A 136,306-nucleotide genomic window follows, 5' to 3' on the forward strand; every position below is an offset into this window, starting at 1 on the left:
CACACGCATGCACGAGACCCAGTACTTACACGCTGGACAACAAAAGCAGCCACACACACTCACACACGTGCACTAGACCCAGTACTTACACGCTGAACACACGCATGCACGAGACCCAGTACTTACACGCTGGACAACAAAAGCAGCAACACACACTCACACACGTGCACTAGACCCAGTATTTACACGCTGAACACACGCATGCACGAGACCCAGTACTTACACGCTGGACAACAAAAGCAGCAACACACACTCACACACGTGCACTAGACCCAGTACTTACACGCTGAACACACGCATGCACGAGACCCAGTACTTACACGCTGGACAACAAAAGCAGCAACACACACTCACACACGTGCACTAGACCCAGTATTTACATGCTGGACACATGCGTGCACAAGACCCAGTACTTACACGCTGGACAACAAAAGCAGCAACACACACTCACACACGTGCACTAGACCCAGTACTTACACGCTGGACACATGCGTGCACAAGACCCAGTACTTACACGCTGGACAACAAAAGCAGCAACACACACTCACACACGTGCACGAGACCCAGTACTTACACGCTGAACACACGCATGCACGAGACCCAGTACTTACACGCTGGACAACAAAAGCAGCAACACACACTCACACATGTGCACGAGACCCAGTATTTACATGCTGGACACATGCGTGCACAAGACCCAGTACTTACACGCTGGACAACAAAAGCAGCAACACACACTCACACATGTGCACGAGACCCAGTACTTACATGCTGGACACATGCGTGCACAAGACCCAGTACTTACACGCTGGACAACAAAAGCAGCAACACACACTCACACATGTGCACGAGACCCAGTATTTACATGCTGGACACATGCGTGCACAAGACCCAGTACTTACACGCTGGACACACGCGTGCACGAGACCCAGTACTTACATGCTGAACAAAAAAAAGAAACACAAAAGTGTGTAAAACTCAATTTCATTTTATTTTTGTAAGTTTACTTTGATTTATGGGGGGGCGGAGTCTAACAATAGCATATAACACATAAACAGCTGTCCGCTTACTTATTCTCATACATTCAAGTTTGTTCATGTGAGATCTAATGGATGAATTGATTGTCCAACAGAAAAGTTGACACACACTCACTGCTTTGGTGTTGACGTCGGCCCCCGCATCGACCATCGCTCTCACCATCTCTGTGTTGCCGTGTTTGGCTGCCCAGTGCAGAGCTGTCTGGCAAAGTATAAAAGACTACATTTACATTTACATTTACAGCATTTACCAGACGTCCTTATCCAGAGCGACTTACAGTCAGTAGTTACAGGGACAGTCCCCCCATGGAGACACTCAGGGTTAAGTGTCCTGCTCAGGGACACAATTTTTTGATCTTGGTTCATATGTGGGTGTCTGATACCACCCCATTACAACCGGCTGAAACAATGTGCCTTATGTAACACAGTGCACCAAGGTGCATTGTGGGTAATCAATTTTTCTAAGCGTTGCTATGCCCCCCCACCCCCTTCTGGAGGCCAGAGCTAAGGCTCGGAATCCAGCTGTGCACAGAGGGAGGGGCAGGAGGCGGGACAGTTTCCTGATAATGGCGGCCTAATTACAAAACAACATACCAGTGGGTGCACTGCAGGGGTGTGTGTGTGTGTGTGAGTGTGTGTGTGTGTGTGAGACAGAGAGAGGGAGGGTACGAGGGAGAAGATGGAGGGTGTGGCTGTCACACAGGGAAGATTGATGATGTTGGTGTGACCCGCTGATGGGAGACACTCCCAGCCAACGGCCCACTGTCAAAGCATGTCAACAACACGGGGGACCCTAGCACACACACCCACACACACACACTCACACATGTTCATGAATGTCCACAAGCTCCAATAATTCATATACAAACACAACTACTGACAACGTGTTTGATCACAGCTGAGGAGAACTGAGCTGAGATGATGTCCACCACAGAAAGTCGTCACCAGATCTGAGCAGGCTGTGATGCGACCGACCTTCTCGCTGAGATATGGGACCTTGTCTCTTCTTATCTCGGGACATGCATGAGGGTCTGAGGCCACAGGAACACACAGGTAACCTTCAGTCTGAGGACGGCTATACGTCACAGAGATGGATCTTTAAATGGCTGGGGAAGGGGGGTGGAAGTGGCGGGGGTCCTTCCTTTAGCCGACTGTGCTCAGCCTGATGGACAGATTGTGACGGAGTGGCAGCGTGATTGAGTCGGACCGCAGTATCTACACCTCCTTTGTCCTCACTGTCGCCGCCAGGTGACGGATTGTGCTCCGGGCCTGCTTGAGCGACGGGCCAACGGGGTCTCCTGGGGTCCGGCCTGTGACGAACGAGACGGGACAGGATGCAGCGTCTCCTGTCCTCGTCCATCTCAGAGCCCCCTCCCATCCTTCCACCCAAACCTGAGTCCATCTGAGCACACAGACTGATTCAACGGCATCACGCGGCCACACAAAGAGCTGCGTCAGACGGAGGTTCCACAGAAAACAGACGGCCAGGTTATATACTTACAAACTGAGAGTGGGTGTCGTCCAGCACAGCAGGCAGCCATACAAAGCGGGAACAGAGAGAGGGACAGGAAGGCCATTAGTCATGTAGGCACGCAGGTAACTTTTACCTTGTCCATGTCCCGACTGGAGGACAGGCTGGGAGCATAATGTAAAACGCAATTTTACTGATGTATCTGTCTATGGTTGAAACAACTTTATTTGGTGACCTTAAGAATTTATTCTCCACAGAACAGGGGGCGGTGTACCGCCAGAAAGCCCACCAGGAAGTCCACCAACCGGGAAATGGACAAATCCATCCTACTCCTGGTGAACAGCAGATCTTGTTTCCGTTCAAATTCACCAACGTTCACCAAAATTGATCACGACGACGTCACAATGATATTAATTCTGTGATATTTGGTACATTACGCATGACATGTATCTGTGAGCCATTACAAAATGTAACCTACATCCCTGCACTGCCCTTTATGAGTGTTTCAACGCTGAGAAATTGCCATTGGTTTCTCCCTCTGCTATAAAATCTGAATGTAGATCCGAAGGAGGGATCACAATATCTTGCTGTATCGAATATTTTGTCCCGCCCCTGCCAAGCACATAAACCTCCAAACCGAAAGCAGAAAAAACTAAATATTCTGCTTTTTTACCGGCTCTCACGTGTGGATTTTCCACACAGTTTACTGGTTATTCACCAAAAGTGCCATGACTTCCTCAAGTAGACAGTGGCATTACAAGACCCGGGTTAGCATGCTAACTTCAGGAATTTATGGACGTTTTTCATATAAGGTCCCAATGTTGCTGCTTCACGTTCAGTCATTTAGTTGAATATGATACTTATTGGATATGCCTTATTGTTACGGTCTTAGGTCTGGATCAAACCAGGATCGCATTTCAGGTTCCCAGTCCTAAAGCCATGGTGATATACCGATGTAAAGATGACCCTAACCCTGACCCTAACCCTGGGTGTTCTACACTGGTTAAGCCTTTAAAGAGACCCCGAAATGAGCATCTCTGCTGCAGAACTTCCAACAAGAACGGTTAACCCCGAAATGTCACACAGAGACAAACTGCATTGGATGTCAGTGGAGAAAAGAAAATGAATTCTGGTCCAACTGATGTCCTTCATAGCTATTTTGAATCTGAAAGGGTGACGACAGATAAGAGGTCAGATAATGTTCTATTCTAAAAATATATTTTCTATTAATTACCAACCATACCAGCTAGTATCATAGAATATGTGATCAATACAATAGATATAAAGTATTTGTATTAAAATGCATTAGAGTAGTATTTTGTGCTGTATGCATGTACTGTGGTGCTTTATTTACGTTTATAAATCACGTTTTTCTGAACCTGAGCATGGGCTTGACGTGTCCCAATTGTCCACCCAATTGCACCTCCAGGCCACAGAGAGGGATGGGGCGTGGTTCGGGCGGTTGTAGGGAGGGGCATCAAAGCGCCGGTGGGCGATTCAGCCCCTTCCCGAAGACGCGGTGGCCATTGTTTTCCGCAGAGGAAGATGGTGTTGGGGGGGTTAGATCCCAGCTCTGCTGTATTACTTTGAGATTAAGCCTAAGTGGGCTTTGAGTCGCTGCTTAAGCTGTCCCTCTGCACTTCAATGGGCCATGGGCTGCTGTTCCCTCCAGGAGGGACGGAGGGAGGAGGCCGGGCGGCTTATCCCAACTCTTGGAAGGTGGTCCAACACAGGACAGTGTGAGAACCCTGACCCTGGAGGGCCTGACAGCAAACATCAGTCCAAAAAGCTGTTAAGCGCACAGGAGGGACAAATAAAAGGATTTGGTCGTGTTTGAGGGGCTTGTCTGAAGGGGGCCACAGAGGCTAAAAAGCTATCACCCATAATCCTTTTGATAGTAGCGCTTTGAAATGCAGCCTTCAGATGGATTTGGGGGCTCAATGCTGCACCTGGGTGTTTTTGAAGGGTTAGAAGTTGTGTCACGGCAGTAAGTTCACAGCGACCCCCCACCCCTCGAGTAAAACTACCACATGAGATTCTGTCCGTCCAAAGGTGACCAGAAGAGATCCAATATCCAATAAGGATCTTTGGCAGATTATCTCAGTTTGTTTGCCTGTTTAGTGTCGGGTCAGCAGCAGAAGTACTCACCCCCTTCAGAAATGAGCCGGACACCGCAGAAAAACAGAGGAGAAGAGAGGGGACAAGAGCTGGTTAGCTGTGGCCACACACGTCCATGACAATGTACCACCATCTTCACACACAGGATGGTACTTACTGAGATGAAGTCCTGGTTAAAGTCACAGTAAAAAGAAAAAAACACCAGGTAAACGAGACAGCTAAAATACTTTAACAAATGTAATAAACCAAAGAACACCCTTATGGTGTCATTTGGAAGGTGGGTTGCTGGTCTTTAACCCCGTTATGCATCGAGGTGAAGTTAATTAGTAGAGTATTTTATTCAAGTATAAATTGCTCCAGAATAATAATACTCAAATACAAGCAAAAAGTAGTCATTCGAGTACAAACATAAGTAGATAAGACTACTCAAGTACTGAGCAACTGTTGGATTGTAATTTCTCATTTATCTCTTCAGACAGAAAAAATATAAATGTGCTTAATCTGGTATTTCCTAATAATAATAATAATAATAATAATGAAATTAATGGACTAAATCTGAGCGTACACACTAGAGTTGTAAATCTTGGCCCAAAGATTCATTACGAAGATATCCAGGCTTTTAAAAAGCTGTACTTGTCGGGTCAGGCTCAACATTTTAGGCCCAATTACAGCTTATATATATTAACACATCTTATATATGTTAATTATATGTGTTAGCATTGGTATATTAAATAAGACAGCTAAACGATAACGCCAATTCCTCCCTCTACAGAAAATGTGTAGTGCTCTACATAAAGTGTCTTTATGAAAGACTGGGATTCCGTATTCTTACAGTAACCTTTGGCTTTGGCCCTGGAGACGGTCACATCTGGAAACAGATGTGCAGCCATGTGACTGCATGGCTACGTCGGAACGATGGAACGTAGTTATGTGTTTGGTCTACTGGTGGCATCTATCCGGCAAAAATAAAGGATATGAATGTTTTAAAAAAGTAACGAGTCGAGTGTTTCAAAGTAAGAGTCGAGTTTCTAATTCACAAAAGTAAAAGTATGGCGTTGTAAACCTGCTCTTAGAAGTACATTTTGTAAATGTAACTTGTTACTACCCACCTCTGGGTGTCAGCCATGTATTTAATGGTAATGTAATGGACTGTGTCATGTTCGTCTCGTGTAATGTTCTCAGATCGTGTTCACCTGTTGTCTATTTATATAATTGTATAAAGCTATCCTGTTTGTGTCTGTTCGCCATCGGGTCATTGTGCGTGTTGATGTTCCCTTGTCTCGTGTAGTTTGTATTAAACCCCTGTCGTGTGAAATCGTGTGAATGCGTCCTCCTTCATCGCCATGTCCCCCCCACTGTCCCCTGTCATGTCCCTGCCATGTCCCCTTCATCGCCCTGTCTCCCCCAGGTGGCCTAGCGGTTAAGGAAGTGGCCCCGTAATCAGAAGGTTGCCGGTTCGATTCCCGATACGCCAAGGTGCCACTGAGGTGCCACTGAGCAAAGCACCGTCCCCACACACTGCTCCCTGTGTGCCTGTCATGGCTGCCCACTGCTCACTCAGGGTGATGGGTTAAATGCAGAGGACAAATTTCACTGTGTGCACTGTGTGCTGTGCTGCTGTGTATCACAAGTGACAATCACTTCACTTTCACTTTCATGTCCAGACCCACCATGTCAGACTGCCTCACTGTAGTGTACTGAACTCTATGTACAGGGTGGGCCATTTATATGGATACACCTTAATAAAATGGGAATGGTTTTAACTCATGAAAGAATAAAGTTACGCACACCATTGTTTTTCTTGTGAAATTACCAATAAATTTGATGTGTCACATGACCCTCTTCCTATTGAAAAAACAAAAGTTGGATCCAAGATGGCCGACTTCAAAATGGCCACTATGGTCACCACCCATCTTGAAAAGTTTGCCCCCTCACATATACTAATGTGCCACAAACAGGAAGTTAATGTCACCAACCGTTCCCATTTTATTAAGGTGTATCCATATAAATGGCCTTTTTTATCGCCGTGCGCAGCGTTCCCTGACTCAGCGGTACCTTCTTGTTGGCCAGCGCCGGGTCCTGCTGGAGCAGCTGAGTGAGGTGGGCCAGTCGGGCGCAAGCTGCTGAACAGAACCAGTCCTTCTCTACCGGATCCAGCTGATTTAAGACAAAATAAAACAGGGATGAGTACACGTGCAGGACGTCCCTGCACATGTTCATAAATGCATGAAGGCCCAGGATGTTGGTGTATTAAATTATTCAAATGAAAGTTATTCCGAGGCAACACACACACATTAAGGGCTTAAACTCACAGCTACAGAGTGAGAGCCTTCATGTCCGCCGCACTCCTCCTCCTGCTCCGACTCCGACTGATGGATAGAAGGAACGCAGTTATTTATCGTTCGTCTCTGTCCACACTTACTTTAGAACATGGTGGAATTGTGAAATCTGGTTAGAAGACATGGCAACCCTCATCCGGCCTCAATGCAAACCATGACCACTGGGAAAAACGACCGACTCCAGCCCATCATGTGCCTGAAGTGATAAAGTGAAGTGATTGTCACATGTGATACACAGCAGCACAGCACACGGTGCACACAGTGAAATCTGTCCTCTGCATTTGACCCATCACCCATAGTGAGCACCCGCAACACAATATGAGGCTGAAAGAGCACAATTTCGGGGCCATGTCATGCAGCCAGAATGTCAAGGAGTCAATTTCCGCTGCACATCCTTCATTTTGCAAACAGCGAAGTGCATGACTGACAGCTACAGCCTCCTCACAACAGACAAAGGAAAATGTCGCGTTCCGGTTCCGGACTCGAGCGGCCGCTCCTCTGCCCGCATCTGCATACGACAGCAGGGAGGACACAGATGATCATTTTTTCTCCTAATGATCTGGAACATGTTGCTGCTTTACACGACAATGGAGCGGCGCTTTCGCATGTTAATGTGCGCGCGACCTTTCATGTGTTGATTCGTAGCTGCTTACGGCCCTGGCCGGTCTGGTGCTCCCTGCTGGTCGTTCAGGTGTTAACTCAACCGCAGATGAATGGCCAGGTAACGGGATTATGAATCTATGTTCTGTAATAAGTAGCCGTGACCAGCATGCACACACTTGTCCCTCACAGAGGCAATAATAAATAAAAAATTCTTCCAACAGAGTGCAGATTTGTCCAAGATATTTGACACTGGGGAAGATATTTGATATTTGGTAGGTTGGTAGTAGCCTAGAGGGTAACCTGAAGACCCAGGTTCAAACCCCACTTACTTCCATCGTGTCCCTGAGCAAGAGTGTCTCCAGGGGGACTGTCCCTGTAACTACTGAGTGTAAGTCCCTCTGGATAAGGGCGTCTGGTAAATGCTGTAAATGTAAATGTTGACACAAATTGCAAGTGATCTCACTTTATCTTTTCATTCACTCACCTTTGACCCTGAGTCCTTGTCTGGCTCGTCCTCAGTGTCGGGGGGCTTTGGGGTCTCTTGTGACGGCTGAACCTGGGCATCAGCCAAAACCACCAAGGAGGGGCTGCTGTCAAACTGCATTTCCTGCTGGCAAAAAAAAAAAAAAAAACACGGCACGCATCAGCGGTGACTTTCCTCGCCGGCCGTCCCACGTCACTGTTTCCGAGCAGTCACTCCACCAGGGGAACGAAGATCACGTCAGAGACAGGACAACGCTCGGCGAAACGATCCATTTCTTATCTCTGCTGCTCTGGTCTTTCCTGGACCGAAGAGGCCCTGTGGACCTCAGCGTTCGTCTCAAAGAACAAGGCGCCCTGAAGTACCGTATTACCGCACGTCCTGATTCACTACTGGTACAGAGCCTCGGCGAGGTTGCGTAACATTTGAATCGCGCTCCAAGCCGAGTAATGTGAGTTAGACAGTGAGCAGTGAGGTCATCTCCAAGAAAAACACAGGACCAGGACGTACCGGTCACACATGTCAGCCGTTGATCATTTCTGATCAACCCAGTGGTGTAGAATAATGCGTTGCTGGTTTTCATTACTGTTTAGAAGAGCCTTACCGAGAGCAGCTGGAGTTACAGTGAAACTGTAAGTCATCAGTGGGATACAGAACAGGGGGGAACTGGACAGAATTCAGAAGAATTAATAAAATGGCCGTTTCAGGGAGGGTCGCCCTGTGGAATAAGGAGATGTATAGGGTGGCATCCATCCAGGGGGCGCCACAAATGGCAGAAGAAAAGGGACATAGCACTATTCTTAAAACTAGTTGGTATTGTACAGCGGTTTGTACAGCCCCAAGCAGCACAAGAGTGAGGCCTTTTTATGCACTTCTCTCCATAGACATGTATATGCTTCACTGCACAGCAGAGCCTATGTCAGGATTGCCTGCAGCTGGGCTCCACACCTGACTCAAATCCTGACGCCCCATAAATGCCGGAAGTTTCCGCCCTTTCTGGGTCTCTGGCATTTTCGTGGACTCTGCACGAACTTGACCTGGTTTTGTTTCATGTGTTTTGAGTTCTGGCAATCGCCACACGCCTACGGGTTAGTTTCAGTTCTTTATTTAAGTTAAATCGTTTTCGGCCACCGCGCCATTGTTTATTTGTATTTCTTTATTGTTTGTTTATAAATAAAACCCCTTCCCAGTATGTCAGCCTATCTCAATATGGCGGCAACGTTGACGTACGATGCACGCGCGTCATGCGCCATCTACCCATATGTCTCTGAATCGAAAGTCATGTGACCAAATATGTCACATCCGACTGAAGTGAGACTTCAGTCAGCTCGCAAACTTTGAGAGAATGAGAGAATGGATCGGATATGTTGCCGATCCAATCCATGTACTAATCATTTAAATCGCAGCTTTTTGCGTTCATGTAATCGCACAGACTGACATCGCGATTATGATTGTGATTAGATTAATCGTGCAGCACTAGTATTAATATGTCTTAATATAAAAAGAACGCACCAACATGAATTTACCAGCTTAGCAAAGCTTATTTAGTAGTAATAATAGTAATAATGGGGTGTTAGTAGTGTGAGTGTGTAACACACTCGCCTATGAACCAGAAGACCCAGGTTCAAAACCCACTTACTACCATCGTGTCCCTGAGCAGGACACTTAACCATGAGTGTCTCCAGGGGGGGACTGTCCCTGTAACTACTGATTGTAAGTCGCTCTGGATAAGGGCATGTGGTAAATGCTAATGTAATAATGATATGTATAGTTCTTCCTATATGTGTATTCTTGTTATAATAAGACATAGAAAGCAGCGTTGCCCTCCATCATATTCAATATTCCATTCCATCACGCTTATCATATCGGAATCCCGTCTCTCCATTCACCTGATCTGGGAGTCCGGGAGCCTCCGTCACCGTAATGATGGGTCCTGCGCTCCAGGCCGCCTGCCCAGACCTGGTGCTTCTCTGGTCGGGGGTGCCGGGCGTGGCCTGCTGGCCTGTGGGCCCGGGCCTGTCCTGCATCTGCTGGCGGTAGCGCTTCTTCAGGACGACGAACTTCTCCCCCTGACAAGTCAAGCAGGTACAATTTATTCTTCATTTCAAGTGAGACTAATTAAACCAAAATCTTGTTCACTATTTTGGTTTTATAAATCAGGTCACTAATTTTATAGGATGAACTATCTTTATATATAAGGTGAGTAGAGTTTAAACAGTGGGACGTTTCCGCCGGATCTACTCACGTTCTCAGACTTCACCACAGCAATGCGGTCCAGGGCGGCTTTAAACTCCTCTCTGTATCGGGCTGGGAAGTAAATACAGTCAACCAGAGCATAACGGCAATTTTCCCAAAAGACTCTTCCCAGGCATGGAAGCGGCTGGAGTCGACAGGAAGAGGAGGGGAAATGCCACGAGGGCCTAACTCCCGTTAGCCATTACACGAGCGCGGTGATAAGACACACCTCTGCAGCGACAACGCACACTCGCCACGGCACATTCCACAGTCGACAGGGGGCCTCGTGGATGGACGAGGGTCGGTGTGTGTGTGTGTGTGTGTGTGTGTGTGTAACTTCACTCCCCCACACACTGATCTGGCTTTCCAGCAAAGTCCCCAAAGGATCTCAAATTACCCAACGACCATCACACGAGGGTGTGGCTCCCGGCGTTTAAGAAGCGCAGCCGGTTCCATCCGGGGGGGACGAGAGATGCTGGGGTCGGACGCCTGACCTTTGACCCGAGGCGGAGGTGTTTAAAACCTGACCGCTTCTCTCAGGGGGCTCTGAGCAGCCAGAACTGTCAGGCTGATGAACGCCAGCGGACGGTTTGGACTTTTCCTTTTTCCTGTCCGGAAGCTGGGAACGATCGGCCGACGGGGGCAGTTACACACAAACAGGAAACGCAGAGGAAGCTGCACCTCACACACTCACACAAGGAGAGGAACAACCGTAAAAGCGGCCATATGAATATGATATCTCATACACAGCGAGCGAGGCCCGGGACCCAGATTAAGTGGAACACATGCTATTGTCCCGGACGTAACTCCGGCTATAGGGCAATAATTATGATAATTGGAGCGCCGTGTCAGATGGCGCTGGTCCAAAGCAGATTTACAAAAAAAAAACCTCTGGACAGAAGTGATTTAAAGGCCCGGCGCATCTGTCCAAACGGCGCCGGCCTGCCGCAAGGTCGCACAAGCGCAACACAATCGCACACCGGCCGCGCTCGTCTTGATTTCGCACAAATTTTCACACTCGACTCCTCGCCTTGCAGCTGTAGGACTGCACATGGATCGAATTAAAAAACCTCCGTTTCTACCGGAGCCGACAGTTATTACACACACAGCTGGACCCAATAAAGTCCTGATACGGTGGTCAGCGAGGATATGATACAAAAACACAGAGAGAGAGAGTGAGTGAGTGTTGGTGTGTGTGTATATATATGTGTGTGTGTGTGTGTGTGTGTGTGACTTACAGTAAGGTACAGTAAGGATATGAATGTATGTGTGGGGCACAATGTGTGTGTATGGATCCATTTGATTTGTACTTTGTAGTGTGTGTGTTATGTGTATGTGTGTGTGTGTGTGTGTGTGTGTGTGTGTGTGACTTACAGTAAGGTACAGAAAGGATATGAATGTGTGTGTAAGGCAGTGTGAAAGTGCCACAGGGTCTAGTGTATGGATGCATTTGATTTGTATTTTGTACAGTGTGTGTGTGTTATGTGTGTGTGTGTGTGTGTGTGACTTACAGTAAGGTACAGTAAGGATATGAATGTATGTGTGGGGCACAATGTGTGTGTATGGATCCATTTGATTTGTACTTTGTACAGTGTGTGTGTTATGTGTATGTGTGTGTGTGTGTGTGTGTGACTTACAGTAAGGTACAGAAAGGATATGAATGTGTGTGTAAGGCAGTGTGAAAGTGCCACAGGGTCTAGTGTATGGATGCATTTGATTTGTATTTTGTACAGTGTGTGTGTGTTATGTGTGTGTGTGTGTGTGTGTGTGTGTGTGCGTGTGTCTGAACTGCTTTTGTCACACCGCTGGCGCAGTCGCGACTCCGCAAATGGACCGTAATCCGGATAAAGCGGCTCCGCGGTCCGGTAAAACGGCGTAACGGGATCTGAGCAGGAGGGCAGCGGGACTCACCGCGCAGATGCACGTCGCCGTGGTTCACGAAGCGCTTATAAGCCCGCGTCATGTCCGCGTTTTTAACTCTGCCACCGGACGAGTGGATGAAGTCCAGCAGCGCCGCCTCGCTAAGGTCCTCCTCCCCCGTCCTGATCATTATCGACCCGGGGTGATGGTGACGGTGAAGGTGATGGTGATGGTGATGGTGATCAGGTTAAGATCGCAGCGTTATCATGTCTGGACGGAACGCGCAGGGTCCCACTTCTCTCCACCCAAATCCGGCCAGTGCGCCTCCTCCACTTTAACCATTTCCCCGCTGCTCCAGCCCCATTCCGACACGAGAAAAGACGGCGAACCGCTCATTTAACGACGTAAGACATTAAAAACATTGTTATTGCAAATTGCAATCCTCTTCACATTGATATTTCTAGAACATGTAATACTTTACATTATCTAGAGGGACTTATAATCAGTAGTTACAGGGACAGTCCCCCCCCTGGAGACACTCAGGGTTAAGTGTCTTGCTCAGGGACACAATGGTAGTAAGTGGGGTTCGAACCCGGGTCTTCTGGTTCATAGGCGAGTGTGTTACCCACTAGGCCACTAACACCCATGATACTTCATTTATACATTAATCCAAAAATCTTATTTCTGTGAGATGCACGAGAGTGAGAGTGATTGTTTTGTCATTGTCAGCACAACGCAATATGTGACTGCACTAACAAAGAAATATGAAAACTTGTAGGCTTCCTGTCCGGTGAATTGGAGTTGAACCCTTTATCACGCTCCCAATAAGCCAGAAGGAAGCCTGAACCTGAACCCGACACAAACAGCGCTCGGAAATGTAATTAAGAAATATTTCAATTTAAACACACAATATAAAAAAAAACACAATATTGAGATGAAGGTAAGCTCCTTATGAGCTGATACAATTACCATAATCTCACAGCATGTTGTTAAAATCATACCTTATGCTCACTTTCATTTTTTAAAACGCCTAAATTAGAGGAGGATAAGAGCAACTTGAAGAGGAACATCTGCCTCTGCATTAAAATGTTCTGTTTATTAATTGCTGACCATCAGCAGCCTTCAGAAAGGCAGATATGGACCAGCATTTGGCATTCGTGTACCTGTGTGTGCATATGATCTTCTGTTTATGAATTTTAATGCCATAAATGGTTAAATTGTGGGTCTCCAGACAAATTCCAAAGGACAGAGATTCCCACATTTCCCCCAGCCAAGTTTTCATTTAGACAAGAGGAATGTTTGAATTGGGGCCGATTTAGCATTCGCCTCGAACTAAGCTCGTCTGCTTGTACTTGATTTTGTTCATGGTTCCTTCTAAACTGTGCGGAACGGTTTGGAGTGAAGATCCTCGCCAAAACTGAGGAGGCAGCGGGACGTCAGTTGCTGAGCACCCAGACTGGAGAGTCATGGATTACGTATGAAGTCCAGGGTTGGCCGGAGGTTACAGGCTCATAGTCACACATTCACTCAGACCCTCTGTGGCCACTTTATTAGAGACACCGGTAGGGTTTTGTTGGTCATCCATCAGCGGCCATGTTCCGCTGACCACAATCTAGAATCTGCCGCAGACAAAGCGGCAGGGTGTCAGGGGCCCTGGTTGGTGGTGGTGCCAGATGTTCTCCAGCGGCCTCCCAGGCTGGATGAAGGTCGCCGGTCACTTTGCAGGGCAGCTGCTGGCATTGCGATCCACTCCATATGCCAGGTTCATGTCAGCAGGCTTTTTTACGGAGCGGCCTTGTAAACACACACACACACACACACGCGCCGGAAACCAATGTTTAGAAGGGGATGAGGTTGATTAATGAGCAGGAACACACACACACTGTAAGCAGGGGTGAACATGTAAGCCTCAGATGCAGTGTGTCACCGGCACAAGAGGCTTACGCGGCCGGATTGTTGGGACAGACAATGGCGTCTACCTGCCTGTAATCCCAGAGTGACCCGGCGCCCGGCGGGAGGGAGGACTTTAATAAACTAAGTGCTCCTGTAATCACGGATTTGCCAAAGTGCCTTTTTGTGATAATCTGACAGTTTTTACAGGATGCTATTTGACATCTGTCATAGGGAGCAGTTTTAACTCGTCCACACACACACACACACACACACACACACTGTCATTGTTCAACGTTCAACTAAAATCTGCAGCAGATCAATTGTTTTGCTTTAAAATTCTACGAAAGCAAACTTTTCCAACAATCATATGTTCAAACATCAAATTTAGCCCCCAAAGAAGAACATAAAATACAATATGAAATGTATATTTCAACATAAATATTATTATCTAATTTTTATAATATAATTATTATCACAGAGATCTTTTTACAAGAAACGTAAATAAAATTCGGATTCGGACTGAATGGTGTCATTACACCTCAACAATCACTCACTATCTCTTCCACACACACTCACTAGAGGCTAATTGCACCCGGCGATGTAATTTGTGGCTGGGGCCTGAAAGCTACATTTCTGTAATTAAAACCCAGAGTATCGGCAATAAAGTGTAATAAAATTGTTCTAAAACGGAGGATTACATCAGTAAGTCCTGCGGGGCCAGATGTGAGCGAGGCTAGGAGGCAGGAATGGTGGGATTAACGGAGAAAATCCCAGCGGGCAGAGAAAGGGCTGTGCTGGCCGTGCGGATTAGGGCCTTGTGTGCAGTCAACATGCTGTAATCCCGAGATTAGCGGATATAATCACCTGTAAATACACCTTTCCCGGTGCCCAGCTCACTGTGCTGGCTTCTGCCACCCGACAAAGAAACATCATGAGAAGCACATCACTAGAAAGACGAAATTGTAAAATAATCCAAGTTGTAATGTAAGGATGCAACAAAATGTTATGTGTACATCCCATTATGTAAATGTTCTATGGACATTATACCATATTGTCATGATCCGGTCCGGCAGGGGTTACTCCGGCTCCGGAGTTCGGCCCGGAGTTTCATGTTCGTCTCGTGTAATGTTCCCTGATCGTGTTCACCTGTGTATAATTATAGAATTCTATAAAGCTGTCCTGGTCGTGTCTGTTCGCCGTCAGGTCATTGTGTGGTGATGTTCCCTTGTCGCGTGCATTATGTATTAAACCTCTGTCCTCCTTCCTCGCCATGTCCAGCCCATCATGACACATATTTAAATACTCCCAGTTGAAGGTAATGTAATCCTGCATTCAGTGGTCTAAGTATCATGTATAATTAGGTTTGAGATACACCAAAAAATGGGAAATAGACTAAATGTTGTACGATGGGTGAAAACCAGAAATGTTCATCATAAGAGAGGACATTGTGCATAATTGTCTGAATCCGATGGTTGACGGAGTTTAGAGTTTGAGTCCCTCTAGTGGATCATAACTGGAACTGTACTTCATGTACCACAGAGCAGGGGCAGGTGAACAAACATTTATTCTATTTTTTCAAAGCATTTGCAAGTGAAATATTACTCTGTTGGGTCAGAAATCAGAGGACTTCCTCTCTAGTCGTAATTCTTCTGCAGGATTCACCCTAACCTAAGGCCTGAGGCCTAATTTCTGTTAAGACAAACATATTTGTAAGATTTCTTATTTCATTTGTATATTTTAATGTGTCGTCACAATATTCCATCCTGAATGGACAACATAACGGTCTGGATAGTGCATAGATGTGGATAGATAAAATGGACTTGTTAAGATTTTCTGTTAAAGCGCAGCGTTTGTGTTTAATATTTTATAGCTCTTTCTGGAAATCCCCTCATCTCTTTAACTCGTCCCTTTCACCACAGGATGTTCCCACAGGAACGACTGGACTTCAGCTGCCTTGCATGCACACACCCTGAAATGAAATATAGTTTAGTGTTTGCAATATGGTTGCCGAATTTTATACTTTATGTTCTTTTCGATCCTGGATCCGTGAACAGTGTCAAACTCAGAATGGACGTGATGTAAACTGTTCTTTTTGGCAAGGACTGAAGTCACATTTTTGGCAGCTATAACATCTGCAGTACACACTCTGACTTCTGGCAGCATTTCTCTTTTCTTGTCAATTATTCTTGGGTCAGGGTTAGACTCCCAATTCATAGTGACCGCAGCCAGTATCATGCATTTTTCAGCTTGTTTCTAAAATCAATTTGTGTACCATCAACCACCGTGTACCATTCCACATTGCAAGCAGTCCACAGAACCACACAAATACCATGCACAAAAAATCCGACTACAAAAAAACATCCCTGTTGGAAAAAAACATTGAAGAAAGCACAGGGGCTGGCCTATTTTAACCAGTTCCCAATGGAATCCTAATTTAAGATTCAAGATTTTTATTTGTCACATGCAAAATTATAGCAGTACAACATGCTAGAAATGGATGTGAAATGCATCCTGAACCGCTCTGTTTATGCTGTACATGGCTAAGAATATATAAAATAGAAAAATGGGGACAATTTAAAGCAGAAAGTCAACTTTATTGTCATCATCACCTTAAAGAAGTACACAGAGAGATGAGACGGCGAAGCTTTGGGGATTCACAGTGTGCAAAAAGACAAATAACACACAACACAAAAACATGAAAAAGGACATTGTGCTCCGACCCTTAAATAGTGCAGGCCGAGACAAACTAGTCAAACGAGGCTGACAAGTAGCAGCAATCTGATTATATCAGTGTATGGGTATATGTATAGTATATAGTGTATATGGTATTTACATTTTACATTTACAGCATTTACCAGACGGGATGGACAGCCTGGGGGGTAAAAGCTGTTACTTTACTTTACTTTGCAGATGCTTTTATCCAAAGCGACTTACAGGAGGAAGACACCAGCAATTCTCGTTCGATTTCTATAGATTATGAGTTAACAAAACTAAGAGCCCTGATAAGGCCGAACTTGTTAGAAAATGAACATGTTCCTCATACTACCAGATCAGGCTCTGATGCTGCAGTACCTTCTTCTGGATGAAGGCAAGAATAAAAGTCAGAAAGCTAAAATGCAAGCAAATATTTATGTTGGCTTTTTATTAAGCCAAATCTCATTCCAACTGGACTGGAACACGGGCCCGAGATCTCGGTCCTCTCGCGAGATCTGGCCGCCCAGCCTGACGCAGTCGCTCTCCATCATGGCGGCGTCAGGTGAGGACCGTGCCGTCTGCGCGGGGCCCGCTGTGGGAAATGCGGCGATAGAAACGCGGCCGGTTTGGGGGAATTGGAAACTGGGTGCCTGTTACGGTTCGGCGGCCTTGTGCTAAAACTTGCCATCGCAAAAAAAAAAAAAAACTCCAGGAGCCTTTTTCCTAAAAGCGACGTTGACGCGTGGAAACGCGGCGCCTCGGTTCGTGTTTGCGCGGCAGACCGAGGCTCCGCGACCCCACTCGAGCTGTGACGTCAAGTCTAGAGCCAGCGCGCTGCGTGGCGGTGTTCGCGGGGCGTGCTGCGCGGCGATTGGTCAGCTTCACTGTTGCCCCGCCTCCCGAGGCCACGCTGCTTGCGGATTGGCCAGCGGGCTGTAACCACCGTGCGTCATCGGTATTGCAGTTTTGTTTTTAGTAACATTTCGTGTTACGGGACTGTCACCTAACTTGAAGAAAATAAATCAACTGCAGAAGGGACATGCATGGCTGTGAAAGTAATGAGACGATTAGAAACGTCCATTTTAATTCCATTCCTTTGATTCGTTGGCGACTGGGTGGAATTTCCCACAATAGCCTGTGGAGTGGCAACCCGTCGTTCTCTGCTGGCATACTCATTTTGGGCCACGCACGACATCGCTCAGAACTTCCTGGGTTTGTCTGCGTTGAATGTGCTGACGGTTTTGCAGAGTTGATAAGATGCGACTCTCGTGCACCGCAGGGCCATTTTCATAAAACCGTCAGGTGCACGAGTTGCGTTGCCCTGCCGCGCCTGTTTGGAGCGCGTGCTCCACGTTGCCGTGTGTGTCACGTGCAGGTAAGAAGAAGAATAAGAAGGGGAAGACCCTGACTCTGACCGACTTCCTGGCAGAGGACAGTGGGGGTAACCCTCCTCCTAACTACGCCCCGGTGAAGCCCACCAGCTGGGCAGATGAGACGGATGACCTGGAAGGAGATGGTAAGCATTTCCTTCTGTCTTAAACCATGTTTGCTGGAATTATTGCATGGAATAACTTATTTATAATGAATCATTACAATTTTGTGTAATGCTGAATAAATCTCTTTTTTTTTTTTTTACTCTTTGCTCTCTTTTTTTCCAATAGTTTCCACTTCCTGGCACACTGAAGATGACGTGTACCGCGCGCCACGCATCGACCGCTCCATCCTGCCCACGGCACCCAGAGCGGCTCGGGAGCCCAACATCGACCGTTCCCGTCTACCCCACAACCCCCCGTACACCGCCTTCCTGGGAAACATCCCGTACGACGTCACGGAGGACTCCATCAAGAGCTTCTTCCATGGCCTCAGCGTGAGTGCCGAGTAAAAAAATAACATCACGCGTTCAGAACAGGACTCCTGTCAAACCCACGTCCCGCTGGCTGCATCCCGCGAGGTCACTTTATAAAGATCTATTATTAGGGTGCGTGATAAACTACAGATCCCACAATGCAGTGCTTCAGTTGCCGTTTCACTGCAGCTGAATCTGTACAGGAGCAGTTTCCACGTCGACGACAAATGGGTTGTGAAACCTTCAAAGTCACCAAAACGGCGTGCGAACTCGGTGCGTAGGGAGCTCAGTTTGTCACCAAGGCGAGCATTGCATTATGGGATCTATAGTTTGTATGTTATCAGCTAGTCATAACGCCGGGCCGCAATAATAGATCTACATAATGTGATCTTGCGAGTTTGAAGCGTACGGTAGGAACTTTACATAAAACGGTAGACTTAGAGCTAGAGAGACCAAGTGTCCCGCTTTGCATTGCACTGCACTGCATTTGGTCCTGCATTTTGAGATAATGTCCAGCATTTAACAATAGACTAGAATAGAATATCTTTATTGTCATCGACAGTGACTTCACGTGTGTACAGTGTATGTATAATTTTTTCAGATCAGTGCCGTTCGCCTGCCCAGAGAGCCCAATAACCCGGAGCGGCTGAAAGGTTTTGGCTATGCGGAGTTTGATGACGTGGAGTCCCTGCTGCGCGCCCTCAGTCTCAACGAAGAGGTGTGTTGTAGGTCATTGTGATACACAGCAGCACAGCACCCGCTGCACACAGTGAAACGTGTCCTCTGTATTTAACCATCACCCTTGGTGAGCAGTGAGCAGCCATGACAGGCGCCCAGGGAGCAGTGTGTGGGGACGGTGCTTTGCTCAGTGGCACCTCAGCGGCACCTTGGCGGATCGGGACTCAAAAAGGGGAAAAAAAAAAAAAGGCCTGGACTATAACTACTATAACGATACAGGATTTTATCAATTAAAATGTTAATTTATATAAATATTTTCCATTTACTATCCAACTGCAACTAAAATAGCATTTTATAACAACAAATTTGCATTCTAAAAAAAAGTCTTGCATGTGTAGCTGTGTATCAGAGAAAGAAAACTGCATCTCGGGTGGATTACGTTCGTTCATGCATCTCCTGTCTCAGGAACATTTTTGTTGTGGGCGTGGTCGTTCAGAGTTTTTTTTTTTTTTTGATCACTTCTCAGAACCTTGGCAACCGAAGGATCAGAGTTGACATTGCGGACCAGTCTGGAGATAAAGGTAAAGGGGCGTGTGCTGTGTGTGTGTGTGTGTGTGTGTGTGTGTGTGCTGTATTTGTGCGTCACCGCGTCCCCTTGTGCAGAGAGAGATGACCGTTCCATGTCAGGGCGTGACCGCAACAGAGGCAGCGACGGCGGTCCAGACAAGACGGACTCGGACTGGCGGGCGCGGCCCACCTCCGATGCGTATGATGCGCCACACAGGGAGGACGGCTTTGGAGAGCGTAAGTCGACCCAGTTCCTGTCTCCGAGATGCGGCGAACGTGCGTTACTGACGGTAACGCAGCGTGTCACCGACACCCTCCAGGATCCCGAGATCGATATGATTCTGACCGTTTTCGAGACGGACCCCGGCGAGATGACCGCTACGATGGCGGAAGAGACAGGTATAGAGATCGCTATGACGACCGGGAGCGTAGAGACTATGACAGAGGTAATTCTGAAAGTATTTGACCTTAAATGACCTGCGCTCTGGGTACTTTTCGAGTGGTGACGCGTTTCTGTGTTTGCAGGTTTTGATTCTCGCGGTGGGGGGCGGCGGCCATTTGGCAGCGGTTTCCGGCGGGACTACGATGACAGACGGGATGATTACAGGAGTGGAGGAGGCGGCGGGGATCGCTATGGCGATCGCTACGGTGATCGTGATCGTTATGCAGACCGCGACGACCGATATGAAAGGCGGGAGGAGCGTAGCGAAGACAGAGGTGAATACCGGGGACACGATCGGTTTCCAAAAGCTCAATGTCCTCCGCTCTCTGACTCCTGATGTCACTTCCTGCCCAGGCCCCACCCAGAGGCCCAAACTTAATCTGAAGCCTCGCAGCGTCCCCAAAGAGGGCGAGCAGAACAGCTCCGCCCTCTCCCAGTCCGGCAGAGCGGCCTCGATCTTCGGCGGGGCCAAGCCAGTGGACACGGCTGCCAAGGAGCGCGAGGTGGAGGAGCGGCTGAAGAAGGAGCAGGAGAGGCTGCAGCGCCAGCTGGAGGACGACAAAGGCAGGGGTCCGGAGCGCAAACCCCGCGAGAGGTGGAACCAAGCAACACAATATACAGTACAGGCCAAAAGTCTGGACACCTTCTCATTCGACCTGTTTTCTTTATCTTCATGACCATTTACGTTGGAAGATTCTCACTGAAGGCATCAAAACTATGAATGAACACATGTGGAGTTATGTACTTAACAAAAAGTGGAGACCTGGCCTCCACAGTCACCGGACCTGAACCCAATCCAGATGGTTTGGGGTGAGCTGGACCAACAAGTGCTAAACACCTCTGGGAACTCCTTCAAGACTGTTGGAGAAGCATTTCAGGTGACGACCTCTTGAAGCTCATCGAGAGAATGCCAAGAGTGTGTAAAGCAGTAATCAGAGCAAAGAAACTAGAATATAAAACATGTTTTCACTTATTTCACCTTTTTTCGTTAAGTACAGAACTCCACATGTGTTCATTCATAGTTTTGATGCCTTCAGTGAGAATCTACCAACGTAAATGGTCATGAAAAGAAAGAAAACAGAAAAAGAGAAAGTGTCCAGACTTTTGGCCTGTACTGTATTTCGTTGAAACGAGTCACTCTGTGGTTTGAATAGTTAATAATTTGTCATAAATATCTCCAGGCATCCCAGCTGGCGTAGCGAAGACCAAACAGAACGGTCAAGGACAGGAAGTGAGTCTTCACAGACGTGTAGCACGTCAGGCAGAGGTGAGAGTGATCAGCCCAGCATGGGTACAGATGCCACGCCCGGCTGTCCTCCGAAATATATTTCTTTCTTTTCTAGTGTCTAGGCGTCGTGAGAGTGAGCGCTCTGTTGAGAACGAGGTCTTCTCCAGCCACGAAGACGAGCCGCCTTCACCAGGAAGCCACGCCCCACCCTCCAAACAGCAGGGGCTTCCACTTAAAGTCGTGCCGGCTCCGCCTCCCAAGGAGAACGCCTGGGCCAAGAGGAGCGCCATGAACGTAGGTTCGAGCGACAGTGAAGCCCGACCTACCGTCTCGCCGAGCAGCAGCGTACCCCCCAAACTCAGCAGGTCAGAGTTCACAGGCATTTCAACCCTTTTACATCAAATGACATCAAAAGAATTTCTCTTCCTCGCGTTCAGTCTATCACCTTTCCGTCTAATTGACCCTGAGGGGGTAGCTGCAGTGACCCCCCGATCTCACATTGCGCCGTCCTTCTGGGAGTGACTGAAATGTCCACAAAGCCGTCCCTGTGCACGGCGGCCCGTAAAGTCAGAAAAGAGAGGATTTTATTCAGCCGCCGTCTAGACAGCCACATTTCTCCCAGCAGCACCTTATCCCACACTACATCCATTGTACATTTACAGCATTTACCAGACGTCCCTATAAAGTGAAAGTGAAGTGATTGTCACATGTGATACACAGCAGCACAGCACACGATGCACACAGTGAAATTTGTCCTCTGCATTTAACCATCACCCTGAGTGAGCAGTGGGCAGCCATGACAGGCGTCCGGGGAGCAGTGTGTGGGGACGGTGCTTTTCTCAGTGGCACCTCAGTGGCAACCTTCTGATTACGGGGCCGCTAGGCCACCACTCCCCCCACCACTGTAGGTACAGGGACAGTCCCCCCCTGTAGCAATTTAGGGTTAAGTGTCTTGCTCAGGGACACGATGGTAGTAAGTGGGATTTGAACCCGGGTCTTCTGGTTCACAGGCGAGTGTGTTACCCACTAGGCTACTACCTCCCGTTGTAGGGCTGTTGGAGTGTGTAGAGAACACAATCCACCGAAGCCCAGCCAGGAGGGGGCAGTGGTGGCCTGGCATGTAAGTAAGTGACTCGTAATCGGTTGTGGGTTTGAATCCCGAACTGCCAAGGTGCCACTGAGGTCCCCTAGTGTGTGGGGTACTGTCCCCACATACTGCCCATACGGTAAAAACAGTATGAAATGTTCTGTATTGTTCCAAGGGTGGTAGTAGCCTAGTGGGTAACACACTCGCCTATGAACCAGAAGACGCAGGTTCAAACCCCACTTACAACCATTGTGTCCCTGAGCAGGGCACTTAACCCTGAGTGTCTCCAGGGGGGGGACTGTCCCTGTAACTTCTGATTGTAAGTCGCTCTGTATAAGGGCGTCTGATAAATGCTGTAAAATGTAAATGTCAGCCACCCCTTGATATTTCAGGTATAAATTTCGGTGAGGAGATTTTCTTTTGCAAAAATCCAATCCAATTTATTTATAAATCACATTTAAAGCATACAGAAATTAGGCCAAAGTGCCGTACACTCATAAAACATAAAAAAAAGCAATGACAAAATTCAAAGACTTAAAAGCAGCAAAAAAAAAAAAAAAAATCCCATTAAACCAACCTTGCTTGATCAATGACCAGTAAATAGCTGGGTTTTTAAAACGTGAGATTTACTGGCAGCTCGTTCCAACGTTTAGGAGCCACGACTGAAAAAGCGCGATCTCTTCAAAGCCTAAACCTCGTTTCTGGGACGCCCGAAGTGAGCTGGCCTGCAGACCTTCGTGGTCGAGGTTTAAGAACAAATCGGGGTGTGGTGAACTGTGTACCATTTTTATTGGTAAGCAAATACATTAGTAATATTTTCTGCTATCCTAAAACAACATGCATGGTGTTGACGTTACGAGTCAGATACTCAGATTTATTCCGTATTTTCAGTCCAGCACCGCGTTGCGCGCTGCACTCTGATTGAAACCTACAAACCCTTTAAAAACGCGTTGTGAAACCTGCCGAGTGTTGGCCCTGATAGGAAATTTACGATTATTATTATTATTATTACTACTACTTAATAGAATTTGTAACGCAGGTAAATTGATGTGTTCTTGTTCTTTTCATATTAAGACACATTAAAACAAACTAGTTTTAAGAAACTGTAGAGTGGACCCCACCTCTCTGTAGAATGTCCACCCTGTGGACCCCACTGCTATGTAGAATGTCCCCCCTGTGGACCCCACTGCTATGTAGAATGTCCCCTCTGTGGACCCCACTGTTCTGTAGAATGTCCCCTCTGTGGACCCCACTGTTCTGTAGAATGTCCCCTCTGTGGACCCCACTGTTCTGTAGACTGTAACGCGTCTCTGTTTGCTTTTTTTTTGTGCAGCTCCGCAGTTCCTGCTGATGCAAAAATGCCTCAGAGAGGTAAAGGTGAGTTATTTCAATTGAGAGACGCCTCTGACAGCCTCACGTCCCCGTGTCAAGTGATCGTCCAGCTGGTCCTCTTGTCTGTCCGCTGGGCGTGATTGAGTGGTGGGCCGGAAAGGGAGAGAAAGTTGTGCTCATCATTTCTCTAGCTGTGTTTTGGTAACTAGGCACCGTAACGGTGCACCATGGAGAACCTACCTGCTGTTAATGGCTTCTGCAGGTTCGGACTTTGCCGCAGGTCTTGTTTTAGACCATTGAAAAGACGGCGGGTTTTGGGGGAGTCGGTTTTGTTAACCACTGAATTTACGCATCTGGGTTTTAAAAAAGAAAAGAATAAAACAGGGTTTTAAACGTGTTTCAGTCGGCAGCTCAGTGCCGGACGAGAACAAGGTGGCGCCCTGCGCGGGAGGGGCAGTGGGGACGCGTCCAGCCGCGACCGCCGTCAGGAGGCAGACAGGTCAGCCCGTCGCCGGCACCCGCTGACACTCCGCCCGTTTCCCAGAGGCCACTGCAGCGCTCGTCGCGCCACGCCCGAGGTTTTCACATTCGCAGCGTTGGACGGCGTCCGCTGTAGACAGAGGGGAGTCCTCTGTCCTAGACGCTTGTGTTTTTCTTGGCCTGCTAACCCCATTAGCCATGTCTCCCCCTTCTGCTGAAATGTCGGTCCTTGTGGGGCTTCATCTGCTGACAGCGTCAAAACGCGCTGGACCAGTCTTGGGAACATTTTATTTTTTCTCAAAGATTTTTATTGACTTTAAGCAAAAGAAGGACGACAACAACAAAAAAGAAAGTAAAAAAATACAATGCACACAATATAAAAAGATCCCACAAGTAAATCCATTCTGTAAGAGTTGCAGTAGAGTATTATAGGAAAAATGGCAATTTAGTCATATTAGAAGAACAATAATGATAATAACGTGTGCAATCCTAAACCCAAAAACCTTTCCACATAATATTAACCTCATCCTCATGCCAGATCGATTAATTGAAATGAACTAGACTACAATATCGTTTCTAGAACACTAATAGTCAGATTCTGAGACTGGAGGCTTGTAAAATACTCCAGGAACGGCCTCCACACCGTATGAAATTGTTTGTTGGCATCATTAATCGAGTAGCGTATCTTTTCGAGGCTTAGACAGGACATGAGGTCCCTCGTCCATTGAGCACGGGTGGGGAGAGCAGCACCCTTCCATCTGAGTAAGACTGCACGTCCGGCATTTTACCGGGGACAGACAGACATGTTTGGACTTTTTTTTTTTTTTGTTTTTTTTTTATTCCACAAAAGACTTTTTTGGATTTCAACCCCCCCAGAATTCCCTTATTACGTCAGTCGTTTTTAGAATGCGGTGTTCTTTTTTTTTTTTTTTACCATTTTGAATTCCTGCCAGCTTCACGGTGATCCTCCACATCTCCTTCGTAGATGCCAGCTTCTAATGACTAGCGGTGCGGACCTTCACTGGGCTCACGATTCAACGCAATGATGATTATCATGTTAGTGGTTCTGCATTAAGTCACATGTTCTGCACTCCATCGACACCCGTCATGACGTCATCAAATGCTTGTAAATGTTCTTGTGTCCTTTCTTGTCCTCTTTTCCTCTGTCCTCACCTCTCCACAGTGATTTTTTTAGTTTTTTTGGACACAAGGCTTCACTGCAGCTCGGCAGAACATTACACGAAATCCAAAACTAGGCCTGCCAATTGATAACAGAATGTTAAATAATCAATCATAAAAGCGATTGGTTGCCACTCCCTGTGCGGCAGACACACCCGCCCTCTAGTGTTGGTGCGAAACGCACCTGCGACTGGAGCGTACACAAAACACGCTGCGTTCATTTAACTTGTTAAATATTTCAAATGAATCACAGCAAATGATCTGTTAACAGATAAGCTGTTTACAGGCTTCCGACTGTCATTAAAAACCTGGAAACCAGGTCCTGAACAGTTTTGGAACACAACATAAACATATAAAGTTATGGAAAAGTCATTGACACGTGAATTTGTAACGAATTTGTACAACGAGGTATTTTACAGTGTACGTAGTGAACCGCATCACGTTGTACTGGGTGTGTTGCCTCCATATTCCAGAACTTTATTATCCTAGTGTCTCTTTTTAACATGTAAATTACAGCTGATCTACGCCAGGACATGATGGAGGACATTTTGCCCCGACTCGGGCTGCGTGAACTTGGAGGAAGAAAACCAATGTTCACGTATGATCAAGAAAATTTTCCGTAAAGAATTTGAAAAGTCGTGGAAATTCTTTTTTTAAAAAGAATTCTTACTGAACTAAACCAAACTAAAACGTACTCATGTTATTGTATTTTCTGATATCTGTAGATGTTTGAAGCGACCAGTAAGAATCTCTGACTTCTTTAAAGTCTGTATTGTAATTTCTCTTAATGCATAACAGCATTATGTGGTATTATTTTTCAAGAAATACTATTGTACGGCTGGTCAGTGGGTTACTAATACTATATTTACTTGTCTGAAAGTTAAAACAAAGTGACCAATAACTTGGTCATCATGAAATCATCATGAAACCTGGTCTCATCAGCGGAGTTTTGCTGGCTTTGGCGTGTGATGCGCGGTGGGCAGCACTTGCCGTGGGAGTGTTTGTGGGTGTGTGCACACCAGCCTGCTTTAGTGAGTGAATGTGTGTGTGTGTGTGTGTGTGTGTGTGTGTCTGTCTGTCTGTGTGTGTGTGTGTGTGTGTGTCCAGCCTGTGCTGTTTGACTCGGTTGTCCATTGTTCATAGAAAGGACTGCAGACGAGAGCGTGATCTCAGACCTGCACCAGAGCCAAAGAGACCTCCTGTGTCCCAGCAGCAGGACCCCCACCCATGTCCCTCCGAGTCTCATAGGTGTCGGATATGACAGCTCCTCAAGATTGAATTTTTTTAAACATTTCTGCATGACGTGTAGTCCACGCCCAGGAAGCAATTTCCTCACGAGCTGAGCAGATGGCGTGGGATGGCCAGGATCCCACCTACCTCGGACATGATCGCACAAGTTTACTTGATAAAATCGATTTCTAGTAATCATGTGACTCCCAGGTGCTGCTCCAGCAGTCATTCTCCCCATACAGTAGCCGTGTATGTTGCTTCAGAATAAGATATTATATATAACTGTCATTGCTGTTCATCTCTGGATGAGTGTACAAAGACGGGAACCTACTTTTCATAGGTCCCCTGACGTGAAAATGTGACACAGAGATTTTTTAACATTAATACGAGTTCCCCAGCCTGTCTGTGGTCCCGCAGTGGCTAGAAATGGCGGTCGGTGTAAAGAGTGTTTTGGTCGTTCTGCTTCACTGTTCAGAGAGCGGCAGCTCAGACGGTCGGATCTGGAATTTGTCCACTTATGACGTGATAACGGGAAAGGTCCCCTCCCGTTTCTCATGCTTTTTCCGCCCAGGGAATTTCCCACCCCGCCCCTGAAACATGATCTCCACCGACCGTCATGGCCTCCAAACGTCTGAAGCATCGCGAGACTCTGAAGTTTTATTAGTTTTATTCTGGAAAAATGCACACACCACTACCTGTCTGTGCCAAAAATGGTGTTGATGATCAACTTCTATAGGCCGCTCTCCTCCTCATCCCACCTCTCTCCTCCTCATTAGCATTTAAAGCTACAGACTGTGAGACTGTGGGTCCTGGGAAATCTCACTGTGGGACTGGATCAAAGGGGCTGTAATTCTGCACCAAGACTGAATTTTGGAAAGAGACATCAGATACAGAATTAGGGGACCAACAAGACCGAAATAAAAGCCGAAAAACATCATAATAGGGGACCTTTAAGAAAATGTAAGATATGTAAGTGGACAACGTATGAATAGATAAATGGATGGTATTGACATTTTAGTTGCTCTTTTGCCCATCAGAGTTTACTTGTCCCGTTTACCTACCTGACGTGGTACCAGTTCTGCTTCAGGGGACACGGTCACAGCCATGATTCCGCATCATAAGAGAGACTTATTGTCACTACAACAGTATACACTAAAGACAGTGTCTACACAGACCAACCATAGTGCATTTATAAAAATGTAAGAAGATTACACATAAATATGAATTTAGGAAAATTATACTGTCAAGTATATTCAGGATATTTCGATTGCAAAATGGGCAGACTTCAAATGTCACTGTTCCATGTTTTCCATGAGAAGGGTTTATAGTTAGTTAGTGGGCTTCTGTTCTGAACAGAATTTTTATATTTTAGCCATTTTTCTATTTGAAATGACCACTATGTTTAAAGCATGGCTCGTCTGCATCACCCGTCTCTTTTGTTCCCTGTTTTCGGCAGAAATTCAGCTCTGCCAGTAAATACGCAGCCCTGCTGATGGACGGCGACGCGGGCGATGGTGGCGACGCGGGTACGGATGGACGAGGGGGACACGGCCGGGACCCATCAAATCTGACCGAAATTGAGCCACAGCACTGAAGAAGAAGAAAAAAAAAAAAAAACAACCTCATCCTTCAGACCCCAACCGCGCCCATCAGGACTCATTTTAAACCTGACTGCTGGGACCGCTGGTGGCCGGTGGCCCGTCACCGACGAGTGACGTTGCTCTGATTAATACTCGCTGTCTCGTTTCCTTTTAAAGTGCAGTTTTGGATTCCGGAACTTTGAGTGAGACGATTCCCGTGTGTGTGAATATTAGCTGGTTGAACGCGTGTGTGAATATTAGTTGGTTGAACGCGTGTGTGAATATTAGTTGGTTGAAGAAGTGTGTGTGTGTGTGTTGGAGTGTTTAATCCGGGCGTCTGTAGCAGCCAGCGGCGCTCGTATAAACCTTTAGCTCTGCTGCATGCGCTGAATACGCTTCGTTCCCGTGACAACGTACCCAGCGTCCTGGGAATGTCTGTCATTAGTTTTAAGGGCTTTTGTAGTCTGCGGGGCCGAGATCCCGTTCCTCGCATTGTCACGCCTCCGCCGGTTTTAATTTACGCGGACCGAAGGTGATGTGCACCTTCTCGTCCCCTCGACTCCTCCACCTTCATCTGGACCAGGACTGGTGCCCCTGGGGACCTCGGCTCCCGAACCCCTGACTGGCTTCTTGTTCATTTTGCTCCTGAAGAGTCCATTTTAAACAGCAGCCCGAGTCTCGTGTGGTTTGTCCTTCTGTCCCCGTGCGCCGTTCGAACAACTCGGGACTATTAATAACCTGCTTCTGAGTTCCGCCCTTTGTGGCCCCGCGATACGCTGCAGGCCAGGGTGGAACCGAACTTGGGGGCATTGATTTCCTCCACTTCCTGCAGCAACCACTTCAGTTTACATCTCGATGACCGCAGGGCAAGCTCCTCTCTAGCTTCTGCAGGACCCACAATGGAACGGTGCACCAGAAATAATTACACGCCAACCAAAAAAGGGCCTGTGTGTGTGTGGGTAGTTAGTTCCTCCTCTCCGGTCCACAGGTAACTCTCATGGAGAGTTGAGAAGACGTCACGTGACCCGGATTACGAGGCTTTATTTTCACCGTCCTGACTCGCTGTCTAGAGACTGTTCATCACCCCGCTGAGCAAGGAGCGCTTTCACGCCCTGTTTACAGAAGCCCAGCAGATTCCATTTCCTGTTGTGGTAAAAGTGCCCTCAAGATCTGGCTTGATTGCATCTCACGCCCAGACCTCCTCCGGCCGTGGGCAGCAGACATTTAGAATACGACTGAGCCGCGCTGGATGGTGTCGGAGGTCGTTTTTGACCATGAATCCACTTCTCAATTTGGCAACTCTGCATAACTGGATCCCATCGTTGGAGATATTTTTCCAAGATGGGCCAGGATCGGGAGGATATCCTGAGGGAGCCAAATCCCTCGAGCTCCTTTTCACCAAGACATTTCAGCAGATCCTTTCCTTAAGTCTCAGAAATGCTAAGAAAACAAGGCTGTTGAGCTCCCTTAAACTTTAAGATCCAACCAGCCTGATAGAAACAGTCAAATTGTGCTGTAAAATACGACATGTTATCAGAAACAGGGAACAAAGCAATGAGAACATGGGGAAAAAAACAGTAATTTGATTTCATAATAGAAATACTGCATTTCTGAATTGCATTTATATATAAGTCCATAATCAGAAGGTTGCGAGTTTGAACCCTGATCAGCCAAGGTGCCGCTTAGCAAAGTACCGCCCCCACGCGCTGCTCCCTGGGCGCCTGTCATGGTGCCCACTGCTCACCAAGGGTGATGGTTAAATGCAGAGGACACATTTCGTTGTCACCGTGTGCTGTGCTGCAGTGTTTCACAATGACAATCACTTAACTTTCGTACTGTATCTGAAGTTTTTAGCCAGTCCCAGGACGTGCCGTTTTGGCGTATGTAGCTTTAAATGCTAATGACAGGAGAGCGGCCTATAGAAGTTGAAGGGCATTCGCAGAAATGGCGTCATCAACACCATCCACAAGGTTTGGCACAGACAGGAAGTCGTGTCGGGGTTTTTACAGAAAATACAAAATGAACCCGCTGGTTCTCTCGCGTGATGGAACTAAAAAATACTTTTGTGCTCATTTTTACATCCAATCACCAAGCATCTGCAATGTTTCACACGTCGGGAACTTCACTGGGTGGAAAAAGCATGAGAAACGGGAGGTAACCTTTCCCCTTATGACGTCACTGCAGGACCACAGACAGGCTGGGGAACTCGTATTAATGTAACATTTTTTTAAAGTGAAGTGATTGTCACTTGTGATACACAGCAGCACAGCACACGGTGCACACAGTGAAATTTGTCCTCTGCATTTAACCCATCACCCTGAGTGAGCAGTGGGCAGCTATGACAGGTGCCCGGGGAGCAGTGTGTGGGGACGGTGCTTTGCTCAGTGGCACCTTGGTGGACCGGGATTCGAACCGGCAACCTTCTGATTACAAGGCCTCTTCCATAACCGCTAGGCCACCGCCAGCCCATCATCTCACAAGTCACATTTTCATATCATGGGACCTTTAATATGGCATCCATGGAGCTTGCAAAAAAATTGTATAATGTGAGATTAATTTTAATATTAATTCTTTTCATTTGATAAAATAGATGACCATTGCTTGGGCATGTCTGCCATGCTGGGAGCACGGGAGCTCAACCCACAATAAAAACAATGGATTTCCCACAATAAATAAATAGAGAATAGATATACATACAAAATGTGTGTAGTATGTGGAAGGCATTTAATCATGATGATGATGATGGTGGTGATGGTGGCCGCTCAGGTTAGTTCCACTAGCGTGTTTGTTGGAGAAGGGTTGGTTGTTGATATGAAGTTGGACCATCCGCCCTCCCTCCTCACTGCTGGGTTTATCAGTGTCCTTATTTGGACTGAGACTGTGTCTTTTCTTGTGCTATTTCTGTCTCTGTGTCGTTGCTGTATTCCTCCTCCTCCTCCGTTTGTTTCTGTCTGTCACCTCTGACCATTCTCAGGACAGCGGAGAGCCAGCAGGAAGAGATGTAGCCGAGATCGCTTGAAAAGGAGCTTCCCCGGGACCAGTTGTGCTTTCGAAGCCCCTCACGTTCCCCTTCCACGTGATTTCAAGTGAAAAATTGCATCTGGACCCTAAGCTCACAAGCCCCCTGAACATGGCTGCGCCGCTGCGGCAACAGAAAGATCTGGAAAGTCAAACAGACGTGGGGTACAGAGGGGGGGAGACCTGGGAGGGATCTGTGAGCCACGGCCGGTTCACTCGTATCCACACCAAAGCACGTCTGGAATTTCCCTTCGCCGGGAGTACGGTGTTCAAAAAGTGACATTGAAGCAGCAGAAGGCAGCTGATGTGTGCGGGCATCATTACACACACACACACACACATATATATATATATATAACAAGGTCAGAGGTCATACTGGCCAAGTGGGAATTAAACAGTGGAATAAAAGTCCAGGATATAAACTGAGTTTGGAGGAGTGTGTGTGTGTCACGGAGGGAAGGCGGGGGGGCTGTGTACGAACATCCTGTGGCCCTCGGCGGGCTGAGCGAGAGCCAGGAAAAGGGGAAGGGCCTCGCTGCAGCCGACAAAAACATCTGCACCGGCGCGCGGCGGATCGCAGAGGCTGAGCGCCTGCGAGGGAGACGGAGGGGCCGAGGGACGCCGAGCGACCACCGGGGCCCAGATCTCTATATGGGTTGCGCCCTGAGCGCGGATTACTGCGCCGTCCAACCAGAGCCCGTGCCGCCGGTCAGGAGGTCAGTGCAGCGGAGCTGCCCGGAGAGGACCAGCGGGACGATGAGACTGACCAAGGTGAGGTCCTCACACTCGTCCAGCTCTGAAGTTCTCACGCAGCTAAAGAGGCTGAAGGTTTTTTACCAGACGTCCTTATCCAGAGCGACTTACAGTCAGTAGTTACAGGGACAGTCCCCCCCTGGACACACTCAGATGGTAGTAAGTGGGGTTTGAACCCGGGTCTTCTGGTTCATAGGCGAGTGTGTTACACGCTAGGCCACTAGATGGGCATCAAACGTGTGTGTGTGTGTGTATGAGACGCTGAAATCCCTCATGACCTGCTCACATGCTGCACAGCGTGGGAACGGCGAGCCGTTGGGACAACGTCGGACCCCCTTCTGAGGGTCCCAACCTGCCATGACGTCGCATTCAGCTGCGGCCCGACACTGAGAACCTCCAGCCGCTGCTCTCGCTCACCGACGGAATTCTGTCCGCTGGGAACGTCGGCTCGTTCTGACTCACCGGCCAGGAGGCGCCCCGCAGGCCATTAAATTAGAAGGTTTTTGTTATGGCGACAGGCGCATTCTGCTGAACGCACACCCGGTGAAGAAGGTCTCAGTGGTTGGTCCCCTTCTTCTGAACAGGTAGAACGTCCAGCAGAACGTCTCGCCGCCACCACCCCTTATCACAACACCCCGGTTTTACAAGGCGGCGGTTTATCCTCGGCAAGGCCCTGGAATGACAAAACTGCAGCCGGCCAGGCCTTACTGCGACCATATTCCACAAACATCCACCGGGCATGGCCCTGTGGAAAAGGGCGTGGTCCTTCCGGACCCGTGTAAATAGGCCCCAGTGATTCGCCGAGGGCTCGTTTGTGCGCGCCCGGCCGCAGAGGCGCCCGCGTGCCAAGATGCGGGGAAGGCGGCCAATTGCAAGCTGGTAAACACGCTCTGAGCCGGGTAACCTGACCCGACTCGGGTGGGCGTGTGTCCCTCAGGAAGAACCGTGCAAGGAGTGGTGTTGAAATGCCACCAGTGCCCTGACAAAGGCCCGTCCCCCTCCATTCCGCAACATCCTGACCCCGTCCAGCGCTCGTGTATCCAGAGGCGGGGAGATGTTTTGGGGCTGTGGATGTGGATTTGAAATAAAAATACCAACTCCACACATGCTGGGCCTTATCAACCCCTGGCACAGACTTCCTGTCCGCTGCCCGTCCCCTCAAACTGGAGCGGCGGGACAGGATTCATGAACTTCCATTTCAATTAAAAGCACCTGGGACTGACTTTGGTTCTTGCTGCGCTCTGATTGGTTGGGCTCTTCTGGTTCTGCACATGGCTCTGATGTTAACGTGAAACAGCTGCATGAGTCTTTTAATCAAGGAAACCAAGACTTTGAGGAGTCTTGTAGATCCTGAAGAGTTTATATACTTACTCTCCTTGAATGAAATGTTGTGCGCAGAGCTGTGTGGTGTGTGTTGGTTTCATTGGAGCTCTGGGAGCTGCTCTACTCCCTCATCCACAGCTGCGAGCCCAGCGCGGCACGTCCAGCATCCCGTCCGATCCCAGATTTTTATTTTCTTAGACTCTCCTGCGGCCTTCCTGTCTCCCACGCCGCATCTTCCACGGCCGTCCAGCCACCCTATCCGGGATCGCACTTGCAGGAGAAGGCTCCAGCAGACAAATAAACGGCCAACTTCCAGCACTTTTCATCTCCAGGCGGAAATTCCACACAGCTTAAGGCTTTTTTTCTGCCAGTTTTTCACTCTGGAACTTAATCTTTCTGAGCTGTGAGGAATATGAATATATATTATGTGGGGTTTAGCCAAGATCCTCACAGCCACCCTCAGTTTGTGTGTGTGTGTGCGTGTTTATATATATTTATGGGGCAGGGGTGGCCTAGCGGTTAAGGAAGCGGCCCCGGAAGATGCCACTGAGGTGCCACTGAGCAAAACGCCGTCCCCACACACTGCTCCCCGGGCGCATGTCATGGTGCCCACTGTCACCAAGGGTGATGGTTAAATACAGAGGACACAATCACGTCACTTATATACACACACACACGCACTGTACAGAGAATTGAATAAGGAACCAGTAAAAAACAGTTCATAATAAAGTAAAAAGAACAAAGTGAAATGATATACAAGCAATCACAATCAATTAAAACCAACATCTTAAAGTGAGTCGAAAGCCTTGAGTGAGGACCTTCGCCGTTTGGATGTGATCACTCTATTGCATCTACGTTCAATTCGGCGTGTTTTATTAAATATGTGGGACTTTATATGTGGAGTTAAAAAGAATGAAAGCACCAGAGCGCACGACCCCAGTAAAGCGCTTGTAGACCACCACAAGGTGGCGCTGTTGTTCAGATTCACGCGTAAATACGTGTTTATATATGTGTGTGTAAATATATATTTTTTTCTACTACCAATAATTTCATAGAAAATAATGGCGCCCTTTAATCTAATTTATAATTAATTAGATTGAACATTAATTCAGCCAGTTATCCAAAATGAAGGTATACAGGTTGAATTCGCACAAAACCACTTACGTGATTCACGTAAGATTCATGACAAACCACATTTTATACCATTCATGAAGTGTGAAACGTGAATTGATTTGAATAAACTTTGTCTCTGCGCCCCCCTTACGTGGGTGTGGCCTGGGCGGTCCATGGCGCGACAGAATTCAGACCTTAACCAATCAGCGCAGCGCTCCTCCCCTCGTCTCCAGCAGCCGACCAATTGTAAAGCGCTTCTCCACTAATCCCGCCCACAACAGTAGCCCCACCCATAGTCCCCCCAGCGAGAGAAAGTAAAGAAAACAGAAAACAGTCCGTAGTGGCGACTGTCTGGAATGTAAAAACCAGCTCCTCCGTTTCTCCACATTTCTCCACACAATGAGCAAGGTGAGCGCCACTTCATTTCTTACGAACTTCCGCTGCCCGTAGCTGCCTACGTAGCACATTAAACATGTTTTTAAACTTTATTTTACAAAGGGAGAGCTCCTATTCTGACATTTTTAAAAATTATTTTCAGTAAACTTTCTGCCTTATCGAATTCATCCTCAGCATCCCACATGGTGCCGAATTTTTGGTGCCTTTGTTATTATCATTACAATTAATTATGATGATAACAGAAAGGTAATCTGAGGAAATCCGAGGCGGATTACACGAGTTTAAATAAAAGAAAAAAGTTGATTTTTTTGCTTTGTGTATATTTAGTCCTTTATGCCGGTTCAGTGGAGGAAAATTCTATTGTAAAAAATCATATGACTCCACGCGCTGCCCTCCACACCCCCCGAATAACTTCAATTAATGAGCAACTGCGTCACTGCTCCTTCCGGCGCGCCTTGACGCTCCCTGGCTGTATTCATGCATTTAGTAGCACTTTATCTTCTTATTTAATGTTCTTATGTAGAAGGCAGGTACAGGCAGGTACGGTTTTGGGTTCTGGGGGGGTTTACTTGGTTGTGCTGGGCTTTGGGGGTTCTGCTGGGTTCTGGGGGTTCTACTAGGCTCTGCTGGGCTTTGTGGGGGGGGGGGGGGGGTTCTGGGGGTTCTCATGGGTTCTATTTGGCTCTGCTGGGATCTTATGGGTTCTGGGGATCTACTAATTCTCCTGGGGAATGGGGGGTTCTACTGGGTTCTGTTGGGTTCTGATGGATTCTGGGGGTTCTACTGGGTTCTATTTGGCTCTGCTAATAGAACAGGATCAGTTGTCCTCTTTGGTCACTGTGCTTATTTACTGCACGCCGCATGACGTGACGCGTCCACCAGTGTAAATCTGGTGACGTGAAGTGTCTTCTCTTCTGTTCCGAGTGTCTGTAGTGGACGCTGGGGGTGAGGACGATGAGGAGTGAGGAAGGAATTGCTGGTGCAGATCGCAGTGTAAAGTCAGGGTGGGATCTAGGGGGGGTATTCTAATAGGTTCTGCTGGGTTCGGGGGGGTTTGTACTGGGTCTTGGGGTGGGTTCTAATAGGATCTGCTGGGTTCTGGGGGTTCATACTAGGCTCTGCTGGGCTCTGAGGGGGTGTTCTAATTGGTTCTGTTGGGTTCTGGAGGTTCTTCTGGGTTCTCCTGGGTCCTGGGGAGGTTCTACTAGGCTCTGCTGGGTTCTGGGGGGGTTCTAATAGGATCTGCTGGGTTCTGGGGGTTCATACTAGGCTCTGCTGGGCTCTGAGGGGGTGTTCTAATTGGTTCTGTTGGGTTCTGGGGGTTCTTCTGGGTTCTCCTGGGTCCTGGGGAGGTTCTACTAGGCTCTGCTGGGTTCTGGGGGGGTTCTAATAGGATCTGCTGGGTTCTGGGGGTTCATACTAGGCTCTGCTGGGCTCTGGGGGGGGGGGTGTTCTAATTGGTTCTGTTGGGTTCTGGGGGTTCTTCTGGGTTCTCCTGGGTCCTGGGGAGGTTCTACTAGGCTCTGCTGGGTTCTGGGGGGGTTCTAATAGGTTCTGCTGAGTTCTGGGGGGTGTTTGCCTTGTGCACTGTAAGAGTTTATCAGGCTACAAATTGCTTGTTGAGGTAACTGTTTTAGTTTTTTAGTGGGAACACATGTTGCGAGAACCATAAACCCCGAGCATGAAATGAGAACGCGTGTTTATCCGGCTGTTGTGCATCTTGGTCTTCATTTAGTTATAAACGCGTCATATCGGTTCATCCTCGTTTACGGGACTTTGTGTGATTGTTCATCTCAGTGATCAGTTGTCACGTTCTGTCGCTGTGCTTATTTACTGCACAGTGTGAATCCGGTGACGTGATGTCCCGGGTGTCTGTAGTGGACGCTGGGAGTGAGGACGATGAGGAGTTAGGGAGGAATTGCTGGTGCGGGTCGCTGTGTAAAGTCAGGGTGGATGGTACTGCTGACGTTGATTGTTTGTGATGGAAGTCACATTTTGAGGCGTCGATGTGGAGTTGGGGGCGTCGGCACGGCCGCGCGTGATGCGGACCGCCGAGAGGACGCTGGCAGGAAGTGTGTAATGGCGTACATGCTGACCTCACTCCTGGAACAGGCTGTCTCTGTTTCCTTTGCCGGAGTTCCACCCTTGAGGGAAGGGTCTGGTAGGAATGCCACCGACGGGAGAAGCAGGCACCACGTCCCCACTCTCCTCATGTCTTAAACCAGGGAAATTTGTTTGCGTGTTGTTAGAACTGGGAATATCCGGACAGAGCTGGGAATACCTGAGCTTCTTGTATATCTCCTGTCATGCCAGGCGGCTGCTGAGACCATGGTCGATATTGGCTGTTGCTCGGTGACAGCAGATGTCTTCCATTAAGCATGTGACGTGGGAGGGACTCCGGCCCGTCGTTCCTCACTTCCACTCAGTAATCATGAGGTCTGAGAAGTCTGTGCTCACTGAGCAGAAAGAATGTACTAGATGTTTGTTTGTTTGATGTCCCGGACTTCTGTCCCCGTTGACCGTCCTCCGTCCCCGGAGGAACTCCGGAAACTGTCGGAGAACAATCTGTACATGGAACGGAAGTTCAGAGCGGGACACGCTGCACAACATGCACAGACTGTGCACTCAGATCTGGCTATTTTTGGAAAGCACAGGAACGGGGGATAAAGACGAGTGTTTCGGGTGGGGGCGCTTTCCTGCCCTCAATCCCGTCTCTGTTCTGTCCGTGGCCTCGGAGGACTTTCCGCTTTTTTATCTGGAGGTCCTCTGGAACGCGGCGCTGGATGCCTAAAAATAAGAGAACAGACCCCCCCCTTGTTTGCCGGGAGGCGGGTGGGTTGTCCAGCGCTGGCTGGAGGGTGCTGCCCTGGCACAGTCCGGCCGGTCAGGCTGGACCCAGGTGGAGGTTCTCTGCGTCGGGGGCGGAGTTTGTGCAGGTAATGGTGTGCAGAGCTTTACCCGTCCGCGCTGCTGGGACCGTCCCCTTGCTGAGAGGTGAGTGCATTTGTGCATTTTTTTTTTTTTTTTTAAATGCAAAGATGCAAACATAAGTATTACATATATTACATATAAGAAAACCAACGCTTCTGTTTACATGCCGTGATGCGGATTATTTTATTAAGAAAAATTGAAGTTTACGTCCCAAGTGCTTTGGGTGTGTGTACTAATACTGCCGGGGTACTTTCACACGTACTATGCCAATACTTTGGGCAATGAAATTTCTTTTTTAGTTTACAACATTTACATTTACAGCATTTACCAGACGCCCTTATCCAGAGCGACTTACAATCAGTAGTTACAGGGACAGTCCCCCCCTGGAGACACTCAGGGTTAAGTGTCCTGCTCAGGGACACGATGGTAGTAAGTGGGGTTCAAACCTGGGTCTTCTGGTTCATAGGCGAGTGTGTAGGCTACTGCCACCCAAAATGGTATATTTTTACAAAAATATACCAGATTGCTGTGCTGCAACTGTACTGCACTGTGAGTGACGTTGTGTGCCAAGTCTGCTGGAGTGACGATGACAAATACGTCAGGAATCTGAAAGAAGAGATTAAAAGAAGATCGCTGTGAATAAACGTCATGAACTGGTGCGGTGTTGAGTGGCGGGAAAACCTGGCGCTGCTCCTCCCCCTCTCCACCCTCCCCACGTAAGCCGGAGCGCATGACCGGAATATCGGCGAGGGACGAGGGGGGCGAGCCTGGGCCTGGACCTGGTGGGCAGGTTAATAGTGACGCGGCAGAGGTCGACAGCGTAGTTCCACAAATAGTGCTTGTTTTTATTCCTTTCTTTTTTTTGACCTTTTTCTTTTCCACCGAAAAAGGTGCAAATATTCAGGTGAAAAAAATCAATTGAACCCGACAAAAAGAAAAAAAACGACAGAAAACATAAACGCTGTTTTTGGCGCGGTCCAGCGAAGCTCCGCCTCCCTCCGGCACCCTCCTGCTGGACCGAACCGACACTCCGCACAAAATATACACATACAATCGCAGGGATATTTTACAAGCACGCCCCCAGTGATGGTGACCCCCCTTACTGCCACCAGCATCAACAACAACAACAACAACATTTATTTATCATTTAGACCAAAATCACATACAGTATATCTCAATGGGCTTTGACAGGCCCTACAGTTGACCCCTCCACACTTGACCCTTCTGCACACATGGAAAAACTGCACACAAAAAAAACTCTAGGAGAGAGAAAAAAAGAAAGGAAGAAACCTTGGGAAGGAGTGATACAGAGAGGGACCCCCTTCCAGGGTAGAGTGAGCCTGCAAATGGTGTCAGTGCAGGGTTGGGGATGATATAATAATAAGTCCTACAGTTGTAGGGTTGGAGGAGTCCAGGATGTAGTCAGTGTCATGGTCTAGATTACGTGTCCATAATGATGTTACTGGTCCACTTGAAGATCCCTGAAGCTGTAGTTGTAACGGTGGTGGTGGCTGTCGTGACCCTCTAGTTTGTTTCATGGAGCATCACTCCGTGACAGACTTCACGAGATTTAGGAAGCACCTTTCAGATAAATTACGGGATTTGAAGGTTCAGATAAATTACGGGATTTGATGTGGAAAAGCACACAGTGCGGGTGTTTGTGGAAGCTGGCTGAATCCACACGGCCCCACGCACTCATCTCCAAATGTACTCCTCCACACTTCACTTCCGCCGCAGACCGGCCCCCTCAGCATTCTTCCTTTTTCCATCTAGTCCCTGTAGCCTCTCGTCGGTGCTCTTCTCCTGTGTTATTCTCTGGGAGACGATGATGTGCTATGATGAAGGTGATGATGATGGGGCGATGTTGTGTGTCCCACCACTTGTTCTGATTTGTGTTGTCAGTCGCCTGGAATGCTTCTGGAGGATCAGGTGTTACTCAACTAACAAGGAGCGGAGATTGTGTGACCTCAAAAATGCTGATTACTTCAGGCAGGGATTTGCAGAGGCAGGAAGCATCTGAGAGGGTGTAGGGTGTCGCCGCGCTCGGCCTTTAATCACGGCAACGCTTGTGTTGCAGCAGACAGGGAAGGGAGAGCCGCACGTCTTCAAGGAGAAGACGTTCAAGAAGAAGCGCCAGTGCGGGGTGTGTCGGCAGAGTGTGGAGAGCCTGGGGTCCTTCTGTCGAGGTGAGATTTCTATAAAGAGCCCGACGTCATCCTCTCGGATGCTTTAGTTTGAATAAAACAAACAGAACACAATACAACACTGCAACTTCATGTTTTAGAGCTAAATGATTTATTTAAATGATTATAACTGATTCTTGAAGGATGGTCAGAGGTGAAATGTTCCCTCGTTACCCATCTCTCTCTTTCCCTCTCTGCAGTTTGTAAGACCGCCACCCACAAGAAATGTGAAGCCAAGGTAAGCCCCACTTCATTTCGCTGCTGATCTCATCCAGATGGTGCATTACAGGGGGCTCAGCGGGCGCTATGCGGCGGGCGTGAATACAGCTCTCATTGTTGGGTGCGTGGACTCTTCCGAAATACCAGCGGCGGCGTGTGTGCAGCCGGCCCGGCTCCGCTGAAAGGCCTCACTTTGTTCGGCGGAGGCGCTGCCAGCCGGCCGCACCCTGGGGCCACGCAGCTCGCTGTGAAAGATGCATTGATGAGGGGAGTGAATGCCAGCTTTGGCCCAGAGAGTTGGCAGGGAGGTCAGGATGGACAAGGGGCACTGGCTGCAGGGCAGAGCGTCTCCAGATGTCCGCTGGGGGATTCGGAACAGAGAATTGCATTTGAGAGACTCTTCATTCCACCCCTGTCTGGCTCACACTCTGCACCAAGAACGCTTTTAATTTCGCAACTTGTTGCTTTTTTTATTTTTAATGTTTTTTTTATATTTAAATAATTCTTTTTTTATATTATTGAATGTGTGCTATAATAGCTTAATGTGTCTCAGTCCTGCCACACAGATAAGTTCTTTGCATTTTTTAAAGTTCATGAGAAAACTTGCATAATCAGAACAATATGTTAGTAACTGGTAGCGTTGTGTTAGCACCTGAAACTGGTAGCGTTGTGTTAGCACCTGAAACTGGTAGCGTTGTGTTAGCACCTGAAACTGGTAGCGTTGTGTTAGCACCTGAAACTGGTAGCGTTGTGTTAGCACCTGAAACTGGTAGCGTTGTGTTAGCACCTGAAACTGGTAGTGTTGTGTTAGCACCTGAAACTGGTAGCTTTGTGTTAGCACCTGAAACTGGTAGCGTTGTGTTAGAACCTGAAACTGGTAGCGTTGTGTTAGCGCCTGAAACTGGTAGCGTTGTGTTAGCGCCTGAAACTGGTAGCGTTGTGTTAGCGCCTGAAACTGGTAGGGTTGTGTTAGCACCTGAAACTGGTAGCGTTGTGTTAGCGCCTGAAACTGGTAGCGTTGTGTCAGCGCCTGAAACTGGTAGCGTTGTGTTAGCACCTGAAACTGGTAGCGTTGTGTCAGCACCTGAAACTGGTAGCGTTGTGTTAGCACCTGAAACTGGTAGCGTTGGGTTAACACCTGAAACTGGTAGCGTTGTGTCAGCACCTGAAACTGGTAGCGTTGTGTTAGCACCTGAAACTGGTAGCGTTGTGTCAGCACCTGAAACTGGTAGCGTTGTGTTAGCGCCTGAAACTGGTAGCGTTGTGTCAGCGCCTGAAACTGGTAGCGTTGTGTTAGCACCTGAAACTGGTAGCGTTGTGTTAGCACCTGAAACTGGTAGTGTTGTGTTAGCACCTGAAACTGGTAGCGTTGTGTCAGTGCCTGAAACTGGTAGCGTTGTGTTAGCACCTGAAACTGGTAGCGTTGTGTTAGCACCTGAAACTGGTAGCGTTGTGTCAGCACCTGAAACTGGTAGCGTTGTGTTAGCACCTGAAACTGGTAGCGTTGTGTCAGCACCTGAAACTGGTAGCGTTGTGTTAGCACCTGAAACTGGTACCGTTGTGTTAGCACCTGAAACTGGTAGCTTTGTATTAGCACCTGAAACTGGTAGCGTTGTGTTAGCACCTGGTAGTGTTGTGTTAGCACCTGAAACTGGTAGTGTTGTGTTAGCACCTGAAACTGGTAGCGTTGTGTTAGCACCTGAAACTGGTAGCGTTGTGTTAGCACCTGAAACTGGTAGTGTTGTGTTAGCACCTGAAACTGGTTGTGTTGCATTAGCACCTGAAACTGGTAGCATTGTATTAGCACCTGAAACTGGTAGCATTGTATTAGCCCCTGAAACTGGTAGCGTTGGGTTAACACCTGAAGCTGGTAGTGTTGTGTCAGTGCCTGAAACTGGTAGTGTTGGGTTAAAACCTGAAGCTGGTAGTGTTGGGTTAACACCTGAAGCTGGTAGTGTTGGGTTAGCACCTGAAACTGGTTGTGTTGCATTAGCACCTGAAACTGGTAGTGTTGGGTTAACACCTGAAGCTGGTAGTGTTGTGTTAGTGCCTGAAACTGGTAGTGTTGGGTTAACACCTGAAGCTGGTAGTGTTGTGCTAGTGCCTGAAACTGGTAGCGTTGCATTAGCACCTGAAACTGGTAGCGTTGTATTGACACTCAAAGCTGGTAGCGTTTTATCTAGAGCTGAAACTGGTTCATTTTAGCCTTAGTCCCAGTAACTGGTAAATGGATGAATGTTACAGTCAGTTACTGGAGTAACTGTTGAAGCTTGTGACCAGATTGTGATGATAGACAACCCGATAGAGAGGAACTGATGAAACGAAACAGGACTTGTTGATGCTCGTGGGGAGTATAGTGTAGCCCATCTGGCCAAATTCATTAAGAATTAAATGCAGCCCTTTCTGAAACTGAATTTATAATATATTATTAAGGTATCACCTCCCGACCCCCCACTCGGATTGGCTGTTGTCATTGCTCCTAACCCTGTCACCAGCGATAGCCATCAGCTCACTGCAGGAAGGGAGAGGCCGTTTCTTTGGGCAGGGTTCTGAACTGAGCTATTCTCTGAAGATTTTGTCTCCACTACCCCTTCCGAGCCCCTCGGTGCAGTTAGGGTGACATTTAAGCTGCTCAAGGGACGATGCAGTGAGGAAAAGCTGTTAAAGTGCAGAGTAGGAGGAGAGATAACCTTTTAACTATGAGTTCTTTCACTGGGGGCAGCATTGAAGTTTGTCGGACAAGAGACTGATTTACTAGATAAAATTACACTTTATTAGAATAACCTAAAATGAAAAATCACAGGCTGTACTCTGGCTTCTGCTGTTCACGTGCATGTAGCTGTAAATGTTCTGGTAAGATGCTAATGCTAAACAATGGAGGCGATTACATTTTGCCAACCATCATCATTTCTTTTCTCTTCAGAATGAGTGTGGAGCAGTTTGGCCCAAAATCCACTGTAAAACCTGTGAGGTTTTATGAACTGTATGCTGGAGTGAATTAAATTTAGTTGCAAACGTGAAACAGGTCCAGCGTAACAGGTCCGGGTTAGCGCCGTACCCTCCGTCCCTTTGTGACGTCTGTGCTGTATTCCCCCCTCCATCTGTAACGGATTCTTCTTGGTTCTCTTTAAAACCGCCAGTGTGGCCTGGAGCCGGGTGACACAGCGTCTCGTACTTCACTGGTTCTGGGTTGTTATTGTAGTATTTTTCTGGGAAACCCCCCCTGGACGTGTTCTAATCTGCACTTCCTGAAATGGAAAGATGAGAATTCGGTTTATTTGGTACCGCGTGCCCCAAAATCCGACCACTGAGAAGCATCTGTCTGGGTCCTGTCCGCTGTAGAAACTCAGTAATCTCTGAAATACACACACACATACAGACATCGCCCATATGTTTTATTTCAGCGTGTCGCCAGCGTCCGGACAGCACACGACCTTATCAGTGTAGCAGAGTGGAAAATCTCCTCCGCCGGGAAGGGGGATGGCAGACGGGGGTCTGCAGGATTCCGGGTCAGGGACTTGACGGCCCACCAGGTAGGAAGGGCAGCGTCCGTGACCCCCACGTGGAAATAATTAATCATGGACCGAGACCCTGACAGAGAGGATACCTGGCCGTGATGACTGTTTTTAGCTTGTTTATTGTAATCATTCATTTTTTGTAGCTGTAAGAGTCCGACGGCCTGCGGGTAGGACGCTTCACCGGGTCCCAGAGCTCCAGAACAGGCTGTGATGGGCTGTTTCTTTGTTTTTGATGGATGGTGCTGCCGTTTTGCTGTAGACTGCGATAATTCAGCCTTGATGAGGATTAATTGTGGCACGTTCATGCTATTTGGGGGACATGGGGAAGGAATTTGTCTGTTGATGTTCTGTATGATGTTATTTGGTGGGTTGGGGTGGGGAGGCTTGGTGATGGAGGGGTTACGTAACGCCCCGTCCTTTGTTGCAGGAGCCACTGCAGTTCAACCACCACGTTTCCTAGAGATTTTGAAAACAAGGGGGAGGCGGGAGGACAAGGTCCATCCTGAAATCCAGCGCAGAGCGAACACGCAGCTACAGCCGAGCTGTGGAAACTGGTGAAAATCAGCTGTTGCACTCAGCTATGGCATGATTCCACCCAGAACTTTCCAGAAAAGAGGAGGGCCCCTTGGAATGATCTTGGTTCTCGGCGATGCTGTGCATCTTCACCGTTCTACAGCTTTTCCCAGTTTGGCGTAGAAAAATGGATGGATTCGTTCTGGTCAGAGAATAGCCGGCAACGTGTCTCTGCCTCCCCGTCTCTGCCGTCGTATTCGCTGAGGACCGTGATTCAGGCTGATGAGTAACCAGAGATAAACAGCCCGCCAACCTCTGTCTGGAGCGAGGGGTCTCGGTGGGCCGGGGGCTTGTCTACAGAGTGCCCGCATTAGATGGAATCTGGTGTGTTTGTTCTGGCGGGACGAGGGCGGGAGAGGGTGAGAAAGCGGGGCAGCAGGAAACGGGCGGAGCTGGGACCGTTCCTGTCGGGAGTACGGACGGAGGAGGCCTAGAGGAAAGGGAAGAGATGCACGCTGGAATGAAGGAGTGTGAAGGAAAACAAGAGAGGAGTTGTTAATTATCGGAGGCCGATCAGCCAATCGGAGAGTGGAATAACAACTGAGATGTGTGCGTCATGAACCTGCATGTGTGTGTCTGTGTTTTTCTTTCGGAACGTTCCAGTTGTTTCAGCTCGCCGTGCACCGAGCCAAACCCGCCGTTGCCGAACTCGGCATTAAAATGGAAGCCCACCTAGCAACACACACAAACACGGCCCAGTCTTCCCGACACGGAGCCCGTTCCTCGGCCTTTAGAACCCCCCCCCGGAACGAACACACACACCAAATCCTGAAATATTTAGCGTGTTGTGAGAAGCCGCTGCCCTTTCGCTGCGGCCAGGCCGGGTTTCCCGGATGAGGGTGGGGGATGGTGGCGTTACGTAAGCACGAGTGTTTTCTCACACACACCAGCCCCCATTACCCCTGCCTGAGATGGAACTGACGTGAACTCCCACCACTGCACGTTTCCTGTCGGGTCAAAGGTCGCTGGAGGCGGGCAACGCGTGTGTGTGTTTGCGTGAGAAAAGAGGCACGGGGAGACCACGTGTTTACCGCCTTTCGTCATGTGTGTACATTTACTCCTCGGTGTGGCGTGTGTATGGGCGGGAGCCCAGAGGCTGCTGGGAACGTTCACACACGCCGGGCCTCTGTTATCTTTACTTTACTTTACTTTACTTTACTTTACTTTACTTTACTTTACTTTACAGACGCTTTTATCCAAAGCGACTTACAAGAGAACGACAGCAGCAATTCTCATTCGATTTCTATAGATTTTGGTGTTTACAGAACTAAGAGCCCTGATAAGGCCGAACTTGTCAGGAATAGAACATGCAGGAATTTTTTTTAATTTTATTTTGTGCATGTGCGTGTGTAAGTGTTAGATTCGCCTGAAATACTTTTTGAAACATTTTTTTTTCCTATTAAATGTACTCTTACATTTAGGATTTGAACCTGGGACCTCTTGATCTGCTGGCCAATGCTCTAGCACTGAGCTAAACTCCCACTATCTGCGGCTATTTTTCTCCTTTTTTATCTCCTCCGCCTGAGGGAGCATTTCCTGTGACCCATCCCTGCACGTCCGGGTCCTTTGTGTCCCTCTGCTCTTTCCCCCGTTTCCGGGACAGAGGGGGCGGGGTTTGTGTGAGGATGGTTCTGAGTCGTCTCCTTTTTTTTTGTTGTTGCAGGTAAACACGGCCTGCGTCCCTGCGCCCCAGTCGGACCTGGTGAGTGTGTCTTATCTCCTCACGTCTCACCACGATTACGGTCGGGAGAGGCTGCCATGGTTTTTTTTTGTCTTTGTGTTTACAGCAGAGGAGGGGTACGGCACCATCTCGACACACCCAGCACCTGGTAAGATCTCACTGGATCCGATACCGTACACAAGACTAAAACCGCCGTCATTTCACTGTCGATGGTGACATGAGGCCTGACCACTCCTCTCTGTTCAGGGCTCCACCAAGTCATTAACCTACACCAAACAGAGGAGCACCCTGCCCAGGTGGGCTTGACCTGCTGCGTCTCCAGTTATGGGTGATCTGTCTGGCTCCTTTAATGCAGTCCTCCATGTCCTTCCTCTCCTGTCTCCTTCAGGAGCTTCAGCGTGGACCGGGTCATGGACCGGGTCATGGAGCGGCACTATGACTTCGACCTGACCTACATCACCGAGAGGATCATCTCCGTCTTCTTCCCCCCTTTGCTGGAGGAGCAGCGCTACCGCGTCAATCTGCGAGAGGTGGCGGCCATGCTGAAGTCCAAACACCAGGACAAGTTCCTGGTCAGTGTGGAGAGTGTCTGGATGAGGATCTCTGCTGCGGAAACGTTCTTCACTGCGCACTGACTCCCTCTGTTTCATCCCCCTGCAGCTATTGAACCTGTCCGAGCGACGCCGTGACATCACGCGCCTCAACCCCAAGGTCCGTCCCCGTCACCAGACACCTGCTGTGTGCCCCTGTCCTGTAATAAATCACACCAGTCACCATCTTTCTCTGCCTGCATCTGCGCCGCAGGTCCATGACTTTGGCTGGCCTGACCTCCACGCCCCTCCCCTCGACAAAATCTGCGCTATGTGCAAAGCCATGGAGAGCTGGCTGAACTCTGACCCGCAGCATGTGGTGGTCCTGCACTGCAAGGTCAGGAGTCAGACTTTATAAGAACCTTCTGGGGATGGCGGGGGTTCCTTGATGGTTATGGTTATGGTTATGGACTCATTGCCATGAATCATCACTCGTTCGAGCTGAAACTAACACCGTCTCCCCGGTTCCAGGGCAACAAAGGCAAAACCGGAGTCATCGTCGCGGCCTACATGCACTACAGCAAGATCTCAGCCGGGTGAGGTTCTTATTTTTTCATATTTTATTATTGCAACGTGTGGCTGCATCTGTGCTTTCGTTATGTACTTCAACATTTATGGTAAAGAAGAGCACATGTTTGTGCGACATCTGCAACTGAAACAGGAGGCTGTTATGAGAAGTGCGTCGTGATTAGTAGCTGCAGGATGGGGTTGCCAGATGCTGTGAAAAAGTCAATGTGTGTAAGCAGGGCCGACCAGGCGCTCAGCACCCTCGCCATGAGAAAGTTCTGTGAGGACAAGGTCTCCTCGTCTCTCCAGCCCTCCCAGAACAGGTCAGGCCTCTGCCTGCCGGTTACGCGTCACGCTCACTGGTCAGGCGGGCTTCGGGTCGAACTCTTCTCTCCCTTCACAGGTACATCTACTACTTCGGTGGGCTGCTGTCTGGGGCAATAAAGATGAACAGCAGCCCCCTTTTCCTGCATCAGGTCCTGATCCCGACCATTCCCAACTTCCACGCCGATGGAGGTGAGCTCCCATCTGCTCCGCGTTGCCCAGCCTGCTCATCTGAAAGCTGTTCATGATGTCCACATGCACACATCTTGCTCCTCCATCTGCCCCCTCTCTCAGGATACTTCCCATTCCTGAAGATCTACCAGTCCATGCAGCTGGTCTACACATCTGGAGTATAGTACGTGCACGCTGGAGATAGAAAATGCAGCGACCACAACACGACGATTCGCTCTCTGTCGCCGGTCGTGCTCATGCAAATTGGAAAATGATGTGTGTGTGTTTGACAGTGACCTGCAGGGCGCCGAGAGTCGCCGTCTGTGCGTGACGATCGAGCCGGCGCTGCTTCTCAAAGGAGACATCATGGTTTGTGTGTTTCAGCGTTTCTGCTTATATTACAGACTTTCATGCATTTATTAGTGGTAGCTCAGCTAAATTATAATTAAACACACTGGCGAGTATACAAAAGCATTTATAGGCCACATTTATAATAAAGAATTATAATTAATAATTTTTGCCTTATGTGACCTTAAACTGTAAATGTGAGCTAAAGTGAGCTACTTTTTGTACAAAAAGTATTATTCAATATATTCTAATACAGATAAGTGGTATACTTCAGCGTATCTTATACTAAAAAGTGAGCTAGATGTTAAGTGCATTAGTTCAGTAGTTGCACTTCAGAGTAAAACCTACATTTTACTAATTTTACACTTAAATCAGGCCAAGAAGTACAGGACGTTTTTTTATTTGAATATATCACTAAATAATGTAATTCTGTTGGTCTCACACTCACGTAGTGAAACGTTATTTCGTCTGTCTAACACGTGTATAGCTGAAATGACATTTAAGCTCAACCTCAACTGTTATTTCCTGATGTGGCGCCCCCTGCAGGTGAAGTGCTATCACCGGCGGAGTCAGAAGGCCGAGAGAGACACGGTGTTCCGTCTGCAGTTCCACACCTGCACCATCCACGGCGCCCAGCTCTGGTTTGGCAAAGGGGAGCTGGACGAGGCCTGTTCCGGTGAGGAGAATTTCTAGAAGTTTACAGTGGTGGCTTTAGTGGGTAAGGAAGCGCTGGTTGATCTGAAGGTTGCCGGTTCAAATCCCGTCCCCACAGCCTGTCATGGCTGCCCACTGCTCACCAAGGGTGATGGTTAAATACAGAGGACACATTTCGCTGTATGCACCATGTGCTGTACATCACAATGAGAATTACGTCACTTTCATTACCTCCCGCTGCTTGCATTTTTAACCATTTAATGCTAATCACACACAAGTTGGACACATAATGAACATTTTTTGAAGCGTAGAGAACAAAACAGCCGCTTGTTTATATGAATATCACTTCTCTTCGTGACAGATTACACGTTTCCTTCTGATGCAACGGTGGAGTTCGTCTTTTCATCTGGACCAGAAAAGATGAAAGGTTTTCCGTTTGATTCCTCTGTACCGACTTTTCCTCTCGTGGCTTTTTTTTTTTTTGATTTTCCGACTTTGCTCTTTTACCGTTTCAGGTCAAGAGTACCAAAGAAATGACCCGGCGGTTACGGTGGACTATAACACGGCCGACCCGGTTGTGCGCTGGGATTCGTATGAAAATTTCAACCAGAGGAACGAGGACAGTCTGGAAGGTACAAATCAGGGACATAAAACACAATACGTGTCCTGTTTGTGGACGTACGCTTTATTTTGTGCTCTTTTCAGACATCGGACACACGCGGGGACCTCTGGACGGCAGCCTGTACGCCCAGGTGAAGAAGCGGCGTGCCGCCGCCGCAGCCTCCGTCTCGTCGACCAATGGCAGCCTGCCGCGCAGCGCTGCTGAGGACAGGACCCGGCACCTGCTGTCGGTCAGCACCGACTCGGGACACTCGTCCTCCGTCATGCCGGAGCGCGTCGAGGAGCCCCCACGCCCGCCGCCACCCACTCAGCAGGAGCGGGAGGATCTTGAGCGCCTCCTGGGGGGAATCGAGGGCGAGAGGTCAGGTGGGCGCGACCGGGACCGCGAGACGGCCATTTTGGATGATGGGGACCCTGTCACGCCGCCCGAACCGAGAGGGACCGTCAGGCTGGGACGCACCTGCTCCTGCCGGGTGGGATACCGGTCCCAACACTGCGCAGAGACAACCTGCGACCGCCCACACCTCCTACCCAACGGGTACTGCCTGGACCGGGCGGCCGGTTCTAATGGGCACAGCAGTGCCCCGCCTCCATCACTTATAGGAATGTGCCATCACACGCCACACCCCCACCAAACCCTCCCACCCCCCGACCTTCTGTGGGATCGGCAGCAAGGTGCACCCCACTTCCTCCACCGCACGTGCTCTGAAGGGCCACCTCGCCACCTGTGCCCCTACACCGCCCCGGAAATGTCCCCCCACCCTCACACGCTCGCCACATCTGGACGCCTGCTCTGCCGCTCAGACGAGTATCTGCATTACCCCCACACCAAACACCCCAGCCCCTACCATGACATCATGCTGATCGACGGTCTGGCGCCCCCTGGCTGCCTGTGCCGGGACTTGCTGCATCCGCCGGGAAGACTCCGCCTACCACACGCTGCGCCTGAACAGGGGTGACGGGATGCACTGGGAGAGGGAGGCGGGGCTCAGACGGGGGCGGGACACTGAGCTACACCGAGGGGTGGAGCTCCACTGGGAGAGAGAGGCGGCTCTGAGACAGGGCCGGGACGTGGCACTCCACTGGGACAGAGACAGGGAGGCGGAGCTTCAATGGGAGCATGAGCGAGAGGCCGAGTTCTGGCAACGGAGGTCCACCTTGTCACCGTATGGTCCCCAGGGCCACGAGCTGGCCACCTTCTCCTTCGACCCCCTACCCTCTGGACATCCGTCGTACCCCGAAGCCTCGCGCTCCCATACCCACTCGCATCTGGACATGAAGTACAGCAGCAGCAGCGGGTACCAGACACCACGCCCGGCCTGTCCCTGTTCCCCCTCCGAGAGCAGGGGCTACGCCTCCGGGTACCAGTCCGAGTCCACCTCCCCCACTCCCCCCGCCAGGACCGTCCAGCCACTCCTCCATCCCTTCACAGCCGTACCCCGCCCGACACGCAAACCCGAGCCGAGGGCGCCGGCTGGCGTTCTCACGTCACCCACGGGTCCCTGAGGACAGGACTCAGAGACGCCCACGTCCCCTGCTCCACACCTTCAGATCTGTCCGGACCCCCGACTCCTGTTCACACAAGCAGTCCCCTGCATCCCCAGGACAGGTAGGCAGCCACATCTCTTCATCCGTCTGACATTTATCACCATCCCAGACTAGACAAACTAAAAATATATCGTTTTCATTTTGGAGAAGCTTTTGGATTTGGTCGGTTCTTCTTTCTTGGCAGCCTTTTCTGCAGGTTGACTGGATTAAGCCCTCAGATGGCAAATCGTCACGAATCGTCTTCCAGTTTAGATTGGAGACTGTGTTGTTCTTGTCAGTCCAGATGATTCGTGTGTTGGTCATGGTGAAGACTGGTCTTTAACGTCCTGACTGGATTTTCTGTCTCTGTTTTATGTGCTTTTTTTCAGTCCCAACTCAGGAGTGGCACCTTCTAGTGACGAGCATCCTTCAGAAGGCCAGATCAGGTCCCACAGCACCGACCAGGTGTCCCAGCAGAATGACACCTCCAACACGAACCCTTCTACCCCAAAGCAGACTGTCGTCCCTGAGACGTGCCCGTCACTTTCCACAGAGGCGTCTTCGCCAGTGAGCCCAATGGGCCACTGTCACCCCATCACTCCGCCTGAGCCTCCCACTGAGGAGCGAAGCTCGTCAACTGACCCCATCACAGCCCCCCCGCTGACGAATGGCTCCTGTCCCCCTCAGAACCCGCCCCCAGGGTCCCCTAGATTTGATTCCACTCCCATTCCGACCCCTTCGTCTCCTCAGCCTCCCCACGAAAACTCGCCCTACACCGAGCCCGCTGTCCCAGGCTTCGCCACCATGGACCGCAGGCTGAATCTGGCGTCCAAGACCGCAGGCTGTCCGCAGCATTACTGCGGCCTTGAGGGCTCCCCAGCTCCTGAGGGTCAGTCTACGCCCACCTTCCCACTGTCCTCCAGCTGCTTCAAACCATTCTGGCTCCCCGGGGTCCTATTCAGGATACTCCACCCTGAACCCCCAACCCCCTCTACCGGAGAAACGGCGGCCGGCCACACTTCCGGGGTCACCCAACGGGAGGTCTGGCACCTTGAGGTCCGCAACGGGCACCCAGCCGTCTGGGCAGCACCATGTCACATTCTCCCCATCACTGGGCCCTGTGGACGGGCCGGCGCCAGAGGGCGAACTGGGCGGCAGGATGTCGGTGAAGTTTGTACAGGACAGCTCACGCTTCTGGTACAAGCCAGGGATCTCCAGAGAACAAGGTGAGCGAGCCTACAACAACAACAGCAACATTTATTCCTTATATAGCCATAATCACGTACAGTACGTCTCAATGGGCTTTGACAGGTCCTACAGTTGACCCCTCACACTTGACCCTTCTGCACACAAGGAATTAACTCCACAAAAAACTGTAGGAGAGAGAAAAAAGGTGGGAAGAAACGTTGGGAAGGAGTGATACAGAGAGGGACGCCTTTCCAGGGTAGAGTGACCCTGCAGGTGGTGTCAGTGCAGGGCTGGTTGATTTGTCCAATAAGAGGAAAAGTCCAAAGTGTAGACCAGTATCATGGTGTACATTACGTGTCCATTATGATGCTACTGGTCCATTTGAAAAGGTTGATCTTCAACCTTCCCAAGTTCTCCCACACCGCCCCTCTGCTACGTTCCCTCCACTGGCTCCCAGTAGCTGCACCATCAGGTTCTAAATACTGATGCTGGCCTACAAAGCCAAACATGGAGTAGCACCATCCTACCTCACAGCCCTTATTACACCTCACACTGCACCTCGTTTACTCCGAGCCTCCAGTACTGCTCGCCTGGTCCCTCCATCTCTGAAGGTAAAAGGAAGACGCTCATCTAGAGCGTGCTCATCTTCTCCGTCTTGGCCCCTCGGTGGTGGAATGAACTTCCAGCTCAGTCACTGAGCACCTTCACACGGCAGCTCAACACCTTCCTCTTTAGAGAAGATTTAGATGAACTTGTAACCTTCTTCTCGTCTGACTTCTGTATAGAAACTAGAACAGAGTGAATAAAAAGATTGTATTCATAGTTGGGTGTCCTGGTGAACCAGAACTGACCACTTCATCCATGGTAACATGTAAGCACGTTGTAAGTCGCTCTGGATACGGGCGTCTGCCAAATGACATAAATGTAAATGTAAAATGAAGATCCCTGAAGCTGTAGTTGTTACGGTGACGGTGATACGGCGCCGCCGCATGACCACGCAGTAACTCCTCATCTCTCTCATTCTACGCAGCCATCGCTGTGCTGAAGGAGAAGGATCCTGGCTCCTTTTTGATCCGAGACAGTAATTCCTTCCAGGGCGCTTACGGCTTGGCGCTGAAGGTGGCCACGCCTCCTGTCAGTGCCAACAATCACGGCACCAAAGGTATGAATCTCATACACACAACGGACGCCTGTAACCGCGCTACTTTGGAGAGAGGGATGGATCGGAACGTGGCGGAACGTTCCCATGGTGCGCTTTGTCTCTCGCCAGCGGCCGATCCTTTAGAACAGCTGGTGCGGCATTTCCTGATCGAGACCGGACCTCGCGGGGTCAAGATCAAAGGCTGCCAGAACGAGCCCTACTTTGGTAAGGAGTGTCGGAACTGAAGTAAGAGTGTAGAAGTGTACGATTCAGTGTGGTTTTCTCTTTTCTTAACACGTAATTGTATTTTTTTTTGGTATTTGATTGGCTTTTGACGGCCCTAATTTTAATATTTATTGAGTTAGTTGGGGTTGGTCTGTGATACTGAAGCATAAATTGGCTCTGAAATTATAGATAGCATAAAAAAAATCTCCAGTGCTGTTGGTTAAAATTCCCACGTTGATGTTCGTATCCGTTCCCGCCTTCGCACGTTACGAATGGAAATGGGAACGTTGTGTCTCTGGTCCTCCGTCTCTTGCAGGGAGTCTGTCTGCTCTGGTCTGTCAGCACTCGATCACCCCCATCTCCCTGCCCTGCACGCTGCGGATCCCGGACAACGGTGAGCGCGCCCCGCCCCGATGGCCGTCCCCGGCGGTGCCGGCCCGGGACCTCGCCCGATTCTCACGTGTTCTGTTTGACGATGCCGCAGATCCGGTAGGGGAGACCCAGGATGTCCAGGCCGCCGGTAACATGAGCACCGCTGCAGACCTCCTCAAGCAGGGCGCGGGTGGGTCCCTGTCATCGCAGCGCCACCTGCTGCTTATTCATTTCTAATTTAGTTTTTATCAGAAATAAAGTTACAATCACAGACGCTTCTTCTTTAAACTTGTTTATGTTGCTGTTCGTTTCCTATTTCAATATTAAAACAAAACCCAACGTTGGTAACTAATAGAACTTGAATATAGAAGCGAAAACTGCACCCCCACCAGATAGGGTGGTAGTAACCTAGCGGGTAAAACCCTGTGTGCAGGTTCGAACCCCACTTACTACCATTTTGTCCCTTAGCAGGACACTTAACCCTGAGTGTGTCCAGGGGGGACTGTCCCTGTAACTACTGACTGTAAGTCGCTCTGGATGAGGGCGCCTGGTAAATGCTGTAAATGTAAATCATAGGGAGGGTGCGGTCTAACCAGCAGGCTGGAGGCCCTCGTAATGATTTACTTGGTTGATTTTTTTTGATTTTTTTACTTGGTTTATTGAGGACGTAGGGAATTTTTTCAAGAAGTCCCTGACTCTCTCGGTGACCTCCGCAGCCTGTAACGTGCTGTACCTGAACTCGGTGGAGACCGAGTCGCTGACCGGACCCCAGGCCGTAGCCAAGGCCGCCGGCGCCACGCTGTCGAGGACGCCTCGGCCGGCCGCCACGGTGGTTCACTTCAAGGTGTCGGTGCAGGGGATCACGCTGACCGACAGCCAGAGAAGGTGAACCGCCGGGCACGCAGTTCGTCCCCTCCCGTCAAACCGCGCGTTGTGTTGACCAGCGCTTCCTCGCTGCCCGCAGGGTTTTCTTCAGGAGACACTATCCTGTCAGCAGCGTGACGTTCAGCAGCGTCGACCCGCAGGACCGCAGGTAACACGCGCCGCCGGATTCTTCACCAAGTAACACCGGACGCTGCATGGGTTTTTAAAACGGAACGAGTATTTCTCATGTCCGCGAATGACTGACCACAGTCTTCCATTGTCTTTGTTCGATGTGTGTGTGTGTGTGTGTGTGTGTGTGCATGCTCGTGTTTTCGAGTTATATTTCATCTCCCCATTCCTGCTTCAGGTGGACTAACTCAGACAGCACGACATCTAAGTAAGTGTCTGGTGTGGGTGTGTCTGGTGTGTCTGTGTCTGTGTGTGTGTCTGGTGTGTGTGTGTGTGGTGTGTGCGTGTGTCTGGTGTGTGTGTGTGTGTCTGGTGTTTGTGTGTGCGTGTGTCTGGTGTGTGTGTGTCTGGTGTTTGTGTGTGTGTGTGTCTGGTGTGGTGTGTGTCTGGTGTTTGTGTGTGTGTGTCTGGTGTGTGTGTGTGTGTGCGTGTCTGGTGTTTGTGTGTGCGTGTCTGGTGTTTGTGTGTGTCTGGTGTTTGTGGTGTCTGGTGTTTGTGTGGTGCGTGTGTCTGGTGTGTGTGTGTCTTGTGTTTGTGTGTGTGTGCATGTGTCTGGTGTGTGTGTGTGTGTTTGGTGTTTGTGTGCGTGTGTCTGGTGTGTGGTCTGTGTTTGTGTGCGTGTGTGTCTGGTGTTTGTGTGCGTGTGTGTCTGGTGTGTGTGTGTGCGTGTGTGTGTGTGTGTGTGCGTGTGTGTGTCTGGTGTTTGTGTGTGTGTGTCTGGTGTGTGTGTGTGTGTGTCTGGTGTTTGTGTGTGTGTGTGTCTGGTGTGTGTGTGTCTGGTGTTTTGTGTGTGTGTCTGGTGTGTGTGGGTGGTGTGCGTGTCTGGTGTTTGTGTGTGCGTGTCTGGTGTTTGTGTGTGTCTGGTGTTTGTGTGTCTGGTGTTTGTGTGTGCGTGTGTCTGGTGTGTGTGTGTCTTGTGTTTGTGTGTGTGTGCATGTGTCTGGTGTGTGTGTGTGTGTCTGGTGTGTGTGTGTGCGTGTGTGTGTCTGGTGTGTGGTGTGTGTCTGGTGTTTGTGTGTGTGTGTGTGTGTCTGGTGTGTGTGTGTGTCTGGTGTTTGTGTGCGTGTGTGTGTGTGTCTGGTGTTTGTGTGTGTGTGTGTCTGGTGTTGTGTGTGTGTGTGTGTCTGGTGTGTGTGTGTCTGGTGTTTGTGTGCGTGTGTGTGTCTGGTGTGTGTGTGTGTGTGTCTGGTGTGTTGTGTGTGTGTGTGTGCGTGTGTGTCTGGTGTGTGTGTGTGTGTGTCTGGTGTTTGTGTGTGTGTGGTGTGTGTGTCTGGTGTGTGTGTGCGTGTGTGTGTGTCTGGTGTGTGTGTGGTGCGTGTGTGTGTCTGGTGTTTGTGTGTGTGTCTGGTGTGTGTGTGTCTTGTGTTTGTGTGTGTGTGCATGTGTCTGGTGTGTGTGTGTGTGTTTGGTGTTTGTGTGCGTGTGTCTGGTGTGTGTGTCTGGTGTTTGTGTGTGTGTGTGTCTGGTGTTTGTGTGCGTGTGTGTCTGGTTTGTGTGTGCGTGTTGTGTCTGGTGTGTGTGTGTGTGTGTGTGTGTCTGGTGTTTGTGTGTGTGTGTCTGGTGTGTGTGTGTCTTGTGTTTGTGTGTGTGTGCATGTGTCTGGTGTGTGTGTTTGGTGTTTGTATGCGTGTGTCTGGTGTGTGTGTGTCTGGTGTGTGTGTCTGGTGTTTGTGTGCGTGTGTGTCTGGTGTTTGTGTGCGTGTGTGTCTGGTGTGTGTGTGTGTGTGTGTCTGGTGTTTGTGTGCGTGTGTGTGTGTGTGTGTGTCTGGTGTGTGTTTGTGTGGTGTGTGTGTCTGTGTGTTTGTGTGCGTTGTGTTGTGTGGTCTGTGTGTGTGTGTGGTGTGTGGTGTGTGTGGTGTTTGTGTGGCGTGGTGTGGTGTGTGTGTGTGTCTGGTGTGTGTGTGTGTGTGCGTGTGTGTGTCTGGTGTTGGTGTGGTGTGTGTGTGTCTGGTGTTTGTGTGCGTGTGTGTGTGTGTGTCTGGTGTTTGTGTGCGTGTGTGTGTGTGTGTGTGTCTGGTGTGTGTGTGTGTGTGTGTGTCTGGTGTTTTGTGTGTGTGTGTTTGTTCTGGTGTGTTGTGTGTGTGTGTGTGTCTGGTTGTTGTATGTGCGTGTGGTGTTGGTGTGTGTCTGGTGTGTGTGTTCTGTATTTGTTGCCTTGCATCTCTTATTTCCCCTAATTTTCTGTATTTGTGAACGGCATGTTAATACAACTAATAAACGGCGGCGGAGTTGTGTATTAACGGGCCGTCACGTTGCAACCGAGTGAATTCTCTGCCGCCAGAGTGTTCGGCTTCGTGGCGAAGAAGCCGGGCGGCGCGGCGGAGAACGTCTGCCACCTGTTCGCGGAGCTGGACCCCGAGCAGCCGGCCGGCGCCATCGTCAACTTCATCAACAAGGTGATGCTGGGCCCGCAGCGCCGGTAGACCCGCCCGGGGCCCACGTTCCCACAAACAAAACCCCAAAGGAGGGACCGGGGGACCGAAGCTCCAAAGAAAAGCGCTCGATTGGTTGCGGACCAAAGCAGAAGTAACGGCAAGTCTGAGTGAAGGTTTGGGCGAATGTGCGCGAGATGGCGAGAGCAGAGTGGCGTTGTAACGAGGAGGCGTCGGTTTGAATGTATTTTATTTCGTCTCCGCCTGATGAAGATTGGTTGACGGGTGTATATTGTACGTTCCGCCGCGGAGGATCAACCCCAACCGGGTTTTCGGCAGAAAGTTTCGTTCTGAGCCCTTTACCTCTGCCCACCGACTGTAATTTAAAAAAAAAAAAAATGTATGAAATCGGCGTAGCTGTAGCGCCCCCTGCTGGCCGGCCGGCTGCATTCGTTTTTTTAAGCTCCGTCCATCTGCACTTAGTTCAGGGAGCAGCTGGTTTTCTGTCTACGAGAGCTCGTTCACACAGTTCCATTTCCATTTACGGCAATTTGATTTGTTTTAAGAACTAGTGCATTGTGGGTGTGAGGGTGTGACCTGACGTCGGTTTCATTTGTCCCACGTTTATCCCGCTTGACAAAAATACCCACCATCCAATCAGAATCCAGTATTTTTCTAGTCCATCTAGTTACATCAGCGCAAAAAAACGCATATTAAAAGATGAAATAAATGCTGTTTGCACTCTATATTAATAATTCTAATTATTAATGGAGCATATTAATGTATTAATGTACACTGTTACACGCTGTAGAATAGCGGATGGAGAGAAGCACCCACACTCATACAGTAGCCGTTCGGAGCGTCTATGAATTATTATTATTATAATCCCAGTAACTCAGACGCCTGTCGTTGGCCGATCCTGTACGAATGTGTCCGTGAATACGCAGTCAGTAAGACCCTCAACTGGCCAAAGGCCGTATTAACCAAAGAGATTTGAAGAGCACTTGTTTTATATCAAAGCTTTACATTGGACGCGTCTTATAAACGTCTTATATTTGCATATTTTTTTGTAAGACAGAAGAATACTACGTCTACGACAGCTTTAATATATTGTGGTCTGTTTCTTTTTGTATGTAGTAATATATTTTCTCATATGCAGCCCACCTGAAAAGTGGAAAATGAAGGAAGCATTTATATGAAATTTATACTGTATGCTAATTTTAATCGTATACACAAGTGAAGAAAAAAAGTTCTGGTACCGTAATAAAGCAAAATAAAGGTTTGGTGTACGTTTTTGCGCGTTTGTGCTGCAGTTGGTGAGTGGAACAAACATCATGAACCATTCAAGTTCTTTACATTACAGAAACTTTATTAAATTGCTCAAGTGCCAAAACACAAAATGCAAACATGGTGATCTAAAAACTTTTTACAAATTTCAGTTTTAATAAAAATGCATAGTTTATCTTAACACTGCAAAAAGTTATAAATTATTTAATGTCCGGTTCCCTTCCCTTTTTTCCAGACAAAAACAGTAAGCCAGATCATTTCAGTGCTCGTTTTTGCCCCGAAACTGAACTGCAGCTGCCTATGGGGTCAGTAGCCGCTTTTCGCCCCGGAGAAAGCGAGTTAGTGCGCAACACAGCTTAATTACTGGCGAATCCGGCCGCCCGCGGCGAGCCCGCCACGAGCCCGCCACGGCACCGGCCCACACAGGCTCTCACTGGACCAGGCGGACCTGCAGCCGGCTGTGCGGGTCGGACCAGGCCACCGCGGGGGGCTTGTGGACCGTGGAGTTGGAGCCGCAGTCGATGTAGCGGTACGCCTCCAGCGTGTTCTGGGCGCTGCGCACCATGTAGGAGGTCTTCACCGTCGTCCTGCACCAACACACACGACAGCCATGAACACCCGGATCTGGCGAGGAGGTCGGCGTGAGGTCTCGCCGCAGGACAACTTACTGCATGAAGACCACGATGTTGTGGACTTTGATGCTGGCCATCGTGCAGAAGGCGCTGGAGGTGAAAATGAACACGGAGTGAAACCTGAGTGGCGAACGAAGCCGACGGTAAAGACTACACGTGACTACACGTGGTGGCAGCGGTGGCCTAGCGGTTAAGGAAGCGGCCCCGTAATCAGAAGGTTGCCGGTTCGAATCCTGAGCCGCCAAGGTGCCACTGAGCAAAGCACCGTCCCCACACACTGCTCCCCGGGCGCCTGTCATGGTGCCCACTGCTCACTCAGGGTGATGGTTAAATGCAGAGGACAAATTTCACTGTGTGCACCCTGTGCTGTGCTGCTGTGTATCACGTGTGACAATCACTTCACTTTACAAGGTTACTCCCACCGAGTAGCCTGGTTCCACTCACTAGACATACGAGAGGCTTCCGCTGATCTCCACCCCGACGGTGAAGTTGACCTGCCGGCAAAATGTTGAAAAGTCGCATCAGCGTTCGGGCGGGATTATTCGCGGCCGGCGTCGCGGACGCGTCCCCACCTGCCTCTGGCTGAGCGGCTGGATGTTGATGACGTTGCCCAGCTGCTGGGTGCCGATGACCGTCTTCATGTAGAGGACCTGGCAGCTGACGCTGTCCACCAGCACCGTGAAGAAGTTGGAGTTGGTGAAGTTCAGCGAGCTCTGGAGAAGGAGGGGAAAGGACCATGAACAAAAGCAGGAACCGCCGACCCGGACGCGTCATCTCAAGCGCGCCGGCAGTCACCGTCATGTTGATGAGAACTTTGCTGTTGTTGCGGTCAAACAGCACCGTCGCCGAGCGTATCCCATCATCCTCGACCACCACTGGACGAGGAAACATGAAGAAGGCCACCAGCGAGGAGACCAGCAGACAAACCACCACAGACAGAACCACGTAGAGCTTCCTGTGAGGAACATTAAACTCGGTTTAAACCCCCACACACTCACCAGCAGCAGGAATGATGTCAGGTGACTTACGTCCTGTGCGGCTGTAACCTCTGGTCACTGTAGGGAATCAGAGCCACCAACTCGTTCAGCTGCCCTGCACAATCAAAGTTTTATTCATTTATTTATAATGTCCACTGACATTATTATTTTTTTAGATTATGTCGGTCTTGTTGGTCCTTAATTCTGTATCTGAAGTCTCTCGGTGCAGAATTACAGCCGCTCTGATCCAGTCCCACGATGAGATTTCCCCGGACGCGCCGTTTCACCGTCTGTAGCTTTAAATGCTAATGAGGAGGAGAGAGGCGGGGCTAGGAGGAGAGCGGCCTATAACAGTTGAGCGTCAACAACACCATCCACCAACCACGATGTTTGGTGCAGACAGTAAGTCGTGTCGCGGTTTTCCAGAATAATTATAAAATGAACCTGCTGGATCTTCAGAGTCTCGCATGACGGAGCTAAAAAATTCATTTGTGCTCATTTTTGCATCCAATAACCGAGCGACTGCAATGCTTCATGCGTCCGGAAGCCAGGACGGCCATGAGATCATGTTTTAGGGACATTCTCTGTGTGGAAAAAACATGAGAAACGGGAGGTAACCTTTCACCTTATGACATCATAATGGGACAAACTCAAGATCCGACCGTCTGAGCTGCCGTTCTCTGGACGGTGAAGCAGAACGACCAAAACACTCTTTACACCTGTCGCCATTTCTAGCCACCGCAGCACCATAGACAGGCTGGGGGAACTCATATTAATGTTAAATCATCTCACAAAGTCACTTTTTCATGTCAGCTGAAGCCACTTCGGAGGAGCTCCTGACCTGACGGGATGCGGCCGGTTCCCTGGCAGGTGGGGCAGGTGATGCTGTCCCGACCGGTGAACTCCACGTAGGGGAACTGGGCGATGTCCTCCTGTCTGTCCAGGCCGTCCAGCGAGTCGTCCCCGTCGCCGGCATGCAGCCCCTGTCGCCCGGACGTGTCGGTTCCGGCCAGGAGGGCGTCGCAGCTCCGGGACCAGTGAGCGCCCATGAGTGGAACCGGAGGCTTCCTGTCCCCCGCTCGGCAGCTTCTCCTTCTCGGCGGTAGTTTTATTTCTTTTAAGGATTTATGTCCGGCATCAGCGACTGTTTTTCTCTTCTTCGTCCCCCCCGCCGCCACAGCCTCTGGGTATAAATACGGGCCGCGCCGGGCGGTGTCGCCACCTGGCGGACGGGATGAGAACAGCAGAGCGGCGCGCCGGGGGCGTTTTCGTTTCTCATAAAGAACTAAATAGGATTTACACGCGTGGCGTTTATCAGACGCCCTTATTCCGAGCGACTTTACGGTCATTATTTACAGGGACGGTCCATCGAAATCCAGCGCCGAGGATTTTAAAACCTACACAAAACTGCGGTGATGTTTCAATTCAAGCAGCAGGGCTTCTAACTAAAAACACCAAATCCCAATCTTCACTCTTAATTCTAACCAGGACGAGCTGGTAATACACCGAACGATTATTAAAGACCGTACAGTTCAGAACCACGGCGACGTGTCCAGCAAATGACGCCCAAGGGTGTGGCACTTGGTTTACTTCAATTTCCATTACATTTGCATGGAAATAAAACAGAAGCTTACAGTTATTACAAAATTACACAGATGTATGCATGCTAAGGATTCTCTGCAGAGGAAATTAATCTGACGCATTAAAAACACAAAACTAACCATTGCAAAAGTCATGCAGAATTCTGTTTTTAGAACCGTTCGTTCATCAAGATCGTCTGGTGGCTGTTCAGTTCTTCCATTTTTCCATTTCTCCTCCTCCTTCACACATTCTTAATCAAAGGAGCTTCATCCCAATCAGTCTGAAACCTCACTGCACAGACGAAAGGAAAGAACACGTCAAGCTGCATGCAGAGGAGCTACAGACGGGTGGTCACATCTGTCACATCTGGACATCCGGTGCCGGCTCTCACCCTGTGCGTTTGACTGGCCAGACCTGGACGACGATGATTCCGTGTCGCTGCTTTGGTCATCTGAGCTCTGGAATCCTGCACGCTTCACCTAAACCACACGCAGAACGGCCACCAGCCATTAGAACTCAGGCCGGTACAGAGTGGAATAAGACTCAGGTTCGTAACTCACATTCCTTGCTTGCTTCACCCTCTTCTTCAAGTGCATGTTCTCCCTCTGCAGGACTTTGTTCTGTGAAGCAGCACATTGACACGATATCTAACCGGAACATCTGGAAAGATCTGACTGATTAGAATTCAGAGATGTTCTAACTAATCTGTAACAGAGCTGGGGTTCGGTTACCAGTTTAAACACCCTGAACAGATTTTAAAATACTGATTTATAGACAAATTAATGCAGAATTTTAGACGTTTCCCTGGGGAAGGGGCGGGGCTAATTTTTTTAATGCATATTAACTTATTGTTTGGTGAATGTGATGATTTGCTATGATCTGTTTGAATTTTTGTTTAAAGATAATTAATTATTATCTGTTTTGGTCCAGGGATATAAAGACTGGCTCAAGTTTTCATTCAGGAGAATAGATTTGATTGACAAAGTCTTTTTGGAATATCATTTAAAGGTCCCCTGTCATGAAAAAGTGACTTTGTGAGATTTTTTTACATTAATACGAGTTCCCCCAGCCTGTCTGTGGTCCTGCAGGGCTAGTAATGGCGATGGGTGTAAATAGTGTTTTGGTCATCCTGCTTCAACGTTCAGAGAGCGGCAGCTCAGATGGTCGGATATGGAATTTGTCCCCTTATGATGTCATAAGGGGATGTATTTTATTCTGTAAAAACGGCAACACGACTTCCTGTTTGTACCAAACATTGCTCAACTCCTATTGGCCGCTCTCCTCCTTTTCCCGCCTCTAAGCCACAGACGATGAGACGGCACGTCCTGGGAAATCTCATTGTGGGACTGGATCAAAGTGGCTGTAATTCTGCACCAAGAGACTTCAGATTCAGAATTAGGGGACCAACAAGACCGAATATAAAAGCAGAAAGAAAAATCATGTCAGGGGACCTTTAATAAACGGCGTCTGCTTCAGAAAGACATCCACTCTTGTGTCACTGCTCAGCATTCCTGCACGGGGGGGATCTTAGCTCCTCCCATTACACGCTCTCGCCCCCATACACACCTTGTGTCTGAGCGCCTCCACCACCAGGTCACGGCTTCCCTTGACGCTCTTGAACTTCTGAGAAGCCTGGAAGGTGTCTCCAATGACGGACACCAGCAGATGGGACTGAGAAAAAAAGCGAGCACCCATCAGAAACATGACGTGGGGTGTTTGTGCGTGTTGTTTTGCTGGGTGTGTACTTCAGTGTGCATCCTCACAAATTTCTTGCTCTGGAACACGTAGCAGTGGTGCATTTCTGAAGCCGGGTGCTTGGCAACAAAGCCAAATATTTTGGGCGTGGCCTGATGCACGGCGCAGGAGGAGATGGAGGACAGAGGGCACGTGTAGAGCATGAACTGAGCAAAGAGATACGAACACACTGCTTGAACCTGAACCCTGTGTTACTGCAGAAGACGGAGCTGGAGAACGTTCTTGAGGTTCTCGGTTGTGCGTTTTAACAGCAGAGCTAAGAAACTCACCTTTGTCTTGTGTTCCAGGATGTCGATTCCGCTCACAGAAACAAAAAGGCTGACTTTGTTCTTCTTCTTCTTGGTCTTCTCGGCCTCGTCCTTGTTGGGATTCTGCATTGGAAGATGAGGCCATCATCACATCATGCCATAAAAAAATGGAAATGAGGACACAGAGCTCAGATGTACACTAAGGGTTCTGGAGCCAGATCCTGGGCCATCACAGACAAAGAGTCTGGATCAGCTCTTATCTGAGCAGGAACTTTTGGACATTTGGACGTGTCCGGGTTTAAACTTGCTGAAGGAGGGGAGGTGGAGGTTCTACCTGCAGGTCACCTGCAGCCTCCTCCAGGACCTGGACGCCTTCCGAGCGGAGGACCTGAACGCGGCCCAGGAACTTCAGAGAAGAGGAAGAAGAGAACAGGCGATCAGTAACGGTGAGAACCGACAATAGATGCGGTGAGGGCTTTACGGACCTTGACGGTGAAGGAAATCTCCTTGTCATCTTCGTTTTCGCTCATCTTCGGCCGCCCCTCTTCAGTAAAACAGCAAAATCTCACAATCATACAAGCGCGTGCAGATTATTCATCCTGTTCGGTTTTTCTCCGGTTAAGAAACGGTGATTGTGAGAGAATCGGCGTACCTGGAATCCGACGGTAATCGACCTGTTCAACCGAATTACTTTCACACGCAGGTGTAAAGTCTGTTGGGGGTTAATGAATAACCGCAGGCGTCACTTCCTCATCCAGCACCTGTGACGGAGAAGGATGGCTGTCTGTGGTGGTGGCCTCGCCTATGAGTCCCAGGTTCGAACCCCACTTGCTACCATTGGGTGTCTCCAGGAGGACGGTCCCCCGGGGCCTAAATTGTGGCAAGAAAATATAACCCGACCCCCCACCAGGCTGAACCATGATGGATTCATGCTTTCGTGTTGTTCCCGCCAAATTCACACCTTACCAACTGAATTTGAGCTTGAACCAGACAGTACAGGCCAGAAGTCTGGAGACACCTTCTCATTCGACGTGTTTTCTTTATTTTCATGACCATTTACGTTGGTAGATTCTCACTGAAGCGATCAAAACTATGAATGAACACATGTGGAGTTCTGTACTTAACAAAAAGTGGAGACCTGACCTCCACAGTCACCGGACCTGAACCCAATCCAGATGGTTTGGGGTGAGCTGGACCAACAAGTGCTAAACACCTCTGGGAACTCCTTCAAGACTGTTGGAGAAGCATTTCAGGTGACGACCTCTTGAAGCTCATCGAGAGAATGGCAAGAGTGTGTAAAGCAGTAATCAGAGCAAAGAAACTAGAATATAAAACATGTTTTCACTTATTTCACCTTTTTTTGTTAAGTACATAACTCCACGTGTTCATTCATAGTTCTGATGCCTTCAGTGAGAATCTACCAACGTAAATGGTCATGAAGATAAAGAAAACGCGTTGAATGAGAAGGTGTCCAAACTTTTGGCCTCTACTGCATATTGTACATGGTGCTGAAAAAAAGGGCTTTGGTCGTGTCAGGTCTCTTCAAAAGAAAGTTAAGATCAAGGGACAGAAAAATAAAAGTGCTTTGATAAAGTCCTTTTATTATGATGTGCAGGAGTAGTAAAAGTTGGAGCGAGAGTTGTGTGGGTTTATAGCAGTTGAATTTATTTGTGACATGGCTGGAGTTCTGTGCAAGACGAGTCCCTGCCCTGTGACCTGGTCGATGGTCCAGGCACAGACCCGTCGTGCATCTTCAGACGATTCCAGGTCTTAAAACCGCATACTGGCCTACAGATAAATACAGCACAATCCCCGAGGTTCACATGCAAGTTTACCCTGAAACGCAGAGACGACCTGCTGACCTTCATCACAAAACATGTAGAACCATCTACAGTCAGAACCATGTGGAAGAATAAGAGTAATAACGTATAAGTGGCTGATGTGGACTCGAGAGGGGACTGGTTGGGGGGGGTGTGTTTAAGAGTCGTTGACGGACATGTTCTCCACTTTGCTCTGCAGCGCCTGGTCCACCTCCGTCTGTTTCTTCTTCTTCCCCCCTCCTTCTTGCTGCTTCTTTTGCTTTTTGGACACCTCCTGGTCGATGGGGGCCGGCTTGACGAATTTGATCATTTCATTCAGACCTAAAAGCAGAAGGAAGCAGATCAGCTTTAGATTACGATACAGTAAAAATCTGATTTATTGCATATGTAACTTCATAGAAACCTGGAGGCATGAAATCCCGCAGCTTTTCTGGAACCACAATCCCATCCTCGGTCTGATAATTCTCCAAAATCGCACAAATGACCCGTGTTGTGGCGCACATCGTGGCATTGAGCATGTGGACATATTCAGCCTTCACATTTGTAGGAGAAAAAAAAATCAATCAATGAAATGAAAATTCCTGATCCGATTAATGAGACGCCAACAACGGAGACGCAGTTCACCTTGTCCATCATCTTCTTCGTCTGCCCGTATCGGATGCGCAGGCGACGGGCCTGGTAATCGGTGCAGTTTGAGCAGGAAACCAGCTCCCTGAACGCAGAAGATCCAGGGAACCAGGCCTCCAGGTCCAGCTTCTTGCTGGCAGCGTGGTTCAGGGCACCTACACGGCAGCAGAGGACAAAAGGTCAAACTCACCAGAGACAACGCGGGGTCAAAAACGCGCTTCTATCAACATCTACACTCCAGGACCAACCGGAGACGATGTTCACGATGCGGTACGGGATTCCTAGTGACTGATAAAACTCCTCTGCCGTCCCAATCATCTCATCGAACTCTCCCACGACTTTCCGTCATGCGGGGAAGCATAAACAAACTGTTCAATCTGGAAAAAGAGAAGAGGAAAAAACATCAGATCCAAACCAGATCACACTTGTCTCCAGTTGTCCAAGCTGGCAGCACCGACCTTTTCAAACTGGTGCACCCTGAAGATGCCGCGCGTGTCGCGGCCGTGGGAGCCGACCTCCTGCCTGAAGCAGGTGGAGAGCCCGGCGAAGCGCAGCGGGAGCTCCTCCGGCTTCATCCACTCGTCCCGCAGGAAGGCGGCGATGGGCTGCTCCTGAGGTGGGCGATCATGTACTTCTCGTCCACCCGAGGGTGTCGTCAGACTTCTCACTGCCCTTCCCGATCACCTGCCCGCCACACACACACGTTACAACTCCGCACTTCTGGACATCTTTTACTTTTACATTTAAGCCGTTTGGCAGACGCCCTGATCCAGAGCGACTTACAACGTGCGTCCATGTTACCATGGATGAGGAGATCAGTTCCGGTTCACTAGGACCCCAACTATGAATACAATCTTTTTATCACTCTGTTCTAGTTTCTATACAGAAGTCAGACAAGAAGAAGGTTACAAGTTCATCTAAATCTTCTCTAAAGAGGAAGGTGCTTGAGCTGCCGTGTGAAGGTGCTCAGTGACTGAGCTGGAAGTTCATTCCCACCACCGAGGGGCCAAGACGGAAGAAGAGTCTAGATGAGCGTCTTCCTTTTACCTTCAGAGATGGAGGGACCAGGCGAGCAGTACTGGAGGCTCGGAGTATACGAGGTGCAGTGAGAGGTGTAATAAGGGCTGTGAGGTAGGATGGTGCTACTCCATGTTTGGCTTTGTAGGCCAGCATCAGTATTTAGAACCTGATGCGTGCAGCTACTGGGAGCCGGTGGAGGAACGTAGCAGAGGGGCGGTGTGGAGAACTTGGGAAGGTTGAAGATCAGTCGTGGCTGCTGCATTTTGTATTAGTTGTATTTTAAATAGAGTGTCATGCATAAATAAGCACAAACGGCAGCACAGGAATGCATGTGGACATTATATGAGTGCAGGTTTTTACCTGCATCACACAGGTCTAGTTATGAAGAACAGTGCAGGTAAACGGCACTGCCACGCCCACCCTTCAGTAGCCACGAATATCACATTACTCCTCCGGGGCTCTCATTCTCACTTCGGATTCCAGACAGAAGCACGTACTTTGTACAGTTCCTCGTCGAACTGGCTGAGCTGAGCCACCTCCTGCATGACCTCCTTCCTCATGAAGAAGGGCGTGTACAGCAGGTTGTAGCCCTTGCTGTACAGGATCCGCAGGGCGTAGTTGATGAGCGCCTGCTCCAGGAACACCAGCGGCCCCTGGACGAGCAGGCAGGGATCATTAAAAAGCCCACCGGGGGGCGCCACTTCTCTCCGTGAGACGCGGGGGGGGACCTACTTTCAGGAAATATCCCCGGCTGCCTGCCACAACGGCTCCCTTCTCTCCTTCATAGCCGTCCACCATGACCACCAGGTCCACATGGGAGTACTTCTTCTGGACGCTGCAGTCCCCCCACGTGCGCTCCACCTTGTTATCGGCGTCCTGAGCGCGCAGGGAAAACAGATCATTACACATCAACTCACATCAACGCCATGTTTGTTCTTATTTGAAATTGTTTTAATTAACATTCCCTTTGTACAAACAAAAAAACAGTCCATAAAAAATTGTGTTTGTGTTATATGATGCGAGAATGAAATGGTGTGTGTGTGTGTGTGTGTGTGTGTGTGTGTGTGTGTGTGTATATATATATATATATATATAAACGATGTATAAACACGCCCAGTTCTTCACCGTTCAGTTCACATCCCACAAGATGACTTTTTATAGATCCATATATTACAGCCCAGCGATATGACTCGCTGATAACACACAAACTACTGATCCCATAATGCAGTGCGCCCTTTGGGGACAAACTGAGCTCCCTACGCACTGAGTTCGCACAGCGCTTTGGTGACTTTGAATTCCGAGCTGCTTAACAACCGATTTGTCATGTCGTGGAAACTGCTCCTGTTCAGATCCGGCAAGGCAACTGAAGCACTGCATTATGGGATCTGTTGTTTTTGTGTAGTTTGTACTTCATATTACCGGGCCATAATAATAATAGATCTATAAAAATTGATGTGGCCCGCATGCTGCGAGTTTGACACCCCTGCTTTAGTTGATGCTCTGTAGTGCTGTAAATGTACCAGGGTGTCTGCAGGTGTAAGGAAGCTAATTTAAAGACTTTTTAAAGCCCGTTTTCATCAAATTTACGACCCTGCATCTGGGTTGTCATCTGCATTTGTCCAAGGGCCAGAATTTTACCTCGCCAGACGCTCTTCTAAAATACAATATTAGTTGTATTTTATCATTATTTGGTATATTAATTTTCCTTACAAATTTCTTTTCTTTAGCCTTTGTCAATGTTACCAGACTCATAGTACCTGTACCCTATGTAGGGCTGTAGTGAAGTAGTGAAGAATGAGTAGGAGCTTCTTCCCGCAGGCTATCAGAGTTCTCAACAACAACAGTACATAGAACTCCAATACACTCCAGCACTTTCACTGCACAATCTCAGCTATTTTTACTTTTTTTACATTGTAATCACAATCTTTTGCACACCTTCACCCTACCTGTTACACATGTTTTATGTTAAAGACGTAATATTTAGTTATGTTTGCAATATTTGCATGTTGGTCTTCATTGTGTACTTGCAATATTTGCAATACTGTGGTCTGTAGCAGTCGCAAAAAGCATTTCACTGCATATCGTACCGTATACGTGACAAATAAAATTTGAATTGAAGTGATGGGTTGGATGCAATAAAACCCAATGGAATTGTTTCGTACGGATATTTACGTTGGGACTTTCATACCGACAGTCACAGCGTAAAGTCTGCGGTAGAACAGGAACGTTAAACACACCTCATCGTTGCTGATGGGCACAGACGGGTGCAGCAGGTTGCCAATTTCTCGCAGATACTCGAAACGCTCTCCTTCCAGCTTCAGCCTCTCGCCGTCAGACGTCTGTATGGCCTCGTCCACCAGCTGCCGGGACCTTCTTGATCTGGGTCACGGTCAGAGTCTGGGGACAATGCGAGAGAGAGAGATCTTTCATTCTGGGCCCTCAGAGGAAGTAAAACATGGGTGGCAGGCAGCGTACCGATAGCGTCTCAGCAGTGAGCGTCTCCAGGTTCTGCGCCTCCTCTGGAAGAGACTCGTCGTCCCCAACGGGCTCCTTCTTCTGCAAGACAATCATCCTTCAACAATCAACGTTATGAACACATAAGCCATAAATAATTTTTAATAGATACCCATCATCTGTGTGACTTGCCTTCATTTTCTCACCAATGGATTTGCTACACAGATTTTTCGCCTTGTTCAGGTTATCAGCAACAAATCGAGCTGGTGGGAGAAATATTGCAAATAAAATGCTTGCTCAGAGATGTGTGTGTGTGTGTGTAAAGAGACGCAGAGCTGTGAGTGTAAGACACTGTGTCCTCTGGGCACCAGGAATAATTACATCTGAACAAAAATGCCTGGTGGGCAGTGGAGTGCCAGGTACGGACCTGTCACTCAAATACCTGCTGACCAATGAGGCGAAGCACCCGCCCACACGAGAGAACTGTGCAAGAACTGCCACAAACCCTGAAGCAGAATAATGTAAATAAGGGCGGAGCGACAGAAAAGCCAGTGAATTGATCTGATGCAGCGAAATTGTAAACTGGCGAAAATGAAAAAGAGCAAGACGTAAATGTAAATGAGATGTAATAAAAAACATACGTTATCAAAAATCCAGCCTCATATTTTACATTTCAACGTCGTATTTTCATTTGATATTAGGAAAGATCCACAGGTTAAATCATTAAGCAGCAGAACCACATCTACATACTTAATGCAAAGTTCTACAGCTGGTCCATGCAGTCTCACCACAGATCGAGCTGTTTTCCTTCCGGAACTTAATTATCATGAATTTATTAATTATGTAAATACAGCCTCTGGTGTGCATACATTAATGAAACTCGCGCATGCGCAGAGTCACAATTGCGACGCCGTTTCACCGGAGCAGAGTTGCATCAGATCGATGCAGCGACGCTTCCTGCCCAAACTCGCCCCCAGAAAACGATGTAACGGGCCGTTCGTTCGGACACGCGGGGCGGTCGATACGTGGCCGCGGTGCCACATGACGGCCGGACGTGGCAATGTGCTCCCTAAACATCTGGGCGACTGCAGCGACAAGCGAACATGCTAATGGCTGAAAACGACGAGTTCATGCCGGGCGTGACGAGTCAGTGGCGGGATGCAATGTGTCGTTGTCCCCCGGCCACGCCGGCTGACCATGCGGGGGCCGCACCGGCCGCGCTAGCAGCATTAGCTCAGCTAGCCCGTTAGCTCAGTCAATGGAGTTCAATACGTCGTCTGTCTTAGCTTAGCTTAGCTCAGCTCATACATCGTGTGCTGAACTCACATTTCCTCCAGTCTGTGTCAACCTGGACCAGCTTGTCTACCAGCGACGCATCCTTGAACCGTTTCCGCTGCGTCTCCCTCACGACGTCGGGGTCTCCCCCTTTGTCCGTGCGGAACAGGTCCAAGTCGAGCACCATGGCTGAGCGGGAGCCGGGAGTCGCTGTCAGAGGCGTCGGTGCGGGAGAAGATGCAGGACGGGGCTGGTGCGGACCCAGCGGCCCAATCAAATTCTACTTCCGGGGACTTACACACGCCCCCAAAATTATACCCTGCGAACCAGGAGAGCACAGGGTCCCAGGTTCGATCCCCACATACTACCATCCATCGTGTCCCTGAGAAGCACATCTTGTATCTTCAGTGAACTATCACAGTATGTACAGTATCACAATATATTGTGATATAACCGTATCATGACATCCTCACCATTACACATCCCCCTAGAAACGCCCGTGTCAGATTTAGACATGAGTGGTAGTAGCCTAGTGGGGTAACACACTCGCCTATGAACCAGAAGACCCAGGTTCGAACTCCACTTACTACCATCGTGTCCCTGAGCAGGACACTTAACCCTGAGTGTCTCCAGGCGGAGACTGTCCCTGTAACTACTGATTGTAAGTCGCTGTAGATAAGGGCGACTTATCTGACAATATGACTTTTCCACAGTACTGTTTACGGCTCTCCTTAGGCCACGGTTTTATTGTCAGGAACCATACAGGCAAACCGGGAACACCAGAGGTAACTTGGCTGAGCCCAGAACAAGCTCTCACAGCTTTAATCTCCTGGGGCGACTCCAACAGAACTTCCCCGGCACCATCCGATCTCCCACAGTTCCCCCTTTAACAAGAACATATCTGCTGCTTTATTATTCTCGTCATACCTACACCCACCAGGAGACAGACGACACGTAAATCTATACATTCTTTTAATTCTCCACACGTTTCACAGAATCTACCAAAGAATATACAAAAACTTCAAAAACGTCAATCCTACCAGTGGCTTAGTTTGGTGTTTCCAGTTTCACTCATTAATGAAGCCTGGAGTCACAGTATTAACAGATAATTAATGATTAAGAAAAATTCACAAAAAAATCTCAAGTAAAAATGGCAGTAGTAACAGTGGCATTAAAGTTCTAAAGATGTATGTGTGTAATACATACCGATATATTCAGTTCTATAGGTGCTGAGCAACAGGAATCGTTGCTTGTGGTTTAATACTATTATTTGTGAAACCTTGAAGCCATGTCTGTCTTCTGAGTTTTTCAATACAACTGAACAGCTATGTGTCCCCAGAGGTCTGACTGGAGCCTTTAGTCCCTGTACGAGTGTCACCGAGCCCCATCCTGGCCTGCTGGATGGCCAGGCTCAGGGCAGCGCCTGCAGGAAGTCGGGTGTAATCCTCCTCCGAGATGTGAGCCACCTGCAGGCGTGATCCTGGCCTGTGCAGGGCCATGGCGTGGAAGTGGGAGAAGAGCAGCGGGAAGTCTCTGGGGAGGGTGTAATGCGATGCCAGACCCAGCACCGTCGGGACGTCCATCTCTCTGGAGTATTCAAATATGGCTGTGATGTATTTGGAGAGGTCCAGTCCCCTGGCTTTAGTGTGACAGAGCTCCTCACCAATCATGGCCACCAGTGCGGAGGAGATATGGTGGTCTGGGTGTCCTCCAGTTCATCTTCTGAAGTTCTTATGCTCTCCAGATGTTTCTTTTGAAGTCCCGCCGAGCAGATGACCAGTATAAAGTCAGACTCCTGAATTCTGCTGCTGTACCAGCTGAAAGTGCCTTCCTCCATCATGCTGAGAGCCTCCCAGAGATCCAGGGAAACCTGTGGAGAGAAATGATGGAACCTGGAACTTGCCAAGAATGTAAAACTCTCTAAATGATTGACGTGGTTTAAGTTTCCTGTGCCTGAACAGCCATGTGCTTCTGCAGGAACACCGCCAGCTGTAGGACCACCGCGATGTGAGCAGGTCCATCCTTGTCGGAGTAGATAATCAGCAGCCGGGGTGGAGTGGTCCTGGGAGTTATGTACACACTCGCTGGCTCCTCTTGTTTGTCGCAGTATTCGTCCAAAATGTCTAGAACCCACACGAGAACCTCAACCTCAGCAAACTGTCCAAGCTCTACAGTGAAGGCACCAGTAAAGGAGGTAAAAAAAAGTCCCTCACAAGGCTTCAGGTGCTTCTTCTCCACCAGTTTCCTCCATTTTCTCTGGTAAAACACAACGCAGCTAACAATGCAGATGGCAGCCAGGAGAAGACCCACTGGAAGAAGTACGGTCACAGTGGTCTTCTCTGGGTCTTGGGGCGTGTCTGGATGATAAGATGGATTCATTAAAGCAAACGGGTGGGGTTTATGACAATTGTTTTCATTTGCAGCACTATTGCAGATTGACGTCACCTCCTGTGGGCTGGATCCACACACGGAAACGTTTACGGACCGCATCCACCAAATCAGCTGCGATCTAGAACCAACGTTGCAGATGTCATTAATGTCACCGGCAATGGCGGCTCCATTTTACCAGAGACCCCGCCCTGTGTGCGTGTGGCGTGCGACTCACCTCGCAGGAGTAGTTGGTGGCAGCGACGAGGTTGGCCAGGTGATACCTGTGGTGCGTTTGGTTCACTGAGAAGTTCTGAGCAGACGAGACCAGAACAATTCCGTTTACTGGCACGCATTCCTCCCGCCCCGACTGTCCCCGAGTCACCTACCGGTTTAACGGTCACGTAGTTCCTTCTGCCTGCGCCATAGCACGTGGAGAAGTACTGAGTGATCTCCAAGTTGTGGGGTGCGAGGTTAAAGGTCACGCTGACATTGTGCCCGTCCTGCGTCACTTCTATGTATGTTGGGTACCAGTCTGTAATGGTAAAACGATGAACGAACTAGTCATAATTACAGCTAAACGCCGGTTTTTCCTGTTCAGCATTAGAGCATAAACAGAATCCGGAGCTCAGCTGAGCCCCAATTTAAACGTGGGGTCTCTGCATGTATATGTCTATAGGCTGTATAGATAGACTCCATCATTTTAACGTGTGCATGCGGTAAGGAATTGGGGGGAGGGGTCCTGGCTTGTCTGGGGGCTTCGGGGTGAAAAGGTTGGGAACCACGCGTGAGAAGGAAGCCACCAGGATTCATCTGGGCTTTTAAACGCCGGGTGAGACGGTTTCCTCGAACTCGTGCTCCTCCCACTCACCTTTCTTGCACTTCTCCAGGCCGTTCTTCTCAGGACAAGCTGTGCGGGGAGAGGCACGTGATATAACAGCCTGCTGACAGGAGGAGAGTTATGGCCGCGTGTGCGTGCTTGTACTCACAGCGTGTGCTGAACTGCTTGGTGGTGTAGAAACGCTCCCACAGTTCAGGCACGGGCAGGGCCATCACCGTGACGACGCAGCGACTGTCCAGCGGTAACAGTGGGAAGGGGTCTGAATGGTAAACCTGCAGAACAACAGATCTGCCATCATGCAAATGTTTCCATCATGCAAAATGTTTAAACGGAGGTACCCTTTGTGCATGGCCGGGGTCAAGGGACGAGTTCTTCTGGATGAGAAACAGCTGACAGTAAATATGAGCCGTGCCCAGAGTCTGCAGAGACACCTGGAATCCGCGCAGGAAGCCGATTCCTTCGGAGAGAAAAAATCATATATTACTGAAAGCGTGTTTCTTTTACAGAGTTTGCGAGTGACAAAAGCATCTAAGAATAATGGAAGAATTTGTTCACTATTCTTTACTGTCACTACTGACATTTTATAAATGTACACGCTGTAAATTTACACAAATTTATACACTAACTAATTTTGTTTTTTAAGCATATTTTACATTTCAGCATTTACCAGACGCCCTTATCCAGTGCAACTTACAATCAGTAGTTACAGGGACAGTCCCCCCCTGGAGACACTCAGGGTTAAGTGTCCTGCTCAGGGACACAATGTTAGTAAGGGGGGTTAGGCGAGTGTGTTACCCACTAGGCTACTACCACTACCATTTTATTATACATTCAAGGAAAGATTTTGTGAGTGCTTTTTGAGATACTGTCTGTAGTATAGAAATTATAACTTTATCCAGTTAGAATCTATAAGAAATGTTTACACCACTATTATTATTAATAATAATAATAATAATAATACAGAAGTAAGAAGAAGGTGGTGTTACCATACGGACTGGGGTTCCATGACACCACTGTGGTCTCATGTTTACTGCTGGCACTGGGCAGGAAGTGAACAGTCACATTATTTGGGGCGTCAACATAATGCTGACACACCTCTGGGTTTTGTTGTCCGAGAAACGAATCGCACGGCCAAGGAACACAATCTGAGGAAGGGATGAAGGTGTCATGACATATCATGCAGAATCTGGCATGAAACCCCCTAACAAGCAGGAAATAATCAAATATCCCATCACTCCCAGGACAAAAATGGGATTTGTTGGCCGGTTGTGTTCGGTACCAGGCCGAATCTGTTCTTTTCACTTACTTCCAAACGGCTCGAAAAAAGCAGCTCCCAGGCTCCTCTGGACATCGTCCTGTGATATTCGACAGTATCCACACTGCGGATTACCCTAAAAAATGAAGAATACTCATATACAGATGATACTAGAGCGTTCCCTGTTTCTAGTGTACATTTTCACCCAAAACCCCCCCCCAAATATCTCACCTAAATAACAAGGAAAATGAACAAATTTATCAAGCGACACCATGCCTAAAAGTCATCGTGTCGTATAAAACCGCCGCTTGTTGGATGGGATTCCGTGCGGATGCGTTTATTATAGAGCAGCCTGATCAGAGCAAAGACATGAAGTGGAGAAGCGACCAGAAAAACCAGCCTGAGTGGCTGTGTGTGTCGCGGCAGTTTGTAAGCTGCTTGTTCTTCTACACCACTAGTCTGCTGCATCTGCCTGATGTTCTGCATGATGAGTGCAGGGTGTTGAATGAAGATTCCTGCATTAATCCTCCCCTGCAGGGACACGGTGGTTTCAGATCTTTCGAGCGGCAGATCAAAGCAGTTACGAGTTCAATTTACAGCATTTACCAGACGCCCTTATCCAGAGCAACTTACAGTCAGTAGTTACAGGGACAGTCCCCCCCTGGAGACACTCAGGGTTAAGTGTCCTGCTCAAGGACACCATGGTAGTTAGTGGAGTTTTTGATGCGAGTGTGTCAGAAACAAAGAGCTCGTTTTAGCGCCAAATCGGTTCCAACCTGCACCCTGCCGCAGGGTTACTACAAGCCATCATGACCACACACGATCACATCCAAGGCCGAAACGTACCTGACGAACGCAGTCGAGGGAGCAGTTCTGGGGATAGACGGACTCTCCGCGGGCCACAGGACGTGAGATGAAGAGCAGGACCAGCATCACGGGGCAGGTCAGCCGCATGGTGGCTGCTGTCACAGAGCCAGTCTGGAGCCTGACACTAATCCCTGGCAAAGAAAAGAGGCGGGGCCAGGGATTCACTCATCAACTGCTGAGCGAAACTCATTCCTTTCTGATGATGCACCAGCGCGGACTTATTCATGTCAGGCCAGAAAACTGTAAATATGGCATCAGGCCAATGTTACGTCGTGGTTTTTGTGGTGTGTTTCTATTGTTTGCAGGATGCCCACCTGTTCCTTCAATCTATCTACAGCAAACGGTGCTGCACCAGGGCCAGGAAGATAGTGAAGGACCTCACCCACCCCAACAATGGTCTCTTCTCTCTGCTGCGACCAGGGAAGCGCTTTCGCTCCCTGAAGTCGAACACAGAGAGAATGAGGAGGCGCTTCTTCCCGCAGGCTATCCGAGTTCTCAACAACAGTACATAGAACTCCAATACACTCCAGCACTTTGACTTTCAATCACTCTGGACTCTTTGCACAAAATCACTTTGCACAAAATCTTTGCGCTTTTTACTTTACTTTACACCTTCTCACTACCCGTTACACATATTTTAACAGCCCGTTACACAGTGAGGTGTTGAGCCCCAGCTGGATCAGTTTTTGTGTGAGCTGTTGTGGGATTATAGTGTTAAATGCTGAACTGAAGTCTATGAACAGCATTTGGACATATGAGTCTTTTTTGTCCAGATGTGTGAGTGCTGAGTGGAGTGCAGTGGAGATGGCCTCATCGGTCGAGCGGTTGGGCCGATATGCAAACTGGAAGGGGTCCAGTGAGGGGGGAAGGACAGACTTAATGTGCTTCGTGACTAGCTGTTCAAAGCACTTCATGAGGATGGGGGTAAGTGCAATTGGACGGTAGTCATTAAAGCAGGAAGGAGATGACTTTTTTGGCACCAGAATGATTGTGGTATCTTTGAAGCAGGTGGGGACGACAGCCTGGGAGAGTGAGATGTTAAAGATGTCTGTGAAGACATCAGTGAGTTCCACTGCACAATCCTTCAGTACACCACCAGGAATGTTGTCAGGGCCCGGAGCTTTGCGAGCGTTGATCCTGCTGAGGGATCTCCTCACACTGTCCGGGGACAGAGTCAACACCTGGTCACCAGGAGGGGGTGTGGTCTTCTGTGCTGTGGTGCTGTTTTTCACTTCAAAGCGAGCGAAAAAGGTGTTCAGCTCGTTCAGCAGGGAGATGGTGCTATCACAGGTCTGTGGAGGGGGCTTGTAATCCGTGATGGTCTGTATGCCCCGCCACAGGCTCCGTGTATCTCTGCTGTCATTGAAGCAACGACATATTCCTTCCTGGGTGTGCACATCACTGAGGATCTCTCCTGGACAAATAACACCACTGCACTGGCCAAGAAAGCACAGCAGCGTCTCTACTTCCTCCGCAAACTTAGAACAGCAAGAGGAAGCTCAGCCCTCTCCCGGCTCTGCCCCCACTCCCCTCACCTGCTCCACAAATGTTCTGAACCCTAACACACACACACACACACACACACACACACTCAAACTGACCGTGCACCAGTCCCTCTGTGTAGCTTTGGTCTGCCAACTACCTCACTTGTCACTTTTAAACTTACCTCTGTTGCACTACATGGTTTTGCACTCTCCACCATGTGCCCTTATTTGTATATTGTGTTTTTTAAAATTGCATTTATACCTTTGTATTTAAATGTTACGGTTTTGTATTTAATGTTACTTGTAAGCACCCTGGGTCTGAGAGTAACGCAATTTCAATTCTCTGTATGTCCTGCTGTACATGTGGCAGAATTGACAATAAAGCTGACTTTGACTTTTTTTTTACTTTGACTGATGCTACAGTCCTGAGGAGGACGAGATGTTCCTGTGACTCGTGCCCGTCTCCAGAAATCTGAATTTATGTCTGCTCTGGACTCGTTTCTGTCACATCTCTCTGATCAGCATGCTTGTGAGATTAAAAATTTGATCGTCCTCTTTCCCTCTTTGTTTTCAGATGTGCCATCTTGTTGTAACGTCCTGTGCCATGACATTGACGTGGGTGACCATGCTCCCATAAAGCAGCACGCATGCCGCCTCAATCCCACAAAGAGGGCTGCGATGGCAGCTGAGGTGGCCTATCTTGCCGATCATGGGTTAGCAGTGCCCAGTTCAAGTCCCTGGAGTTCTCCGTGCATTCTGGTTCCTAAAACAGGTGGCACTCATCGCTCCTGCACTGACTGTCGTAAAGTGAACGCAGTCACATGACCTGACTCGTTCCCACTGCCTGGTACGGAGGATAGCGTCGACCGTGTGGGCTCAGCTAGCTTTGTCAGTAAGATGGACTACTGGCAGGTGCCACTAACACCTAGAGCTGCTGAGGTCGCAGCATTCGTGACGGCGGATAGTTTTCTGCAGTATTCCGTAATGGCATTCGGGTTGCGGAATGCACCAGCAACCTCTCAGCGTCTTATGACTACGGTGTTGGCAGGGGTGCCTAATTGTGAAGCGTACCTCGATGATGTATGTAGCAACCGCAGGCCTGTGGTTAGCTATGGGCTCTGTTTAGCCCATAAACCACTACACCATGTTAGGAACAAACAGCATCCTTTAATGTAGGGTCAGGTTTAATATACAATTTAAAATATAGAAGAGAAACATCGGAATAAATAAATAAAATAATCTAAAACAAAGACTTAAAAAGGATTAACCGATTAAGTCTAGAACATAGTAAAATAATTATCCATAGAACAATGGCTGACAACCCAGCAGCTTTACAGCAACTGTCAAAAAAGGATATAAAATGTTAGTTCCCATACACATAAGAAAAACCTTTAATTACATACGTTAAAATTAGAGGTGGGCATAGATTAATTTTCTTAATCTAGATTAATCTCACTGTAATCTTGGAATTAATCTAGATTAATCTAGAGTAAACGAAATTAATCTAGATTAATCTAGATTCAAATGGCTCATTTGAATTCTGCCGAAGGCATTCAGAATATGTGTGCTACCCAAATAATGACTAAAAGTAAGTCTTTGAGAACGGGTTTCTCAAGCCAGGTGGTGCATTAGACCAGGGGCTCATCTCCTGTTTCCAAAATGCATCACAAACTGCTTGAGAAAGCTGTTCTACTATGATAGTTGGTGATGAAAATATATTATGTTCAATAAGATGTACTTGTGTTTACCAACTGATTATTCAGTAAAATTGCTGCATCCATGTTACCACGTCACGTTTGATGTGGTAATTTCACAGTTCGAAGACTCGTTCTCGCCCCCTACAGTGCAATTCGGCTAGGTATACATCCGCACTAAAATATCAAGGTGAAAGTCATCATAGTGTAGCGCTTCTTCTTCTGCGTTGTGTAACTTTTTGATTTCGTTTCTTGAACGAAAATCAAAAATCAAATGATGAGCTGACACCCAAGAGATTTTCTGTGCAAAGTGTATTCTGTACAAAAAGCAAGGTCGCGTCACACATTGCGTCTTTCTGCACCTCATAAAAAAATATTCACAAAATAACACACAAATATTCCTAATATGTACATAAATTAAAATGAAAGAAATAACTTTTTGCACACAAACCCCACGCACCCCTCACAGCTCACGCCATGTGTCCAAGAGACCTGAACCGGGTCTCAAAAACAAAATAAAAGTCTTTAGGAAATAAGAAACTAAAAGACACAAGAAAGAAGAAATATACTTATAAATCTAGTGTAACCATTTAACTCCGGCACAATAGCTTGCGTAGTATAGACCCAGCTCCCAACCCAACTTTGTGAATAGATTAACGGCGATATTTTTTTTATCGCCCGATAAGAGTCTCAAGTTAACGCAGCACGTTAACGCCGATAACGGCCCACCACTAGTTAAAATACAAATTAAAAGACATAACAATACAATATAAACAATCCCTTACAATCCCCCACGAGCTGTCGCTCTCTCGCTCTATCCACTACGGCTGTTTGTCCTAATAACAGCCTAGAGGCCAACAACTGTACCGCCATGCTGTCGTTGCTTAGCAGCACATCCTCACGATGTCTACTCCAGGACCCAGGCAGCTGGCTGTGGCTATGCCTGTTTTTAAACACTGCCATCTACTTGTTGGCAGCTGGGTCTCTCTACCTGGCCACCTACGTACCAGCTTCGCTCGCCCTGAACTTGGCGAAGTGTGAGTTTGCTAAAGCAACTGTGAGTTACTTGGGTAAACAAGTTGGTCGGGGACGAGTTCGCCCCCTTGCAACTAAAGTAGTAGCCATCTCTGACTTTCCCGTACCAACCACTCAGCGAGAGCTGCGTAGGTTCCTTGGCAGGGTTGGGTGCTACCGTAGTTTCTCTGATGTTGTGTTGCCACTGACTAATCTGCTCTGTAAAAACTCAGCAGATTGCCAGATTCCCCGGTTCTTGCTGCTCCAAACTTTCACCTTCCATCCATACTGGAGGTAGATGCAGGTGCTACTGGAGCAGGTGCTGTAGTCTTACAAATGGATTTGATCGCGTTTTGTTATTTTTCTAAGAAGTTCTTGAAGCGTCAACTCAGTTACGGGACCATTGAGAAGCTTTGTTGCAGTCAAGTTTTCGGACGCCTTGTCACGATCCTACCAATAAATATCTATTTTTTGTGATCAACAGTAAATGTTGATTTTTAGTGGTGGTGTTACTATCCCTGTTGTGGACAGCCTTAATAAAAGGGGCCTCCGTTTGCCGTGCCATGCACCCTGCCCGCCTCTCGACCATTTCCTGATCGCATCACTTCCGTTTTCCCCTCCGCTTCCCCTAGGCGGCGATGCAACTTGTGAAGTGATGCGATTCACAGTGAAATTTGTCCCTGAGTGAGCAGTGGGCACCATGACAGGCGCCCGGGGGAGCAGCACGTGGGGACGGTGCTTTGCTCAGTGGCACCTCAGTGGCACCTTGGCGCATCGGGATTCGAACCGGCAACCTTCTGGTTACAGGGGCGCTTCCTTAACCGCTAGGCCACCACTGCCCCACTGCTATTCATTGTAATAATGTATTTCTTGTATGTATTTCTTCTTTATTTATTTATTTGTTAAAGAAATACTGGTTAAATTTGGTTAATAAAAAATTATATATATATATATATATATTTCACAGCAATATTGTAAGTAAAATGTTTTTAAATTAAGGGACATTTCACTCGAACACCTTGAAGTGGGAACTGTTTATTGGTGTCAGGCTACCAGACGCTGTACGAACAACACACCCAAAAACACGAGGCAGCAGAGAAATACGTCGGTACCAGCTAAATTGACACTGCCGCCGTGAGGGGGAAATGGTCTTTAATGGGAATTCCTCAAGGGTCCGTGCTGGTGGTGCAGTCTTCACCGGATCTGGGCAGGGGGAGAAAAGAAAAGTAATTGGCATGAAGGGTTATTATTAGACTATTTTAAACTCGACGTTATTTGGGCAGGTGGTGCCTGGTGAGATACGGTTCAAGAAGCTGCTGTATGAAGGCCTTTCGGCAGGAAGAACGTCAGCCTGGAGCTACTCACCGTGTACTTGTCCCACTTCTTCTCGGGGTCATACGGCTCCCAGCGACTGGCGGGGAAGATGTGCTTGTTTTTCTCATACCAGCTCCTCAGGACCACTTTACCTGCGTGAGACTGAGCACAGCAGACTAATCAGACCTGCCCTCAGCGCGCATGGCCGCGCACCAAGGCCCTTCGGTCCTCACCTCGTCCTTCTCCACGGTGGCATCATTCACCAGCCGGATGTCGTCGTGCACGTCGAAACTGAACAGCGGCCCTGACCCAGACACACACAACTCGGCGTTACGATGACTTTTTCCACATTAAACAGGGAGACCGAGGACAAAGTCACACTCACCACTTTTCCCTCGGGCTTTAGTCACAATGAAATCATAGAAGCTGTGATGCTGGAGGAGAGACAAAATGCAACCGCATTCAGCATTTCAATACACAATCCATTTTCTTTTTTATACCGCTCTTTTATAAAATACAGATATTATTTTGGATCACCCACGTGTGGAATGATCAAATCCTCCTTGATGTACATCAGCTGCTCCACACCAGCAGACCTAAGGGGGAAACGCTCGGTAAGAAACCGGTAGCATATTACTGGTCCATTATATGTACAGTTTCCTTCAAAACCTGAAAGAAGCTTCTGGCTGACTCGCATGCCTCTATATTTAATTGAAATCAAAATGATATTTATTCTTCTATATCCTTACATATTTATTACTGTATAGCACGCTGAGCTGTGCAGGAGAAGGCAACTACGCCCCAGCAGGTCGACAGATTACCTCAGTTCACTGAAATCTTTTCTTAGCACCTCCAGGGCTTTCTGCAAGAAGTTCTGGATCGTGTTCCCCTTCTTCATCTGTGGTCATAAAACCAGAACTTAAAAAGGGGACGCGGCAACTCCAGACACAGAGAGGACCGGAAACCTTGCAGACGGTGGTATACCTTCACCGTGCGGCGGTGGCCCGACCCGTCCCAGTAGCTGAACGTGATCTCGATCTCTTCGCCTGCACAAAGATGCCGTGATGTTAAACTCGGTGCCGGCGTTTCTGGCTAATCTAGTGGCCGCTTTCGTGTTTGTGACTGTGGCCTGTAAATCGGACAGAGGCAACATCACCATCTTTGTGCGTTTAACTGTCTGTTTTTTTTCGGATTGGAGTCCAGCTGTCCACTGGGGGAACTTTCTATTGTTGTGGCTGGGTGTGTGAAGCGTCCTACGTCTCCCCCCATGGGCTCCAGGCGGTGACGTATTATACATAGAATATTCTTAATAATAATAACGAGGCGATGTGAAGTGAAGAAAGCGTACTTTTGATCTTCTCCTGCTTCCTCTCCCATTCCTGCCGGAGCTCCTCTCTGAGACGATTCTCCTCTTCCTGGATGTACAGTAACATAGACAGTAATTCAGCACCAGCAGGTAAGCAGCTCATGGGGCCGCGATCACGTGACCATCCCCACCTCTCTGTCCCGGTCCGGCAGAAAGCTGGTGTCCACATCTGGGTTTTTCCCTAATTTCTTCTTCTTCACTGGGACGTCTATAACAAGAGGAGGTTTGAAGAAAGAGAATGAGCTCCACACTGAGCCGCCCAGACATTTACATTTAGAGCATTTATCAGACGCCCTTATCCAGAGCGACTTACAATCAGTAGCAATTTTAGGGTTAAGTGTCTTGCTCAGGGACACAATGGTAGTAAGTGGGATTTGAACCTGGGTCTTCTGGTTCATAGGCAAGTGTGCTACCCTCTAGGCCACTACCACCCTGCTATTTGAAATTTGAATTCACAATTTATTTACTTACATTCCTCCTCCTCCTCCTCTTCCTCCTCTTCACTTTCCTCACACTTCTCTTCTTCCTCTTCCTCCTCATCCTCCTCTTCCTCATCCGGGTTGAAGGATAAACTGGCAATCTTTCTCTTCTGTTCCTCCTTGCGCTTTTTCTCCTTCTGCTTCTCCAGCTTCCTGACATAATAAAATGATAATAATAACAATTGTGGGAATGCATTTACAGAATGATTTGTAAAGTAAATGACATTTGTTTTTTATTATTGGAGACTATTTCAGTGCATTGAGGAAAAAGATTATTATTTCGATTTTTTTTTTTTTTTTTTTTTTTAAATCTTGTGGCATGACATGAAAGGGGAGGTTCACGTCCTCACAGCTGCAGCTCTTTCGACTGTTCCTTCTTGGCCAGCTGCTTCTCCCGCTCTTTCACCAGAGCCTCCTGTTTCGCCTTCATGTCATTCAGCGTCACCAGACCTTGGAGGACAAGAGAAAATGCACACATCACAAATTCAGTGGCATGCACTTTTTAAAATGGGTGGCATAAGGTTGTGCGTTGTGAAATACTGACCGACTGTGCTGGATTTCAGCTCTTGTTCCACAGCGTCATAATGAGCGGAAAATTTCTTATCAATGTTGGACTTCACCATGTTGTCCTGGAAACAGAATAAGCAGAAAATGAAAAATATTTTACAGGTACACAGTACTGTGCAACCAATTCAACCCAGCGAAGACAAAAACATCTATGCAAATTTGGTAATGCAACAGAAACTTTGATCAAATATGAATTTACCTACAGTAGTCCTAATTTCATGAAACTGTGACATGGTGTGTTTATAGAAAGAGACTCTGTTCTCCAAACATTCTCTAAACTATCAAAGACCACTTCGGGCAGTCTTTCTCAACCACTTTAATATTGTAATCTGTACACTTCCACTACACTGACATTATTTTAAGATAATTGCTTCCTGAACAGTTACTGTCAGGAAGACGAAAAACCTTCAATTAGTTTCAGCAGACATTACACAACCACAATATGTTCACACAGAAACACTGTTAGAGCAACATGTAGTGCAGAAGGCAGAAGTACATACACAGAATATGTGTGTGTGTGTGTGTGTGTGTTTGTATATGTATGTATTCGTGTATGTGTGTGTGTTTGTGTGTATATATATACAGTACAGGCCAAAAGTTTGGACAGCTTCTCATTCAATGTGTTTTTTTTTCTTTATCTTCATGACCATTTACATTGGTAGATTCTCACTGAAGCCATCAAAACTATGAATGAACACATGTGGAGTTATGTACATGAAAACAAAGAAAACACATTGAAAGAGAAGGTGGGTCCAAACTTTTGCCCTGTACTCTGTATGTATGTATATGTGTGTTTGTATGTATGTATATGTGTGTATATACATTTGTTAACGATTCGTGAACTTGAACGTATTCTTGACAAGTTAGGCCTTATCAGGGCTCTGATATGTGTGTGTATATGTATGTATGTATATGTGTGTATATACATTCGTTAACGATTCGTGAACATTGTCAAGAATACTTGAACGTGTGTGTGTATATGTGTGAGTATATATGTGTATATGTATGTGTGTGTGTATATATATATATATATATATATATATATATATATATATATATAAAGTGTGTGTGTGTTTATGTATGTATATATTTGTACCTCGGCGATTTTTTGCTTCAGCTGCTCCAGCTGTTCTCGTTCCCTCTCGCGTTTTTTCATCAGCTGCATGGCTCTCCCCGCCTCGCTAGCTGCTCCTTTGTACTGCGCCATGGCTGCTTCTCAGCTGAACGCCGTTTTTTATTCAGGCTGCGAGATTTCTGACCGATTTTATCCACCACGGTCCTTACTTTCACGACCCGGAACTAAAATAAACAACGCGCAGGATTGTGGGAAACAACTTCCGGGTTTTTGTGGTATATTTCAAAATAAAAGTGCGTCTCAGGTTTAGTCAAATTCAGGCGAAATATATAAACGCGATTCGTGAACTTGAACGTGATTCAAAACCAACACAAGACAAACCATGTAGCGCAGACCGCCGTGTATTACACGTCGTGTGCACATGGAATATAATGAATTATTAGACGACGGGCTTTTAATTTTAAATATTGCGCATCGAATGTGTATCGCAAAAGAACGTGTGTGCAAAGCCGATTGCGTTAAAGAACAACGTGTAGAAAAACAGAAAATAAACGTGTTGTTTCATATTAGAAGGGATCCGTGTGAAATAGATAAAAATGACGCCCGTCGTGCCGCGGCGCGTTATTGTCGCCGCGTTTCTCGTCGCGTCGCTCTCCGCCAGCGGCGCCCTGTACTTTCACATCGGGGAGACGGAGAAGAAGTGTTTCATTGAGGAGATCCCGGACGAGACGATGGTGATCGGTAACGCCGCTTCATTCACTCATTCATTCCCGGCCGCGATGGTGCTTTTACGGCGGCGGCTGAACAAAATGCGCTTTATTGCAATTTCTTCTGCTGCACAGGCAAATACAGAACGCAGCTGTGGGACAAGCAGACGGGCTCGTTTCTGCCCGCGACCCCGGGCCTGGGCATGCATGTGGAGATCAAGGACCCGGACACGAAGGTTCTTCTTCCTCCGCCATTAACTCCCCTTCATTCATTCATAACGCGACGCTGAGCTCCTTCCTCCACGTTCCGCCTGCCAGGTGATCCTGTCCCGGCAGTACGGCTCGGATGGACGCTTCACCTTCACGTCCCACACTCCCGGCGAGCACCAGATCTGCCTGCACTCCAACTCCACCAAGATGGCCCTGTTCGCTGGTGGGAAGCTGGTGAGCCTGTGGGGTTCTTACATATACAGTAATGACAAGGACAGTCCCCCAGTCCCCCCTCAGGGACACTGTGGGACTCCTGGCTACGTCCCTATATATTGTAGTGTTTTGCTGCTGTGAATTGGTTGAATTAAAGCACCGTGCCGATTCTTCGCCAGAGGGTCCACCTGGACATTCAGGTGGGCGAGCACACCAACAACTACCCCGAGATCGCCGCCAAGGACAAGCTGACCGAGCTGCAGCTGCGCGTCCGCCAGCTCCTGGACCAGGTGGAGCAGATCCAGAAGGAGCAGAACTACCAGCGGGCAAGTTGCACCTCACACTAGCCCCCAACCGGCTTATTCGGCAGGAAGCGTCATGACTTCGTGCTTTTGTGCCGCAGTATCGTGAGGAACGCTTCCGAATGACGAGCGAGAGCACGAACCAGCGTGTCCTCTGGTGGTCCATCGCTCAGACCCTCATCCTCATCGTCACGGGTATCTGGCAGATGAGGCATCTCAAGAGCTTCTTCGAGGCCAAGAAGTTGGTGTAATGGACGAATGGACAGCGCTCACACACACACACACACACACACCATCCAGTTCCGTTCAGTTCTAGGTGTGTTCCGTGAGTTCACTGTTTATTATCTCCTTGACCTTCACACTCCATGAGCTCCTGGTGAAGATGTGGGCATTTTAGCAGGTCCTTCCAGTCTGATGCATCCTCCACAGAGAGAGGTTCTGGGGCGGCATCACTTTTAATTCTCGAGGTCCACGATAGAACACAGAGCTTCAGGGGGACATCTTCTTACTTCCATCTCCATCGTAGTGAATAAAAATGTCCTTCAATTAACATTTAAACATTCCGCTCTGTTCTTTTTATGTGCGTTCCGCTGTTTTTCTCTATTTATTAACGAAGGAATGTGATCGCCGTGATCGGCTTTGCTGTTGAAGTTGTTCATTTTTGTACATTTTTTCTTGATCAATGTTGTCTATTGGTTTTTGTAAATTAGCGTTGGAGGATTTGAACCTTTTATTAAACTGATCCAGTCGTGTTTCCGTGACTGAAAACACGCCTGGCGTTTCCTTCATCGCCGGCCGCTGGTTAATATCCGCCACGATTAACTGCACAAATCCCACAATGGTTGTTTTTTTAAATGACATTTTATTGCTTCCTAGTCAAATAATTCCATATTTATTATGTTCAACTCAATGACAATAAGAAACGGTTATGCTTTTTAATAAAGAAAATGGCAAGAGATGTTTTCTGACATAATTGATGAAACTGTTACGGCTTGAACCAGTTTGCATAGTTAAACAGACCTTCAGTGCTTCACTCTGCTTCCTACACACTGAAATCAGATTACTGGCTACTATTTACATACGTTTCGTCCTGAAAGCCGCGACGGCCGTAAATCTGGTCACAACCAGGCCGCTCGCCCCTGCCGTCCCTTCGTCAGTTCGCGAAACCTGATAACGGACTCGCAAATGAATCCGCATTTCACCTCGAAACGATGCCACGCGTTCAGATTCCTACAAAACCAGGAGGCTGAGCCGGGTAGTACCACATTTGCGGAGAGAGGACGATGATCACTAGAACCACTACAAACCAAGCTCATTGGCACGGAGTCGGCTTCCGCTGAAATAAATTAGTGTTTAGTGCGATGCAAACTTAATTGAACAAGCAAAGATTTTTTAAAAATATTTTGTACAGTTCCAGTTATGTTTAATACTGTTGTAATTATTTGTTATATGTGTGTGTGTGTGTGTGTGTAGCTGATACTTTGCTCAACCAAACAGGATGATATTCAGGATGACAGGTCGTGTGCTGTGCAGCACCAGTTTAGCGACGCCTCAATCTTTTATCCATTAGGTGGCGCTAACAGGAGAACGAAAAAGATCAACACGGGCCACAATGTAACCTTAAATGTCCGCAGACTCGCTTCATCCATACAGCGTGTGAGTGAGAGTGAGTGAGTGAGTGAGTGAGTGAGAGTGAGTGTGTTTTCACTGCTGCTTCACGCTGAGGTTCTCCATCTTCTTGGCTGCTTCCTCGGTCACGACCCTCGGTCGCCGCTCAGGACTCGGGGTACTGGGGTACTCTCGATTGCCAAAAATGACGCTGCCCACACGCACGTTGGTCGAGCCCACTTCAATCTGAGGGACGATGGAAACGCTCGTTACGAACCGCGTCGAGAACGTCGAGATCTTACTGCTTTTAAAAGTGGTTCAACTGACTGCATGCTCGAAGTCGGTCGACATGCCCATACTGAGCTCCACCTCCTGGACCGGCAGCTGCAGACCCTCACACACCTCCTGACGTTTCCTCAGCAGCATCTACAGAAAGGGCAAGCTCAGTACGCATACAGGCTGAACGTACGATGAAGTTCGACTGCGCGAGAAACGTTTACAGCTACAACGTTTAAAACTAGCGCAGGTCTGTAGTATCTTGGCTAGTGAACCACGTCACGTGGTTGCTTCCGTGCTCCAGAACTTTCTCAGACGATGATCTACTCGGAACCTGATGGAGCCCATTTTACTCGAGCTGCGCCAACTTCAGATTTTCAGGCTTGTCAGAAGTTCACTTTAACAATATTTTGGTAAATTTGACTTTTTGTCTTTTTTTTTTTTGGTCGTGAAATTTTGCCTTAGAATGATTGAAAAGTCCTGGAAATTATTTTCTAAAAACATGCAAGCATGAATCAATCAGCACCAAAATGCTAATGAGGCGCTAAGAGCTCAACGTCAGTCAGATACCATCACTCTGAGGAAACATCTCGAACGAACCTGAAAATCAGGGTTGGGGCCGTCGCTAAGTTCATATCCGTACCGACCAATAGTCATGAGTCCCGCGAAATGTAGGGCGGGGCAATGGGAGACGAGGTGCTTGACGGTGCCGACCGTCTCTTCGGGGGGAAGCCCGTGTTTGCCTGAGTGGAGAGGAGGGTGCAGACGGTTACAATGACACGGTGCCATCAAAAATGGGCCGTGGCACGGTGCAGAAACTCACTCTCTTCCCCACTGGTATTTATCTGCACCATGACCTTTAACCTTTGTGTGTTAGCCGCTCGTATCTTCTGCCAGGAGCTGTTAACTTTGTCTGCCAGCTTGATGGAGTCAACAGTCTCCACCATGAAGAGATTGGGGACACCTTGGGACAGAAAGACGTTCCTCTTACTGCCACGAACCGCGAACGAAGTCCAGGCGAGGTTCGAGACTCACCTAACAGCTTGTTCACGTTATTCTTCTGCAGGTGACCGATGAAGTGCCACTTTATATCTGGACAAGAGAGTAAAATCTGAAATACAGACAGCAAAAAGGTCAACTGTGCAAGTGAAAGGTTCAGAAAGTAACCTTGTGGACTTCGTTTGACGAGACGTCACACCCAAGCTGGCGCTCGGGCCCCTGCAAGGGCCTCGAATACGTGCAGAGACGTTGACAGAAAACCTGTCCGCCCTGGCTCTTTAACCTGTCCCCACACAGCTACTGTGACCTATTATATGTAATGAGTTACGTATGAAGTTCTAAAGCCGGCTTGTTTTTCTGTACCGCACTACAGTACTGCACTATAATGCAATAGAGACACGAAAAAGAACAAATACGATTATTTAAGAAGAAGAAGAGAATATGCTGACGGCTACCTGTGGGTGGGAGGCCTTCTCCACCAGCTCGTTGACCTGATGGTGGAGGAATGTGTTAGTTTTGGTGGTAGATAACCACTGCGAACATCAAATGAATTCGAGACAGCATGCCTGTCACTTATTTACAGATTTGGATGAAAAGTGGCCAGTTTTACTGGGTCCTAGGGACACATTATTAACCGAACTCACGTAGTTCTCGCCAAAGTTCCGCTGGCCCTGCTGGTACGCCTCCATCACCATCTCTGCAGGTTTGGTCTTGCTTACGGCCACAAGTCGCGGTGGTATGCATGGCAGCGTCTGAAGAATCCGCACAGAAGCATTCGGTAAATCAACATGCCACTGAATGTGAATAAAACCCATGCATCATATCATATAATAACGTATCATATAATAACTTCTACAGCTTTAGTACGGCCTTTTATTGCAAGAATGTTTAACCTTAAAGTACTGAAATTAACATCTAGGTTAAGTTCAGCCAAGATTTATTAAATTTATATTACTAAAGAAATGTGAAGCTTTACAAACCGTGTTGTAAAGTCATGTTGTGGTTCCATGTTGCGATATAAAACAGTGTTGTGGTTCCACGTTGCGATATAACACGGTGTTGTAAAGTCGTGTTGTGGTTCCACGTTGCGATATAACACCGTGTTGTAAAGTCGTGTTGTGGTTCCACGCTACGATATAACACCGTGTTGTAAAGTCGTGTTGTGGTTCCACGTTGCGATATAACACCGTGTTGTAAAGTCGTGTTGTGGTTCCACGTTGCAATATAACACGGTGTTGTAAAGTCGTGTTGTGGTTCCACGTTGCAATATAACACGGTGTTGTAAAGTCGTGTTGTGGTTCCACGCTGCGATATAACACCGTGTTGTAAAGTCGTGTTGTGGTTCCACGCTGCGATATAACACCGTGTTGTAAAGTCGTGTTGTGGTTCCACGCTGCGATATAACACCGTGTTGTAAAGTCGTGTTGTGGTTCCACGCTGCGATATAACACCGTGTTGTAAAGTCGTGTTGTGGTTCCACGTTGCGATATAACACCGTGTTGTAAAGTCGTGTTGTGGTTCCACGTTGCGATATAACACAGTGTTGTAAAGTCGTGTTGTGGTTCCACGTTGCGATATAACACAGTGTTGTAAAGTCGTGTTGTGGTTCCACGTTGCGATATAGCACCGTGTTGTAAAGTCGTGTTGTGGTTCCACGCTGCGATATAACACCGTGTTGTAAAGTCGTGTTGTGGTTCCACGCTGCGATATAAAACAGTGTTGTAAAGTCGTGTTGTGGTTCCACGTTGCGATATAAAACAGTGTTGTAAAGTCGTGTTGTGGTTCCACGCTGCGATATAACACCGTGTTGTAAAGTCGTGTTGTGGTTCCACGCTGCGATATAAAACAGTGTTGTAAAGTCGTGTTGTGGTTCCACGTTGCGATATAAAACAGTGTTGTAAAGTCGTGTTGTGGTTCCACGCTGCGATATAACACCGTGTTGTAAAGTCGTGTTGTGGTTCCACGCTGCGATATAAAACAGTGTTGTAAAGTCGTGTTGTGGTTCCACGCTGCGATATAACACCGTGTTGTAAAGTCGTGTTGTGGTTCCACGCTGCGATATAACACCGTGTTGTAAAGTCGTGTTGTGGTTCCACGTTGCGATATAACACCGTGTTGTAAAGTCGTGTTGTGGTTCCACGCTGCGATATAACACCGTGTTGTAAAGTCGTGTTGTGGTTCCACGCTGCGATATAACACCGTGTTGTAAAGTCGTGTTGTGGTTCCACGTTGCGATATAACACCGTGTTGTAAAGTCGCGTTGTGGTTCCACGTTGCGATATAACACCGTGTTGTAAAGTCGTGTTGTGGTTCCACGTTGCGATATAACACCGTGTTGTAAAGTCGCGTTGTGGTTCCACGTTGCGATATAACACCGTGTTGTAAAGTCGTGTTGTGGTTCCACGCTGCGATATAACACCGTGTTGTAAAGTCGTGTTGTGGTTCCACGCTGCGATATAACACCGTGTTGTAAAGTCGTGTTGTGGTTCCACGTTGCGATATAACACCGTGTTGTAAAGTCGTGTTGTGGTTCCACGTTGCGATATAACACCGTGTTGTAAAGTCGTGTTGTGGTTCCACGCTGCGCGCTTACGTAACTGCGCACCACAGCCTGAACGCGGACACGCGGACGCCAGCGCGACGTTCGGGCGGCGGCGCTATATCCGCCCGTCTCAGCGCACCCCGTACCGCGGAAACTGACCTTGGGGCGCCGGGCGGCCGCCTGGTTCACCCGGTCGACCACCGCTTGCACCGCCTTGCCAACCTCCTCCGACATTACTACTCTCCTCATAGCCCCGCAGCGGCCATCCGGCCAATCAGAGGCGGGCTGTGGAGATTACGCACTTCCGGTCGCCCCTCTGCCATAATAAAAGACGGAACCCAGAGGCAATGTTCTTGTCATAATAAAAGTCTCCACAGAGAAAAGCACAATAATAAGAATTCAAATCATGCCACCCGTGACCGAGCGTTTATTGGTTCCGTTCACAAGCCCGGGTTGCGGAAAGAAGGGCATCCAACATAAAACATGAAATCGATCGTGCAAAATACAAGACCCACTGAGTGTAGTTGTGTTCAAATAAAAACAAATCAAGTTTAATAAACTCGTCTTTTGTCTTTCAAAGTATAACTGAACCATAATCAAATACTAAATTTACTGTATACACATTAAAACACAGCAATATGAAACTGAATGCAAAAACCACAGATGCAATTTACTGCGGTCTAGTATTTTAAGAGCCTAGAAATCTATACTTTTCACAATACAGCAACTTGAGTGAAAGTGAAAACCATGAAATGCGCCCGGGGTGCCTTGCAACTCGAACCGGGATCCTTCTGATTACGGGTCTGTTTCCTCACCTGCTAGGGCACCACTACCACTCTGCCGGACCTACTTCAACTGCAGGTCAAAAGTTAAAGAAAGACAAACCCAGGATTCTTGAAAAATTTGGAAGGCTTACTACGTCATCTTGGTCCAAACCTGAAAGGTTCGATTGGGTTTGGGCTAAATAAAATGGTTGTACTGAATGTGCTCAATTTTAAACCAAAGATTAACGTTTAAAACTGTCCAATACAAACACAGTGTTGACCATATCGCCAACATTCAAGATTAAAGTGTGTGTAGCTTCTCACCCACCCCACCACACGATTTCTATAAGAATAAGTCATAGTCTTTAGTAGAAGAACACATTTTTATTCATAAACCATCAGCAGAACATGAGAATCACAAAAAGGAACACATTTTTTTGGAAAAAAAAAAAAAAAAAAAAAGTTGAAAGTAAAAAAAAAAAACTCCATCGTAGGTGTAGCACAGCGCACTTATACTCGTTCCAACGCTTCCAACATAATGATGCTGTTTCCTCTGATAACCTGAGAAATTGACAATTTTCAGGTCATTTTACTTCTAAACTCTTATTGAACACAGTAATGTACGTGAGCGAATACAGACCACCATGCCAATCTTGTTCTGCTGTCCTCCCGGGGCCATTTCCAGGCAGTCGTCCACCACCAAGTTCATAAACGGGTCAAACCCTCGCAGGATGCCCTGAACATGCCGACCGCCATTCAGCTTCACTGCAAAGACACAACGGGATAAAATCACCCGCTCAGAAGCACACCCAGTCCCATTCCTGGCCACACCCCATACTACTACAGCTCTATGACCTGGTTTACTCTCATTTAGAAGGGTTCAAGGTGGCAAAACAAGACTTCCAGGCGATTTACACCAACACCATGAACAATTTGAGAGTATTTATCATGGCTTCACATGATAAATAAGTTCACCTGTGTGGATTTAAACTATTTCGAAAGTGATGTGATAGTGACACACTGCTGCATCCTCGGTATTTAACCGTCACCCTTGGTGAGCAGTGTGTGGTGCTTTGCTCCGTGGCACCTCGGCGGACCGGGATTCGAACCCGCAACCATTTGATTACGGGGCCGCTTCCTTGCCCGCTAGGCCACCACCGCCCCACAAAGAGTAGTCGGCATGGAGATGCCGGGGCCTGAACCCCCACGTTTTCAGAATGAAGCTGTAATGAGGTCTGCTGCTGGAGACTCACGGGAGAGCTTCTTATCCATGAACCTGCAGGAAGAAGCCAGAAGACAAAAAACACGCACATTAGCATCGCGGCTAACAATGAACGGCGGCGTGGCGGCGCGGGAAACCTCCACACGACGCGGGAAAGCGCGACAGCGCGAAGAAAGCGGCGGGAAAGGGAAGGAACTCACTTCTTCAACTCGGGAGGGTGCGCTTTACTCATCTTGTCTCGGCTGCGGAGTAACAGGCGACCGGTCCCGCGTAATCTCGGCCACGTACAGGAAGCGGCACGCTGCTCCGAGCCGCGCCAGCGCCCCCTGCACTTCCGGGGTGCGAACCGCGGCCCTCCGCGCCAGGACACGTCTTCCGAGAGGAGGGACTTTACATGTACAGCATTTATCAGACGCCCTTATCCGGAGCGACTTACAATCTGTAGTTACAGGGATATACAGGGACATTATATTACAGGGACAGTCCCCCGCAGTCACTCGATTATCTTGTTCCAAGCTTCAGAAATGCATTGATGCGGATGCGCCTTCTTATATATTTTTTAACAGTTAAAGGTCCCCTGACATTTTTTTTTTGCTTTTATATCGGTCGTGGTGTCCCCTAATACTGTATCTTGGTGCAGAATTACAGCCGCTTTGATCCAGTCCCACAATGAGATTTCCCAGGACGCCTGTAACTTTAAATGCTAACGAGGAGGAGAGCGGGAAATGACGTCACCAACACCATCCACCAACCACAATCTCTGTTTTAGGGGAGGGGCGAGAAAAAGCATGAGAAACGGGAGGTGACCTTTCCCGTTATCACGTCATAAGTGGACAAATTCCAGCTCCGACCGTCTGAGCTGCCGCTCTCTGAACGGTGAAGCAGAACGAATTTCTAGCCACTGCAGGACCATAGACAGGCTGGGGGAACTTGTATTAATGTTAAATCATCTCATAAAAAGTCACATTTTTATAATAGGGGACCTTTAAGATTAAATAACACGCTGGCACTCAAAGGCCTTTTCCTATTTGCCTACTTTTCATCGAGGTTGGTGTGATTCTATGATGGATTTAAATGATGTATAATCATATTCTGTGGAATAAAAGCAAGAACCAGTGTTTTATTTTATGACAAATCAGATTTACTCAAGAAAAGCAAAAAACATTCCTGAAAAGCCTGTTTTCAAAAGGCAGCAGCCGTTTTACCAAGCAGGAGAACACACAAGCTGCAATTCTAAACCATTCAGACACAGAGGCAGCCTGCAAAAGTGAACTATCATTTCCAAGCCGGCTTGTCTTTGCATTCTAAGCACGGACACGTCCTGCGTGGAGAGAGAGCTACAGCTAATGAAACCGTTGACTTAAACGATCACACGAGTAAGAAAGGCAGCTATGGGTTTTGTACAAAAAAACGCGAGGGATGATCTATGTAGCCCTGATGTCCATCATTTGATTCCCAGCATGCTTAGGAAGTTCATGATCAGTGTCCGAATGTTGAGCATCCTTACTGAACACTATTTCTCAGGTAGCTGGGAGTTAAGGCAGAAGATACCTTTAGCTTAAGGTCAGCCAGGTCACACAGAGATTATGCTTTGTGAAATGTAATTGATATATACTCACAGTCACACGACTGGATGGCCACTGACCTGTACTGACCCCTGAAGGCAAACATCCAATAGGATTGGAATATTTTTGTTGGGATATGACGCCTTCACGACATCACCCAATCAGGACGTAGGGCATGTGAGAGCTGTCAATCATGCCTACAGGCTCCTCCCCCTTTAAAAGCTTTGTCTGGGTCTAATTATTACCAATAAAAAGGGTCCGGGTGGGTAGTCAGCGCCTCGTCGCTTCCGGTTTCTAGCTGGTTATTTTGGTAAACCCTGAAAACGTGACCCACCCGCTATGCTACGCGAATTTGAAGGGATGACAAAACCCAGCATTACAGGCAATGAAAATTGTGAAATGAGTCAAGATTAAGGTCACTTGGAACAGTCTGGTTTCTTTTTTTTCTGTTGTTCTTGTTCAGAAAAGTGGAATAAGAACGCAGTTAAACCCAACGGCAGCAGTAGTTTCAGACAAAACACCACTAGAGGTCAATGAGGTGAAGCTGGCAGTGCTGCAGGAAAGCGCCGAGCGTCAGGAAGGCCCTCCTGCAGGGCGCGCAGTGGTAGACCTTTTCCACCAGGCCCTCTTTCGAGGAGCTCATCTCCTGGCTGCAGACACTGCAGCTTCTCGCGGCTCGGGGCGGCTGATGGACCTCGTCGTGGTCGCGGAGGGCCGCCAGGGACGCGAAGACCTCGCTGCAGGACGGGCAGGGGAACTCGGTGTCTTCTTCCCGACCGTCTGGCTCGTCTCCTGGTCCCTGCGTCCTCTGGCGAGGAGCAGTTTTGGACTTGGCTTTTCTGAACTTTGGTGGCCGGCCCACTTTAACCTTCTGGTTCTGCAGGGGGAGGTTGTGGGTGCGGAGGTGGTACCAGCGGGTGACTTGGTGCAGGAACACCTTCCCACAGACGGAGCAGGGGTACGTGAAAGTTCCCCTTCGCGCCTTTTTGGCCGCCGGCCGGTGCTCGCGCCACGCCCACTTCTTCCGGCCGTGGACCTCGTTCCTGTGCTGATGCAGCAAGGCGGTCTGGGCGAAAACCTTGTCGCAGGAGCGGCAGGGGAACTGCTGACCTTTCGCCCTGCGGCGGACAGCAGCTTCGCGCCCCAGACTCCGGGTCACCTCGTGTGGCTTAGAGTTTCTGGGGGGCTTCAGGTCCGGATGCCAGAAGCGCTGATGATTGGCCAGACCTGCTGCCGAACGGAATGCCCTGTTACACAGCTGGCAGAAGCTTGACCTCGTGGGAGGGCAGAGAAGAGCATCATGGGAGGGCGCTGGCTGCGTAGTAGCGGGGCTTGAGGCCGCCGGACCGAGGGCCGCAGGCTGGCACCCACCAGCCTGCTGGTGGTAAAGCAGCTCCTGCTTGTGGCTAAAGTCGCGGCCACAGGGGGCACAGGCGTAGGGGCCGTCGGCATGGCGACGGCGGTGCTGGTATTGTTGGGGCTGCGCCGCTGCATCAGGGACGTCCGGCGGCTCGGCCGAGACGGGCCCCGCGCCCAGGCACTTGTGCAGCTGGAGAGTAGACGGCAGGGCGAACTTCTGAGCGCACGTCCCACAGCGGTGAGGCTTGCGCAGGGCCTGGTCCTGGCACGGGGCCGCGCCCGCCTGCGGCTTCTGGGCGCGCGCCTCTTGCTCGTGCTCGACCCGCGCCATCAACTTGGCCAGTTTCGTCAGGGCTTCTCCCATTGGCCTGCTCTTGACAAAGGCCTCCTGGCCCTTCCCTCCATCCCAGCCACATGGAACAGCGTCCATCTTCAACCTGGACACAAAACAATAGTCAACTGACGCGGACGCATGATGACGTCGGAGCGCACGACAGACGCAGGAGCAGGCATCTGAGAGAAGGTCTCCTCCTGCGCCCTTCACTCCACACCATGCTCATGGCCGCACCGTAACGAGGAGTTGGCATTAATGACGAGTTGTGAAAGTCCGTCACCCGATCGGCGTACTTCCGAGCCGGAAGTACGTCCGGCAAACGCGGCTACCGTTAGCATGTTAGCAAAACACCTCAACGTCGACTACTTTTTAGCAGCGTTGATCGCAGACGGCTGATGTTTGGTCGCGGGAGCGGGTTAATTCCACCGCACCACACGGCTCCGTAGCGCAGTACGGGGGTTTACGGTTAACAGACACCCCCACGCAAACCAGCCATTCTGTTTTATATCGAAACGACTTCTGTACGTACCAGCGAGAGGTTGTTAGCTTTTAAAAAATAGCCGCAGAAGATGCTGGTGCTGCCGTGCAATTTAGCCGAAAGTAGCCCGCTACTTTGGTTTCATTGTCGACTGTAAAACTCCCGTGTGTAGGAGCGCAAGTTCTCTGTAGCGCAGGAAAACTACAAGACCCAGAATGCACCGGGCTTCCCGTTCCCGGGTAAAAGCCGCTACCTACTGCAGTCAGAAAGCACAAATTACATTAAAATGATCGCGGTTTTATAAATACACACTATAAAATTAAATTGGCCCAAAGTAGGAATATGAAACATACCATATACCAGAAATTGAATTTTACCAAAAAACAATTATACAGTATGTGGTGTAAAAGCCAAGGTACATAAAAATACAAAGACAAAAGAAAAAAAAAAAAAGGCATTGAGTAAAACTTTTATTTTTTTTCCCAGAGACACATGTACAAGTTTTATTGGTAAACGAGTGGAAATTGTATATTTTCTCATTCCTGCGACGATATAAATAACACAAGGCTCATTTTGTGCACAATAAATGACACTCAAAACCTGTAAGATGTAGAGAAAATATATTTGAACTCTTGGTTTTACATCATGCAGATAGCGATGCTCACGTCGTCACAGTTGATGACCCAGTGTTGTGCACACCAGGTTTCTGTGAAGAAGCAATGATTCCACACTTCCACTTTCCTCAGATCCCAAGTGACGTGAGTGACCCAGAGCTGGCAATCTTCTTGAACCTGTTGGCTGCTGCTATAGCAATGTAATTTTTCTGTGGACAGTGATACATATAGACATATTATAGACATATTTTTTAAAAGGGTTGTCACGTGTAAACGACAGAATGTCGTACGCGTGTCACCTTCCACATGCGCCTGGCCATGTATTTCTTCAGCAGGACCTGCGACTTGAGAACGACGTTGCAGCTCTTGGCCTTCTCTGAGACGTTGTTCAGCCAGGGGTGTTTGAGGCACTGCGCAGCACTCAGGCGCCCACTGCACTCGTTCCACAGCAGAGGAGACGGTCATTTCACTTCGAGCCAAAACACAACCGCTTCTCCACAAAAAAAAAAGACTTTCAGACTTTCTTTACTCACCTTCTCTCTCTAATCAGCAGGTTGGACACAAAGTCTTTAGCCTCGGCTGACACGTGCTCAAATGCGTCCTCGTCAAAATACCAGTTGACGGAGAGCACGTTGTTCAACGTTTGACTGTCATCGTCACCCAGAAATGGGGAGAGGCCACTAAGACTGGGGGTACATGCAACAAGAATGAAGTGAGCGGGGCGGTGGTGGCCTAGCGGTTAAGGAAGCGCCACCGTAATCAGAAGGTTGCCGGTTCGAGTCCCGACATAAAAAAAGTCCCCACACTCTGCTCCCCGGGCGCCTGTCATGGCTGCCCACTGCTCACCAAGGGTGAATGTTAAATGCAGAGGACACATTTCACTGTGTGCACCATGTGCTGTGCTGCAGTGTATCACAAGTGACAATCACTTTACTTTAAAAGAGTGAAAGTGATTATCACTGTGAAACACTGCTGTGCAGCACGCGGTGTCACAGTCAAATGTGTCCCCTGCATTTTTTTTTCTATGCTCAGTGGCACCTTGGTGTTTCGGGATTCGAACCCGGCAACCTTCTGATTACGGGTCCGTTTCTTTACCCGCTAGGCCACCACTGACCCTGATGGCCAGTGTTTCCATGAATTAGTGATGTTTCATTTGACAGTAGTGTGTTTAACTCACAGCATGTAGGTCACGACGCCTAATGTCCACATATCTGTAGGAAAGGAGACAAAGTCAAAGTTCACGACCTCTGGAGCCAGGAATTCTGGTGTTCCAAAGGACACACGAAGCTTCTCACGAGGTTTGTACCTGAAACACAGAGTTCAGAACTCAATGGACAGAGTTGAAGTCTGCTAGATACGCATTCTGCAACCTAGAACGTGTAGCCGTTACACAGACCTTCTGGCCAGCCCAAAGTCTATGATCTTCACCTGGTGACCGGTGCGATTCACGCAGAGGATGTTCTCTGGCTGCAAGCATAAAAACATGGTGTTGATAGAAGACATCAGCCCAGCGGCTAATAAGCTGGCCATCAGCTGCCCCTGAGCAACATGACCCCCACGCTGCTCCAGGGGGACTGACCCGGTAACTAGAGAGGAGAGGCTGGAGCGAGGGTCACCTTCAGGTCGAGGTGGAGCACGTACATCTGGTGCATGTACTGGACGCCTTCACAGATTTGCCTCACAAACACCATGGCATCGACCTCGGTGAGCTGGGAGCTCTCGTCCACGATCCTCTCAAAGAGCTCTCCGCCCTCCACACTGTTGGACCAATGAGAGGAGAGCGCTGAGAAGGTTCCAAACAAAAGTGGAACATCTGCTGCAGGGAAATGGCATTTGAGGCATTGATGAAGATGACGGTGACGATTGACTCACTACTCCAGTATCAGCACCACCTGGGTTTTAACTTCAAAAGCATCGTACAGCTGCAGGATGTTAACGTGACTTAGCTGGTTCATCACTTGCATCTCGTTCAAAGCCATTTCCTGCAGAACACACAGTAATTACATATCATCTCATCGTCACACAGGGGACATGATCAGAGGAGCCACGTGACATCATGAGAGGCGGGAGCGGGGAGTTACGAAGACGTGCATGGTGCAGCGAGTGTCTGCTGACAATCATGTGACAATCACTTCATCTTATCTTGAAAGAAGATGCTGGAACCTGCATACTTATAAGACATTTACATTTACGGCATTTACCAGACGCCCTTATCCAGAGCGCCTTACAATCAGTAGTTACAGGGACAGTCCCCCCCGGAGACACTCAGGGTTAAGTGTCCTGCTCAGGGACACGATGGTAGTAAGTGGGGTTTGAACCTCGGTCTTCTGGTTCATAAGCGAGTGTGTTACCCACTAGGCTACTACCACCACATGACTTGTGCTTTTTCTTTCAGCAGCGGTGGCCTAGCAGTCAAGGAAGCGGCCCCGTAATCAGAAGGTTGCCAGTTCGAATCCCGATCCACCGAGGTGCCACTGAGGTGCCACTGAGCAAAGCACCGTCCCCACACACTGCTCCCCGGGCGCCTGTCATGGTGCCCACTGCTCACTCAGGGTGATGGTTAAATACAAATTTCACTGTGTGAACCATGTGCTGTGCTGCTGTGTATCAAAATGACAATCACTCCACGTTCGTCTCAGATCGATCAGCCATAAGTGAAAAAATATCATTTTTTACAATGTTTTTTTTTTTTACAATCAGTTTACAATGACCAAAGCATCAGTGGACCTAGCGAAAGTGGAACGGCTGGCCAAGGCTCACTGATGATGTGTGTTGTCAAACCTAATAGAAGCTCTACTGTAGCTCTGCATTTAGTTCATCACCCTTGGTGAGCAGTGGGGACCTCAGATGATGGTTAAGGATTTGAACTCACAACCTTCCGATTACGGGGCCGCTTCCTTAACCGGTAGGTCACCATCGCCCCTGGTTCCGATAGGAAGGTGTCAGATGCAGATTTGCAGGACAACGCATCAAAGTTATGGGGTTGTGAAGCTGCAGAGCAGTCAGGGTTCCCGTGCTGATCTGTATCCACCCTTAAATGCTCCTCCAGTTACCATGTGGGCATCAGAAGTGGAACATGGTGTGAAGGAAGAAGGTTTTCTGATCTGATGATAATAATAATAAATAATAAAGTGAAGTGATTGTCACATGTGATACAGAGCAGCACAGCACACGGTGCACACAGTGAAATTTGTCCTCTGCATTTAACCATCACCCTGAGTGAGCAGTGGGTGGCCATGACAGGCGCCCGGGGAGCAGTGTGTGGGGACGGTGCTTTCCTCAGTGGCACCTCAGTGGCACCTTGGCAGATCGGGATTCAAACCGGCAACCTTCTGATTACGAGGCCGCTGAATGAACACAGCGCCTTAGACCGCTCGGCCAAATAAGAACGTTTCACATGAATGCACTTTGGGGAGGAGTCAAGCTGAGTTTATGGCCGATCGGTATGTGTTTGCAAAAGATTTCTGCGCATTGGAGGTGGCATAGCCCCCAGAACAATACTTCTGCTCAAATAACTGCACCTTGTCTTTGGCGCTCCTGGCGTTGATGATCTTTGCCGCCAGCCTGTGTCCCGTGGCGTTCTCCGTGCATTTGTGCACTTTGCCAAAGCGTCCGCTGTAAAAGTGTGGAAATAGAGTTGTAGAGCATCATGGCTCCACCCAGAAATACATTAGAGTGTGGATGCTCACCAACTTTCTCCTGTTAAACCGTGATAAGACAGAAGCGCTTGTACTTGGGCCTCAAGCAGCCAGGCATAAGATGGCTGACTACATCATAACTCTGCATAGCCTTTCTATCTCACCGAGTATTGAAGTGAAGGATCTAGGTGTCCTCATTGATGCAGGTCTCTCATTCAATTCGCACGTACACAATGTGACTAGGATAGCATTCTTTCACCTTAGAAATATTGCGAAAATAAGAAATATCATTTCAATGCATGATGCAGAAAAGTTGGTCCATGCATTTATTACATCAAGGTTAGATTACTGCAACGCATTATTGTCTGGATGCTCTAGTAGGTGCATGAGTAAACTCCAGCTAGTACAGAATGCTGCAGCCAGAGTTCTAACTAGAACCAGGAAATTTGACCACATCACCCCAGTCTTATAATCACTGCACTGGTTACCCATCAAATTTAGGATTGACTACAAAATCCTACTTTTAACCTATAAAGCTCTAAATGGTCTCACCCCGCAATACCTGAGTGAACTTTTGGTTCTTTACGAACCGCCACGCCCCCTTCGATCAATGGGTGCGGGGTCACTACTGGTACCAAAGGTGCAGAAGGTCACAGCTGGGAGCAGATCCTTCTCCTATAGAGCTCCGCAGTTGTGGAACAGCTCGCCTGTCAGTGTCCGGGATTCAGACACAGTCTCAGTGTTTAAATCCAATCTCAAAACCTATCTGTTTTCTCTGGCTTTTTGTTAAAGTCCTAGACCCTCATTTCACTTCACTTTGACGCAGTGTCAATTATAATGTCCAGTTTATCACAGTTAGACACAGACAAAGTTAAATTCACTCTAGTTAGGCTGTCCTACTTAGGGTACCGGGCCACTGTAGCACCAATATACCACTATAACCACAGATTTCAGTATCGGTCGTACAGTGCAACCGTCTGCCGCTGCTTCTGTTTGTTTTTCTCCGAGACACGGAATCAAGCGTCCAGACTACTGGCAGACCCCAGTGATCAGACCCGCAAATAAATCCTGGTTCCTGACAACTGCTTAACAAGGACAAAACATGAAACAAACCAGAGGGTCACCACAGCCACCACCACCGTTACAACTACAGCTTCAGGGATCTTCAAATGGACCAGTAACATCATTATGGACACTTAATCTAGACCATGACACTGACTACATCCTGGACTTCTCCAACCCTACAACTGTAGGACTTATTATTATATCATCCCCAACCCTGCACTGACACCATTTGAAGGCTCACTCTACCCTGGAAGGGGGTCCCTCTCTCTATCACTCCTTCCCAACGTTTCTTCTTTTCTTTTTTTCTCTCTCCTAGAGTTTTTTTTGTGTGGAGTTTTTCCTTGTGTGCAGAAGGGTCAAGTGTGGGGGGTGTCAACTGTAGGGCCTGTCAAAGCCCATTGAGACATACTGTATGTGATTTTGGGCTATATAAGAAATAAATGTTATTGGGTCTGTCAGGAAGACAGACCATTTATTATTGTGCTGAGAATGGCAAAAATGAACATTAAAGAATGTTAAAGACCGCCACGCGAAGACCGTCAAACGTAAAGAAACAACGGAGTGGTCAGGCCGAAGGCCTGACCACTCCGCACACGATGATATATTTTTTGTTTTGGTAGGTCGTACGGCCCGGCCACAAATCGGGTTAAAACGTGTAAAAAGTACCGTTTACCATCGTGCCGGGAACGCGTTTTTGGCTCCCCGAGGCTAACCGTTGAAGCTAGCGACCCGAAAATCGAGGCGAGGCCGAAGGCCTCGCCGAGTCTTACGATCCGACGTATGGGACGAGTCGGTGGCACCAACGGGGGTTTGGAAAACCCGGGAAAAGCCGGAAAACCGGGAAAAAGGCAATAAAAGGACACGTCTTACGTCCAAGGCCGCCACGATAAGACCGTGAAACGCACAGAAACAACGGAGTGGTCAGGCCGAAGGCCTGACCACTCCGCACACGATGATATATTTTTTGTTTTGGTAGGTCGCACGGCCCGCCCACAAATCGGCTTCAAAGCGTAAAAAGTACGGTTTACTGTTGCGCAGAGGAAGAGGTTTTCAGCTCCCTATGACCAGCCGTAAAAGCTAGAGACACGGGAGTCGAGGCGAGGCCGAAGGCCTCGCCGAGACACACGATCTGACATATTGGATGTGTTGCTACCGCCAACAGTGGTCAGGAAAACATGGGAAATAGGGAAGAAGGCCAAAAAGGCCATGTCTCGCATTTGTGGCTGCCACGTTAAGGCCGTGAGACGCACAAAAAAAACGGAGAGGTCAGGCCGAAGGCCTGACCTCTCCACACACAATGACGTATTGGTTGCTTCTTTGGGGATTACAGGAGGGCCACAAATCACGTCCAAAACATTAAAAGTGTGAAAAAATCTGGTTTCCAAGAATTTGCGATGAAACGCTTCACAGCACACACATGACTCTCATATCAAATCGTGCGGCTTGTCGTTACGCACGGTTTGACGTATGGCTCGGCTCGGCCGGATTTACGGTCCGCGCGCAATTAGCCAAAAAGCGTTTTCGGAACGCGTTTATTATTCTAGCCCAAAATTGGACCTTTTTGGAGTTTGTGTCCAGACGGTTTGACATACAAAGAAGATATTGATGTCGTCTCGTAGATCTCGCCAAGGCCGACGATTTGACGTATGGTTTATCGCCGTCTGACTTACGGATCATGCACAAATTTGGGAAAACAAAAAAGTGTAAATGGGCGAAAAAAATTTATTTATTTATTATTTCAGCCTTTTTTCGGCAATTAATGCGGGTCGTACCGAAGCACGCACACCCGCGTGTTATATATCAAAAATTAGAGCTTTGTTGCGTGAGGTGTGCTATTACTTTTATAAGCGATCGGACTGGGCCTGGCCGAGCTATTAACGCTGAAACAGGGTAATTTCCCATTGGAATGTATTGATCGCTAGTTTTAGCATTGGTAGCATTTGTAAAAAAAAACTTCTTTGAAGTGATACTGCAGTACCACATTAAAGAATTCCCATTTTACAAATTACATGCCCGCAGCTGTGACCAATGCCCGGACAGACCCATCAAAATTTCCCCTGGAATTTTGGCTTCTAGTTGTTGTTGTTGTTGTGTTTGAGATCCTGTTCCCGATCCGGAGGTCTCTCATTTAGGAATTGCAAGATCCAGTTGCAGAGGGAGGTGTTCAGGCCCAGCAGAGGCTCAGCTTCTCGACCAGGTGCTGAGGAATGATGGTGTTGAATGCTGAATTGTCTATGAAGTCTATGATCAGCATTTGTGCATATGTGTCCTTATTGTCCAGGTGGTTATGGGTCAGATGCAGGGCAGTGGCAATGGCATCGTCCACGGTTTGGACGATAGGTGAATTGCAGTGGGTCCAGGGTGGAGGGCAGCAGGGTCTTCATATGTTTCATGACAAAAATATTCTGAGCTGCTCTGTTCTGCTTTAATAAATATCATGTTTGAAAGATTTTACGTGGCCGCTTCCTTAACCGCTAGGCCACCACTGCCCCAGGCAGTCGTCATTCAGATCAGAAGAAAACTTACAACAAACAAGATACGGGATCAATTCATGAATTCATGTTTATTATCTTTTTATTGTCTTGTCTCTTTTCATTTCTGCAGTCTCCTCAATCTGCCCAACCCAGTAACACAGTATTTTCTTTAATTTCAGCTATTCCTGATTCCACATCATCTCTTCGTAAAGAGCCTGCTTGTTCTCCAGCTGATCATGGTGCTTTGTCTCTGTCTCCAGGAGAAGCCTCTCTGTCTCTTCCCTACTTTTCAAGTTCTTCTCATCTCATGGTACTCATGGTACATTTCGGATCTAATTATGTCAACTTTCACTTTTAATTGCTGGGGCATTTCTTTGCTCTCCAGCTGAATACGGTACTTTGTCTCTGCAGCTTTGCTGATTTTTCTTTCTGCTTCGAGCTCTAATTGTACTTTTTTTAATTTTCTTCTCAGCATTTTGTTCTCATTCTCCATTGTCTCTTTGTAAAGAGTGTGGTTCATATGGAGCTGCTGGAAACTTCTTTCAAATATTTTCTTCTTATCCATTTCTTTGAGGAGCGCTTTTTCAAGTTCTTCTTGTCTTGTGCCCGAATGGTACATTTTGATTGTCATTGTTTCAAGTTCCTCTTTGAGTTTCTGGAGCGTTTCTTTGAGAGGACTTTCTTTGCTCTCTCTTTCCCTCTCATTCTCTATGGTCTCTTTGTAAAGACGCTGTTTGCTCTCCAGATTCGTATGGAGCTCCTGGAAACGTTTTTCCAGTTCGTCATTCTTAGCCGCTTCAATGAGTAGCGCCTTTTCAAGTTGTTCTCGCCTTGTGTTCTCATGGTCTCTTTCGGCTCTCATTACTTCAACTTCTTCTTTTATTTGCTGGAGCGTTTGATTGTTGAAACATTTTTGGACCGATATAATGTTGGTTGCATTGGGCTCAGGAGGATCTTCATCCCTGTCTGATTTTTTACCCTTAATCTTTCGAACAAACTTTTTCCAGTATTTTATTTTCATGTCTAATAAATCTGAGATTAATTATCGCAACTTAAATAGCTGAAAATGTCAATGTTCTTTCACACTGAAGTATACTAAAGAAAACTAAATACTAACGCTACATATTACAAATACTAAAGAAGAGTTTCTTTAGTATAAAGAATTAAAAATATATATATATAAAGAACTATTTCTTCATGATAAAGAACTATTTCTTCATGATAATGAAGTTTTCTGATTGTGAATAAGAGTTCAGAGACATCATGACTAGCTGGGAGAAACATCATTTCCATTTAATCAAACAGTTCTGCTTCTCCAACATGTTCATGTAAACATAACCTAATGACATTATGCAGGTAGAATGTTACATTAAAAGTTCCCTACTTCGTTATCATCCGTCATCTTTACAGATATGGTAAACCACAACGCGTTTGTTGGTCGAGTCTGCGGTGGGCCGCGGTACAGGGTCCACATTTATTCATTTATAACCCCCCTGGTTTCATTCACGATGCAACTTGTGGACGCTTATGAGGGAGTATCGCAAAAAAGGCGAAAAACGTACAAAAGAATCTTTTTACTGAAGGGTAACAATGCAAACGCGGCTCTAAATCAAAGAGATTGTCGTTAAGGCCACACACTTAACAGAAGTTGCACTAACGTCTTTTTACGTTTTTCGTTTCTACTCGATAGCTGCGCGACGGTCCCTAACTGACGTAAGCGGAAGTGTTAAGTCTACGCGGGAAAGGAAGGTTGGCTCAGAACGGTTGCGAGTGAATGCGGCGTCGCTGGTGGTCGGTGTCTCGGCGTTGGTCCCCTGGCTCCTTCCCGCCCCTTTATTTAAACGTCCCGGCGCCCGGCGGGCCGGAGAGAATAAATGGGAGGGACGGCGCGACATCTGTAATGCTGCGCCGGTCGCGGGTGTTTCTCCGGCAGGTGGTGAATCTGATGGCCCGGAGACCCGACCTGTTCTGCGGAGCCATCGTGCTGAGCTGCCTGCTCGTCCTAGCGGTCAAGCTCGCCTGCAGGTAAAACCGGGACAGCAGGCCCGTATACGGCGGCTGCACGTCATGCACGTCGCGGGCGAGACACGCGTTTCGTTTCTTTTCACGTCACATGTCGCCGCTGCCTGTTCTGTTCTGGCCGGATTATGGACCGTGAACTTCACTTGACTACTAAAGGACTTCTTCGTGCATGATCTCTCCATCTGATGAGGTGGGAGGAGAGACCAGGCCTTGCTTTTTATCAGTCATTTTAAATGATCCGTCCATTCATACATTTTTAAGCCCATCAGAGAGTAATATGTGGATCCCTGTACCACTGTTATAATTATTAATCATGTATCTTCCCCTAGATTTCGAATAACATGTTTGTTTTCTTGTTTTGACGTTTTCAATAAAGTATTATTTCTTATACTTTCGTATTCGTGTCCCTTTGATGTTGTGGCGTGGAACGAGCCCGCTGTAACACTTTCATGACCGTGAACCCAAAATGTCGATGTCCCATTTTTGCTGGCAAATGCATTGTTCTCCACCAAACTGTGTTGTTAAGTGAAACTGTGAAGAGTGCATGTGAAGGGTATGTAGTCCTTCACAATGCTGGTGGCTTTCCAGATGCAGCGTATGTGGTAAATGACCGTTAAGGAGGGAAGAGAGACTCCGATGATCATCTCAGCTGTCCTCACTATCTGAGGTCTGATATGGTTCAGTTCCCCAAACCAGACAGTAATGGTCAGAATGCTCTCAATAGTCCCCTTGGTGAGGTTGGGTGGTGGGAGATGGGCTTTCCTGACTGTTGAGCATTCCAGGAGAGGTTCTCCTCTAGATCTACCGATCCTGATCGCAGTCAGCTTTCGAATTATAGACTGATTTCCAACCTTCCACTTATACAAAAAATGTTAGAAAAAGTCGTAACCCACCAGCTGAGCGCGTACATAGACAGCAACAATATCCATGAAATATCCTGCTTGACCTGAGTGCAGCGTTTGATACTATTGATCACGCTATTCTCGTTGCCAGGTTAGAATGTTGTTCCCTTGTGTGCTTCAGATCATATCTGACTGATCGGTATCAGTTTGTGGACATCAATGGTGATTCGTCTTCATATACTGAAGTAGAGTTTGGTGTTCCACAAGGTTCTGTCCAAGGTCCGTTTCTATTTTCCTTATACATGTTACCTTTAGGTGACGTTATTCGCAGACACGGTATTAGCTTTCATTGCTACGCTGACGACACACAGTTGTATCTGTCAGCAATGCCAGATGAGAGGCAGCAGCTGTACAGAATAGAGAATTCTCTGAAGGACATTAGACCGTGGATGCTCACCAACTTTCTTCTGTTAAACCGTGATAAGGCGGAAGCCTTTGTATTTGGGCCTCAAGCAGGACTCGCAAGAAGAACTCCCTTTTATACCATTCGGGGCATACAAGGTCGAAAAACAAGCTCGCAACAAGCCCATCAAGGTCTTCTGATTGTTTCATGACCAAAGATGGTGGTCAAATAACAAAACGAGGGATTCAGATCAGACGTGGACTCACCCGCCCAGGACCTCTTTGGTGTGGATGGAGTAGGAGTCGAACAGGGGGCTGGACTTCAAGGACACGAACCGGTGAGGAAAGGGCGCGGGCTGGGCCGGAATGTCATCTGGATGGACACCAAACAGGAGGGGGGAAAAAAGCTGTGGTCACTCCTGGTGATGACCGCTGACCAGCACCAGTAAATTCAGTCCAGGAACAGATCAAGAAGAACAGATCAAAAAACACGGAAGGTGTAAAAGTGCACCGTGTTGGTTTTTCCCGTCACATTTAATTTCTGAGCGGAATCTGCTCAACCGCCACGCGCATGCCAGCTGACGCGGCCGTGAAAATTCTTTCCGCGTTGGGTCGGTGGCACAACAGCTGCAGGTAGAGGGCAGGGGGGGTCATGGCCGAGACGGGGAAAGGAGATTAGTGTGCTGCATGCCGCGCACCAGGTCGAACCAAACCACATTTTCTCCCTGCCAATCACCGTACAACGCGGCCAGACAGCTGGCCAGCTCTGTTGGGTGCACGTCACGTTTTATGGTGGTTGTAGCCTAGCGGGTAACACACTCGCCTGTGAACCAGAAGACCCAGGTTCAAACCCCACTTACTACCATCGTGTCCCTGAGCAGGACACTTAACCCTGAGTGTCTCCAGGGGGGGACTGTCCCTGTAACTACTGACTGTAAGGCCCTCTGGATAAGGGCGTCTGATAAATGCCGTAAATGGAAATGTCTTGGCACCACGTTGCACATTATTACGTCATTAAAAACCTCAACTCACATTAATTCGACATCACCACATGGCAGCAGTCTTGGTAACGGCTCTTTTCTAGATGAATGGGACTGCACTTTCGGTGGCCGAAGACACATAAAATGCGATGAAACGGATTAATAAATGTGACTGTGTCTGAAAAACAGAACAGGAAACTTGAAACTCCACACCTTTCAATCGCAGAAGGGAGTCAAACTCTAAGCTCTTAATAAGTAATCATGCCTCTTGCTTGCTCATCGCGGGAGAACCTTCTAGACTTGCTACGCCCTGCTGTTGGCGACCATACTGGGACATTTACCTATGACCTTCTGGGTGACTCTGGGCGGAGAGGCGGCGGTGCTCTTGGTGGCTTTTGGCTCCACAGCCGGGCTCACTCGGATCTGTATTCCGCCGGCAGGAACCAGAGCTCCTGGCGTGCTGGCCTTCACCAGGGGAGGTGTCACTTTGGGGACAGGTTCATGCTTCGGCCCAGAACTCTGTAGTCTGCAATTTATGTGCAATTAGGCGTGAATAACAAGCATTTGGCCTGAAATTTCCTAAGCAGCCATTCAGATGCATATTTAATGTGGTCACGTGTCTGATCTAGAGACACTGGACATTATAATTACACGTCACTCTCACGTCCGGATTTATAAGACCTCTGTAAAGCCTCTGGACAGCTGTGGGCATGTCTAAGTGACCCGTCTGCTGGCGATAATGGGACTGACATTCCTGCCACTTTCGGCTGAGCAGGGCTCGCTGGAGACGCCGTTTTATTCTCTGCCAGCGTGAGAAGAGACACGATGCGTTAGTGAGAAAAAAAAAAACGAAGCATTTTATGCAACACTCCCCCCATTTCCCATCATGCCATGCAGAAACGTACCGTTGACCTGCGTACAGGTTGCGGGAGGGTTCTTGCTTCGCTCCGCGTCCGAGCCGGCTGGGGTCCGTATCTGCGCGGCCACTCTGGGTGGGCAGGTCTTGACCAGAGGAGCAGCACCTTTTGGGGTGAGAACCGGCTTGGGCGCGGGACTCTGCGGTCTGCATGACAAATAGTTACAGTGTTGCTGTCAGGGCTGAGGTCAGAGGTCACTCCTCTAGTGGAATCTACAGTGCATACAGTTGTCGGGTTAGAAGTTTGTCCCTTTTTAGTGGACAAAGAAGATAAAAAAATAAAGCTGGGCTTCCCTTTCGTTTTATTACATTTATTACATTAATGGGATGAACAGTAGTTTGGATGACCACCACAGGATTTGGAGGATCCTGTGAAGATGACCCACCAGCATGCCTATTGATACTTCTCAAAAGGATGATTGTTTTAATGATCAGTACAGGCTTTTCACCACGTTCTCATTTACAGAGATGCAGTGCAGATGCAGTTCCAGACAATTCAAGAATGTTGGGTGGTAGTAGCCTAGCGGGTAACACATGAACCAGAAGACACTTGAACCTGAGTGTCTCCACGGGGACTGTCCCTGTCACTACTGATTGTAAGGCGCTCTGGATACTGGATACAGATGACTAACCTCAGTTTCTGGTCGGTGCGTGGTGGACCTTCTTTCCCTGAATTGCAGCTCTTCTCCAGGGGAGGAACCACTTTGGTGAACAGTGGAGCTTTTGGCTTGGGATCAAGGGAGAACCCTTCCTGGTTGGGTTTAGGTTGGTTCATCAATGTGTCCTGTTTGGATGGAAGTGGGTCAGAGGGTGGAGGTCCAGATGGTTTCACAGGCCTCACCTCCTGGTTACTACTGGCTAACTGGACAGATGAATGGTGACCTTTAACCTGCACCTTTTTCTCTTCGTCAATGCTTGCTCCATTGCGTCCAAATAAGCCTGAAGGTATGAGAGTGAGGTGTAAGGTCACACTGGTGTACACCGCCTGGCAAGCCCTAAAATTATATTTCATAACAGTCGTTTACACCTTGACATGTTGGAACAACGAGTCGCTCCCCATTTAGCAAATCTTTTTACGTGGGACGTGTCCCGTAATTTATTACCCGCAGTGCCAAGGTCGGCTGTCCTGGCAGGCGGCGCTAGGACGTGGTGTTGACCCCTGTCTGCGTCCAGGTGCACGTACACTTCATCCTGGCCATCAGGCAATTACCGCACAGCGAGAGAAAAAAGGGGACAATGTGACATGACGTGAAGCCTTCGTGCATTTTGAACAGAGAAGACCCCAACGCACCATTAACGTCCTCATGGGGAGGGATTTCCTCCTCTGCTGAATGCCAGCGGGAAAAGGAATCTTCTCCGCAGTGGTCATCTGCTTCCTGTTCAGATCTTCACATGAGAGTTTATATCAGCAACACCGACCGTGACGGACGTTAATGCGGGCGCGCCGCTTTATCTGCTCACCTGGGCCCAGGCCGTCCAGGGCCTTCTGTATGTCCAGAACCTTCCTGTGGAGCGAGTCCAGGACCTGGGCTTGTGCCGAGAGCATCGTGCCCACGGCCTCCTGCTGCTTGGCATGGCGCTCACACGTCCGGCACATCAAGCAGCCGCCGCCTTGCCGGAGCAGCTCATCCAGCTTGTTCTCCAGGATGTTCAGCTTGGCCTCCGTGGTGCTGGAGGCGGCCGGTGAGGGAGCTGCGGCGGACGCTGGCCGCCATGGATAGGCAGGAGTGGCAGGCTTCCTCTTGTAAACGAAAAAAAGGCCAAAACCCTTAATTGGCGACGAGACTCAAGTTATGACCGGCGTTTAGAAGCTGTCGGTCTGATGTACTCACATTCGCAGACGTGAGCGGTCCCTCCAAACTGCTGAAGTGGTGAGCAGGAAAGTCCTCTGGAGCCGAGAGAACAGCCCACGCTCGGATGCCAGCTTTATCTGCCCGGTGTCCGGCGGCTGGAAATAGACCTCGGGTCCTGAATAGTAGGCGATAAGTGAAGCACGCGAGGCGGCCAGGATGGACTCCCCTAAATAAATTCCTCACCGGCCTGTTTTATTCGACTGAGTAAATGTTTCGTAATCTCATTTCTTGTAGAAGGATCCTACTTTACTTCATCAGCAGGATGCCCAGAACGTCAGAACAGAAACCAAACTGGCAGAACATGCGTAGAGCTCATTTATTCATTCTTGACCACTCATGGATCAAAGAAAAATGAAACCATAGGAGCGGGAAAGGAAATGCGTAAGTATCACATTCTGCTTCTTTTACAGCTGGGCATCAAGTTCAGGCACAAACCAAAGGCTCTTCTGCGGGTGAGGGCAGGAAGTGCAGAAGAGGCAGGCCGTTTCCTGGAAAGGTGGCGGTGAAAGTGAACACACCCCAGCACAGCACACGGTGACACGGCGAAACGTGTCCTCTGTATTTAACCATCACCCTTGTTGAGCAGTGGGCACCATGACAGGCGTCCGGGGAGCAGTGTGTGGGGACGGGACCTTCATCCAGGGGACCTCAGTGGCACCTCGGCAGATCGGGACCAATTTTTGGTCTAGGCCACCACTACCCCGAGAGGACGTCAATACTGCACACCAAACATCTAGGACATGACCAGCAGCGTCTGGCCAGAACCTCAGACATGCTGGTGAACAGAATTCTGTGCTCGCACTGCATCACCAGTGTTGTTTACGTCTACAAAATATTTGCCGTAAAAATGTCAATGAACCTTTATGACGTAACGGAAACGAGACGTAACGCAACATACATGCTGGTCATGTGACAAAAACTATAATGAAGTATAACTTGTAATATTATTGACAAACAATAAATACCATATTTACTCTAAAACCAGACTAAAATGTTTCTTCAGTTTTGTCGATGAAAATGAGACGAGACATTATTGCCTCTCATTAAATTATTATTATTACTATGCAGCGTTTCTGAAAACAGAATGTTTGTTGCAAGACACTTGGAGAGATGCGGACACTCGAATGGATGTTGAATATTCTTGAGTCTATAAGGTTACAATAATAAGATAAAGTGCATTCCCTCTAGTGGCAGCAGGAGACGGAGTCTACAACCCACACAAGCGGCTCAGGTCGTGCAGCTCATCCAGGATGGAACACCACTGCCCCCGCTAGGCCACCACCACCACACATCTAGATTTGCGGTGTCTTGTCAGCGTAGTGTCCAGAGCATGGCGCCACTACCAGGAGACGACAACCCAGCAGCGGGGCGCTACCTCCACCTACAAGGAGGAGCAGGAGAACTGTCAGATGGCCACAAAACGTGCATGCGTCTGCTCCAATGGTCAGAAACAGACTCCACGATGGTGGTAGTCAGAAGGTTGCCGGTTTGAATCCCGATCTGCCAAGGTGCCACTGAGCAAAAGCGTTGTCCCCACACACTGCTGCCCGGGTGCCTGTCATGGTGCCCACTGCTCACTCAGGGTGATGGGTTAAATGCAGAGGACACGTTTCACCATGTGCTGTGCATCACAATCACTTTTCTTCACTTGTATTTTGAGTGCGACTCCAAAGCCAGACCTCTATGGGTTGATGCATTTAATTTCCATTGATAAATCACACACAAAAAAAAAAAAAAAAAATTACCAAAGCATTAAATGAATTTTTTATTCAGATCTTGGATGTCTTATTTGTGTGTTCCTTTTATTTTATGAGCAGCGCATTTTGACTTCCTTTAATTACTAAAATAACACTCATCATTGTCCTCGGCACCTTTAAAAATACTGTTGATGGGGGATATTAATTATATAAAAACTTCAGAAAATGTGTTTAATAAGCTGCGATATTAAGACATTAAAATAACCTTAAACTGGCTCATTCATTAATGTTGCTGTTGGGTTAAATCAGTTTGTATTTGCTCCAAACCAGACAGAGATCGCACTTCTACAGCCAGCAAAGGCCGAAAGAAGAGTAAATTCACTCATTTCCTTATACAAACAGCATTTATTTAAAAAAGGAAAAAAAAAAAAAAAAAGTTTACAAGCTAACTAATTAAACGTTAAGAACCCAACATGTTAAAAAGGACATTGAGAAGAAAAAAAAAAAAAAAAAAAAAAAAAAAAAAACGTAAATATGTATAAAAGAAATATTTACAATGAAGCTGTATTTAAAAAGGTCACGGCAGTGACCTCACATCCGGAACCGGTCGGAGAAGTTGGGAGACTGGGGTACGGTTAGGGACATCTCGCTCTTCTTCACCTCCAGCTTCCTGTAGCGGCGGATGGGCTGTGCTTTATGAACCTGGAGAAAAAGGAGGAAGAAAAACAACAACAGAACGTGAGCTCACGCATCTGGTTTCGAGTTCAACCTGCGGCACGCGAACGGCGGCTTCACCTGCTCCTGGCGAAGCCGGGTGATCTGCTCCTTCTCCTTCTCCTCTTCCTCCTGCAGCCGCCGCTCCTCCATCTGGGCTCGCAGCGCCTCCTTGGCGCTCTTCTCCCGCTCGAACTCCAGCCGGTCCTGCGCCCGCCGCTCGGTGCACAGCTGGAAGGCCTCGGGAGCTACAGAATTAGTACCATCTTCAGAAAATGGCAGAGGGATTTAACAGACTGCGGTTAGAGAAGGTTGGAGGGGGTCAGAGGTGGGACTAGACCACCCGCCCACGTTTATCCCAGTTCAAGAGAAGCTCCAGGTCCAGACTCACCCAGAATGCTGCGGTTCTCCTTCTTGGGAAGGAACGGTTCTTTGTGGGTCACCGTGTTGGGCCTCGCCTTGAAGCTGGCCGCCTCGGCCTGCCGCTTCTGTTCTTCCTTCATCTGGTGAGGCGGGTAAAGAGGAAAAAGGCGTTGAGGAGACACCAACGATCCACGAATAAGCACCGAGAGAAGCAGAGCGCCTTGTCACCATGTGTTCCCAGCGGTCGTTCTTCACCGCCCCCCTCTCGTCTATGGTCAGTTTGAAGGGCTCCGGTTTGGTCGGCTCCACCACCTTCTTCTCTGGAAGACTGACCTCGTGGAAGTCCGGCAGTGGAAGCGCCTTGAACTTTGGAACCTGCAGGGTGAAGACGTGGTTCAAAACAGTGAACTCGGTGAATTGTAAGCTGAGGCTGACCGCTGAACGAGTTGATTCCACCTCTTCATTCCGCAGCTCCTCCAGCTTCTTCTCCTTCAGCGCCCGGCGCTCCCGCTCACGTTCCTCGAAGGAGAACGGGCACACCTCAACCTTGCTCTTCACGGGAAGCTTCGGCTGGAAGGGCAGGAAGTGTGGGACCGGCAGAGCCTTCACAGGAGCAGGTGGCTTCACCTGGTTCACAACATTTTAAATGAGGAACCGCACACTGATCCACCAGGCACAGATCCAGAGAAGCTAGCGGCCGCACCTCCTCGGGCTTCCTCTCCACACGAATTCTGTTCTTCAGGGCAAAAGCTGGAGACTCCGGAACCGTGGGGTTCTGCACCTTCTTCTCTGGAACTCCCTGAAAGGGCCGCAGAAGATGCGCTCAAAACAAAGCAACATGGCCTCATGCCCCAGATGCACGCTGCACATGGTCCTCACCACCACGTCCTCCAGGATTTTGACTGGCAGAGGTCTGGAGTGGAACGCGTGAACTTCGGGCTCCTCGGCTTTCCTGCTGGCCTGTCGCTCCTGCAGCCGTTTCTCGATCTCCAGCTGGAAGCCCTCTGGTCGGGTGGCTTCCTTCGCTGAAGGTTTCTTTGGCACCACAGCTGCATCCAAGATCTTCCGGTTGAGCTCCAGGGCTTTAAACTTAAACCTGAAGTACAAGTGATCTTACTATTTATCGGCAAATATTACTTATGCAGCACTAATAAAAAAATAAAACAATGCTATGATATTTACATTTACAGCATTTACCAGACGCCCTTATCCAGAGCGACTTACAGTCAGTAGTTACAGGGACAGTCCCCCCCTGGAGACACTCAGGGTTAAGTGTCCTGCTCAGGGACACCATGGTAGTAAGTGGGGTTCGAACCTGGGTCCTCTGGTTCATAGGCGAGTGTGTTACCCACTAACCCTACTTTCAGTACCCTACCACCCTTACAATCAGTAGTTACAGGGACCGTCCCCCCTGGAGACACTCAGGGTTAAGTGTCCTGCTCAGGGACACGATGGTAGTAAGTGGGGTTTGAACCTGGGTCTTCTGGTTCGTAGGCGAGTGTGTTACCCACTACCAGCCTCGTGTGAGATATGCTCGACTGGCTACATACTGCTGCATCTTCTCCAGCTCCTCCTCCTCGATCTCCGCCGAGCTCTTGACCAGGACAGGGCGGCTCCTCTGACGGGTTTGCAGCTGGGGCGTCTGGGCGCTCGTGATCTTCAGAGGTTCCGTCTTCCCCGGACACGGACCTGGCAGGAACCGGCGTGAGTAACTCAATGTGGCTTTTTTTTTTTTTTTTTTTTTTTTGGTTCGGTCGTGAGAGAAACGCACCTCTCTCCTGGCTCTGGCGGCTACGGAGGCGATAGCGGACCGGCGTGCGTTTCTCGTACTGCTCGATCATCTGGGCCATGGGCACGTAGGCCGCGGAGGCGGAGGTCTCGTCCAGCTTCCGCTTGCTGCCGCACGAGAGGTTGAAAGGTTTGGGGATGGTGGCGCCCTTGGGTGCTTTGGCCTGAAAAGACAGCCGCTTAATAATAAAGTTTTATCAAAATGTTCTAAGAGTTTAACTTCTTCCTCCTTAAAAACAGGAGGTTCTGGAATATGGAAGCAACGTGACGTGGTCCAGATACTGTAGAACTGCGCTGAAAAACATTTCCCACGCGGTCGTTCGAGAACTACGTACTTCATTACACATTCATGTCTTATTCCAAAACTTTTCCAGCCCGGGAAAAATTCTCTTTTCAAATTCCACGACTTCCAGGTTTTTATTGACCGCAGGAAGCCTGAAAAGTCGTGATTAGTGGAGAATTATGGGAGGGTCATCTAAAAAGAATAGACCTTGAACACAGAACGGACGTAACGTATGTCACATGTGATACACAGCAGCACAGCACACGGTGCGCACAGTGAAACGTGTCCTCTGTATTTAACAGTCACCCTTGGTGAGCAGTGGGCACCATGACAGGCGCCCGGGGAGGCGCAGGACCTTCATCAAGGGGACCTCAGTGGCACCTTGGTGGGTCGGGAATCGAACCGGCAACCTTCTGATTACGGGGCCGCTTCCTGAACCGCCAGGCCACCACTGCCCCTACGGTGTGAAGACGGCGGCGGGACGTACGGGAGACGCCGGGTGTTTCCGCAGCTGAGCAGTGAAATCCGCCGCCGTGGCGCCGGAACCGGAGGCGCCGTCGTTGGTGCTCTTCACCCGAGCGTCGGAGCAGAAGTTGAACTCTTTAGGGACCGTGGTGGACAGAACTTGCTTCTTTGGGACATGACCTGTTAAAGAAGAGTTCCAGAATCAGGTGAGATTCTTCTCCCGGCGCCAGAAGACCTGAATGGCGAAGGATCCTCACCGCCGGCCAGCGCGGCTTTGTAGCTGGCCTCGTTCCGGCGCCGGTGCTCGGCCACTTCGTGCTGGAGAGCCTTGATCCTCTCCATCTCCTGCTGCTCGGTGCTCTTCTGCCTGCAGGGGACGCAAGAGACGTCAGGCGACCAGTGAAGACGCGTTTTAGAAGGTGGGAGAACTTTCGACTGGACTGACGGGCTGCCGGCGGCGGCTGGGACGGTCTTTGGCTTCGCTTTCTGGCTCGCGCCAACGCTTCTCCTCCGACCGCGGCCTCGTGCTGCTGAGCCGGTCAAGCTCCTGCGAAAGAGGAGGAAACGGAACCCAAATCAACAAGAAGCGTCGCAAAAAAACCTCCACATCCTCCCCGCCACCGTGCCAGCGTCCCTCCAACAGCCGGAACCGCAACGTGAAGCAGACACCAGCATACCTGCGGTGCGGTTTCACAACCGTTCTCGTCTGGACCGGGACTCTGGAAATCGGAAGCAACAATGAAAAGTGCACCGGCGGCGCTGCACAACGTCAAACCGGCGGCCCCGACCGAGAACCCAACACACTGACCTCCGCTGCTTCTTGACAGGCGGAGTGACCGGAGCTGCTGGCTTCGTCTCGTTTTGGACCGCGGACCGCTTGGACACCCTGCGGAGGACAAGCAGGACCTTCACGTGCGCAGTCGAACCAGCATCGTGTTTCAGGAATAAAAGCAGGTTAAAAAAAAAAATAATAATAATAATAATAATAAAAAAAATTTAAAACCTTAGCGGCTGAGGGGGGCGGGCCTTGGCCTGGGCTGGAGCGGACGTGGCAGGTCTGTTGTCGCCCCAGGACAACACGATGTTCGAAGGGACCTCGCTGGTGGGACCTGGTTCGAGAGACCAGCAGAGTTCACACACTGGAGTTTTAAAAGAACAGCCTGGCTACTCTGAGTTCTAGAAAATATTGATACAGCGATATCTCATAATATTTTTACGTGGTGATATTGTACCGATACAGGGACATCAAATATCGATATTTAGCCCAGCGGGTGGCGCTGTGGAGCGTTTTCTTTAGGGAGGTCGTCAGAGGTGAGAATCAGCGTACGACTACACTACTGCCTGGCATTTTCGAGAAGAGTCGCATTATGTTCAGCATCACAATATTTCGTGAGATCCTTGCCAAAGCACAACCCTCGCTTGGGTTTCTTTTAATCATGTACAAATATTTTGCTTTTATTAAAGTGAAGCGAGTGTCACATGTGATACACAGCAGCACAGCACACGGTGCACACAGTGAAATTTGTCCTCTGCATTTAACCATCACCCTGAGTGAGCAGTAAAGATTTTCCTGGAGAGGCGCGTCAACAAGCTCACAATATTTTTGGGGCTCTGTTTTGACAGGGGCAGTGGTGGCCTAGTGGATAAGAAAGTGGCCCCAGAAGGATTCTGGTTCAAATTCCTATCCGCCATGGTGCCACTGAGCAAAGCACCGTCCTGGGCGCCTGTCATGGCTGCCCACTGCTCACCAAGGGTGATTGTTACATTTCCAGCATTTACCAGACGTCCTTACTCAGCGCGACTTACAATCAGTAGTTACAGGGACAGTCCCCCCCCCTGGACACACTCAGGGTTAAGTGTCCTGCTGAGGGAACCTGGGTCTTCTGGTTTATAGACGAGTGTAACCCACTAAGCTACTGGTTAAATGCAGATGACATTTCGTTGTGTGCATCATAATGACAATCACTTCGCTTTACATTTTATTGATCCTTGCTACTGTGGAAGTGAAGCAATTGTCACTGTGAAATGCAGAGTCCATGAAGACCCTCGCCCGACGTACAGACTCCAGTACAAACCTGCGTTTGAAACCATGGGAGAGATCACTGCTTTTGGCAAATCTCCTCTGGAGTTCCCAAACGACACTTCAGGTCGGCCAGGAGTTGTAAGCCGGTTTATGACTTCAGGCGTAGTCACTTGCTCTGATTTTCAAAAAGGAACAAGGCAGTGAGTAATTTAACCCGTTAACCTGGGCCTGCAGATGGTCTCGTACCAAAACGTGCGACCGATGGTCTCAGCTTGAACCAAAAATTAGGCGAAATGACAAGAACTGAGCTATGGCAGCTGCAGACAAAGAGAAGTGATTGTCATTGAGATACACAGCAGCACAGCGTGCGGGGACGGTGTTTTGTGGATGGTGGCAGATCGGGATTCGAACAGACAACCTTCTGATTACAGGGCTGCTTCCTTAACCTGTGGGCCACCACCTCCAGCAAATCACCTGTACAATATTTAGGGCAGTGGCGGCCTAGCGGTTAAGGAAGCGGCCCCATAATCAGAAGGTCAATCTGCCACTTAGCAAAGCACCGTCCACATACACTGCTCCCCGAGCGCCTGTCATGGCTGCCCACTGCTCACTCAGAGCGATGGTTAAATGCAGAGGACAAATTTCACTGTGTGCACCGTGTGCTGTGCCACAAGTGACAATCACTTCACTTTCTACTTGAACCTGCACCGTGTAAAAAGCAGACAGGGAGGTGGAAGATTTTATCTAGATGGCCAGCGGAGGTGGTTCAGAGCTCGTTTGACTCGCTGCAGAAGGGAGGCAGGTCAACGAGACCACTGTGGCGGTCGCCATTTTCGAATCAGCCGTGGTGCGTCGGCCAAAGGTTCCGTGTGGAAACACAACCGCGGCTCTGTTAGTGCCGTTTTAATCCGCGGAGGGTCCGGCCTTTAACTCGAGATCCTGCCTGTTACGTGGATACGCGAGGTTTACATCTGCACATCACCACGACCGACGGAGTACGAACACAGTGGTGGCATTAGACTTAAAATGATAATGACCCGGAAACATATAAACGACTTAAACTGGCGCTGTTTGTAAGAACTTTTGCGTCCCCACGGTACTCAGAACCAGCCACATACGTCCATTAGGCGGGCTGCGAGCTGAAAAAGCAGCAGGACGTACCGAACCACTGATCCGCGTTGTCCTCCAGCTGAAAATCCCGCAGATCGCCCCGGGTGGGGGCATCAAACTCGTACGCGTCCGTCGCTTCCTCCATCCCGCAGCAGACAGACGCTTATCTGCACCAAGAATTTACAATTTTATTACACGTTTATTAATGGGAATAAATCATGTAAAACTGAAACTTCAAATTAAAAAAAAAAAAAAAAGTTTCGACCTTAGAACTTTCCAACCCGGGTGAACCCTAAACAACTGAATGGATACCATCTCACTTTCTGTACACCTGTAATTGTTGTATTTTGCGTGTATATACGACTTGACTGTACTGTCGTTGTTTTTGAAGTGTTGTGCTTGCGAGACACCGTCGATCGGAATCAAATTCCCTGCGTGTGTTCGCTCACGACTCGGCCAGTAAACGCGATCCCGGGTCGGACGCAGCGTAAAGGTTCGCGACGCGGAGGACCTCGAGGGGTCGAAACGTACCTGCAGTAAAAACACAGCGGAGAGTCGACGGGTGAAGGCAGGCGACGCTGCTGAGAAGCCGGGCAGGCGGGCGGGCGGGCTGGATAGCTGGCTGGCCTGAAGATCAGCGCCGTTGCGCGACAGTTTAAAATTCTTCAAACCGGCCAATGGCCGAGGAGCGCGGACCTCCCCTGCGCTGCTATTGGACGGACGCGCCGAGCGGAAACGCGTCATCACCTCGGCCGCACCGCGTAACTAATGTAACGTCAACAATCAAGCCGTAATTATTAATAGGCTAATCATTTCTCGAAATGGTCCAAACTTGTGCAATTTTAAACGTCAAACATATTGGAACTATTCAATTTCATATAGTCACCATCATAACTACAAAAACTATATTTGCCAAATGCCTTTTATAATGAATTACACTGCTCACAATAAGATAGGGATATTGTTAAAAAAAAAAAGTGAAGTGATTGTCACATGTGATACACAGCAGCACAGCACACGGTGCACACAGTGAAATTTGTCCTCTGCATTTAACCCATCACCCTGAGTGAGCAGTGGGCAGCCATGACCAGCATTGGTGGAGCATTATCATCTATGAACAGAAAGTTGGGGGATGATGATGGGTTCTATGATGTAAGAACATGCAGTGACTGAGCCAAGTAGGATAACCAAATCTGAGTGATACGCTGGTGATGCCTGCCCAGAGTGTTGCACCTCCTCCGACAAAGCAAACCCTGGGGACCATGTTGACCTCACCTCGCCTTCTCCAGCAACACTAATGTGACACTCATCAGTAAACAGGACGGTAGACCACTGCTGCATTTCCAGGTCACATGGTCTTGTGCCCACTGCAAACGTTCACGGCGGAGTCTTGGTGTCAGTGGAGTCACCTGCAACGTCCGGCATTCAAGCCAAAATATGTCCTCTGCTTTTAACCGTCAGCCTTGGTGACAGTGGGCAGCCATGACAGGTGCCTGGGGAGCAGTGTGTGGGGACGGTACTTTGCTCAGTGGCACCTTGGCAGACCCGGCAACCTTCAGTGTGGCAGTGGCGTAACGATGTCTGAGTGCGTAGGTCCTTAGGTTCTGGTCATCATTGTGGTCGGTCACTCGTGGGGCTCCATTCCTGGGTCTGTCATGAACTCTGCCAGCAGTTCAGTGTCTTGATGCAAGTCTGCTGATGACACTTTGAGACACACCAAGTTCACGAGCAACATCTGACTGCCTGTCACCGACCCGAAGGCGCTATGGCCAGGTGACACTGCTCGTCCGTGCAGGCTTTTTGAATGATGAACTTGGAACTTACTGACAATACCAGCTTTTTATACCCACAGAACGTTGAAACTGATGCCACATCGAGAAAGGTTGTCTCTTGGTATTGGCCCTAATATAAGGTCCACTTGTACACAACAAGGCCATTACATGAAAAACACAAAATGAGGTGTGTCCATCACCCCAATACAGTTGCCTCACTATCCCAAAAATATCTGAAGTGAAACAAACACACGACATCCACCAAGTCTCTCACAATATCCCTACTTTATTGTGAGTAGAGTATTTTCAAAAGCACCAGAAAAGTGAAAATCGCCTCGGGGGAAATGTGGCACATTAATTTTCTTTTAATTTACTTGTTTAATCATTATTCTAATGCTTTTTCCATTGATTATTAATTCACTTTAACCCTTACAACACAGAAGCTATGCATGAAATTCTGTGCAGGCTTTTTCTAAATGCCTGTACGTGTACCTACAAACTTGTTTGGAATGAGTATCGATGTCTCTGTAGTTTTATTCTATATACACATATAAATATATCCATATAACTATTAAATTCTGTGCAGAACCTCACAGATTTTTACAGACAAGAGATAATAACCGAGTGTAAAGAATAATATTTCATCTTCAGTCAACATTGTTAATTAGGTTTAATGGCAAAAATAATTCCATTAATCACATTAGTGTATCAGACAATGTGAGGTTTATTGCCCATGAAGAGATTCTAGACTAGAGTGCAACATCCCTTCATAAAGCTCAACACTGCATGTAATTAAAAGAACAATTATACATAATTATTTACAGGCACATTAAAGTAAAGAAAGTAGTGAAGGAAACACAGACGACCCTGTACGTGCATTAACACTGGTGGAGAGAGTTGGACGGCGATGAGAAGACGCGTCCTTCACGTCCTGCGAGCTACGCCTTCTGAATCATGACCTGGAATTTACCTGGAAGTGAATATTTTGAGGCGTTACGACACCGGATAACAGCAGGAAATGAGACGCATGTTCACACTCACATGCGGGCATGACGGAGACCTCAGCGGTGACGATGCTCCTCACACCCAGGTTGGAGAGTCCCCCTCGCACCAGGCCACAGGCGAACGCCAAATACTACAGGACAGGAATACTGGAATATGGAATACTCCATATTCCTCTGACCGCGGAACGATCGGCGTCGGGAATCAACAGGGCTTTTTCATCTCACCTTTGGAGCGTGTTCCAGATACTGCTTCCCAGAGGACAGCTGAGTCAACAAGCGAAACTTGTTATCCTGCAGAACATAAATACCCTGCAAGAAATATTACAAAATGGGGATTCGGCCTCAGACATGTTCTCAAAAAAAAAAAAAAAAAAAGACACTGCAAACGTGTACTTGGTGGTTTGTCCTCAGGTTGTCGATTTGCTTCTTAAAAACGCTCGTCCAATAATCTTTGCAGATGAATTTCATGACGTCCAGCTCGTCTTTGAAGCGCGACGTGTCCTTAGTGAATCTGGAATAAGGCGCGTTTCTTTACCAGCACGATTCATGGTGATAGCTAGGGGTGCGTCACGGTACGTTTATATCGCGATTTTCTACAGTCCGGCTGAAATACAAGATGCTGGGATCGACCTGCGTGGATAATTCAGCCAAAACAAGATAACTTGGGACTACATCGGTGTACAGAAATATCGATATTTGATGTCGCCACGCAAAATATCGCGATATATCGCCGTACCGATATTTTCTAACACCCCCGGTGATAACTAAACACATTTAAAACCCACAAGAGGTTTAAAATCCATGCAAACCTTTCAATCAGGCCCTGGCCGACACGAAAGCCCAAGTGTTCCAGCTTGCTGACGCACCTCCCGTTTTCCTGGAGAACATTTAAAAGGCAGGAAGTGCGACATTATCCGCTCCGTTTAAAACGCATCGAACTTTCTTTTTCTTTCTTTTCGTTCTTTACCATTTCACCGTTCTCCGCCGACTTGTACACATACTGTATCACTTCATTGTGGAGAAACTGGAAAAGAGCCTCGTCTGCCATCAACGCGTTCACCGCACAGGTCCTCCAGACGTGAAGTATTAACGAATTATCGTGATTAATGTAAACCACTAACGCCGCGCCATCAACTCGGCCGTTTCCACGGCGCAGATACGTAAATAATAAAGCGCGTAAACAGGAGGACGGGTCACGTGGTCCGCGGGGGCCTGAACAACAGAGGGCGGGCCGAAGAACTGCCTGTCGTAATTTGCTCGGTAAACTTCGATCGATCTGATCGATCGAGGCAATAGACTGGAGTTTAAATTTAACATTCCGTTTGTAAAACAGAAAATGCGAGTTCCATAATTTTATTTGTTTCGATTATTAGTGAAAAATGGAAGCCGCTTAACACTTAACATCACAACTATTACCATTAAAAGCAATAATAAGGGGTATTGTAAATATTACAAGAAGAGGAAAAAATGTCTTGTGCAGGACGCAACTTATATGCTTAATATAATTTCATATGTAACAAGTAAAATGAAAAGTTACTTGGAAATGCAGAAAATACATTTCTTTCTGAGTTTGTTATGATCAGCTGTATGCACCATTTATAATATTTTACTCAATTAATTCATGTAATTTAGAAAAAAGGCCAAAACAGAATCCATTGAACTCGGTTTTCCAAGGTGTGCTTCTGCTGTGACGTTCTTTAATACTTTCTATTTGATCATTTTATCAAATTTTATTAATCGAACGAGGCACTTGAACATTCTTCGTTCGTAAAATGTCCATGCCCTACTACGCCCCTATTGTGTATTGTTTTAAATAGCACTCTAATTAAAGGTAATATATTTGTAATGAATCTTTGTGAAGATCTAGTTACTGCTCATGGTGCGTATTGTTCTATCTTTGATAAGATATACATATACAAAGATATACATTTTTACTTGATTTTCTAAAGCTTAGGAGCAATTTCCCTCTGGATTAATAAAGTTTTCTGATTCGGATTGATTCTTATACATGAAAAGGAAGATTTTATCTATAAATTTTACACAGATAACTAAAACAAGACTAATGAATAGAAATGTGCTTTAAATGTCATCATCCCGCCGCATTAAAAAAAAAAAAAAAAAGGCTTTTATAAATCATTTAAACATCACAACTGCTCACAACCCATAAAACCAGACTCTATTAATACATGAAATGATATTCTTTTTATTTAGCTTTTCAAAGAATTAAAGCACAAATATAGTGACTATACCCGTGGCGGGCATGGAGAGATACACAACATTTGTCTAAAAGTACGCGGTTCGCTCATAATGAGGTACAATGTCGCACCGCAGTGCTGTCGTCTGAGGTAGTCAGCCGGTATCAAAAGTTCACAGTAACTATACAAGTCAAACTACACAACTCTACACCACGGAATGTATAGCTACGGGTTCGAGTGAATGCTGAAAATGTTAAGTGCACAACGTTTTATCCCTGTCTTTGTGTGACTGGCACAATATTAGCTGAGGTATATGGATGCTGACCAAAGCGAAATGTCAGAAGAGCGTACGGAGCGGAAACAAAAGGGGCTTTTATGGAGCCGGCGGCCGCTCCTAAAGTTGCATTGTCATGCAAAAAAAAAAAAAATGTAAAAAAAAAAAAATTCCCCAATACGCTCGAAAGCAGCAAGACGGGCGCTTCCCTTCACTGGGAGGATACAGTACTGAAATTCTCCCGTCCTGCTCGCTTCACCAAGCCGCCCATTCCGTTCCGGTTTCAGGTAGCAAGCTTGCGGACGAGGTACGAGTTTCTCACTGAAGCTAAATTAATATCGCACAAATACGAACTCGCGGCCGGTTAGTGGGGGCGAGATGTTACCGGACACCAAAACTGGATCTACCTTCGGCGGACCTCTAAAATCCACTCGGAAGTGCTCATTCTAAAGATCAGAAAAACTGATCCAAACCGTAAAGCGCCGACTGTAAAGTCATGTAATTACGTTGAAGAAGAAGACGCCTGCAGCGTCTCCGTATTCCCTACGCATTTCACTGCGACCTGGATTAACCGGGAGGAAGAGACGGTCGGATATTAAAAACCAAACAAACCTGTAAATGATAATTACATTACGGAGATTCCCTAATTCTACTCAAATCATCTCAAAACGGCGAAAAACTTAAGCCAAAAAACGAGCCGTCTGTAAAAAGGTGTCCTGCAGGCCGGGACGGGTCCCGCCCTCAGTGCTGGAAGGCCTGGTGGAAGCGGGGCAGCGGGTGGGCGCTGAAGGCGGGGCCCGAACGCCGGAGGTAGCTGGTTGAGGGCGCCGGGCGCCTGGAGATCTTGCGGCGGCGGCGGCGACAGCTGGAACGGGGGCAGCGGCCCCGACACTTGCGGCGAGGGAGGGGCGGCGTTGGCGTAAGGGGGCAGGCCGAACGGCAGGAAGCCCAGCAGGTGGGAGATGTCCACGTTGGCCGGGCCGGGGGCCTCGGCGCCGGAGAAGGCGGAGTTCTTGAGCGCGAAGTGGGAGTCCGGCGCCAGGCCGTCGGGGAACAGGTCCCCCGGCCGGGTGGAGGACGCCGGGACGGCCCGCCTGGGGGGGGGCGGCGGCCCGCACTGCAGCTCGGCCAGGAAGCTCTCCATCTCCGTCTTCAGGTACGAGGTAGGTCCAGGCTGGTACCGGGGCGTTTGCACGTACTGCTGCTGCTGGAGTTTGGGGGGTCTCCATGTGGCCGCCCAGGGGGTCGGGCACCAGGGCGCGGTGGCTGTGGTGCACGCCGGAGGTAGACGCCGCGTGCGGGTGCTGCTGGTGGGCGTACGCGGCCATCGGGAAGGCGTCCTGCGGCGGGCTCCTTGGCGGCGGCCAGCGTGGCACCGGGCCCTTCTTTCACGGCGCCGGCGGGGGCGGGGACCAGCGAGGCCGGCTCCTGGGCGTGGCTCTTCTTCAGGTGCCTGGTGAGGTGGTCCCGGCGGCCGAAGCGCTGGGCGCAGCGCGGGCACAGGAAGTCCCTCCGGCCCGTGTGCACCACGGCGTGGCGCCGCACGTCCTTGCGGGTGTAGAAGCGGCGGTCGCAGCGGTCGCACGGGTGCCTCCTCTCCCTCGGCGGGGCCCCGCCCGGCGGTGGCGGCGGCCGGCCCGTGTGGGTGCTCAGGTGCTCCAGTAACGCCGGCATGCTGTCGAAGGCCTGCCGGCACACCTTGCAGGCGAGGTCGGCGCCGGGGGCGGCGGTGGCGTGCGTGGCCACGTGGCGCCGGTAGCCCAGGCGGGTGTTGTACAGCTTGCCGCACTCCTCGCACTGCAGCGCGTGCCGGTTGGGGTCGTGGGCCTGCAGGCGGCTGTTCAGGTGCTCGGCGCCGTGGAACATGTTGTCGCGGCCGAGGAGGAGTGCAGCCGCATGTCTGACCGGGGAAACGGGCGTTACGGACACGGAGACACCACGCGAGCGACAACGCAACCAAGCGGCCGATCACGTACCACAGACTCGGCTCCGGAACTCCGCAGCGCCGGGGAGCCGAAGGCACTTCCTGCGGAAAAGGACGAAAAGCCATCAGTTCGGCCACAAAACCGGACTCGTGGCTCGTTTATACACGACTCGCAATGGAACACGGCAGAAACGATCGCGGTATTTCGGTATATAAAACCAGTCCTCCACGAGCAGAGATAACGGACCGGCCGCTTAAATATGTTCTTTTCAAGCGTACGCGGTTTATCTTACCGTTTTGGCGTCCGCAGGTTCGGCGTGTTAAAATTCTGTTCTGAGTTACGTACTTTTGGCTGAAATATTCATGTAACGTGATCGATCACAGCATCCGTTTCTGCGTTTTCAAGAATATCGCAACATGTTCCGTATCTCGATACGTCGTGATATCGTTTTGTATTGTGATGCGTATCGTATCGTGAGACCCTTACCCGTTCACGCCCGTAATTATATAAAAGGCCACTTGGTATTGTTTTATATGGCCGACAATACGTTATAATATCCTAAAACGCACACTGTGTCGTACAAGGCGGCCAAGCGTGAAACTCTGAACGCCCCAAACTGCAATTTATGTGGAATCATCATCATCATCATCATCATCATCATCAATCGGACCACCGCTCACGCCCCACTCGTTGTGGCAGCTTTGGAAAATATTAAGTTTCTTATTAAAAAAAAAAATTAAAAAAAATCAGCAGTAATTAAAAGGATTTTTTTTACAAATCTGATTTAAATAAAAAATAAATGTGTCCCCAGATTATCGCTAAATCGCAAGTTTGTTTTAGAATTTACTTGGTCCAAAAGTAAAAAAAATGTCAATTTAAAAGTTCACTCCCTAAAAAAGACGAAACTAAACGAACTAAACTGCTTAGATGAAGGATGAAAAATGATTAAAATTATTATTTTATTTTTTTTACCTGAAGTCCCTCGCCAGGATATAAATGTGAAAAACACGTGTGTTTTTTTTTTGGTTTTTAAGTGTTTTTTTTTAAACTTTTGTATAAAAGTTTCTGGACGTTTCTGGACGCGCGAAACGGAACAATGAAACGCGGCGACGCGGCGACGTTTATTCGCGTTTATCGTCCGTCCGCGACGCGAACTTTTCTCGCCGCCGAGCTGCGCGACGACAACAACGGAAGGAGCCGCGACGGCGGCCGCGTTTAACGGAGAAACTTTCATTTTATAAAAAAAGAAAAACATCATTTTAGCGACAAAAGAAGAAGAAGAAGAATTAAAAAAAAAAAAAAGAAGTCGCGGTCGCATCAACAAGTGCAGGATCGCGGCGCCGAGTTCGGCGGAACCGAACCGGGGCTCCGACTCACCGCGGAGTCCCGCGAACTCTCACCGGTCCGGGACCGGGGGGACCGGTGGGGGACCGAGGCGCCTGCGGCGGTGGGGGCCGCTCGTGGCGAGTTTCGGGGCTGTCGGGTCGCGGCCTGTCCCCGCTGTCCCCTCTCCGCGCGGCGGTGGCTCGAGTGGCCGGGCGCGGGCGGACGCGGGCATTGTGGGAGCGTGACGTCACCGCGCCGCGTTTCTGCACAACTTTTACAAGCACGCAGCTACGTCGCCGTCGAGACGAAACTAAAGTGGAATAATTTGCACAAAGTTGGTGTTTTCTTTTTTTTTCTCTCCAGAAGTTTCCACTGAGAATAATAAAGCGCCGACACGGCGGGATAACGGGATTCTGCATCGTCTTTAATTCCTTAATATTCATCAGACTGGAGCGACGTCGCCATGGTGATGAGAAAGGGCGCAGAAAAACTTGGGCGGACAAAGGGGGAGCCACCACCCCCCCACCCCAAAAAGGGGAGAGACCTTCACCCCTCCGTCCATCCACAGCAGAAGATAAAAGCGCAGCCCAGGGTCCGGATAATGGGGGATACTAAATCCCCCACATCTCGCTTCTGCTGCTTCTCTTATTTATGGCCCGTAATCATATTGGAAATATTACAAATATTACTGGCCATACCTACAGTAATTACTGGAAGTAAGAGTGTTTTACAACGGCATTTATAATAAGCAAAATAATAATAATGATGTCTGGTCAGTCCGTGAAAAACTATTTAATTCTCAGGCCATCATTTGTGTTCGCCCGATTAAAGACAATTTCATAGCAGAACCACGGTTTCAGTGCGTGTTTCACCGTATCAGGTTTATTAAAAACCTCAAACGACACAAAACATCTATCAAAACAACAAATATGAACAGTTTCAGTCGTCTCATTCAGGAATTATTACAAATAGAAAATTCAACTTTTATTCAGCGCCGCTGTCCTCGGCCGGAGTCAGGGTTGCCATGGCGACGACTCCGACCAGGGGGTCAAAGTTCGTCGCGCGCCGCGGCCCGACCCGCTCACAGGCCCATCACAGACGGGAACGCCGCCGCACCTGCGGAGAGCAGAGTAGCGCGGTCAGACAAAGCAGCAGAGGAGCAGCGCCTCCCCGTCCAGCCCACGCTCCCGGGGCAATACCTGGACCGTCTCCGGGGTCCGAGTCCGGAACCTTCCAGTCCAGCTTGCGGCCCTTCTCGTACAGGCCCTTCAGCACCTTGTGGAAATCGTCCGGCCGCTCGCAGCTGAGCTCCAGGTACTTCCTGTACAGCTGCAGCGCAGTGCGGGCGTCCTCGATGCTGTCCGTGCGTCTCGCTCTGGATGTTCAAGTCTACAGAAGGGCCACAAGTCAGCGGTCACGTCCAGGACAAAAGGGAGCGCGATTCACCGCGGGGCGGCGAAATACTGACCGAGAAAGTACCAGGCCAGGAAGCGCAGCGAGATCATCCTCTTGCGGGGCATGTGGAACAGGTAGACGGTGTCGATGACCTGGTCCTTCAGCACCTACAGTCCAGACACGCCAACGGTCACATGGTTTATTCCCCCAAAGGAGACCGGCCTTCAGGTTACTACCATCGTGTCCCTGAGCGGGACACCAGGGGGACTGTCCCTGTAAATACTGACTGTAAGACGCTCTGGATAAGGGCTGGAAATGTAAATGACAGAAACCTTTCTCCACGTCCTTCTTTAGGAGCAATTTGACTGAAATTGTAAAAAGAGCAGGTTTTTGTGGGTGGGAGCCCCATACCGAGAGGTGAGATGTAAAAAAAAAAAAAGAAACGCAGGCCATAGCCGCCCCGGTCCAGATTCGTCTCCAAACGCAGCGTTGGTGGGTAAAAATAAGCAGGATCTGGCAACGCGCTGCATCTCCGCGACAGAGGGACGGTCGAACGTACCAACAGGTTGATGACCCGGAAGTCCTTCTGCAGGCCGTGGCCGACGAAGCGGACCCCGGTGTCGATGAGGAAGCGCAGCTTCAGGTAAGTGGACTTCAGCGTGGTCAGGTGCTTGGAGGAGATCTTGGCATCCAGGTCCCCGGGTTTGATGCCAGAGTACTGGGTCAAGTAATCCACGACCTGCCAAAGGCAACAGTGCGTTTAACGTTCTGCTTTCGACCAGAGCGACTTACAACGTGCTTCCATGTCACCATGGATGAAGTGGTCAGTTCTGGTTCACTAGGACCCCCAACTATGAATACAACCTTTTTATTCACTCTGTTCTAGTTTCTATACAGAAGTCAGACAGGTTACAAGAAGAAGGTTACAAGTTCATCTAAATATTCTCTAGAGAGGAAGGTGTTGAGCTGCCGTGTGAAGGTGCTCAGTGACTGAGCTGGAAGTTCATTCCACCACTGAGGGGCCAAGACGGAGAAGAGTCTAGATGAGCGATGGGGGGACCAGGTGAGCAGTACTGGAGGCTCAGAGTAAACGAAGCGTAATACCTGCTCCTGGGTGGAGATGTAGTCGTCGATGAAAGGGACCCCTTCGTTGGGACCCTGGCCGCGGACGCAGGTGATGCGGGCCACGGACATCTGGCTGGGCTTGATGGTGGACTTGGTGCCGTCGCTGCGCAGCTCCGCCTCCTCCTAAACCCCCCGCCGGACAGAAGGCAGCAGAGGCGTGAGCACTCGCGCCCGGGCGCGTTCGGCGGCGCCAAGAGCCTCGCCCTCCGCCAACAAACCTGGTTGAGGGTGACGAACTCGGCGTCCAGGCCCACCAGGTCGCCCGCCTGGGGCATCTCGCTGACCGTGAGGGGGATGAAGGTGGCGTGGCTCTTCCTCTGCTTCCGGGCCAGCGACGCCCTCGGCCAGCAGCACGCTGGCCCTCGATGGGATTTTTAACTAACAAATTCCAGATGGATTTACGCGGTTCACGTATAAAATAAAGAGTTAAAGAGGAATCAGGTCAGGTGATGTATGGAGTATATGAGAACATTATGAATTATGTTCATGATAATAACCCACTGACTGTATAAAGTTATTATATATGTGAATGTATTTGGTGATGAATGAAGCCTCACTGCGCAGGTCGTATTTCAGGTGGTAGTTCCTCTTGGCGTAGTACAGGATGGCCGGCACCTTCCAACTGACATCGAACTGGACCGATTCGGTCTGAGGGAAGGCAGGAAGGACTGAGTGAAACCGCTACGCGCCCACCAAGGTGTGTGGGCGTGGCCCGGTGTCGCAGCGTTACCTTGTCGATCGGTTCGATCAGGAAGTCGTTGAACAGATACCACTGCTGGTGGGTCACTCCCTGGAAATAAAAAAAGGGCCACGTTTAACCCCGCCGTCCTTCAGCTGAAACCGGATCGGGGCACATCGCGCCGAACGCACCTCTTTCCTCTGGTGGTAGGTCTCCCCCACTTTTATGTGTGCTGCCAGGTTGCCGCCAGTGCGGGGGTCTAGCATGTGGGGCACGGTGACGACCAGGTCGTAAATCGAAGACCCTTCTGCCTCCTGCTCTGAACTCAGCTAAAATATTAATCATACATATTCATTAAATATATATGTAGTGTGTGTGTGTGTGTGTGTATATATATATATATATATATTAACACAGAGCATAATAACAGAAGCTAAAGCAGTTGATTCATGTGAAGAAATCCTCTGTTTCTTCTCCCAGAATCTGCTTCACGTGACGTGATGTGGACGCATCGTCTTCAGGTGCAGTGGTGGCCTAGCGGTTAAGGAAGCAGCCCCGTAATCAGAAGGTTGCCGGTTCGAATCCCGATCTGCCAAGGTACCACTGAGGTGCCACTGAGCAAAGCACCGTCCCCACACACTGCTCCCCGGGCGCCTGTCATGGTGCCCACTGCTCACTCAGGGTGATGGGTTAAATACAGAGGACACATTTCACCGTGTGCACCGTGTGCTGTGCTGCTGTGCGTCACATGTGACAATCACTTCACTTTAAAAAGAATGCCAGATAACAGATTAAGATCAGGTCCGCGGTGCTCTCACCTCCTCGCCCTCTGGCCAGTTGCTGATTTCCAGGCCCTGGTTTTTGCAGATGGACATTTTCAGACACTGCGGGATCCACACGTGCCGCAGGTCCTCGGCCCTGGTATGAAACGCGAGGCCTTCCGCGCCGCACCGCTCATCCCTGCACTCAGAAAAAAGGATCAAGTGGATCCCCAAGAAGGAAACCTGATGCGCAGGGTTTCTGTGCGTTTAAGGAAGCCAAATTCAAGACATTTGAAGACCTTTTTCAAGGCCACTCTCATCAAATTTAAGACAAAGGTAAGATATTTTTCAGTTTGTAGTATTTGTGATGTGGGTTTGCTACTGTGGAGGAGCAGGATTTATGGATTAATCGAATTTAAAAATAAAACTCACTCCAGACACCACTCTGTGGGCACCGAATCTTTGGCCTTCGGCGGCTCTGCGGCTTCTTTCTTCAGGGCCTTGTTGAACGCATACTGCAGAGCACGGAAAAGGAGCGCTGAGAACACACACGGCGAAAACACGCACTCGTCCCTCGCGGTCCCTTCGGCCGCCTGACCTCTGCCTGCGCCTTCCAGAACTCCGCCTCCTTCACGCTGTTCACCTCGCAGTTGATGACCAGGACGTCGGGCAGGCCGCGGATGTTGCGCGTTTGCACCTGCGGGAAGAGCGGTGGTGACGCGGCGGCTGTGTGCGGCATGTGAGGAGGGCGGGGCCGGTGCTCACCGTGGGCTGGTACTTCTCGCAGTTCTCGCACCAGGCCTGGGTGCTCTGCTCCAGACAGATGCTCTTCTTCAGGACCTCCGCAAAGTCGCGCTCCTTCACCGCTTTCTCTGCCCGGGACAGAGACGTCACATCAGGCGTGGGTTGCCGCGGCGACGTCCGAGGGCGGCGGCGGCGGATCTTACCCAGGGAGCCCAGCTCGGGTAGTGCATGGTGAAGAGCAGGGTGAGGGTGGAGCGCACCGTCTCCTTCCCACAGCGGCACAGGCTGCTGTTTTCCACCTCGCAGCCGAACAGGCGGCCGATCACCGACTCGCCGGACAGTCCCGGCGCGCTGCGGCACCGAGGGAGGAGGACATGAAGCGGGCGGGGGGAGCGGGGGGGGGGGGCGTTCGCCGCGTTAATGGCTGACCTGGCGCTGGCCCCTCGGTAGGCCTGGGGGCCCTCCTGCTCCTGGTCTCCGTGGTGCAGCTGCGTCAGGATGACCGGTTCCAGCTCTGGATCAGCCCCAGTTCTGGCCCCAGTCTGGCTTTGCCGTCTGCTCGTCGGAGTCGGCCAGGATTAAACCGAGGGCGGAGGCCTCCGGAATGGTCCGGAAAGCACGGAGAAAATTACTGGCCTGCAAATCGAATTCGAAATTGAATAAAAGATCATAAACAGTTCACAATTCAATGTATGAGGACTAAAGAAATCTCATCGTGACTCTGAGACGGACCTGGCAGGGGTCTCCCGCGAGAGGTCCAGCATGTGGAAGAGGAAGCCCAGTTCGCAGGCCAGGCAGAACTCCTTCTGACACAAGTGGTTCTGAACCAGGCAACGGATGGGCTCCAGGAAGTACAACACCTGAGACGGAGAAAACACACACAGACCGCAGCATGAAAGACAACGTCCGCAGAGGCGCGTTTCCCCCGACCCCGAAACCACCGTTACTGGTCACGGCAGCCAGCAGGGACCGTGGTGGCCTAGCGGTTAAGGAAGTCGCCCATAATAAGAAGGTTGTTGGTCTGATCCGCCAAGGTGCCACTGAGCAAAGCACCGCCCCCCCCCACCTGCTCCCCGGGCGCCTGTCATGGTGCCCACTGCTCACCAAGGGTGATGGGTTAAATGCAGAGGACACGTTTCACTGTGTGCACCCTGTGCTGTGCTGCAGTGTGTCTCACAATGACAATCACTTCACTTTATTTAGTGAACGAGAAGCTTAAGGAAACCAGAATTTCTTCACTAAAGAACTAATGCAACTTAACCCAGAATCAGAATTGTGTTTGGTGGGTCCAACGAGCCCAGTCCAGTTCTTTATAATAACGCTTTGGTTAAAGTAAAGTGACGTGATTGTCATTGTGAACACAGCAGCGCAGCACACGGTGAAACGTGTCCTCTGTATGTAACCGTCACCCTTGGTGAGCAGTGGGCACCATGACAGGCGCCCGGGGAGCAGCGTGTGGGGACGGGACCGGCGGTTCAGGATTCGAACCTTCCGATTACAGGTCCACTCCTTAACCGCCAGTCCGCCGCTGCCCCGGTGCTACACATACCTGTGCATGTAAAGACAGAAGCGCGCTCACCTGGATCATGCAGTTGCAGTACGCGTTGGGAATGTGAGGCTCCAGGCCGGCAAACAGTGTCCTGTTGTAGTGCTTAAAGTCAAAGTCCTCCAGTCCCAGTTTTGGAGTATTTCATAGTAACCTATTCCACACAAGACACACCATAACCATCTGCCACCGTAAAGACAAGGCATGTATTTACGCCAGGAACCTGACTGGTACTGGGACGGGTTCTATTTCGGACCTTTCGATATTTCTTTGGCACCATGTACAGATGGGGCTCTTCTTCTCGCCCAATGGGAGCTCCGGCACCTGGTTGTAGTTTCATATTCCTGCTCCACCTCCTTCATCTTGTAAGGAACCTGGAAGAGGCGAACGTTCCGCGTCAGACCTTGACCCACAGAGTCCGACGCGCCGGCGGCGACCTTGCCTGATTCCGGGGGCGGGTCCGAGGATTGGGCGCGTAGCTCGATGAAACCGACCGTCTTCATGGCGGCGCAGGATCTCCGGGTCACCGGAGGGGCGCGTCTAAACGAGAGC

General features: G+C 48.8%; 13 protein-coding genes and 4 pseudogenes across 27 annotated transcripts in view; 3 read left to right on the top strand and 14 right to left on the bottom strand.

Annotated features, from left to right (window-relative positions):
- The window catches only part of LOC114797945 (ankyrin repeat domain-containing protein SOWAHC-like), a 14,095-nt gene extending 1,641 nt beyond the window's left edge, over positions 1-12,454 (bottom strand). Inside the window, exons 1-11 of one of the 2 annotated variants that reach the window (XM_028993265.1) lie at positions 12,196-12,454; positions 10,295-10,356; positions 9,939-10,118; positions 8,053-8,175; positions 6,939-6,995; positions 6,682-6,783; positions 4,784-4,795; positions 4,657-4,659; positions 3,599-3,601; positions 1,153-1,239; positions 940-942 (exon numbers count right to left, since the gene is read on the bottom strand). In XM_028993265.1, the coding sequence (XP_028849098.1) occupies positions 940-942; positions 1,153-1,239; positions 3,599-3,601; positions 4,657-4,659; positions 4,784-4,795; positions 6,682-6,783; positions 6,939-6,995; positions 8,053-8,175; positions 9,939-10,118; positions 10,295-10,356; positions 12,196-12,334 (771 nt within the window). In that variant the 5' untranslated portion in view covers positions 12,335-12,454. Of the gene's footprint in view, positions 1-939; positions 943-1,152; positions 1,240-3,598; positions 3,602-4,656; positions 4,660-4,783; positions 4,796-6,681; positions 6,784-6,938; positions 6,996-8,052; positions 8,179-9,938; positions 10,119-10,294; positions 10,357-12,195 lie in introns of both variants that reach the window. The other variant, XM_028993264.1, reaches the window with a different exon arrangement.
- A 4,816-nt stretch (positions 12,455-17,270) lies between these two features.
- On the top strand, positions 17,271-29,049 carry LOC114797944 (eukaryotic translation initiation factor 4B-like). 2 transcript variants are annotated; one of them, XM_028993261.1, is made up of 13 exons: positions 17,271-17,293; positions 18,107-18,247; positions 18,393-18,598; positions 19,179-19,295; positions 19,782-19,836; positions 19,919-20,059; positions 20,143-20,268; positions 20,348-20,539; positions 20,619-20,859; positions 21,446-21,531; positions 21,608-21,857; positions 23,913-23,956; positions 28,257-29,049. In XM_028993261.1, the coding sequence occupies exons 1-13, from the start codon at positions 17,281-17,283 to the stop codon at positions 28,274-28,276; spliced, it is 1,632 nt and encodes a 543-aa protein (XP_028849094.1). In that variant the 5' UTR covers positions 17,271-17,280; the 3' UTR covers positions 28,277-29,049. The 2 variants fall into 2 exon arrangements, with proteins under 2 accessions (XP_028849094.1, XP_028849095.1); XM_028993262.1 differs by lacking the exon at positions 23,913-23,956.
- A 2,508-nt stretch (positions 29,050-31,557) lies between these two features.
- On the top strand, positions 31,558-58,470 carry LOC114797706 (tensin-2-like). Its single transcript, XM_028992716.1, is given in 30 exon segments — positions 31,558-32,169; positions 39,992-40,100; positions 40,298-40,335; positions 46,071-46,109; positions 46,195-46,236; positions 46,335-46,384; positions 46,477-46,660; positions 46,749-46,799; positions 46,893-47,015; positions 47,150-47,214; positions 47,425-47,508; positions 47,589-47,701; positions 47,804-47,864; positions 47,974-48,049; positions 48,575-48,704; positions 49,044-49,109; positions 49,198-49,314; positions 49,388-50,205; positions 50,207-50,707; positions 50,710-50,912; positions 51,220-51,783; positions 51,785-52,056; positions 53,049-53,180; positions 53,289-53,384; positions 53,701-53,778; positions 53,869-53,946; positions 54,473-54,641; positions 54,721-54,789; positions 54,988-55,017; positions 57,091-58,470. Coding segments are annotated over 30 exon segments (4,620 nt in total). The 5' UTR covers positions 31,558-32,049; the 3' UTR covers positions 57,233-58,470.
- A 59-nt stretch (positions 58,471-58,529) lies between these two features.
- LOC114797708 (transmembrane protein 106C-like) lies at positions 58,530-61,334 on the bottom strand. Its single transcript, XM_028992719.1, has 7 exons — positions 60,919-61,334; positions 60,129-60,192; positions 59,896-60,055; positions 59,673-59,813; positions 59,545-59,594; positions 59,137-59,190; positions 58,530-59,055 (listed from the first exon to the last, which is right to left on the bottom strand). Exons 1-7 carry the CDS (start codon positions 61,124-61,126, stop codon positions 58,899-58,901), a joined length of 834 nt encoding a protein of 277 aa, XP_028848552.1. The 5' UTR covers positions 61,127-61,334; the 3' UTR covers positions 58,530-58,898.
- A 314-nt stretch (positions 61,335-61,648) lies between these two features.
- LOC114797707 (PTB domain-containing engulfment adapter protein 1-like) lies at positions 61,649-64,349 on the bottom strand. 2 transcript variants are annotated; one of them, XM_028992717.1, is made up of 9 exons: positions 64,314-64,349; positions 64,147-64,205; positions 63,996-64,067; positions 63,683-63,784; positions 63,422-63,559; positions 63,225-63,329; positions 62,219-62,278; positions 62,050-62,137; positions 61,649-61,949 (listed from the first exon to the last, which is right to left on the bottom strand). In XM_028992717.1, the coding sequence occupies exons 2-9, from the start codon at positions 64,189-64,191 to the stop codon at positions 61,900-61,902; spliced, it is 660 nt and encodes a 219-aa protein (XP_028848550.1). In that variant the 5' UTR covers positions 64,192-64,205; positions 64,314-64,349; the 3' UTR covers positions 61,649-61,899. The 2 variants fall into 2 exon arrangements, with proteins under 2 accessions (XP_028848550.1, XP_028848551.1); XM_028992718.1 differs by having other exon boundaries at positions 64,147-64,225; positions 64,314-64,325.
- Positions 64,350-65,242: 893 nt separating this feature from the next.
- Positions 65,243-71,044, bottom strand: LOC114798275 (serine--tRNA ligase, cytoplasmic-like; annotated as a pseudogene).
- Positions 71,045-71,812: 768 nt separating this feature from the next.
- Positions 71,813-81,318, bottom strand: LOC114797667 (interleukin-17 receptor D-like; annotated as a pseudogene).
- An 80-nt stretch (positions 81,319-81,398) lies between these two features.
- On the bottom strand, positions 81,399-85,429 carry LOC114797669 (protein FAM50A). The gene is made up of 13 exons (XM_028992628.1): positions 85,202-85,429; positions 84,083-84,167; positions 83,889-83,988; positions 83,531-83,691; positions 83,191-83,267; positions 83,042-83,108; positions 82,678-82,739; positions 82,515-82,591; positions 82,235-82,289; positions 82,079-82,127; positions 81,927-81,997; positions 81,745-81,855; positions 81,399-81,582 (listed from the first exon to the last, which is right to left on the bottom strand). Exons 1-13 carry the CDS (start codon positions 85,310-85,312, stop codon positions 81,574-81,576), a joined length of 1,035 nt encoding a protein of 344 aa, XP_028848461.1. The 5' UTR covers positions 85,313-85,429; the 3' UTR covers positions 81,399-81,573.
- A 71-nt stretch (positions 85,430-85,500) lies between these two features.
- LOC114797671 (transmembrane emp24 domain-containing protein 4-like) lies at positions 85,501-87,401 on the top strand. The gene is made up of 5 exons (XM_028992630.1): positions 85,501-85,921; positions 86,023-86,123; positions 86,206-86,331; positions 86,490-86,636; positions 86,714-87,401. The coding sequence occupies exons 1-5, from the start codon at positions 85,777-85,779 to the stop codon at positions 86,861-86,863; spliced, it is 669 nt and encodes a 222-aa protein (XP_028848463.1). The 5' UTR covers positions 85,501-85,776; the 3' UTR covers positions 86,864-87,401.
- A 53-nt stretch (positions 87,402-87,454) lies between these two features.
- On the bottom strand, positions 87,455-92,322 carry LOC114797670 (pyridoxal phosphate homeostasis protein-like). The gene is made up of 8 exons (XM_028992629.1): positions 92,197-92,322; positions 90,140-90,247; positions 89,951-89,986; positions 89,532-89,607; positions 89,320-89,460; positions 89,097-89,239; positions 88,548-88,646; positions 87,455-88,466 (listed from the first exon to the last, which is right to left on the bottom strand). The coding sequence occupies exons 1-8, from the start codon at positions 92,284-92,286 to the stop codon at positions 88,317-88,319; spliced, it is 843 nt and encodes a 280-aa protein (XP_028848462.1). The 5' UTR covers positions 92,287-92,322; the 3' UTR covers positions 87,455-88,316.
- Positions 92,323-93,170: 848 nt separating this feature from the next.
- LOC114797672 (small nuclear ribonucleoprotein G) lies at positions 93,171-94,356 on the bottom strand. The gene is made up of 4 exons (XM_028992631.1): positions 94,224-94,356; positions 94,055-94,077; positions 93,442-93,566; positions 93,171-93,362 (listed from the first exon to the last, which is right to left on the bottom strand). The coding sequence occupies exons 1-4, from the start codon at positions 94,253-94,255 to the stop codon at positions 93,312-93,314; spliced, it is 231 nt and encodes a 76-aa protein (XP_028848464.1). The 5' UTR covers positions 94,256-94,356; the 3' UTR covers positions 93,171-93,311.
- A 785-nt stretch (positions 94,357-95,141) lies between these two features.
- Positions 95,142-98,550, bottom strand: LOC114797668 (zinc finger protein 470-like). 2 transcript variants are annotated; one of them, XM_028992627.1, is made up of 2 exons: positions 98,425-98,550; positions 95,142-97,384 (listed from the first exon to the last, which is right to left on the bottom strand). In XM_028992627.1, exon 2 carries the CDS (start codon positions 97,375-97,377, stop codon positions 96,112-96,114), a length of 1,266 nt encoding a protein of 421 aa, XP_028848460.1. In that variant the 5' UTR covers positions 97,378-97,384; positions 98,425-98,550; the 3' UTR covers positions 95,142-96,111. The 2 variants fall into 2 exon arrangements, with proteins under 2 accessions (XP_028848460.1, XP_028848458.1); XM_028992625.1 differs by lacking the exon at positions 98,425-98,550 and adding an exon at positions 97,811-97,958.
- Positions 98,247-112,593, bottom strand: LOC114797665 (myosin light chain kinase 2, skeletal/cardiac muscle-like). Of its 4 annotated transcripts, XM_028992623.1 has the most exons (18): positions 112,545-112,593; positions 112,174-112,451; positions 112,004-112,098; positions 111,816-111,903; positions 111,608-111,651; positions 111,345-111,496; positions 110,702-110,859; positions 110,448-110,598; positions 110,138-110,322; positions 109,084-109,189; positions 101,895-101,988; positions 100,246-100,355; positions 99,990-100,131; positions 99,770-99,840; positions 99,551-99,679; positions 98,907-99,059; positions 98,673-98,805; positions 98,247-98,582 (listed from the first exon to the last, which is right to left on the bottom strand). In XM_028992623.1, coding segments are annotated over exons 1-18 (2,172 nt in total). In that variant the 5' UTR covers positions 112,547-112,593; the 3' UTR covers positions 98,247-98,501. The 4 variants fall into 4 exon arrangements, 3 of the variants coding, with proteins under 3 accessions (XP_028848456.1, XP_028848455.1, XP_028848457.1); XM_028992622.1 differs by having other exon boundaries at positions 110,478-110,598; positions 111,345-111,651; XM_028992624.1 differs by lacking the exons at positions 98,247-98,582; positions 98,673-98,805 and having other exon boundaries at positions 98,927-99,059; positions 99,551-99,584; positions 111,345-111,651.
- Positions 112,594-114,823: 2,230 nt separating this feature from the next.
- LOC114798480 (targeting protein for Xklp2-like) lies at positions 114,824-121,652 on the bottom strand. Of its 7 annotated transcripts, XM_028994234.1 has the most exons (18): positions 121,540-121,652; positions 121,060-121,175; positions 119,951-120,073; positions 118,879-118,984; positions 118,684-118,761; positions 118,553-118,594; positions 118,321-118,422; positions 118,133-118,242; positions 117,898-118,055; positions 117,111-117,291; positions 116,890-117,028; positions 116,219-116,435; positions 116,043-116,138; positions 115,796-115,966; positions 115,568-115,714; positions 115,368-115,479; positions 115,058-115,242; positions 114,824-114,964 (listed from the first exon to the last, which is right to left on the bottom strand). In XM_028994234.1, the coding sequence occupies exons 2-18, from the start codon at positions 121,151-121,153 to the stop codon at positions 114,854-114,856; spliced, it is 2,172 nt and encodes a 723-aa protein (XP_028850067.1). In that variant the 5' UTR covers positions 121,154-121,175; positions 121,540-121,652; the 3' UTR covers positions 114,824-114,853. The 7 variants fall into 7 exon arrangements, with proteins under 7 accessions (XP_028850067.1, XP_028850068.1, XP_028850065.1 ...); XM_028994235.1 differs by lacking the exon at positions 118,553-118,594; XM_028994232.1 differs by having other exon boundaries at positions 115,058-115,224; positions 118,133-118,422.
- A 1,774-nt stretch (positions 121,653-123,426) lies between these two features.
- On the bottom strand, positions 123,427-124,985 carry LOC114798471 (trafficking protein particle complex subunit 6b). 2 transcript variants are annotated; one of them, XM_028994213.1, is made up of 6 exons: positions 124,752-124,985; positions 124,594-124,661; positions 124,178-124,295; positions 124,010-124,093; positions 123,822-123,915; positions 123,427-123,750 (listed from the first exon to the last, which is right to left on the bottom strand). In XM_028994213.1, exons 1-6 carry the CDS (start codon positions 124,830-124,832, stop codon positions 123,719-123,721), a joined length of 477 nt encoding a protein of 158 aa, XP_028850046.1. In that variant the 5' UTR covers positions 124,833-124,985; the 3' UTR covers positions 123,427-123,718. The 2 variants fall into 2 exon arrangements, with proteins under 2 accessions (XP_028850046.1, XP_028850047.1); XM_028994214.1 differs by having other exon boundaries at positions 123,822-123,931.
- Positions 124,986-126,052: 1,067 nt separating this feature from the next.
- LOC114798334 (zinc finger protein PLAGL2-like) lies at positions 126,053-128,888 on the bottom strand (annotated as a pseudogene).
- A 1,465-nt stretch (positions 128,889-130,353) lies between these two features.
- LOC114797988 (PAN2-PAN3 deadenylation complex catalytic subunit PAN2-like) lies at positions 130,354-136,257 on the bottom strand (annotated as a pseudogene).
- Positions 136,258-136,306: the final 49 nt, after the last annotated feature.

This window comes from Denticeps clupeoides, chromosome 10, assembly GCF_900700375.1.
Source record: "Denticeps clupeoides chromosome 10, fDenClu1.1, whole genome shotgun sequence".
Classification (NCBI taxonomy): Eukaryota; Metazoa; Chordata; class Actinopteri; order Clupeiformes; family Denticipitidae; genus Denticeps; species Denticeps clupeoides.

Bases quoted from the DNA above. Each gene is read 5' to 3' on its own strand.
- LOC114798480 (XM_028994231.1), bottom strand. From the start codon at position 121,153: ATGGAGGAAGCGACGGACGCGTACGAGTTTGATGCCCCCACCCGGGGC. The intron at 118,423-118,552 runs GTATGCTGGTGT...CCTCTTTCGCAG, and splicing joins GTTGTGAAACCGCACCGCAG to GAGCTTGACCGGCTCAGCAG. The intron at 117,292-117,897 runs GTACGTCCCGCC...CTGTCTTTTCAG, and splicing joins GGAAACACCCGGCGTCTCCC to GCCAAAGCACCCAAGGGCGC.
- LOC114797665 (XM_028992622.1), bottom strand. The intron at 99,680-99,769 runs GTCTGTGTAACG...TCTGTGTTTCAG, and splicing joins GACTTTGGGCTGGCCAGAAG to GTACAAACCTCGTGAGAAGC. The intron at 98,583-98,672 runs GTGACACGCGTA...CACTGTCCACAG, and splicing joins TGGCCAGGCGCATGTGGAAG to AAAAATTACATTGCTATAGC.
- LOC114797668 (XM_028992627.1), bottom strand. From the start codon at position 97,377: ATGGACGCTGTTCCATGTGGCTGGGATGGAGGGAAGGGCCAGGAGGCC.
- LOC114797670 (XM_028992629.1), bottom strand. From the start codon at position 92,286: ATGAGGAGAGTAGTAATGTCGGAGGAGGTTGGCAAGGCGGTGCAAGCG. The intron at 89,608-89,950 runs GTAGCCGTCAGC...TCTGTATTTCAG, and splicing joins AGAAGGCCTCCCACCCACAG to ATTTTACTCTCTTGTCCAGA. The intron at 88,467-88,547 runs GTCAGTTGAACC...ATCGTCCCTCAG, and splicing joins CGACCGACTTCGAGCATGCA to ATTGAAGTGGGCTCGACCAA.
- LOC114797707 (XM_028992717.1), bottom strand. From the start codon at position 64,191: ATGAGCGAAAACGAAGATGACAAGGAGATTTCCTTCACCGTCAAG. The intron at 64,068-64,146 runs GTCCGTAAAGCC...TCTTCTCTGAAG, and splicing joins AGATTTCCTTCACCGTCAAG to TTCCTGGGCCGCGTTCAGGT. The intron at 62,279-63,224 runs GTGTGTATGGGG...GCTGCTTCACAG, and splicing joins TGGAGGCGCTCAGACACAAG to AACAAAGTCCTGCAGAGGGA.
- LOC114797708 (XM_028992719.1), bottom strand. From the start codon at position 61,126: ATGGGCGCTCACTGGTCCCGGAGCTGCGACGCCCTCCTGGCCGGAACC. The intron at 60,193-60,918 runs GTCAGGAGCTCC...TTGATTGTGCAG, and splicing joins AACCGGCCGCATCCCGTCAG to GGCAGCTGAACGAGTTGGTG. The intron at 59,056-59,136 runs GTAAGTTGTCCT...GTGTTGGTGCAG, and splicing joins AACATCGTGGTCTTCATGCA to GACGACGGTGAAGACCTCCT.
- LOC114798471 (XM_028994213.1), bottom strand. From the start codon at position 124,832: ATGGCAGACGAGGCTCTTTTCCAGTTTCTCCACAATGAAGTGATACAG. The intron at 124,662-124,751 runs GTAAAGAACGAA...AATGTTCTCCAG, and splicing joins CGGCGGAGAACGGTGAAATG to GAAAACGGGAGGTGCGTCAG. The intron at 123,751-123,821 runs GTGAGTGTGAAC...ATTCACTTCCAG, and splicing joins GGTCTCCGTCATGCCCGCAT to GTAAATTCCAGGTCATGATT.
- LOC114797944 (XM_028993261.1), top strand. The intron at 21,532-21,607 runs GTGAGAGTGATC...TTTCTTTTCTAG, and splicing joins GTGTAGCACGTCAGGCAGAG to TGTCTAGGCGTCGTGAGAGT. The intron at 23,957-28,256 runs GTGAGTTATTTC...TGTTTTCGGCAG, and splicing joins AATGCCTCAGAGAGGTAAAG to AAATTCAGCTCTGCCAGTAA.
- LOC114797671 (XM_028992630.1), top strand. From the start codon at position 85,777: ATGACGCCCGTCGTGCCGCGGCGCGTTATTGTCGCCGCGTTTCTCGTC. The intron at 86,124-86,205 runs GTTCTTCTTCCT...TCCGCCTGCCAG, and splicing joins TCAAGGACCCGGACACGAAG to GTGATCCTGTCCCGGCAGTA. The intron at 86,637-86,713 runs GCAAGTTGCACC...TTTGTGCCGCAG, and splicing joins AGGAGCAGAACTACCAGCGG to TATCGTGAGGAACGCTTCCG.
- LOC114797672 (XM_028992631.1), bottom strand. From the start codon at position 94,255: ATGAGTAAAGCGCACCCTCCCGAGTTGAAGAA. The intron at 94,078-94,223 runs GTGAGTTCCTTC...TTCTTCCTGCAG, and splicing joins CACCCTCCCGAGTTGAAGAA to GTTCATGGATAAGAAGCTCT. The intron at 93,567-94,054 runs GTGAGTCTCCAG...GTGTCTTTGCAG, and splicing joins CATGGATAAGAAGCTCTCCC to TGAAGCTGAATGGCGGTCGG.
- LOC114797669 (XM_028992628.1), bottom strand. From the start codon at position 85,312: ATGGCGCAGTACAAAGGAGCAGCTAGCGAGGCGGGGAGAGCCATGCAG. The intron at 83,692-83,888 runs GTGAGGACGTGA...TTATTATGTCAG, and splicing joins CAGTCGAAAGAGCTGCAGCT to GAAGCTGGAGAAGCAGAAGG. The intron at 82,740-83,041 runs GTACGCTTTCTT...ATCTTTGTGCAG, and splicing joins GAAGCAGGAGAAGATCAAAA to GCGAAGAGATCGAGATCACG.